Source organism: Marmota monax, unplaced genomic scaffold (genome assembly GCF_021218885.2).
Source record: "Marmota monax isolate L192 unplaced genomic scaffold, Marmota_monax_Labrador192_F-V1.1 WCK01_AAM20220418_F8-fsc00502, whole genome shotgun sequence".
Classification (NCBI taxonomy): Eukaryota; Metazoa; Chordata; class Mammalia; order Rodentia; family Sciuridae; genus Marmota; species Marmota monax.
Window position 1 is genome coordinate 166,629 of NW_026693639.1, and position 144,179 is coordinate 310,807.

General features: G+C 38.0%; 1 protein-coding gene and 2 pseudogenes across 1 annotated transcript; 1 reads left to right on the forward strand and 2 right to left on the reverse strand.

Annotated features, from left to right (window-relative positions):
* Positions 1–13,449: 13,449 nt before the first annotated feature.
* Rasef (RAS and EF-hand domain containing) lies at positions 13,450–84,732 on the reverse strand. Its single transcript, XM_046459738.2, has 17 exons — positions 84,014–84,732; positions 54,722–54,868; positions 51,457–51,547; positions 47,988–48,083; positions 46,639–46,716; positions 44,033–44,148; positions 42,033–42,101; positions 40,397–40,481; positions 39,351–39,439; positions 35,672–35,906; positions 35,242–35,379; positions 34,976–35,123; positions 33,439–33,520; positions 32,279–32,393; positions 28,411–28,530; positions 25,684–25,760; positions 13,450–16,678 (listed from the first exon to the last, which is right to left on the reverse strand). The coding sequence occupies exons 1-17, from the start codon at positions 84,442–84,444 to the stop codon at positions 16,573–16,575; spliced, it is 2,223 nt and encodes a 740-aa protein (XP_046315694.1). The 5' UTR covers positions 84,445–84,732; the 3' UTR covers positions 13,450–16,572.
* LOC124103243 (ubiquitin-conjugating enzyme E2 G1-like) lies at positions 76,791–77,822 on the reverse strand (annotated as a pseudogene).
* A 35,184-nt stretch (positions 84,733–119,916) lies between the features above and the next one.
* On the forward strand, positions 119,917–120,227 carry LOC124103245 (cytochrome c, somatic-like; annotated as a pseudogene).
* Positions 120,228–144,179: the final 23,952 nt, after the last annotated feature.

Below are 144,179 nucleotides of genomic sequence, written 5' to 3' on the forward strand. Positions count from 1 at the left end.
GACACGACTACATAAGGTTGCCATGCACTTTATGAAAAAGATGCTGCAAAGGGAAAAAAATATGTGAACTAGTTGCTCCTGTTTGTCTCCCCTTTAATTGTGACACACCCCATTTCATTTGATGTTCTATGAAGAGTCGGAGGACACAGCCTAGCAAAGAGTTAGACAGACCATCCACTCCAGTCACACACTAGGCATCAAGCAATGTACATAGTACTTTTCTTCACCTTTTTATCTATGTAATCCTTAATACAGAGAAGATGGCTGAAGATACCAAAATTTGAGATAAGTTATAGAAGTTGCCCAAGGTGGCAGAATTAGAAAGTGGCAGAAATGAAATTTAAGGCAAGATCTGCCAGATATTTAGGTCCACGCTCTATGCAATGCTGGGTACAATGACCTCTGTCCCAACATGAGAATTTCTGTGACTAGGACAGTTTTCATCTAGACTATAAATTCTTAACAGAGGGGATATTGTCCCCCTGGGAGTAGTTCCTTCTTAAGGTGGAGGGGAACAGGAGATCTTACTTTTTAAATACAAAAGTGTGTACAGTACACAAAAAGATGTGGAATGTATCTATGGCATCAAATTTCTGTAGTGGGAAGGCAATTAGGAAAACATACATAAAGATTCCTTACTGGGCCAGGCACAGTGGCACACACCTGTAATCCCAGTGGCTCAGGAGGCTGAAGCAGGAGGATCGTGAGTTCAAAGCCAGCCTCAGCAATGGCAAGGGGCTAAGGAACTCCATGAGACCCTGTCTCTAAATAAAATACAAAATAGGGCCAAGTATGTGGCTCAGTGGTTGAGTGCTCTTAAGTTCAATCCTCGGTACCTCCAAAAAGCAAACCAACAGAAAAAGATACCTTACTTGGATGGTGAGGGAAAAAAAAATCAAGAGATACTCATGCGCATGTATCTCTGATGTAGGCCTTTGTACCTTCTCCTATATTATGTTGCCCACTGCTCTTCCTACTGTCTCTTTTAATGAAAAGAGACATACAAGCTTCTTCAAAATTGAGTTGTTAAATTTTAAATTATCAATCTTTGGTCAGATTATTTAAAAATTGGACCATCTTACTAGGTATCTTATGAAATTTAGATTGGAAAGCACTCAGGTCAGGCTTTATCAAGATGCAACATAACTCCAAGTATTTATTGGGCTTAACCAGGCTGACTGTCACCATTGGGGTACAAACAGTCACACTGCTCTTTCTGCTGCTTTCAACTCTACACTATTCCATTTTTCCACTTTTTATTCTGCATCTTCCTCTCACTCTCATATTATCAAAAAGTCCATAAAGAAAATGGACATATTTCCCATTAATATTATGTTCATATACAACTTTCTTACTGTCTTCTATTTGATTTCTTTGGGTCTCTTCATTCTGGCTGAAGACCCCAATTAAAATCAAAAAAGAACCCTAAATATTACTGCCCTTCTTTTAAAATCTTAAAATTTTGGCCTTCAATCATTTGAGGTTCAAACTCAGTTACTGCCTGACTCTAAAGATTATTAACATTTCTTTTCCTCAGTTTTTCCTGATATTATTCTCTGCTTTGAAAGTATAGCACACTGATGTCATCACCAATACCACTCGTCCTTGATTGTGGTTCTGAAAATTACAATATCTGTTGGTAGGTGGGAGTATCCCCAAACTCCTAAGTTGCTAGACCATGAAACACTATTTTATGGTTGGAATATGAGGTGTCCCCCAAAAGCTGCTGTGTTAAAGCAGGAATGTGCAGAGGTGAAATGATTGAATGGTGAGGACTGTGACATCATCAGCACAACCTAGATTGATTTGACTAACTGGGTAGTAACTGTGGGCAGGAAGAGCATGATTTCAAAATGTAGGCCACTGGGATATGTCCTGGAAGGTGTCATCTTCCCTGCAGCCCCTTCCTCTCTATTTCCCAGTCACCATGAATGGAGCAGCACTTCTGCCCCACCACCTTTCTACCATCATGTTCTGCCTCATTTTGGGCCAAGAGCAATGGAGTCAGCCCACCATGTGGACTAAACCTCTGAAACCATAAGTCAAAATAAAATTTTCCTCCCTGAAATTGTCTTGTCATGTATTTTGTTTGTAGTGATGAAAAACTGACTAACACAGAAATTGGTACCAAGAGTGGGGCTGTTGCTTTGACTAACCTGAGCATGTTATTCAGAAGCCCTTGGAGGAGCTGGTTTGTGGAAAGAATTTGTAAAAGTTTGGAGATGTGTTGAGAAGACTTAAAATGTTGTAAGCAGAGCTTAGTGGGAAATTCTAGTGGGAGCTCAGAAGACCAGAATGCAGACAGTAAAGACTGTGCTCATAGCTTAAAGAGCGGAATGGGGACTCTATTTGAAATTGGACTAGAGGTCATTTCCATTGCATTCTGGCAAAGAACTTGTCTATCTTTTATCTGTGTCCTGAGAATCTGTGTGAGGCTAACTTTAAAAGTGATGGACTGGGCTGGGTTGTAGCTCAGTGGTAGAACGCTTGCCTAGCACATGTGAGGTACTGGGTTCCATCCTCAGCACCACATATAAACAAATAAATAAAGTTATGTCCATCTACAACTAAATTTTTTTTTTTTTAAAAAAGTGATGGACCAATTAAACCAGCAAAGGAAATTTCAGTACCACATTCAATCAGTAGTGTGTACTTTGCACACAATTTTTGGCCTGGTTAGCTGTGAGAATCAAGAGCACAAAGCAGAGCTGAAGAATTTTTTAACTTCCAGTTTGGCCCGAAAAGTACTTAAAAAATGGAATCAAGAAAGATGTGATTGTTGAAGATATTAAAGTCCCTAAAGCAATGCTAAGAACTTTGCAAAGAGACAATAGGCTTCAGGGCAACTGAGGAATTTGTAAGACCACACCCATTGCAGGATAAAGGATGTAAAATGGAAAATTCCTTTGAGAAGACACCATGGGGGAATCTTGCTTGCACAGGGGGCCCATGAAGCTGTTTCATCATGCTTGGACACTCAGGAGAACCGGCTACTTTGCAAGCTGGTGGTAAACCTTGGTGTCATACACATGGCACTGTGTCTGTAGGAACGCAGAATGCTGGACTTATAGGGTCATGGAGGTACCCACTGATATTTCAAAGGAAGGCCTGGGAGACCAGGCAAAGTGTTGAAATCCCTGTGGGCTGCCACTGAGAGAGCAATGCATGAAACTGTGAAGATGAAGGTGAAGCTGGAATGAAGACCAAAAGAATTAAGAGATGCCAGTAACACAAACTGTCTGCTGAGAAAAACTGTTGGTTATGGACAGGGCCAAGATGAAAGAGAGGCAATGTATGCTACAACTGCCAAAGCCAAGGAGGCAGTACTGCTCAAGCCCTTTGAAGAGGACATCTTGAAGTCATGTCTCCTAGATGCTGAATGCAGAGTTAGGGGACCCATTTTCCCAGCTCGGTTTTGGTCTTGTTTTGGTCCCACCCCTTCTTTCTATCTTCCTGTTTCTTTCTTTTATAATGGAAATATTTATTCTGTGCCATTCTGTGTATGTAACTTAATTTTCATTTTTTTTTAAATTCTTTTTTTTAATATTTATTTTTAGTTGAACACAATATCTTTATTTATTTATTTCTATGTGGTACTGTGGATTGAACCCAGGAGCTTGCAGCCAAGAGTTTGCCTTGAGACCCAGATGAGACTTTGGACTTGGACTTTTTGGGAAATGTTGGAATTTTTAAGACTGTAGAAACTCTTGGAAATGAACTAAAAGCATTTTGCATTGTGAAATGGACATAGCTATGGGGGGTTGGGGTAAAATGTTGTGATTTAGATCTGAGGTGTCCCCCAAAAGCTCGTGGGTTAATGCAGTATTATTCTAGGTGCAACAACTAGATTATGAGAACTGTAATCTAATAAATCCATCCCAGTTTAGATAGACTGAGTGATAACTATAGGCATTTCATGGAAAGGTTTATCTTCCCTGTAGCTTTCCCTCTCTCTCTGCTTGTCAACTATCAGAACAGTGTTCCTCCACCACAGCCGTCTGCCATGATGTTCTGCCTCAGTTGGGTGCAGAACAACCGTGTTAGCCAACCATGGATTAAACTCTGAAACTGTGAGCCAACATAAATTCTTCTTCCCCTAAATTGTTCTTGTCAGGCATTTTGGTCACAGCAATAAAAAACTGATTAACACCAGGCACAGTGGTGCATCCCTGTAATCCCAGTGACTTGGGAGGCTGAGGCAGGAAGATCACAAGTTCAAAGAACCTCAGCAAAAATGAGGCACTAAGGAGCTCAGACAGACCCTGTCTCTAAATAAAGTACAAAATAGGACTGGGGATGTGGCTCAGTGGTCGAGTGTCCCCAAATTCAATCCCTGGTACAAAAAAAAAATTGCTAACATTGTGTATTATTTCCCTTCCACTCCTTACAAACACACACACACACACACACACACACACACACACACTCAAAACTCCTGACTATGGCCAGATTTATGAAAATACTTGGTGACTTTAATAGTTCCCTAGGGAAACTTACAAATTACCACAAACTGGGAAACTTCAAAACAGCAGAGATTTATTCTCTCACAATTCTAGAAGCCAAAAGGGCCATGCTCCATGGGAGTGCTCTAAGGGAGAACTTGTCCCTTTCTCTTAATTTCTGGTATTGCTGGCAATTCTTGGCATTCCTTGAAACATTACTCCAATCTCTGCTTCCATCATCACATATACAATTGACTCACATGAAGTCATTTCCGGTAAGACCAGTGGTTAATTTTCTATCTTTATGAATATTAGGTTGCTTATTTTAAAAATTACTTAATGGTCAGTGATTTGCTTTTAATACCTCCAGTAGCTTAGGTTAGTAGCTTTTTATTTGTCTTTGAGTGAAAGAATTTTACTTCTAAGCTTAACAAGAAAGCACTTGTAACTGGTCCATTTGGTTCTAATTGTCATTCTTCCCTTCTCATATTTGAAGCAGAGCCTCCATACCCCTCATGTCTTCATTCCTATACCTAACAGAGAGAAAGAAGGAAAGAAAATGAGGAAGGAAGGAAGGAAGGAAGGAAGGAAGGAAGGAAGGAAGGAAGGAAGGAAGGAAGGAAGGAAGGGCAAAAGAAAGAGAAAGAAAACAAGCCTTTACTATCAGTTTTCAGTCCTGAATTGTTGACCTGAATAAAGGAGAATTGGGCTGTGGGTGGAGTTCTGAAACTATAGAAATAACCACAGGCTGTTATTGAATAGCAGTTACCCCACCAATTAAAAACAAAGTGCTTTGGATATTCTCTATGATCCCTCTCAGCACCTGCATGTAATGACTCTAACCTGGATATCTGGTCACTGAGCTAGGTCTATAGAAAGAAGACTGTTTCTCATGCCCACCATCCACTTGGGAAATCAAGAGCAAGTTCTTTGGTGAACTTGAGAGCTCCAAATACCCATGGCTGATGAAGGAAAACATCTTACAGATACCATAGTCATTCTAAAAGAGAAACTGCAAGCATTCTGGTCCACCACAAAGAAAAGATATTGAGCTGATCAACTTGAATTTAAAACAACATTAGCCACATTACAAGGGTAGCCACCCCTTCCAGGTACTCCAGCTCACTGAGTTAACACAATAGAAAGGAATGATGTTTCTTGTGATTTTTTAAATAAACATAATAACCATTAATTAAGTCAAGTGTTTTAGTCAGCATTTTCACTGCTGTAATTAAAAGACCTGACCAGCACAATTGTAGAAGAGTAAAAGGTTATTTGGGTACTTACAGTTTCAGAGGTCTCAATCCATAGACAGCTGGCTGTATCCCGAGGGGCTTGAGGTGAGGCAGAACAGCAGCTCATGTGATAATCAAGAAGCAGAGAGAGAGACTCCACCTTCCAGGAACAAATATATACCCCCAAACCACACCTCCAATGCCTCACCTTCACCACCCACACATCACCTGCCTTCAGTTACCACTCAATTAACCCCATTAAGTGATTAATGCACTGAATGAGTTAAGGCTCTTGTAACACAATCATTTCTTCTTGAACCTTCTTGCATTGTCTTACACGTGAGCCATAACATCAAGAGATATTTTTTCCCCAAGAACATTAGGTTTTAAAATGTGGGTGATCTATAAGATACATCTTGGCTAAGGCAGAGAACTGTAGAGGAAAGACTCAAGTGTGGATGTATCTTTGAAACCCAGTTCTTCCACTTAGGACTTGAATCAATTTAGCTAAGTCACTCAACTTTGCTAAACTTGTTTATTCATCCATTTAAACAGGAACTTGTGCAAGGATAACATGAGAAAACATGTAAAAGCTTGTAGGGCACATGGAACACTGAGGGAATACCATTTACCTGTTGACAATGAGAAATGTATGTCCTATCTTTTGCATGCCAGAAATGAGCTAACCAAAGATCTGACTGAAGCTATGAGGGGTCTCTCCAGTAGGGGGCTTTCCATCTTCCTTTATAACAGACCATCTTGAACATAGTCATTTATTTTTATGTGCTTCATAATTTTAGTAATTCATCTGTACACTTGCTCGGGCTCCATTTTCTTCAGTTGAAGAGAAGATGAACTCCTTGGGGATCTTGTTAACTTGATGATATTTCCTTCAAGAACAAAGAGCAAGCAATTTTGTTGTTTCATTTTTTGTATGTCCTTTCAAAGAGTTTTCCCCCCATAATTATCACTATGTAAATATTCAGTTTGCCAACTCCATGTCAAATTGTGGTCATTTAGATTAACATAATGTTTAAAATAATAAGTTGCACATTTCCTGTTCTCAAAGGGGACTTAAGAATTTTTTAAAAACCAACACTTCATGTGTTTGGGCTTTGTCATTATAGACAATGAGAAGATTAAAAAGAAAACTATTAAAGAATAATATTCTTCCTTACTAAAATTTCAATCACCTCATGACTTGGAAAATGATAATGATATAAAATTATTGTGGTTGGTGAAAAAAAAAAAAAACAGAATCATAGATCCCCACAGTACTAATCCACCAAAACGGGATATGTCCCATGACTGGCAAAAGGGACTTTGCACATGTAATCAAGTAAAGGATCTTGAGATAGATTATTTGGGGTTGTTGAGGTGATCTGCATGTAGTAACAAGAGTCCTCATAAGGGAAAGCAAGAACCAGGAGGGTCGTGTCAGTGGAGGAGACATGAAGACAGAAGCTGGGAAGACACCGTTGTTGGAAGGGGCCATGAGCCAACGAGTGCAGACAACCTTTGGAAGCTGGAAAAGACTAGGAATAGATTGTCCCATGGAATCTCAGAATGAATGTCCTAATGATGATACCTTAATTTTAGCCAGAAAGACCCATTCCTGTCCTTCTGGACTTTAAAACTGTAAGATGATAAAGTTGTATGGTATCATTCATAGTAATTTGTTAGCAAGAGAAAAATAATATAGAGCAAGTAGAAAAACAAGATTATATATATATATATATATATATATATATATATATATATATATCATGGTTTTGTTGGCCTTTTGCTATCAAAATTAAGAGATGCCACATGTAAACAAACTAGGGAGATTAATGGATCAATTGTATTTTACATTTTCATTGTATTTTTTAACATTAGAAGAAAGTGATCTTATCTGGTCATTCCCAGGGGGATGGCTCAAGAAATTTTCTGCAAATTATAGATAATAAGCAGAATCTAGGGAAACTAGTCCCTGGTGAAGACAGCTCCCAGCAGGCCCCAGAGAGCCTGGCAGCCAAGCACCTGCTTTTCATGTGCCACTGTCCTGGGAGTCCTGCAGTGATTGTCCTTCATGGTCATACCTCCCCTTCAATGTCACATGCTGGGTTGATGCCAGAATGAGCTAAGTCCAGGTGACATACATACAACCTAGAGGACAGGAGAGTCAAGAAGTGTCCCTTTGGTTTCTCCAGTGGCATCTGGAGTTTTGCTTGCCACAAATGTTCATATGATGTCAGCTTCTCCCTAAAGACAAAGGGTTTTCAGATGCTAGTAGAAAAAAGACAACTATCTACAACAGGGTTTGATAATCTGACTTTTTCTAATTTCTAGATTATCAATCAAGAAACTTCAAATTGTGCTGTGCAGAGCCATTTGTCCATAGTTATTAACAATGTAGGCAAGTAACGTGAAGTTTTTGAATTAAATTCAAATATCTAAGTAAGAGAATGTTTCCAAGTTGTGTTTTGTAGAACACTAAACTTCCTCTTAACCCTGCTCCTCTCTTTTCCTTTTTTTCCTGAGAAGAAGATTGATTTTTAGTTTCCTAAGAGCTTATGAGAGATCTTTGGGTGTACCAGTGCAAGATCTGATGGGTTCATCTTCAGAAACAGGGCGCACCAGAGAGCAGCCATGTGGGAGAACCCCTCTGTGAGCTGAGCCCTGGGTGCTGGCAGCAACACAGGCAGGGGGAGAACCCCTGGTGTTGCTGCCTGTGTTCTTTCCTTCCCTTCTATCACTTCTGTTCTGTTCTCTTCTTGTCTCTCTTTTATTTCCTCTTTTTCTTTTCTGTTTCCTTATCCCCCAGGAGTGGTTAATCCAAGCAGCAGACATAAATGGAAAAGCAGGAACTGTGTCAGTAGGTAGTAAGTACAAGAGAAGTGCAGAGAAGAATCTGGGTCAGGCTGACCAGGCTTTCTGACCTCGGAGGAAAAGCTTCAACACCAGCACTTTGTGAGGATGGCTCTTGAGCCACCCTGCTCCAACATGAACCAGTAACCCCACATAACTAGTGAAGTCTCTTCTGCTGGGCTCTCCTTTCAGTATCCCCCTGACTTTGGACTTCATATCATTTCTGTGTTGAATCTCTTATTTCCTGTATTCCAAGTCATTTATTTTCTCCTCTGTTGGAGTATGTCTTCAGTGACTTCTTTTAAAAGGGCATACAATATATGAGAGACAAGTTGTTGTTGCTTTTTTTGAAATATCTTGAAAATGTCATTATTATTCACGTTTCATTCATTGCTTGGCTCCATTTAGAATTATAGGTTGGAAATAATTTCAGGCACTGCTTCACTGTCTCCTGATTCCAGGGTTTCTGCTGGGATGTGTTCAACCATTCAAATATCTTGTTTCTGATTTCTGCCATTTTTATAGAAGTTTGGAGACTGTTTTTCTCTAGTCTATGGCTTTAATGATGATATATTTCCATCAATTCTCCAGGGTTCTAGGCAGGTTCTTTCAATCTAGAAACTAGCAGCCTATGGTTCTGGAAATTTCATCTTAATTTGTTTGATTATATCACCATGTCTTCCCTGATACATCATTCTGGAACAGCTCTTTTTGGTTGTTAGATTTTCTCTCCTACTTTCTTGTTGTTTACCTTTCTAGAAGACTCCTCAAATTTATCTTCTGGTTTATATACTTGTTTTAACTTCTGCCATCAAATTTTTAATTTCCAAAAGCTCATTTTTGCTTCCTGAATACTGTTAATTGATATGCCCTGCTCTTGTTCCATGGCTGCAGTATGTTTTCTGTTTTTTTCTCTTCATAGACTCTATTTCCCCATGTTGATGTTTTTCTGCATTATGTGGTCTATGTTTTCCATGTTACAGAATTTCCATGATTATACAGTGATCCTTGGATTGCTTAAGGAAGCTAAAATCCTGATTAAAGATTCTGAATGTGGAGAGGCATTTGGCACCTTAGAACTTTGCTGTAGGGTGATCAAGGCAGCCATTTATCAGAGAGATACCTAATATCCGTATCTTTAGGTCCATCCGCTTGGCTAGTCAGATACCTCAGGGAAAAGTCTTTGGAAGATAGAGGTATCAGCATTCTGAAATCTGGGTGGGAAGTCTGAGCATTAGTATTGATCACACAGAATATCTGTTTCCACACTAATTTCCCTGCTTTTAGAATAGTAACAATAAGCCATGCCTGGCATCCATCCCTCAGGCTAGAAGCCTTGTTTCACTAAATGTAGAAAACAAATCTCCAGACATTGGTCAGGCCAATGGCAGCATAGCATGGGACATTACTTAAGAATGGAACTGCTTCTCAAACTGCTCTTACCACATATGCCATACCAGTCCCTGGGGTGCCTACCATCTGCCTGTTCCTGAACCTTTTGTGAAATCCATGATGGAAATATAGGTCGTTCTCAACTTTCCCCCAGTATTGGCTTGGAAGTCAGCTTTCTTAGGTTTGTTAACTCGGTTCCCAATATCTATCTGTTTTCCAGCTTCACTATTCAGTGCTATTTTCTTCTGTCCTTGTAAGTTGATATCTTTAAGAGAAAAAATTCATTTGACTCTAGTTATAATGAAGTTTCTGAGTTAAAAAAAAAAAAAAAAAAGCATGGTATATTATCTCACCCCAGAAAACATTTAATGCCGCAGTCTGGCTGGACACAAAATAACCCAGCTGCCACAAAGCCTTATAGGTTCAAACAACAACTCTTTATTCCTGAACTCTCACCGGCACTCTACACACACTTCCCAGGAACACACTCCCTCCATTGGGCTCTGGGAGGCAGCAGGATCCTCCCTAATCCCCAGAGCTGCCCTAATCCTAGAGCTGGGTCACCTTTCAACCATTCCCTCTAGCAAAATGCCAGGCATCATTCTGACTAAACTGTGGCTCTCAACAATTTAATATATATGAAACTTAACCAGACTACCATCAATTCTATGTACAGCATGCCCTTCTGTAGACATTTTGCTGCTAGATTTATTTTAGTTTCACTTTTATAAGTTTTATATTTTGAAAGCTTTATATTTTTTCTTTCTTCCTCAGTCAACCCCACAGTGATAAGCGGGGTAAATGAGTTAGGCTGGTTTCAGAGCCATACAGCATATTCCTATAAGGGACACATTTTACTTACCTTCAACACATTTGATAGTCAAGAACTGCTCACCACGTGCACTCTTTTTCTTTTTGACATTTATCTTGCTAACATATAAAACAACATTTGTTATGCACTGTGCTTTTTTTGCTTGGAGCCTCAAGAGGACTAGATCAGGAACTAGAGGCCAGGGATAGGGTAAGCAGGACAAAGCAGGAGGACTCACCTTGACTTCCCACAGTGAGCTGCCAGGTGGGATAGAAAAGATAATACCACCAAGGCAAGACTGGAGTTGTGATTTCTACATGGGAATTCTCACCTGAGTATGCTCTGCAGCTTAAGCAGAATATGTTTCTCACCCAGGGTAGGGCTTCTTAATTTGGGCTCCTGGGCCCACTAGATCTATGAATAGAAATCTATATTTCTATCTTGGGAAAAAAATACATGTTCACTGAATTCCATCTGACATTTAGCATTTCATTTAATAAGAGTGATGGCAACAAACTCCAAGTCTGTGAGTATGTCACCAACAGAAATCACCGATATTTACTGTTCACATTAAAATGCTGCAAATGTCTCAAAATACCATGTACCTTCATTGTGTCAAAATTATGGTGGCTATGAGACCTAGCACCAGATCTTGTCATTTAATGTGCCAATAAAACAGCACAAACACTACTATTTTCACACAAAAAAATTAAAATAAAGTCGGGCACAGTAGTGCAGGCCTGTAATCCCAGGTACTCAGAGGCCAAGAAAGGAGGATCATGAATCCAAGGTAGGCCTAGGCAATTGAGCAAGACCCTGTCCCAAAAATAAAAAAATTAAAAGGTTCTGCAGCTATAACTCAGAGGCAGAACATGCTTTGTTCAATTCCCAGTACTGAAATGTGTGTGTGTATGAATGTACGACATATGTGTATATATTTTAGATATATGTATACACTGCTTATATATTATATATATTTATATGTAATATGTTTATATATTTCATATAGATAATACATAATACTTTGGGAATCATCTTTCAGTAATTGTTTTCCTTTTTAGTGTAAGCATTTTATTTTGTTCACTTAAAAACATGATTCTGAGTGGTTTCTGTGCTTTAAAGAGGTCCGTGGTATAGAAAACCTAAGACCCTGATCTAGAGAAACTGGAAGTCATGATGCTGAGATGTGCATCCAGGAGAAAGTCTACTCCACTAAAACTTAAAGGGAGACAGAAGTCATTCAACATGCCACGTACTCAATTGAACTGATCATTACAAGTCAGTCAGATAAAGTGCTGTGATGGACATGGTGGGCAGAGCTGCAGATCTGCATGGAGAAGCAGATCTAGCTCATACTTGAGGTCAGACACTGCTGCCAGAGGAAGTTGCAGCTGATTTGAGATGTGTAGCAGCTGGGTGGGCAGGCTAGAGAGGACAGTGGTGTATCTTCTAGGCAGGAAGCACACCTTGTGTAAAGGGCAGGAGGTAAGTCAGTATGGTGTGTCTGAAGAAGTTTCCTGGGCTTGAATGTAGACTCAGGTGGAAAAAGGACAAAAGAAACAGAATGTGAATCTTCTTTATGGGTTCACAATTTTTTGCTGATCTCCCAGCAGAATGTTATCTTGTTGGCAGTCTGTCTTATCTAGTATGGATCCCACTGTCTAGAATACTATTTAGGAAACTGTTGAAATAAATAAATATCAGGTTCAGTGAGTGTTAACTGAATAAGTGAGCCTTAGACATCATGTTAAGAAGTTTTGGGATATTATCTAAAGAGTAAAATGTCTGTTTCTGTTTCTGCATAAAATCTGTGGCAGATTAAAAAAATATTTGTTTTGCCTTATTTACCCTGTCCGTTCTTGATAGTCAGTATGGTTTGGATTGTGAATGTCCCCCAGAGGCCCATGTGTTAGTTCCCAGTTTGTAATGCTCTTGGGACATGGTAGAAATTTTAAGGGGGTGGGGACCTAATTCTAAGTCTTCTAGTCACTTAGGGGAATGTCCTTGAAAGGGACATTGGGACTCTTGACTCCTCCTCTTTCTGCTTCCCTGCCATGATGTCTGCCATAATGTTCTGCTTCACCTCAGGACCTACCAACCATGGACTCTGAAACCATGAATCAAAATAAACCTTTCCTTTTTTAAAGCTGACTATCTCAGGCACTTTTTTACAGTAATGGGAAGCTGATTAACACATAATCTATTCAATAATTGGTACTATTAAAGTTCTAAGCACTGTGCCCACTGAATAGTGGTAACAGCAAAATGGCTAAGAACAGGGATCATAAGTCTTACTTAAATAAATGTAAGGTCAATAAGGACATTAAGAAGTGAGAACAAACAGCCTCATTTTAGTTTTGGGGGTCCAGAAAAACCTTCCTGGAGGATTTAGCTAGGCAGAGAGAGAAAGTGAGTGTCAGACAAAAGGACTGAGCCCTCAAAGGTCATGAGGATGCCAGAGCATATTCTGAAATAGTTCTACAAAAGCCTCACTACTCCTGACTGCCTTGCCCTACACTGGTCTACCTGCTGCCCTGTTGGTCAAGATGTCAGGGCTATGTCACAGCACCAAATACTGGGCAGTCATTCTGTTCTCCAACCAGCCAGGCTTGACATAGCCAGAACAGATGGGTTGTACAGGTACAGCCTCATGCAGACACATCTTACAATTAAAAACGGCTTCAAGAGTATCTGCAGTAAAGCTGAAGGAAGCAGCCAATAGGTCAAAAGAAGCACACTTTATTGAATTTACAAGGCACAAAATATTTGTAGTTCCTTAGATATTTGCATTGCTATAAAATTATACTTTATGGTATAATTATTAATGGCTTGAAGAGAAATAAACAGTATAAACGAAATATGGCCCAAACCATGAAAATGTAAACCATATAAATCAAAATCATAAAACAATTATTCAATTCTCAGAGGCCTACTTAATATATACATATGAAATTTCTTACACACACATACAATAAAAGCCCATAAAAACCATCACTCTGAAGCCAATCACTGTATAAATATGAAAATAAGTCTTTATCTTTAACCTCAATTTTATCTTCAGCAGGAGGGTTGTGTGGCTTGGATTTATGCAAATCACATATAGTATTAAATAATCAAATGTCACATACATCATATAAAACAGCAAGTGGAAAAAATAAATTATGGAAATGTACAGGGCTTAAATTTAGCAGTGAAAAATGCCTCCTTATCCAACATTATTTTCCATAATGAAATTAAAATATTATCCAATGTGTCAGTGTATATAAAAAAGGAGTATAGTATGATTATGCTTTTAAAATCTCTCAAAGGAGAAACAGAGACAAGATAAGTTACATCCATAGGAATATTAAAACCTACCAAATTAAGTCTAAGTTAAAAACATTAAATATTCTTGTCTTTGTTGAAAATATACCATAAATTGGAGAACAACTTCACAAAACAAAAATTTGGGTAAACAATGATGATCACCAGCAAGGAATCTTTCTTTTTAAAGTAGCTTTCTTTAAACAACATTGCTAACCAGAGATAAAAGTCTATTATTTGGATTACACTGCCTAAACATTTGTAGTGCTCTGATAGTTGAAGATGACTGGTTTGCCCCTCAAAGTCTCCTAAGTAATCTCCTAATCAATTTGGGTGTGCTGGCAGCATGATCCAGAGGCAATGATCAAGATAAGACTTCTATATTAAAGGTACATTCTTATTTACAGGAATAATGTTGTAAGACAAATAAAAAGAGACACTTTGAAGGAAATAAATAAATGTAATACAATAACATGTATACTAACAGCATTGAACAATAAAACTCAAATGAGTGCCTTATTTATCAACACATGTCCAACCAACCTCATTGGGGTCTATAGACACCACTGAGGCACAGCAACCATAAAACTTTCATTTCACCATACCATGGGCAGCAAAAATAACAACCACTCATCCCGCCTCCCCACCCCCATTTGTTTTGACAATTCCCCACAACCAAGGCACTATAGTCAGAAATGGAATCTTTCTCTGGGACCGAAAACCATAAAGTGTTAAAACATGAATTCATGGTAGAGTTACTGAGGATTCAACTTCCCAGCAAAAATACAAAAAGCCTTGAAATGTTTTGGCAAGCTTTAAGAGCTTAAAAAACAAAAACAAAACAAAACAAAAACCCCCCCACAGATTAAGGAATTTAAAGTTTGACCATAAAAAAAAATCATAAACAGGAAAATGATTGATACATATAATTATTTTAACTTAACAAAAATAAATGTTTTTAATATACAATAAATAACAGCTATTATTTAGGTTTTTCAACAAGATACTTGAAGCCTGGATCTAGAGGCACTAAGATAAGTTCAAATCTCTTGCTGGGAGCAACTTAATTGGCTCACATCATTAAAAGCCAGGCCCACACTTGGGCCTGATATTGCTTCCCTTGGCTCTTAGAGATGTTTCAGTAGGGAAGCCTGGAGACCCCACAGATTCTGGAAGGAGAGCAAGACTGAACAGGTCATTGGTGAGGAAGAGTCAGATGTTATATTAAACAAAGGACTTCAGCTCACCATTCTCTATGGCAATTCCTCTTTTATAGATTTTTTCCCCCCAAACCACGCATACTGCTTCTTTTATTCTTCATTACTTAAGAAAGTTAATGCTTGAAAGTAGGGAGTTAGGGGATTTGTATTATATTGCAGATTATATCCTAAACCATGGGAAGGTTTGAAATAGCATGAATATTTTCATTTGGTAAAACATTAAATCATTGTAAGTGTTCATATAATTTAATGAGATAAAATTCAAATACCACAAAATCAATTCATTCACAGTATAAAATTCAGTGGTTTTAGTATATTCAATAAGTTGTGCAACAATTACTACAATTTTAATTCGATTTCACTCTTGAAAGAAACCCCATACCCATTAGCAGTCACTCCCAGTTCTCCTTTCCTCAGTCTCTGGTAACCACTGGCTGGTGTACATTTTAAATGAAGAGGGACAGCTTTTCTGGGCTCTGTACTTTCAGTAGTATGTGGCTTTACATGTTTTCATTAAAATTTTTCATACTGAATTCAAACTGTGGACTTTGTCACTCTTCTAAAGATTACAAAGTATAGTTCTTTCTATATACAAGTTTTTTTCAAACATTTTTTATATATAAAAAATAGATATCTCTGTTTCCACTGAAGCCTAAAATGGAAACATTTTTTCTCATTTTTAAATTCTGTTCTCATTTCAGAAGTAAGAAAATCAATATTTCAGTATTTAGAAAGTAGAAACAACCAGAGCCCTTATTAACTGTAGGTCATCGTGTTCGCCTTCCTGCTGCTTACAGTGCTACAGCATCTGAGAGGTACTACAAGGCTTTGGAGGCCAGCTGCTGCTTTTACAGAGGACACATACAGATCTAAGGTGCTGGTGACATGCCCAAGATCACAAAGCTAGTTAGCAGGGAAGCTAGGATAAGAACTTGCTCATACTACTGTCTAGCATCAAATATATTCAATAAACATTGTCATAGGTTAACTACAAAGTCAACTACCTCATCAATCTAGTAATGTGAGTTTCTTCTGTAGCTTGGATTTAAGCATGTGATCTTTTTTTTAATACCAAATTGAAAACATTTAAGTGTTATCTTTTAAGACTCTGTAATGACCAAAGGGCCCAAATTGTTCATGTAGATACAGCAAAGAAGAGCCGAGATTCCAGGGAGACCCAAGAGACAGTTCAGATAGCCCATGCTGTTAACTCTCTGTAGGACAGTGCTAGTAGGGTGAATCACCTTAATAGAAACCAAACTGGTCACAAAATTCAGTACTCTGGAAATGAAGTGTACATCAGTTGAGGATGTCGGAGTTTAACCATTGCAGCAGTTCTTCATCTGTGTTGACTTTTTGGAATTGGTCCCGGCCAGATTGGTGATAGATTTGCTGTCATCCTCATCAGTCCTTTTTTTTACTTCCCTAGGTATAGGCAAGGGGGAGAGGGTTACTGAGGTACAAACTTAGCCACACAAATGGCTCTGTAGAAAAAAAGCATAGCAATTCTGAATGTTTGCATGAGTCACTAGACACTTCTAAATTCTTCCTAGTGTCCACTTACCTATTCTTCAAAGAAACCTATTAATTTATTGTGCCCCACTTTATATATGAAGAAATGAAGGTAGAAAGAGGTTAAGAAACTTATCTTAGGATTGATCAAATTATGTTATGTGCAAGTATAAACATGGCATAATGAAGTCCACTATTTAATGATAATGTATCAATTAAAAAAAAGAATTTTCTCTTAAGTCACAAAAATGGAGAAGTGGAATTCAAACCACACAGTGCCAGTATTCTGAGCACCAGGATACACACAGACACACCCTGCCTCTCCTCTTTCCTGAAATTTCAGAATGCTGTATCATCTGCCACATGGACAGTTCACTCCTTAACACTCTGGAGTGTGGCTTCCATCCACAAGTAATGATTTGCTGACCAAAACAAAGCAATGGCAGTTTTAGAACCATTATTTAATGACATTGAATAGTGGACAGTTAAAATCCAGGAAAAAAATATCTTCCTTTTGTTTTTTCCTAAGTTTCTCAATAGAAGCAACACTGATAAAATACGTAATACTTTCCAGTATCTTCTGAAAGCTCCCTAGGGAAGTGTCCTTCCACGTGTAACTCCCACAAAATATAAAGACCCTGCATCCCACTATAGATGAGATGAATAACTATTTCTGTGGGTGAGATGAGTGTGACTGCTTATCTTCAAGATGGCATCAATAATTCTGCCAAACAAATGGCTATTTAGAAAAAAAGCATAGCAATTCTGAATGTTTGCATGAGCCACTAGACACTTCTAAATTCTTCCTGGTGTCCACTTTCCTATTCTTCAAAAGAAACCTATTAATTTATTGTGTGCCATTTTATATATGAAGAAATGAAGAATTCAATGCCTCGTGCTCCCCAAGAAGAGGTGGAGCTGTGCCTACCCCAACCTTCCTGTCAGGGCTGACTCTTGGTGACTCTGACCAATAGAACATTAAGGAAATGATGCGCTGTACTTCCAAACCCCGGTGTTAATAATCTCAGTCACTACAGCCACTTTGGGCTGCCATTTAAGAAGTACTAGATTCCTTAATGGAGAGAGGCTACCAGAGTGCCATGAGGAATGAGATGCTACATGGAGAGAAGCCACGAGGAGGAACACCCTGGTTGCAGATATCCAGCCAAAGCTACAGCCTCTAGACCCATCTCTCTGCAAATACATAAAACACCCAAGAATAGCAGTAGAGGAATCTTCTAGCCAAGATCAGCAATCTCTGGTGATTGTAAGAAATAAAAAATAGTTTTTGCTTAAGGTGACTAACTTTGGGGATGGTTTATTATGGAGTGTTCAATGGAAACTACTAGGAATCTTTTCAATAAAGTAAGGTTGTTTAAATAAACATACAATGTGGTCCATATGTCATTTCAAATTTTTTAGTAGTTATATTAAAAAATGTAAAAAGAAATAGGGGAAATTACTTTTATTAATAGATTACTAGTAATTTTATTAACACTATAGAAAAAATATTTTTAGCATGAGATCAATAATAATATAACTGAAATATGTTATACTTTTTGTACTTTCTTCAAATTCAGTATATATAATACATACAGGAAAACTCAATTTGAATCAGCCACATTTCAAGAAACTAATGGCTACCAAATTAGCCAATGCAACTACAGAAGGTTCTGATATGTTCTATTGTGGTTTGGATTCAAGTGTTCCCACAAAACACCTGTGTTTGGTAGTGAAATGATTGGATTGTGAGAGATATGCCTTAATCAACCCATCCTAGTTTGAATGACTGAGTGGAAACTATAGGTGGGGCATGGTTACAGGTTGTGGATCCATGGAGGCATGCCCTAGAAGGGTTTATCTTTCCTGCAGCCCCTTCCTCTTTCTCTCTCTCTTTTTTCTGGCTGCCATGAATGGATCAGCCTCCCTCTTCCATTGCCCCTTCCCTGATGTTCTGCCTAATCTGGAGAAAAGGAGTTGGTCCACCATGAACTACACATTTCTCTGAAACCATCAACCAAAATGAACTCTCCCTCCTCTAAGTTGCTCTTGTCAAGTATTTTGGTCACAGCAACTACAAGCTGACTAATTGGTACCAAGAGTGGGGTTATTGCTGTGACCAACCTGACCCTGTGATTCAGAAGCCTTTTGAAATTGTTTGCAAGAGGAGTTTCACCAAGTTTGGAAATGAAGACTAGAAAGGCATTAAAATGTTTAGAGTGTAAAGAGCAATCCTACTGTGAGCTCAGAAAACCACAATGTCAATAGGAATGGAGATAGTCAAGACTGTGTCCATGAAGTCAAAGAGGGGAATGGGGACTCTACTGGAAACTGGACTAGAAGCCCTTTGTGTTACATCCTGGCAAAGAAATTTTCTGCATTTTGTTTATGTCCCAAGAGTTTGTGTGAGGCTAAATTTAAAAGTGGTGGACCAACTAATCTGGTTGAATAAATTTCAAGGCAGCACAGCATTCAAGCAGTGGCATGCATGGGTTTAACTTCCTGCAGCTTTCAGCCAGGTTTACTGTGAGAATCAGGAACAGAAAGCAGAGCTAAAGAATTTTCAAAATTTGCAATTTGGCCAGGAAAGTGAATGTAACTCTGGAACCAAAGAGGTTATAAAGGTTATAGTTCCTAAAGATGTGCTAAGTACTTTGAAAAGAGACAATAGGAAAGATGGCTTGAGGGTATCTCAAGAATTTGTAAGACTACACCATTGCAGACTCAAGAATAAAGAAGGGAAAATTCCTTTGAGAAAAAAAAAAAAACACAGGGAACCCTATTTGCAGGGAACTCTATTTGCACAGAGGGTCCTAGAAAGTTGACACTATGAGGGCAATGCCCAAAGCTGTGAAGGTGAAGCAAAAGCGGGAATAGAGACAATAAGAAGTAAAATATGTCAGTAACATGAACTGTCTGTGCCCCCCCACCACAAAAAAAGCTGGCTGTGGAGACAGTCAAGCCAAGAGAGAACCAATGTGCACTTCAATCAGCAAGACAAATGTGTGGGGCTGCCCTAGCCCTTTGAAGAGCACATCTTACTACCACATGTCCTACAGGCAATATGTGGAGTTTTGGGGCCTGTCTGCCAGCCTAGGTGTCAGTCTTATTTGGGTACCATCCCTTCATTACATGCCCCAATTCCTCCTTTTGAAATGTGACTGTTACTCTTTGCCACTGTATATTGGATATAGGTATCTTGCTTTTGATTTTTATGGGGCTGACAGCCAAGAGTTTGCCCTGAGTCTCAAATGAGACTTTGGACTTGGAATTTTGGGCAATGCTAGAACTAGTAAGACTATGGGGACACATAGAGATGAACTAAATACACTATGCATTGTGAAGTGGATAGAGCTTTTGGGGGTCCAGGGATGGAATGTTATGGTTTAGATAGGAGGTGTCTCCAAAAAGCTCCTGTGTCAGTACAGGAATATTCAAATATGAAATTACTGGATGGTGAGAGATGTTATTGTATGAGTCCATCCTAGTCTAAATGGACTAACTGGATGGTAACTGTGGGAAGGTGGGCTATGGCTGGAGGAGGTGGGTCACTGGGGATGTGCCCTGGAATGATTGATCTTTCCTGCAGCCCCTTTCTCTTTTTCTCTTTGCTTTCTGGCCACTACAAGATGCACAGTGTTGCTCTTCCATGTTCTTCCACAGTTATGCTCTGCCTCACTTTGGGTCCAGAGCAATGGACTATCATGGACTAAACCTCTGAAATTGTGAATCCAAATATATTTTTCCTCCTTTAAATTGTTATTGTTGGTTATTTTGTCGCAGTGACAAAAAGATGACTAACACACTAACCTTTAAAAGTCACTTATGAGTCAAAAACTACATATATCAGCAGAAAAAATTAACAAATAAAAAAAAATGGAAAGTAATTCTTGCTGTAGGCCAGCTAAAAAGCGCTATGACACATGTTTTTACATTTTTCTTATTTAGCAGACACCATGCACATATACCCACACCCATACACACCCTGACAGGTGAGACATGAGTATTATCTCACAGATGAGGAAACAAAGTCTCAGAAAAAGAAACTGAATGCACAAATCCACCCCCAATTCCCCAAGAGACAGTCTAGACTTCTGTGCTCTCGAATTCTCAGAATGTGTATTATTTATGCTATTACATCTGTGGAAATTTATTAGAGACAAAAGAAATTAACGCAATTTCCAAATACAAACGCTTTGCCAAGTGTATAAAAGTTGAGATATAAAAGAACTTTGCCAAAAATGGACACAAAGTTTGCTGGTCTACAAACAGTACTATTCACTTTGGGCAAAGGGTATTCAACTAGAAATGCAGGTAAGATCAGGTCATGAAGGCCTATCAGTCACATGATGAGCATCTCTTTATATTTATATTGTTTTATATTTATATATGACTTTATATTATAAGTAGTATACTAATGTGGGATTGTAAACTAAAGAGTAAATATTAATTGGATTTTTATTTATAAAGAGTACACTAATTACCAAGTAGAGAATGAACTCATATTGAAGAAAATCTGAGGCATAAACACCTGGAAATGCAGAGAGAGGGAGAGACAAAGAGAGATACAGGAATTCAACAGAAATTACACCAATGTCATTAATCTCCAGGGCTTAGAACCCACTGGGGATAGGTGATAAAGCAAGAAAAGAAAGGAAAGGAGTCAAGATTGAGCCTGGGTGACTAGGTTTTAATTATGATATTGGCAGACTCTTCAGAAAGAGAACCCAGGATGAAGAACAAGTTTAAAGGACTCTTAGTCCACTGTGATTGCTAGACACCGAGTCATTATGCCTATGGAACTTCCAGCTGAGGGTTCAGGACATGCTTATGGCATTTTAAAATGAAATGGGTAAAAAAACAGAAACTGGAAGTCACCAACTTGAAAGGGTTTCAGAGGCCAGGGGCATGGAGACATCAGTTGGAGAGAGAGAAGGAGAGAAAGAGGAAGAGGAAGTAGTGAGTGCAGAATGAAATTCTGAGGTGACCAACGTTGAAGTGGCAAGCAGTGATTCAGGGTGGCAGTGGAGAGTCCTGACTCCACCACCTCCTCGCTGTGTCCGTTTGATCAGGCTGATTAAATATCCTAATTCCTATGTTTCCTCATCTGCAAAATGGGCAGGATAAGCACTGTATCCTCATGGGACAATTTGCATATCTCCCTCTGGGAGACCCAATGGCCTCTTATCAGCTACAAACCATATGGCTGCCTTGCCTGGCTTTATATATATTTATATCTTATTTATATTTTTCCTTCTAATGTCAAACTACAAGGCTTGCCTTTTATTCCACTAATATCCTATTGAACCTGGTAGAGGGCTAAGCACATACTAAATTTTCATAATAATGCTTACATTATTAAACTTGAAAGCAAATATTAAGGAAGGAAAATGTACACCCACATCTTTCACCTGGTCTTTGTGTTTTTGTTTTCATCCATCAAAACTGCAGGCATGCCGACATTAAGGAAATCAGAAAGATATGATCAGAAACATCTAAAACAGGTTTATGCCTGGGAAAATTAAGTGACTTCACCAAAAGCTGCCACCTGCTTTACGACTACATTTTAAAACATATGTAATTATTATGTGCCAATCAGAAAAATAAAACAATTGCCTTTTAAATGACTCAATGTAGCCAACAGGCCACGTATGAGCAGTTCAGTTCTTGAGCTGATCTGTATAAAGCCTGAGCTTTCCGTGTTTTTCTCCTATTTTATACTGTTGCTCAACTGAATGCCTGTTGAACTTGGCTCTACTACAAAATGTTTAAAGCCTGTGGTTCCAGTTTTAGCAAATTTACTTATAATAGGACCATGGTTGGACCTAGTGGCACTGTAAGAATATTGTATTTCTAGGAGAAATTTTTCCTTGGATTCAGAAGTTTTTCAAGAAAAAGCAGATAGAGTCCAGGCTGTTAATCAAACACATGTGGCCTCTCTTCAAAAGCAAACTATGTTTCAGACAGTGCAAACACATACCAAATAGGATACTATTTCACAACTTATGACATTACATGGTAAAGAAGGGACGATGCTGGAATCACCCCACGAGATCTAAATCAAGAACTTATGTGTTGTACATAACATGCAAATTTTTAAAGGTTGAAAACTTTTAAAAATGATAATTCTACCTGTGAAGACTATAACATTTCTACTTTAGTCTTGAGTACTCTGACAAGGAACTCTGAGGATGGCAAACATCAAAGCTTTCACATATTTACTCTATTTGTAATTTTTTTTTTATATTTCATACATCACTAATATACTAGAGGCCCACCAAACCAGGCCATAATGCAATAACAATGAAAAGAAAACTTCCATGATAAGTGACTCACAAGAAGCTTGTTTGATTTCTTTAATTGTCTAAAGATTAAAAAATAACTATGACCTTACCTTACACAGTTGAAGAACTTTGTTATCAAAATGCCTTCGTACACCAATTGTTTTAAGTAAATAAACACAAACTGGTGTCTAAGTTACACAATAAACAGGGCCAATGACCGACTGACCCAACAGGTCACATATGAGCAGATGGGGAGGAAGCCTGCAGTTTGCAGCCTCTCCCATCTTTATGATATAATAAAGAGAATCAATTCCACACTTTGGGTGTGACCAGGGCATTTTGTATGCATTTCAATTTAATATGGCCCCATGAGACAATTGAGCATTAAACACTAATTATTTTATTCAGTAGAGTGTAGTCTACTATATAAAAAATCATGGTCTGTTACTATTGGAAAGGTCATTTTATTCATCCCCTTCCTCATTTTGCTAATTCCAGATGCCTAAAGTAACTCTAGGACTTGACGAAGATTTCTTAGCTACTTCAGGGTAGATTTAAGAATGGACTTTGAGTTTTCTCCTTCCACAATCCTCTAATATGCTAGGCAGCAGCCAATAACCATAAAGAGCTTGAATATCTCTTATTCAAAATGCTTGGGTCCAGAGTGTTAGACTTTACCAGTTAAGTAACCCTAATCTAAATATCCCAAATCTGAAATGATCAAAAATTCAGTGTTTTGACCATTAACATCTGTGTCCAAAGTTTCAGCTTTTAGAGTATTTAGGATTTTAGATTTTCAGATTAGGGATGCTCAACCTACACAAGGACTGACCTGGAGGTGATTATGTAGCTGCTGGGGCAGATGTGGGTGGAGCAGGACCCAAAAGTGCATCATTTCCTGCTGTGTAGAAATCCTTGGACACATATTCATGAAATACCAAAACAAGCACTTGAAAAAGTGAAAATACTTATTAATTCAGCAATTACTCTGTCTAAAAGGCAAACACTATATTTCAATGAATTCTCCCTGTAGTACAAGTAGATTGGTAGGCCAAAACAGCTGGTGTTCCCTATGTACCAGAGGCATGTGGAATTCATTATTTGAGCTGATAATGAATGGCTCTTTTGTGTAAAATATGATATCAGTCCAGGATTCTCCTACTAAATATATATATATATATATATATATATATATATATATATATATATATATGCCTGGAGCAATGGCAACGCCTGTAATCCCAGCAGCGTTTAGGAGGCTGAGGCAGGAGGATCAGGAGTTCAAAGCCAGCCTCAGCAAAAGTGAGGCACTAAAGCAACTCAGTGAGACCCTGTCTCTAAATAAAAATACAAACTAGGACAGGGGATGTGGCTGAATGGTTGAGTGCCCCTGAGTTCAATCCCTGGTCCAAAACAAAAACAAAAACAATGTACTTCAACTGAATCTATATACATGTTTAGATATTAGCCTTTTTCCTACCTGTTTTAGTTTACATTCAAAGTTCGCACGGTTTGTGCTTTAAATAAAGATAATTTCTAGTGATGTGGGGTGGGGGGATAATTTCTCTTGAACTGATGTTAGATGAAAAGACTCTTTGAGTGTGAGTTCAGGGTGTCTGCCAAGCCCTGTCACACGCTAATGCTATGCAGGTTGCCAGAGGTCCTTGACTTGTTTCCTTGTTCTCTCAGGTGAGGGCAAGCCACTAAGCTCAAGGTCCTAGCCCAAGCACTCTACTAACAGAACTCCAGTTAATTAGGCACTCTGAATACCAAGTCATTAATTGAAAAGTAGCATAGAAAATAATGCAAAGTATTTAACTGTCAATGTTTACTAGTGGAAGAGGTCAATTATCACAAAATCTCACAAATCATCAGGAAAAGAATTATATGCCTAAAATTTTGTTTTTGCTTTGTCTACAACTAGATATCACTGTCCTGGTTTTCTTTTCTGATATCTTTATTCTTTTCCCTTTTTGGGGTGGGGTACATATCCCTTTAGGCTAATAAACATCTGTGGCAGAAAAACTAAGCCACAGAGATAAATTTAGCCAAAAAAATGTTATTTCCTAGGGATACATCCAGAACTAAAGTGCAGGCATATTTATATACATCCTTAATGATGTGGTTTTCATTCTAGTACACATCCTAAAATATTATTTATTATCAACACCATTGCCTTAACTAAATAATTACCTAGGTAATAATTTTGGCAAAGTGATTCTAACTGGCATGATAGACAATTTGCTCTGTTTGTTGTTTCCTCCACCTTTTTACCCAGTAAAATGCCACAATACATAGTTATATTGGCAATAGTCTCTTGTATTTAAAATCTGGTTCCTGGAGATGATTCTTACAAGTCCATTATTAGCTATATGATAACATTTTGCAGAATGTCAACAACACCTCAGATGTACCTATAAGAATATTTTGCCCAACTTCACAGTGAACCAGAGGCATTATCAGTTCTTATAACATCAGTGTGTATTCTCTTCTCCTATCATGTCTGAAAAATAGGACAGTGTTTTGCAAAGGATACTCTAACTGTATGTTATGGTCAAGAAATCTGACATAAACATTAACTAAGTGAAAATTCAGTCCTACATCCAGTTTTCCAAGCATAAGGTGAAACTTTACCGAGCAAGATGGAGAACAGCTTCCACTATATTGGAACCATCTTTGGCACTTGTTTCACAAAATAACGCCCCATAGTTCTGTAGAAAAGAAGATTACACAATTAAATGAAGCCTTTAATTGGGTTTCCTGAAATTTTTTATTAAAATAGATAAAATATGTTTTCTATCAAGCATGCAGAGTAACTATTAGCTAAGAAATTGAATTCAGAGTTTCAGTACTTAAAACAAGGAACAAGTCTGAGCATAGTTATTCCAGGAACAGTTCACTTTTCAGAGGATTTTTATCTTGCATTGAAAAATACAATATATTTGTTTTAAGATTTTTTTTTTACTTCCAATTCTTATTATACACATGCTACCAAATGTTCTCTATCAATCTGAGGGAAATAAAAATGATAGCTTAAGGTAACCACACAGGAATTACGTGTTCATCAAAAGCAGGTTTGCTTTTGGCCAGCTTCACACTATCATCGTTTCCTCTGAGGATCCAGCAGTCTCCTTGTTGCTAAAACCAGTGGACATTTTTTAGTTCTCTCTTAATTAACCTCCCAGCATTAGGTATGATTGCTCAAACCTTCCAATGCCTCCCATTCCTCTTCAAGCAATGTTCAAATGCTTTCCCATGGCCAACAAGTGCCTGCCAATCTCCCAGCTTTGCTTTCTACCCTATCACCATACTTACAAAGTTCCAGTTACCCTGGCTTTCCCTAAATATTTCCAGTTCCCCAAATTTGCACTGACCCCAGGACCTAAGGCTACCTTTCCCTCCACTATGCCTTCACCAGAGTCCTACCTACTTTTTGGATTTTTAGGTAACATTCCCTTATCGAAGTTAAGATTAAGCTGTTTCTAAACCCGGAAAGTCTATACAAGGTCTTCATATCATAAAACCTCACAACACTCACTATTTTTTCTGCATAGCATTTGCCACCAAATAACATAGCATCTGCCACCAAAGAGAGTTATTTCTTTGTCTAACAAGCTGGAGATATTTTTCTCTTAATAAAGGAGAACTAGATAGGCTATAGGTCTGAATGTGGGTTAAATATTCCTGTGTGGGATAAGGGGAGAATTTGATGGTTGCTCTGATGCAGGGAGAGAGAGAGAAGAGGTTGAGAAAGGGAACAAATTCCACAATGGGACCTATATCTAGGAGCCTCCAAGTCCATAAAAAAAATCTACACATCATAAAGTGAATGTATGTCAAGTAGAAACAGTACTGATATTGACTTTAACACCCAGGATGTTATAAGGTGAAACAGAGACTGTCTTTGAGGATACAGGATGGTGGAAGGCAGAAGATGCTTGAAGAAGAAAACTTTAGAAATCTGGTGAAGAGGGGCTGGGGTTGTGGCTCAAAGGTAGAGTGCTTGCCTAGCGCATGTGGGGCCCTGGGTCCAATCCTCAGCACCACATAAAAATAAATAAAAGGATTGTGTCCAGCTACAACTAAAACTTTTTAAAAAAATTTAAAAAAGAAGAAATTTGGTGAAGAATAAAATTACCAGGCAGATAAGAATTACTAGATTTCAAAGGGTTGTGTGGAAGAGCTTCTGGCCCATGGACTATGGAGGCTCCATGTATACCTTTCCCAGACAATAAACGACACCAGGAGAAACATGTTGCTCTGTCCTCTAATCTCCTCTTTGATTTTTGTTTCACAGTGGATACAATTAAGCAGGTGCCTTAATCAATTGCTTCTGCATTTCCTTATCTACTTTTTGATGTTTATTACAACTGGTTTTCAGTTCTGAGGTTTCAAACAAGATTTTCTAACCTAAACTAGAAAAATATATTTTTTAAATATTTTGTTTTAGTTGTGGTTGGGCACAATACGTTTATTTTATTTTTATGTGGTGCTGAGGATCGAACCCAGTGCTCTGCACGTGCTAGGCGAGTGCTCTACTGCTGAGCCACAATCCAAGCTAAAATAAAACTTCTTTTTAAAGCTCACATTCATATGCTACCGAGTAGTCCTTTCCTGGTTCTGAGAACAGATAGCAATACTAACATCCCACCAGACTGTCACGGTGTGAACTTACTTGACCCCAGGTGCAGCTGATTTCTTGTATGGGTTAGACAAGTGATGAGAAGGCTATGCAGCATTCTGACACAGCCATGGTAACAGGGAGGAACTTTTCCCATGTTAATATTCAGCACAGGAATGAACTTACTCCTCTATACAAATGCATATCCAAAAATAATGTGAGACTATTCCAACTAAGCACAAATCTTTGAGGGAAAAAAAAAAAGCAACAGCCCTCTGATTCTCTTCCCACTAGGTCAAATGCTGCTGTATCTTCTGCTCCTTGGCATGGTCACCCTCTGGAACCAAACCCATCATTTCAAAATAGAACACTCATTCTTTCTCCCTTACTTAGATTCCGGGACTAGAGAAGGATTCCAGGAACTGGGTGAGAGGGCAAAGGAAGAAAGACAGCAAGATTGTTTTGGCTCTCTGTCAACGATACTCAATGGAGGAAAAGGATTCTGTGACTGTTTTCCTTCCACCAGGGATTTGCTCCTTGCCATCATTACTTACATTTGTGCAAGGAAGGTAGGGTTCTGGGAGTTCCACTGTGTAAGGACAGTCCATCACCCCATCAAACAGGGTGGAGGTTTACCAAAGAACCTCGTGAGCGAAGGTAGACAAAAGTGAAAGGCCACTGACCCCAACGCTACTGAACCCCTTGATTCTTTTTCAATTTGGACCCACCCTCACTCTTACCATGGCCAGTTTTTCTCCAAAATACCCAGGCACACATTTTTGACCCTCTGAAGCAGCAGTGTCACGAAGATCAGCCTTGTTTCCTACCAACATGATAGGAATAGCCTCTTGGGTTGCATCCTACCAAGAAGAAAGAAAAATGGGCACACATCAGACATTGGACAAATACAATGACAACAGTAACAATAGTAACAGCAGTAGCAGCTGCCACTGTCCAGTTGTATGTCAAATGATGTTTGTTGGTAACAGCAGTAGCGGCTGCCACTGTCCAGTTGTATGTCAGATGATATTTTCAGAATTTCTTGAAAAAAATGTTACATGAATACAAGCTGCTTTCAATGCATTCAAAGTCATGTTAAGTCACATTGCAGTAGAATAAAGAGCACACTTATTATCACTGTACAACTCTTAGATTGTCAATTACAATAATTATTTGTTATACTTGAAATAGTATCTTTAAATCTCAAAATATCTTTAAGCTCAGCTAGCCTTACCCTCCCCCCACCCCGCCCCGCCATTTACTGGTAAGAAAAGTGAAATTCAGAGAGGTCAAATAAGAACATGTTAGGCCTAGGACCCAGGTTCAAAGTTACCTCAAATCCCCCTATTATACAATGCTGCATCCTTAGGTTAATGAAAAGGGTAAAAGGCACTGGGATTAATCAGCTTTACAGCAAAGGAAACATGCATCTGCTAATTTCTCATTTCTAGCACACAGAGCATGACAAACCAATATAAACTTAAGAAGCATGACCACAGAATTATTTTTGGCTTGGGCACTGACATAATTTTCTACAGCTTTCACTTCAAACAATGATGAGTCCTAGTCAACTTCATTATCACAGGTGCAAAACACAAGTAATTCTTTAGCTGTCATGGGAAAAGCGAGGTTCAAAAGTTCACCACTCACCATTCTCTGGTTTCCAATAAAAGCAAAATATAAAGTCCTAAAGGTCAACAGTTTTCATAAGAATCCACTGCTGGACATTCAAAGTAATAGATCCTAAGGCTAGAGCTTATCAGCATATGAAAAATGCCACAGCTTCCCAGCATTCAGAGCAACACTGACCCTAAGGTATGAGTGCAGAGCTAACTCAGCACCTACTCTTCCTAGCACCTGGTCACTCACGGGCTATGTAAGAATAGTCAAGTATTCTCAAGCTTCTGCCTCAATTTCCTTCTCTATAAATTGAAAGGGTTATTGAGAGCATAGTCTACCTCAGCAGCTATGATGACAACAAAAGACAGTAACCTGACTAGCCAAGAAAAACAGGAGTCTGTCTCCTAAACAAGAAAAAGTGGCAGCCCTGACACAAATATGTGGAAATTACTCTCTGCCTAAAGCTCTCGGGAGACTCATTTAGTTTGGTGCTATACCTGATACAGGATCAAGACAAGAGCCTTAAAGTGAAATTGTATTTGATTCCCTTACTCTTCAGATAATTTTTCTCTGATTGAAGGCATCAGAATACTGTGAAAGCAAAGGGGAGAAGGAAGAAAAATGTCCTTCCAAAAACTAGCTGCTCCACCCTTTCATGTGCTCATGAATTGTATTCTTTAGCAATCTCAGAATTCAACAGGAAGTCATTAATCAATATTCACTTAAGTAGCCATGAAGCTAAGCATCTAAATGACTCCTCAGAGTCACACAGGTGAAAAATGGCACCTCCTTCAAGTCTTGACCCAAACATCACCTTCTTGGTGAAGCTGAAGCTGCCGTGACCACACAATAAAAACTGCAGCCTGCTTCTCCTTTTGTTTCTATAACATTTATCACTTACTATCAGACTATCTCTTTTATTTCCTTATGGTTGTTGCTTGTTATCTGACTCCCCCACTAAAATACAGGCTTCATAGGACAAGGCTCTTACTTTTACCATTAGATACATCCCCCAAACACAGAACAAAGAGGAGGAAGAAACTAAAAACAAAAATTCTTTTTTTCTAATATGTGAAAGTCAGGATCAGATCTCACATCGCAAGTATCTTTCTCCATTCAGCTTTGACCTAAACATTCAATCAGTAAATTATTCAAAACAGGTAAGTAAAAAGTTAAAATTTCATTTTATCCATGATTCTGTTAATAAGATTTTGTAATCTAGCAGCTTTCAATCGAAGTATAGCAACTATCAATTCAGAGAGTCGGTTCACACCGACAGTCTAGTGCTTCTCTGTCCTCTGGCCTGTTTAGTGATGGCACCACTCATTTCCACCCAATTTATTGTGATCATATAAATGGCCCATAGAATTGCCTCAATTAGATAAAGCTGTGGAGAAGCTTCATTGTGCCCATACTCTTTCTAAGGCAGAATTCAAATTCCATATGGTATCTATTTTTTCCTCCTATAATAAATTTAAGAATTCATCTTGCGTGACATTTTCTTCCTTTTGAGACCCTATGAAAAGGTGATACTGATGGCTGAAAGGGTACTTACCATGTGCAGGCGCTCAGCAAGCAATAGCTGTGCCACTTTATGTAAGAGCTTTTTCATTGAGAACAACCTTGCCTTTTGTGCCTTCTTTTCTTAAGCATAATGCAAACATTTAAAATGATGACTAAGCCCCAAATTTCAACAATAAAACGTTTTGCTCAGATCTTACTTCTCCAGCCCAGGGAACTCTATTTGTTCTTCTTGAGCAGATGCCTCTCCTGTACTTTTGAATTCCTTTCTACTCATTAAAGACTTCTGTTCATCTGCTGCTCACTCTGGTGCTGAGCCCCATTCTACCTCTAACTGCTAAATAAATGTAAGCAAGGGCCATATACTTTCTATGCCTCAGGTTTCTCGTTATAAGAGACTAGTACATTTCTAACTTCCTTTCTCAGATGTTAGAGAGGTTAGCATAACATATGGAAAACTTTGTGAAGTCAAAATATAACATAAATGTGAACACATTTCACTGCATGCAAAATGATAGTGGGTCAGGAAATTTTGGCAGAACAAAGTACATATTTATTAATCATTGTTGACATCTTGTTGCCAACCACAGTCAGTCATTTCTCTTATTACTTTTCTAGTTAGAGAATGTAACTCCAGAGGTTAACTTAACACCAGACTGCAATCAGTCCTGCTTATCCACTACTGGTGTTTAAGGTCTGTTTAAAATTATAGATAACATACTAACTTGAAAAGTTATATTAGGCTAGTTTATTTTTCAAGAGTGTTCTGAACCATAGCTTGAACCACACTTTTGTTGATTAATAACTGTTAACAGCACATTAAATGTGGCCAAAATCATTTCCTACTTTTAAAAATCATTGAGCATGAAACCAAATGATATGAAAGCTCCTTAGATGAAAGACACAAACCTACTACACCACAGATATTATCCCACAAGTTAAAATACCAACTGGTATATCAGAGGTACCTGTGGTGTCTAAAGACCCCACATCACAACCAAAATAAGGTTGAGAACATAGCTGCTGTAGCCTTCAGACGTCAACTCATGCTCACATCCAGGTGGAGTTTCACCTATGTCTTAATCCACGTGGAAGCTCCTACACATGTTTAACCACAGTATACATCCAACCACAGCCCCATCTTGTTTGGAAAGCTGCTTCTCCTCAGGTGACCTGCATTCTCACTTGGTTACACAGGGTTCCAATATTATCTATAAGAGAACCTGGAAGTTTTATTCCCAGAAGTTACCTTAGGTAGTGTCTGTGGCTTTGGGGGAATTTGTGCAATTCCCAAGAAGAGACCAATGCTGCCAAGGGCCACTGGAAACTCTGCCTCTAGTACACCATTCTTCCTGACAGCTTGGATCAGAGGCTTCTAGTCAAGTTCACCCCCACAAAGAGCAATAGCATTTTCTAAGTCTATAACTCCTCCACGTAATTTTCTGTTTCTTCATTTTGATTCCTTACCTCAATCATATCTACCCATTCTCGTACATTAAGAAAGCTTTTCTCACATGTGACATCATATAGCAGCAAAACTCCGTCTGCTTTCCTGAAGTAAGACTTGGCAATGCTCCTGAATCTGGGAAACAGAAAAGCACCTTGTGACTCCATCAGCTGGGTGCTGCTTCATTCTTCATTTCCCTTACGCTCATTTTTTGTTTTCTCATCTTCTAAAATCAGCCCCATTTGAGACTCTAACAGCAATGTATTGCTGTGAAGTGGCCATCTCTACAGCTTCAAATGAACCAGGTATGGGTGACTGATTTAGAAAAGCCAATTATTTTTTTTCCACTAAACAATCCCAAGAATCTCTAACCCCAAAGCAGAACCACATTAACAGAGAAGTACAATTTTTAAAAATGTCAACTTCACAGGTAGGACATAGAGGAGGTTAAACAGAGAATTATTTTATCTAGGGTCATATCAACCACAGACATCTTTAAAATGTTAAAATTCCATTCTGATAGAGATTCTGAGCTACATGAGGATATGTCTCTGTGTCCACCTGATCAATTAATCTCAGAACACTGAATGAATCAAGTGCCTGGACAGAGGCACACATTCCATTCTTATTTGTTAAACAATTATGTATTTTCAAAGGGTTAGATAAGATTAAAACCTATATTCTTTATACTTTTGAATGCAATGAATGCAAGATTTGTATTGGCAATGAATGCAAATTTGTATCTACAAACTAAATGCAATTTAGTTTGTATCTTGAACTTGAACTCAGTGGGAGGGTAGGCAGACAGGTTCTCTTCTCCACCATTTATTTTTGCACAGCTAAGTAGCTCCTCACTCTGATGCTGCATTCAGGAGTGGTGCCTCACTTAGATTCCCCTGTTAGGAAAGTGCACTCTTCTAGTTGCACATGAACATCAGCTCAAAAGAAGCTTAAAGGCCCTCTTCTCACACAACTGACACTCATGTCAAGGAGGGGACATGGAAGAAGGTGAGCATTACTGAGATTATAATATAACTTATAATTAATACTAATGTAATATAAATATAATTAAAAGGTCTACTAATATTATGTAATTATAAATATAAAAAACACCAAGCATCCTATAAGGCTCATTTTTGCAAAACTAAGTGGAGTCTGAAGCGTTATGAAAAGCACTTGCCTCTCCTGCCCAGCTGTATCCCAGAGCTGCAGAACTGTTTGCTCTCCATCTACAATGAGAGTTTTCATTTGAAAATCAACTCCTGAAAAGAAATATGAGAGTGGAGAAGAGAGTAAATCATTCCATTAGCTTGCTACATTCGAGCCCTCTTTTAAGATGAGAGAAGAGCCAATAAACCAAAGCTCAGTGAGGTAGAAAGGAATGAACACGGACTTCAAGAGAGTGAACTTCAAATACTAATTGTAAGTCAGATCACACATATGCATACAGATACCCTGTCTGCAGACTGGCTGATGTGGAGAAGGGCTTAATCTATGGAAAAGGGAACATCTATGTTCTGTTTTCACAGATGATTAGATGACTGTCGTATTTGTGTGTGTATGTGCATGTGAGTGTACACGTAAGAATGTGCATGTTGTATATGTATACATATATGTACATGTGTGTTTATGTATATATCTGATATGTATAGGTGTGTATGTGTAGGCCTATGCATGTATACATGTATATTTTGTATATTGTATAAATAAGAACACACATAATATTGTACATGTATATGTAGTTTTGTGTGTATATTTGCATGCATACATATATTCATGTAAGTACGGTACACTGTGATTACACACATAAATTTACACCTGTGTACACGTCATGGTCTCTAGCAACCAAACCAAATACTGTGTAGTCTGTTTATGAACTAAATTGAAGTGAACTTTCAGGTTTGTTATTTCAAAGGTGTATCAGAGAATACACCCTATAAATGTACAAAGTCACCCATTGTGAAAAGGGCAATCAATATGTTCTAACATTTCTGGTTATCAAACAAAGAACTCTTTAAATAAAGAAGAAAAATATGATAATTTATATATCCTCGACTCCTTTTACTGATTATTATGTAAATTTGGGACATCTAGATAAAACTTTTTTGTTGCTAATGTAGAGACAGAAGATGGAAGCATACATCTGGCTTTGATTCTGACCATAATGACAAACTGGTCACCAATACTGTCACTGCAGCAATATCACCGACATCTTATCAGAAAGACTTTTCCTGGTCACCTTGTATAATTCTGCACTTTTTTCCAAATTTCATGCTTTTAAGTTTTTCCCCCCCCTTTAGTCTATTCCTCTCCATTGGGATATAAATTCTCTACAGGCTGGGATTAAGTCAGCTTTCTTTATTTTGTGTCCTTAGCACCTACAATAGTGCCTGCCTCTAGGTGGGACTTAGGATACGTACGCTAAATAAATGAATCCAACATCTCCAGCTCTACACTTGGATTGTTTGATCTAACAGGCTAAACAGATACTGCTGTCATTTGTCAGTTTTCCTCAATAATGTGAGACTTTACCCAAAACACAGAATCATTCTGTAGACAAGGACACACACACACACACACACAAACTATATACTTGAAAGTATACAGAGAGAGAGAGAGAGAGATGTTTCTGTGTATTTGTGTATATAATCCCTAAAAAAAATAAAACCAAGCTAAGAAGGTCATCTTCCCATTACCAAATGAGTCAGGGGCCATACCCAATGTGGCACTTGTGTTTCCTCGAAATTCATTCTTGCAAAGTCTCATGAGGAAACTGGATTTCCCCACTGCAGCGTCCCCAGCAAGCACAATCTTGTAAGCCTTCTGTGAGCTAGCAGACTTGGAGTTATCACCTGCCACATCTGTCTAGAGGAAAGAAGCCACAGTGGGTGATAAGGGTAGTGCCAGTTTTCTTCTTAAATAAGTACCATGGCACAGAAAATTATTAGTGTTCATGAAGGGAAGTGTCTTGGAAGCTACCTACCTGGGGTGAAAGAGCAGAGATGGGTTTTCTTGAAGAACTGACTATGCTGCCTCCACTAATAGACCCTTGGGACTTCCAGTCTAAAACAGAAGCCACACCTTCTGAACCATATGTTTCTTCATCCCTTATATCAGGAACCTGTTTTGTAAAAAGTGGTTAAAAATAAAGCCTTTCATTACACATATCATCATGAATTAAAGAGAAGAAAACTATATAGCTTAATCTACAGCCAATGATGTTATGGAATAGAGAAGCCTTGAATGGCAAATCTATGAGAACTTCTTCCTAATTTGATGGAAAAACAAAACACTACTGACTAAGCTTCAAGTTTATGACATTTATAACAGATTCTTATGACAGATACAAGTCGAAGATGGTGAAACAATCCAATCAAAGGCAGGCCTTGGAGGGCAGTGGTTTCTCAGCTTACATCCATGTCTGAAGCGTCACCCGCACAGTTCTCCTGCACCCTCTGTGAATTCCGAAATCCCCGCTGGTGCTTGTATTCCACTTCAGAGTCGTACTCATTGGGATCTTTCAGGGTAGACAAGCCGCTGTCAAAGCAGCTCTCAGGCAGGCTGTCAACTTCATAATTCATCCTTTGCATAGGATCACAGAGGGCCAATGAGTCACAGTCCTCATCCACATACGAAGAGCGGGATGACCTGGTAATGAAAGAAGAAACTGTTTTACCTGGAAGCTTGCAACTCTCAAAAATGCACAGGTGACAGACTGTCAGGGATGGGGTCAAGAATACCAGCATCTTCAATTTCCAAGAGCCATGATGAAGCATCAGGGAAATGAAATGTTCAAAGCAACATAGCATCTGGTGTGGTGGCACATGCCTGTAATCCCAGTGCCTTGAGAGGCTGAGACAGGAGGATTGTAAGATCAAAGCCAGCCTTGGCAAAAGCGAAGCACTAAGCAACTCAGTGAGACCCTGTCTCTAAATAAAACACAAAATCTAGGGTTGGGGATGTGGCTCAGTGGTCAAGTGTCCCTGAGTTCAATACTTAGTACCCCCCAAAATAAGCAACATCAGTTAATTGTATGCAACAATCAAGTAAGATAAAGAACCTGAAATAAAACATTTAAAATCACCTTCTTTGTTTCCTGATATAAAAGAGATCCACATGCAATCTCAAGCCACATCAATAAAAATGGACATAGAACGTGAGCCTTTCACTTCAATGTGATCAAGACCATATTCTGAATAGTGTCTCTGTTTTTGTACAACATCTCTATTTAAAGGGGATGTTAAAAACCAGGCTTGGATAATTTGCCTCAGATACATGGACTAATTCACTGTACTCAAATCTTGATGGGTTTTCTCTTCAAATACTTCAAGAGAGGACAAATGAAGGAGTACTCTTCTAAGTATTCTAAAGTTGCATAAGACAAAATAAGGATCAACTGATAAACTTTCTGGGAGTCAGATTTCTGATCAACATGGTGAAAATGACAGGCAATGAGAAATGTGTGCTACCAGAATGCTCTGACATGAGATGAGTTTTCTGTCACTCCATGTTGACACATTTGCTGGAAAGGCCCCCTTTTAGAAGATGCTTCATCAGACAAACCTAGAATTTCTTACTTCAGTGGATCCTTCCATTTGTGAAAATCTAATATTTTATGAGTGAGGGAAAAACTAACATCAAGCAAGATAATTCAAAGAAATTGCAAACTTTCCTACTTAGCTATACCTTTTTCATAAGAATCAAAGCTCATTTTGAAATAAAACAATGGCTGTGATTTATTTAGCACTCCCACCACATGCCCATGCACCATTCTAGCACTCTGCCTACATGACTTATGGCAAAGGAGATTGGGAAGGGTAGATGGTCTTCAAATGGGAGAAATAAGAAGAGATAAGATATACTTAGAAGAGAAAGGTTGATCTTAATATAAATGAGTAGAAGCATGTAAACCTGAGGAGACAAAAACATTTTTAAGCCATTAGCAAAATTTTAAAATTAACTAAAAAGGTGATTTAACCACCATTCTCTCTCAATACTTGTGAAAGTATAACATCTTTATTCTAATACAGGAATTTCATATAAGATATTAATTTATGTAGTTAGCCAGGTGTGTATATTGTGTATGTGTATATGTATTTTTGCACTGTTTCATAATTTATAAAATTCTTCTTCTGAAATTGCATTTAGGTCAATCTATGAGGAACAAAAAACTTTTTTTTATTCTAATGTAGTACTAACTACTTCAGTTCCATTCTTCATTAATACTCTTTTTTTTCTTAACGTATTTCTATTTTTGATAAGGGGCAAAAAAAAAATAAGCAAAATCCTGAATTGAGAGATTATCTCATGAATATCTAATCTCTAAATTAAAAACAAAGATGCCAACTGGATTTTCACAAACTCAAATAAAGTAAACCACTCTTACCAGCCCTGAGATTTTCATTACAATTAGCTATGTAAAAAATCATGAAATGAGTTTTTTTGTTTATAGTTCTTACAAAAACACAAGACCAAAACAAACTTGCAATTTAAAATTAAATAAAGCTACACAAACTATAACATGTAACATATAACAAGCTTTTATTAAGTTTTTACATTAGTATCAAAAAGAAAATATGATATTAATAAAACTTCACATATCAAATTAATTACACCCCAGAAAGGAACAAAAGTGCAGACAATGATGGCCTCCAGTTCTGTTTCGACACGATGAGCACTTGAGATCTACATTGCTGCCTTCCCCGAAGGGTGCACCTTCCTCACAGCCCCTTCTCCTTCCTCTCTCTGCTTCCAATCTCTCATGAACAAAGCAGTGCTCCTCTACCATGCCCTTCAGCTATGATGCCTCAGTTTGGCCCAGAATAGACTCAGCTGACCATGGACTAAATCTCTGAACACATGAGCCAAAATAAATGTTTTCTCCTCTAAATTGTTCTTGTTAGGTATTTTGGTCACAGCAATGAAAGTCTAACACTCTGTCACTCTGAGGCCCTGGTGATATGATGATATTGTCCCTCAGAACACAGTGTGGAGGAGTTCTCAGTACTTGTGAACCTTATTCATGGTATCTACTCTTTCAAAGAGAAATCATGGTGAAATTCCTAACATAATTCTTCATTATGTACCCTTTCCTACTACTTGCTTAGAACTGATCTGAAATATTAGTCCAGAAAAATGCATCACAATTACATAGTTTTAAAAATCTATATTTCTCAGTAACAGAGTGGTCAGCAGCTTATAAATCAATAACCATTAAAATTTTTGTTTAAGGAATCAGTGAACAATAAAAAGATTTTATACCAAGATCTTTAGATGGTATCCTCTTAGAAGTGATCACCAATAAGCTTTGGTATCAGACCTTCCTGAAGGGCAATGTGACCAGGATATCATGCACATTATTCTCTATACCAAAAGAACCCAAATGAAAGGGGCTGTACATGAGTTACAAAGTTGCAAAGACACTGTGAGCTGGAAACCTCTAGTTCATGCTTTCACCTCTACTTCCAGACTTTGACATAGCATAAAATTAATTTTTTAATGACCATCACTGTACATATGGGTATACATATTGGCATGCAATCTTTGTTATTACTAAGTCTCAAGAAATAACAGGCCCAATATTTCACTTTATTTGATTAAAAATAGGGCTAAATTCTAATGTTTGGAATTTCTCTGTAACTCCTTTAATATAGTAGTTCATAAACCTGCTCTGGCCAGGTTTCTATCTGTGTTGAAAGTTTCCTCTTTCTGTAAAATAGTTCATATATTATGCTGACCTATTAAACACTGACAGATCATGACAATAGCCACAACATCATATACCACAATATCAGTAACTCCAAAACAATTCTCAGAGTCCATTTTTAAGAAACAAGACATGATTAGGGATGAGGTAGTGGCTGGCATGGATAAAAACAAGTCATAGCAACTTAAGGAAGTAATTTTTCACTCTCTGAAACATTTTTTCTTATAGTTTTGACATGGTTCACATTTTAGAAGTTTAAAGTAATATCATAGAAAATATAAATTAGTGCCCCAAATATATTCCATTATTTTAATTCACCTCAAGGAAATTTTTCCTCATTTTAACTTTGATCTAAAACTCAAAATAATAAACAAGTGTTAACATACCTGTCATATCCCAGAGGTTGAAGAGAATGACCATTAAATTTGGGACTGCTTCTAGATATCGTATTCCCTGGTGATACATTATTTATGCGCTGCAATACATAAATATTTAATATTCCATGTAAACATTTTATACACACACACACACAATTTAACTTCTAATGTAACTGAAAGTTTGGTATCTTACATGAGCAAATGTGAACATGAAAATCAATTGAAAAATTGCAGTTGATGACTACAGTCATCAGATCTTTAGATCATACTCTACTACAAATTCCACAGAGACTACCCAGGTTACCCAGATTTTCCAGGACATTGTAATATCAACTTCCTTGGACATATCTCTTCTGGAACCATAATTTGACTTAATGACTTACTCTTTAATATCCAAATATGGCATTGGAATCTTATGCTTAAGCTGACCCTCAAAAGTATAATAAGAGGCTTCAAGACAAATGCAATCTTGGGAAGGTCCTCAAAATTCCAAATGGGGCTTGGCTTACCCTGTAGGAGCATTTGGAATCATTTTCCTGGTGATAGGTTATTTATGCACTTAGATACATACATTTTTAATATTCCATACAAACATTTTATACACACATACAAATAACTGTCAATCTGATGCTCTCCCTATCATAAAGAATACTCAACATGTCTAAACTCACCCCCTAGTGATTCTGCTCCTCTTAATTGGCAAAACAATATTTTTAACACCATGAGCCTCCCTACTTTTTCATATATTATTGCTACCCATATGTATACATCTTAACTATCTGTTACATTATAAACTCTTCCAGGTCAAAGATCATATATGTCTTTCTCTAGTTTCTTAGAAACTTAAGAATTGGTTAACACCAAGGCATTTATTTCTGTAGATGGGTAGCATATTTTTAATTTAGAAAACTGCTCTCTGTATTTTTTGGAAAGAGCTTCTTGAGCTTTCTCATTTTAAGATCCATGTGAAATTCTCCATTAAGATATTGCATGATTTCACCACTTCCAAATTATTCAATCACTAGCAAAATGAATTACAAAATGATATGGCATACCAAGCATCTGTTGAATTTGCTGTAACTGTTTTCAAGGGCACTCCTGAGGCCATCATTACTGTCATGCAGCTTCCGGTTAGCTGTTCTAGATAGGCAAAGTGTTAGTGGGGATCTGTATTAGCACTTTCTTTAGTCAGTGATGTTCAGAATGTAGAACTACTTGTCACCCTTTGCAGCTTTCTCCCATTCCCCTTCAAACCTCAGAATCTGAGATCACAATTCAATATCTGAAATACAACAACTTATTAGTTATCTCTGTTAAATATCTTAAGGTATTTTAGAAATGAATTAGCTAAGAGGTAGAATCTGCTCTTCCTTCAGGTACCTTTCCTGTTTATTTCATGCAGGTCCCTGTTTCCCAAATGCCTGAACCCAGACAGCCAGTTCACACATCCCAGTGGCCAGGTATGGCCAGGCATGGATACATTATCCTCTTGGCTACTCCTTCAACCTACCCATGGAATAGTAGGACTTGTGTACCAAGTAAACACTTGGATCCTGATCTCAGACAGATTTGGATTCAAATCCTAACTGAAGTACTTCCATAAGACCCGATGAAAGGCCCTTCGCATCAGAGCCTTCCCCAGCTACAAAATGAGGAACAGAACTATTGCCTCACAGAGTGGCTAATTTTCCCTGCTTATGGCCACTTCATTTTTGCTCAGTTCAATTATCACTTCCTCCAAGAACAGATCTTTGACTTTCTTGGGCAGGCCAGAGCTCCCTTAGGAAATAAGCAACTTTCCTTTATTATCCATTCTCTCACATGGTATTTTGTATTTATTTCTATCAACCAGTTTCCACATTTCTTCTCTAGACTAGTCCAATAAGAAGAGATTTTTTTTTCTCTTACTTGATACTCTATCCACAGCTTCTGGCATATCTGACCCATAAAAAATGCTGACTGAAAAATCTACTGAATGAATGAATGAATGGATGGATGGTGGACAAATTTATGGACTCCACAATTTTGCAGGTAAGACTTAAAAAATATTCAAAAATGGTGAAGGAAACACCTTGTCAATCTTGACATTACTTCATTTGGTAAACTGAAAACAGAATGCTGCAGAGGTGGAAAAGGATGAAAGGGGAAGAGAAGGTCACTGTTTTGTGGGAAAGGTGTCAGGAAATGAAATTACTGAAGTGCAGTAATGAAGTTGACAGAATAGATAGAGCATTTCTTGGGAAGAGGAATAAAACAAACAACTAAGAAAAATATACCTCTAAATAAACATAATAAATTGAGAAAGAATAGTGACATAGGCTTTTTCTTGTGTCACTCACACTCACCAATGTGAAAGGCTGACAAGCTCTGTGTGCAGAGCTGCAAAGAAAGCTGAGGTCAGGGTCATTGCTCATTACAGAGGCATAATAAGACATGCTAAACATACCACCTAACTTGCAAGACTATTTATAACTATGCTCTGTTCCCTGCACTTGAATAATTTATTTAGGATTAAACGCTTCAGAAATTGAGTGGACATGATGAATGCAGCACAGTGAGAAGAAACATACACTGACCTTCAAGTCCATCTGGACTATGGAATATGGCAAATCATATAATACGCAGCATGTGTGTTATTAACAAAAAATAACTAAAATGCAAGTGCAATGAGCATTTTATATGAGAACTTACTGGAGAATTTCAATTTGCCTCTCAAGACTATTTCGATCTTCTGTGTATTCTCGGATTATTTCCAGATCCCTGTAAAATTATACTTTGTGTTGAAATAAGAATTAGTATCAAGTCCTGCCTGATCTATACCTAACCTCCCAGGTCCTTTTGGACTTTCAAAAGTCATGTGTCCTTGACCACCATCTTCTCTCTCCCAGTCCTCCTGCTCTGTGCCCTATAGTGTCAGCAGCCTCCTGTCCTTCCCAGCCTCTATGGGCTCACCCACAACCTGTGCTTCCTTGTGCAAAGCTCTGCCCCATATCTGACATCATAAATGTGGAGCTTCCCCTCCTCACCCATTGCTCAGCACCCCCCAGCTCTTCCTGCCCCACACTCTCTGGCCTGCCTCTGTTTCTCATTGGGATTGAACTCTGCCCTGGAGTCCCCTCTTCTCGGCAGTCATGGTAAAAAGTTCCCTTTCTGGAAAGTAATGGTACTTTAATCTTCAATCCTTCTCAGAACCTTCTCTGCCCTCTCCAAGCCTTATCTAATCCCAGCTCCTCTTATTTCCTCCTTTCCCACCTCATCCTGAGTACCTGCTCTGACCCTCCTACTCACTCTAAGTCACAGGGGAATCTACAGAACCTGGCTTTCTGGGCTAATGAGAGAAACACACTGCAATCCCTGTTGCTTTAATTACAGAAGCCCTGACTTCCTCTTCAGACTGTACCATTGTTACGCAGACAAACCCATCAGTAGCTTCCCAAACCTCTTAGGCCATCAAACTCTCTCCAAAATAAGCAATCTAGTTACTCCCTAGGTGATAAAGCTAAAAGTTTCCCGGTTGTCTATAAGAATTTAAGTCCCTTAGACAAAAATTATGGGTCCTTACAGTATAGCCTTTTTCATGTTTTGTTTTTAAACTTTCATTTTTCCAACCAAAGTTATCTCTTTTTGTCTGTCTGCTTTTCCCCTAACCAGTCTTATTCCTCTCTTATGTTCTGGTTTGCTCAATGCCTTACCTGGGACATCTCCAAGACTCTCTTTTCCCATCCATAAAATGGAGATAAGGAAGGTCCCTAGTGGACTGAGTAGTACTATAAGTACAAAAGACAGCACCTGGCAGACAGCACTGCTACCGGTTTTAGTTGTTATCACTGATGCCTCTTTGCCCTTGACGACACAAACCTGCTCTTCCACCTGCCTAGCCTCGTGTATCCTCTTTAATGAAGATTGAATAAAAAGAAAATTTCTTCTGTGATCACATGGCAGTTAACCCCAAACATGGCACTGAAAGTAGTATTGATTCCAACACTGTTTAGTTCTTACGTTGTTTACCTCTGCAAACTTTTTTGTTTTCCCAACTAAATTTGAAGTTCTTAAAAAGCAGAGATCTTATCTTTATCTTTTATTTTATATATCCAAACTTAAAACTCCTCTAGATCTAAGGATCTATATATAACATACTTAATAAATGCTTTGTTGTTTTCTATTACAAGAACTTAATTCTGATTAAAGTTTGCAAACAAAAAACATTTTCCCCAAATGTTTATACCTTTTATGTATAAACATATCTCTTTCTATTAGGTTTTATGTTATTAATATCAGCTTGCAAAACAAAAGCATAGAAAAACAAAATTAAGAGGACTACTCTTGTGGTTCTTGTGTTGTAGGCCAGGATTCCTACTGGGAAAGCATTTTAACAAGCATAGACTCTTGATACTTTAGGTATATTCTTCTAGCTCCTGGTTGATACAAACTTTATTAAGCCCTGCACTGTCCTAAGCAGGCACTAATTCAAACAATTAATCTGATTTCTTTTAATTAAACACACCAATACACAAAACTTAGGAAATCTATCACTCAAAGTACAATCCTTAGATATTATAGAACACATCAGCAAAGTTAATGCAAAACCCTTTATTATTGCATAGATCACATAGCCAAGCTTCAACCCCCCTTGATAATCACCTCAAAAAATATTCCATCCAAACTGAAAAATAAAATGCAAAGTTTCATACCTCTCAGAATTTAGACTCTGGTCAGCATAATCACTTTTCAAAGTATCTAGTTCACTCTGAAGAAAGGCTATATTTGTCTGTGCTTCTAAAAGATCTTTCTTAACTTTCTGATTTTCCTAGACAAAGGAATAGGGTGGGGCATTAGATTGAGAGTTTCTTGTTCCTGGGAGAAATGAAGCCAAGTATAATATAACCCTTACACATGTTACTCTTATCCTTTCCCAGTTCTTCAAATCTTGCTCTTCAAAGAATTAACTGTCTATTCAAGGTAATTTGACATTATTATAAATTATTAAAGTGTCAAATATCTAAACCCTCAAAATCCTTCTTCCTTTTAATACTTGACACTTGTTAGAAAACTACAATAGTCAAGAGTTTATCATGATGTACGTTAACACGCTATTGGAAAATTAACTGAGACCAAACATTTAAACACCTGCTTTACTTAGTAAGAGCTATAAAACTACTGACAAACATTCTGTGAAATTTATTGCACCAATTACCAGGCATATTGGCTATTTTTTATAATAAATCCTATCACATAACCTTAAGTTGTATACTCTAACGAGTATTGGTTAGGAAATTTCTACACTCTTCACTTAAAAAAATCGTGGGAGGCTTCCAGTTCAAGACAGTGGATGAGAACATAAGCTTCTCTTTTTCCTTCTGAAATCCCAATAACATGAAATACCAGAGGAAATGAACCGGTGACATCTAAGGGAATGGAAGAGGGGCCATCAGCAGTCAAGTGACTTATATTTATGGAAAAAGGAATTGGATGAAAATGTGCTCTGAAAGGAAGACAGTTAGGGAAAAGTGCTTGCTATGGCCTCAATATAATCTGGGTACCCCAAGGTTACACAAATGGAAGCTTTGTCCCCAGTTTGGTGGTGTAGAGGGTATGGAACCTTTAAGAGGTGGAGCCTCGTGGAGCCCCTCAGGTCAACTGGGGGTGCTGCCCTCAGAAAGGATTCTGGGACTCAGCTGCTGTTCTCCAGCTTCCTGTTTGGTGATATGATCTCTCCCTGTCACACTTGCTCTTGCCATTTGCCATGAGGTCCTCACCAAAAAGGAGAGCTGATGCTAATGCAATGACCTTAGAACTCTAGAACTGTGAGCTAAATAAATGTTTTTATAAAGTTAGTCTGTCTTTGGCATTTTGTTATAGTAACCAAAAAATGGACACAGCTGTATAAAAGAAACATGTTGAAGGTTCTTCTGTAGAACACAAAAGGAGGCAAATAAATGACTAGGTCAAACCCAGAAAATGGGAATGAGAAGTAAAGCTGGAAATAGAGATTAAAATTGTATATTAAGGCACCCACACTCAAGTATTTTCCCTCCCTTACCATAGTATAGAATAGCAACAGACAGATTTCCAGGGCAACAAGACAGATGATTTATTTAAAATAATTGAATGACTGCTTTTAGGAATGCTAAAGATGCTCCCTAAATATCCCTAACCCACTTATTTTGGGAACTGGGGTCTCACAGCATGACAGCCAGCTTCACACACTGAGCTCCTAGGTAACACTGTCTTAGGGGAGACACTTTGAAGTTAACAGATCTGTTTACATAGCTTCACAGGACTCCCCACCACCTGCCTAAGATGATCAAGCTAATCCTTCACGTCAAAATGAGAACTAAGACCAAGGATTCCCAGGTGTGGGGGAAAAACAAACAATAAATACTAGAAGAGACCCAAAAAATCTTATTTATCTAGACAAACTCTCAACAAATGGTGAGGGGAAATTATACATGCTCAAATATTCTAAAAATGAGAAAATGTATCTCTCACATATCCTTTCTGGAGAAGCTTCTCTTAAGAATGGACTATAGCAAAATGAGAATGACGACCCATAGGAAGGAATTTGTAATATGCAAAATACAAAGAAATACAAAATTCAAGGAAGAATCCTATGAAAATAAATTCTAGGATGGCACATGGCTAGATTGCAAGTTTTAAAAAAGGTCAGTCCCATAAAATCTAAAATTTCATGGACTCCAAAATTAATATTATTAAGAGAAAAAATGAACCAAATTCTATACACTAAGAAAATAAATAAGAAGTCTTAATGTATCAATGATATTATGAAGACAGCAGGATTTCTTTTTATATGAAACCAGGAACTCAATCATAAAAATCCAAGAAATGCTTACCAAAAAATCCAAGATTAGTAATGGTAACACAACAGATATAAATGTTATCAATTTTTGCAGCAGTAAAAGTAAAGATCTGGTGGTGAAGAGATAGAAAAGGGAGAAAGAGAACAGTTGGAGGAAGTTCAGGGCATCTCGTCTTACAACACCAGGGCTATGAAGTAGAGTCGATGACAAAAAAATGGGTTATTATGCTGGGTAAAGTTTAACCCCCATGTCTTTATTAAATAAAAATAAATAAAACCATTTATAATAAATGGCATATTGCTGAAGGGAAAAATCTGCATATATAACACCTTTGCTCAAAAGTACTTTAAAAACTTTCTCTAACTATGGTATCAATTTCTCATTAAGTTCCCATTCCTAAAGCACTGAAATAATCGCGTGATTATGTCTATGTTGTCTAGCAGGAAATGTAATTTTGAAAGTGAAAAGGTGATTCTTACCATTGATAAATCATAAATTTGTTTTTTTAATGCTGCTATGTCTTCTTTTTGACTTATGTGTTTTGATTGTTCTTCAAGCTGAAAGGACATATAAAAGCTGTAACTTCACAAATTTACTGTCAACTGAATTAAGTTTAGGAATATCCCTGAATAGAGATATGGGAATTCTTCAATTTTCAACATTATATATGACTTTATACATCATTAAATGACATAGAATCCATAAAGAGTTAAAATATTTATCTTAAACGCCTGAAAAAGAGGTTTTGTTGTTAAATTAATTTTCTTAGAAATAGTGAGAAAGTCTTATTTTGGAAACCACTCAACTATAAAGCAATCCAGTCTTTGCTTTGTTCAATTATGCTGCATCTGAGTCTGGACACTTCCATTTTCTGCATGTAACACTTCCTATGCTGCATGGTAATTGTTTTATAAATGTCTTCCCATCCCAACTAAAGTCTAAGATTTTTGTAGAGCAGAGTTAGAGTCAGATTCACCTATGTTTTCATCATGGTGAATTCAAGAAATATTTATTAAATAACTGAAACTAATAACATGTAAGCAAGATATGAAGATAGACACACACACAAACACACTCTCACACACACTCTCACATGCACAATTGTGTAAATGCATACATGAGCTGTGCTTACTGCTTGACTCATTAGTATTACTAGACTAAACTGGTTCAGGAACATCTACAACCTGGGGAGCAAAAGTGTCTTTTCTATAAAGAGTTTCCATCTCCTGAAATGGAGGGGATTTGTGGATGTGCATTTCTGGAATGTCTATACTTTGATCAAAATATATCTCACATCTGATAAAGTGTAAGCACTTCAGCTCTGGATTTTCTTCATCTTGACAGATGATATCAATGGAAGGTTTTTACACAACTACATCATGACTGCCACATGGTTGCTTGTGACTGAGAAGAACACTGAGTTTTACATGCATTCTGACTTTGCAGAAGAAAAGTTATGGGGGGAAATGAGTTTTTCAGAATCAATGACATAAATTAATGGCAATAATAAATGTGTAAGCATTTCTATGATTTTATTATTGCCTTTAACATACTGTCACATGAATCATCTTGTTTTTTCATATAATAACCATACCAGGTAGGCAGGAAGTCTGGTATAAATGAGAAGGCACAACTTGCAGTAAGATGACTCCATCAGTCATTAGCTGTGTAATTTTGATCAAGTTATTTGTCCTCTCTGGAACTCATTTGTAAGAGTAGCATATTTACAGCTTCTTCACACAAAAAACAATTTATAATTAGAATTCTTAATTATGGAAACACTGAGATGCTGAGGCTGATCCTGGAAGTCAAGTTGCCACATACCTACCTTCTTTAGTTTTTTTATGGTAACCTGAAGGTCTCCTACTTCTGTTTCATACTGACGTCTGAGATCACTGAGGGCTTCCTCTGCTTTGCGTTTTTCCTAAAAGAAAAAAAAAATTGTTTATTTAAATAGGCTTAGCCTTATACAATAACAGCCTTCAAAAGCCAAAAGCCCATAAGTGAGAAGCACTAAGCTGAATTCAATTGTCCTACACAGGGAGGGTGAGAGAGATTGCAGGAGGAAACCAGATGGCTTGAGATGTGCAGAGGGTCTGGAATTAAAACCTACAGATATGGAAGAAATCTCAAGATCCACATGCACACACCACCTTGAAGTGACACCTTTAAGACTGTTAACATTGTGACACAGGGCCAAGAAGTGACAGGAAGCCAGTTTCATGGGGGTGTGGTCATACCTCTCTGCAGAGATGCATGATCCCACATGTGGATACCTGCCGGAGTTCAAGGGTCTTACTACTCACTTACTGGTAGTTAAGGTTGGGCAAACTACTTACCTTATGTCTCCATTTCCTTATTGCATGACTGTGAGAATTAAGTAATTCAAATAAATTAAATAATCCATATAAATTATATAACCCCCATAAATTAAATAATCTAAATAAACACTCCAATGAAAATTAAATGATCTGCATAAATTGAATAATCCATGGAAATTAAATAATCTATGTGAAAGACTGAACTGAAGAACAACATTTTCCCTAACGGCAACTAATTTTTTAAGGAGTTATCTTTATCCACCTGTACAATAAGTACTGCTCATTTCACAGGTGGATGGAGACGCCAAAGCCTTACAAGGAGGTGTTAATGCAGGCAGCATCTCCGACATAGAAACCAACTTGGATGCAAGTTTCTTCACTGGATCCATGGCTATAAAACCAAACCTATCACCTCTATAGCTTAAAGATACTTCTTTGACTCAGAGCTAAATAAAGAAAATCATTTCTACCTACTTTATGTCATTCCCCATCTACAACAGGCAGATGCTGGGACAAGTTATTACATGATGTAGGTAAGAAATGGTGGTGGTTCCAGTCAGCTCTTCACAAACTGACATGGGAGGAAGACTCATTCTATGAGACGGACATCAGCCTGAACCCAAATTAGACAGACACTAGAATAAAACCACAACTGATGTCACGTATGAATACACATGCAGAGATGATAAATACAATTTAGCAAACTGAATTCAACAATACATTAGAATAATAATACATCACAACCAACCAAGGTTTATCATAGGATACAAGTTTGTCTTAACATTCAAAAAAATGATCAGTGTCATTCACCCCATTAATATTTTAAAAAAAGAAAGAACAACCATATCTTAAACCATGGATCCTAAGTGTAATACCTAATCAAAATGTAAAAACAAAATGTAAGCAATATACTGACTTAAGTACAGCAAGCCCATGAAAAACTCAGGCAGGATAATTCTGTTTTTATAAAGTTGTAAAATGTACTGTTTATATTTACATAACCATAATGAAAAATAAAGACTTCACTAATAAACTATTCAGAGAAATCTTTATAGAATGAGGGATGGGAATGGCAGCCAGACTTTAAAGGTACTTGCAATGTTCTATTTCTCTGGTGCATGGGGATTCACTTTGTAATTCTTCATTAAAGAATACAAAATGTTCTAAATCCTCATTTGCCCATAGGGTATACTTAATTAAAAATTAAAATTTCATCATAAAAAAACAAAATGTAAAACAAAATGGATCCTAAGTGTAAAACCTAAAACAATAAAACTTATCGAAGAAAGCATAAGGGAAAACCTTTGTAACTTGGGCTAATCAAAGATTTTTTTAAATAAAATGCCAAAAGCATAATTGATGAAAGAAGAAGTTTATAATTGGACTTCATCAATATTAAAATTTTCTCCTCTTCAAAATGTACTGTTAGAAGACTGAAAAGAAAGGACACTAAATGTGTGAAAATGTTTCTAGGTCAGGTGTCTGATGAGGGGTTATATTCATAATATGTAAAGAACTATGAACACTCAGTAACAAGAAAATGACATATTTTTTTAAAACCAGCAAAAGATTTTTATAGTTCACCAAAGAAGTTACATACATGGCAAATAAGTACATGAAAAGATCCTCAACACCATTAGTCATTGGAGAAATGGAAACAAAAGCATAACAAAATTTCTCTATACACCTATTCCAATGCTAAAGGACACCGTTCTCATACACTGCTGTACAATTACTGGGGAAATCAGTTTGTCAGTGTCTTAAACAAATAAACATATACCTACACAGATGATCAAACTATTCCACTCTAGGAAATTACTCAAGAGAAATCAAAGTATATGCTTACATAAGTTCTTATATATGAATATTCATAGCACCTTAATTTGCAATAGCCAAAGCCTGGAAATAAGTGTCCTTCAATAAATGAATGGATAGACAAACTGTGGATATGATCACAAAATGGGATACCACCACATATAAAAAGAATATAGATAAATGGCAATATAATATATCAGGGTTATAAAATAATTGCACTGAGTAGAAGTCAGACAAGAAATAGTTCATACTGCAAAATTCCATTTATATGCAGTTCTCAAAACTTCAAACTAATCTTTGGTGACAAAAAAACAAAAGGGTGGTTTCCTGGCGAGGAGGGACAAAGAAGCAGGGAAGGAAGGTTGTTAAGTAAGGGGCATAAAGAAATTTTTATGGTTAATAGAAACATCACAGATGTTTTGTGTGACGATGCAAACTTTGCATGTTCTACACTTTAAATATTCTATGAAGTTTATTGCATGCCAAGTATATGTCAATAAAGCTGTTAACAATATTAAAAAAATAAGAACATGAAACAATGCAATACACCCTCTACATACAATTGCCATCAAGGTCAGGAAAAGATGAATGTGGTTGGAGAACTAGGGCAGGGCATCAAGAAGCTGCGACTTTATCTGAGCTTTGCATTTTGGCAAAGTGGGAAGGAATGGGACAACAATCACCAAGGCTAAGAAAATGGCTGGAGCAAAAGCAGAGCCCTAAGCAGTGATGCCATTGAACCAAGACCCCAGGGAGCTTCGGAGAGCCATGGTGACTGGAGGAATGTTAGGGAAAATCTTTAGTGAGCTAGGACATAACGTTCCAGAGGGACTGTGACTAGAAGAGTGTGAAGTGGCTGTTGGGACAGGCTGGCCAATAGGTTTCCTTCCAGTGTCAAAGCACAGTGAGGTCCTGTGAGTTCCTGGACTGGTGTACTGTGGCTGCAGAGACCACATGCCTGCAGCAACTTGCTAGCCATGTGTGCTCTCACTGCAGGATAAAGAAATGATGCCACAGGTGCCACCACCAGTAAAATCACCTTGCTGGGAGCCTGAACCTTCTGTGCTTATACCCTGTCACTGAGAGGAGTGTCCAGGAGCAACACCCACAGAAGTGCTCCATAAAGATCTGCTGAATAAATGTCCAGTCTCAGAAACTCACGTCTTTCCGGGTCTTGTGTTCTGCAGCCTGAATTCTCTGGTCCATTTCCTCTTCCAACTCACTCAACTGCATGGCTGCCTTGTCCTGGGCTCTGAAATTCAAAAGGCGGCACAATGAATAGTTCATTGTATACTTGGAATAGACAATGAAGAGAACCTTCGAGCTCATCCATTCTGTACAGTGTTATTTTATAGGTGAAGAGAAATGCCCCATTTTAAATTATATTCCCCATTCCTTCCAGGTAATAAAATAAGATTTGTAATGTGACCATTCAGGTATAAAATGACTAGATATTAAATAAATGAGATAAACTTGATTACATGATAGTAAGTTAGACTGTGGCAAAAGCACCAAATCACTGAGACTCTCAACAAATTCTTAAAATTCTTTTTGCTTCTATGCCTGAGTTATAACCTGAACCGCCCCCCTCCTCACAAAACAAACAAACAACAACAAAAAAAAAAACAAACTCCATGGCAAAAAAATGGTTATGATTTTAAATTTTCATTATATGAAACTCACAATGTTATATGCTAAAGTGAAAAGGGAATAGAAGAGGTTTCAGCAATTGTTTCTCATCAGCTCCTTGCCAAACTTCTAGAATGTAGATAAGGTTGCCATGTAGAAAATTTTTGTTTCTTTTATTAATGCAATTAATAAATCATCTCTCTATGGAGACAAAAGACACTTATTTGCCAAAAAGTTATAAATGGAAAAAATTTCAGTGAGAGGCATTCCAGGATTATTTTATTTACTAGAAATTGTCTAGTACGGACATACCTGTCACTTGATTGATGGTTGAAGTTTAAGATTTTAAAAACTTACACTTTCTTTTGTCCTCTCAGCTGCCTATCTAACTATCTAGCTTTTCACTTGCATAATGCCTTGTCTTCCCAACTAGATTACAAGTGACCGGACAGCAACCACCATAAGGCTTAGAGAGTCAATTCCCTTGAACTAATGGCATGCTGTTAATAAAGAGTAGAGGACAGAACTTATATAAGATCACCCATCTTCTTTCTAGTTTGATGAGAATGCTATAACATACTACCATATTATTGAATTATTTACTCTCTCACAGCACACTTTGTTTATTAGTTTAACTTCTATGTACAACTACAGACAAGTGTCGGGAATCCAAAGTACATTCTGAGAAACATTATCATTTTCTGCTCTTGTTTACTTCCTCCTAATCATACAGCTTGCCCAGGGTTGAGTTGACCAAGTTTGGAAAGCTAACTAGTTCTATTTATAAATATTTGCTACTTGAAGTCTAGAACTTAGGCATCTCCATCACAATCAAATTAAAAACCAAATCTATATTGTAAATAGCAAGGTTACATGCCTTTTTCCCTTTGTTATGATCATTTTTTTTCCAGCTATTCCTTCTAGATATCAAATTCCAAACATCTAGAACTTCTCAGGAAATGTTTTCTCTGCCTTTCTTCATTCTGTGTGTATTTGTGTGTGTGTGTGTGAGGGTGTGTGTGAGTGTGTACACGTGCACACGTAGTGTATAAATCAGGGTATTACATGATGACTCTTTTTGCCTAGCAATTTCTAATTCCTAGTAAAATGTCTAGTGTGCTAGGACTGTCCACTGTCACCTGGTCACTGGGAGCTCATCCTTCAAGTACAAGTGCAAAGCAAAATTACTACGACATCTCCACCCCCACCCCCCGCCACCACACATTCAGCTAAAAGCAGAGGAGAGAGTGGAGGTGCTTGCAAAGGATGGTTCACAAGCAGCCACTCAAGCACATCAGTGAGGCCTCTCATAGCAAAAGAGGGGCCTTTAGGAGACTGCAGAAAGAGCCTAACTCCAGATATCGCCCCTCTGAGAGAACACAGAAGTCAGGAGGAGAGTAACACGAACACAAACAGCTCAGCACAACATGATAGACTCACTCCACCTTGATAGAGCAGCCTGGCTGGCAGTGAGAACACAAAGAAAGGCATCCTTTTCTCTTCCCTTTTCAGTTTACATGATGAATCTTTAAAGGGTGCACGCTTGTGAAAATATGTGACACATATCTTTGTGTGGGTCTGTACATGCACATATGTGAACGTGATTGTGAGTGTTTAATAGACAGTAGACACTCTCAAGAATCAATGCATCTGCTTATCATGCCTCAAAGGAGGCAAACTGTGGCTCTGGTCCAAACTCCAGGATGCACTACAGAATCTGGAGTCTGAGGATCACCCTCTTGAAAGCCCCCTAGAAGTCAAACCTAAAGGCAAAGATCAGGGCTAGGTACATTTTGAAAATGTTCATAAGAAACCCCCTGTGAATAGTTCAACTTTTGCTTGACTCTAGGACTATAAGAACAGTTCTATTTAGTATTATAATTTTAAAACAATTTCTCCTCCTATATAATAATCCCCTCCAGTTACTCCAAAGGCTCATTCAGATAGTTTCAGCATTATGTTGAGGGCCTGTAGCTTCACCTGCACCCAGGCAGGCAGGGCAGCATGCTATCAAAAGGGCTGTGTTTACAAGTTCTAGGCAGAGAGCAGCAGGGTGCTATGGAATAGGATACCCAGGAACTGTGACAAACAGGATGCCCCCTCTTTCCCAACATATGCTGAAGAGTGTGGTCCTTCTGGGGAGCAAAGAGCAGATGTTTGGATTGTGATACATAAATTCTTATTTTGCACTGAACTGCTGTTTAAACAAGAGGATACCCTATGTAAGAAAGCCATGGCTTACATGAACTCTCCGTATGACAGGATGAGTTTAAACAGCGCTTTGGCTTTCAGTTCAGGGAGAGGGCTGACTGAGGAAGGTTAGGGAGAGGGAAACCATCATTGCTGAGCACCTACATGTGGTAGGCATATTGTGAGGGGCTCCAACCATGACACCATCTATTGAGGCGCAACACCCTGAGGCTGTGAATATTTTTCAATCTCATTTTGAAATGCAGGAACTGAGACTTGGGAAGATTAGGTAACTTTCCCATGAGGTCTTACATCTGTAATAAGGCCAGGCTTCAAATGGATGAAATTCTCTGTGTGCTTCAAGGGGCTGGATAAGATAAGATAAATCTCTGAATTGCTCCATATGGAATCATTGGTCCTGAACAGTTGATATAATAGGATCACAATGACCTACTGATACATTGATGGTTGACCCAATAAATCACTGCCTGGCTCAACTTACCCTGTGCTGGTTTGTTTATGGCCTATATCAATTCAGTTCATTTGCTACCCACACCAGAGAATGAGTTAGAGGAGCCTTAGTGCCACTTAGAATGAACTTCCATACCTCTTCACAGCAATGGCCAGGTTTTCCATTTCTGTGCTTTGAAGTTTGATCTCATGGATGAAGTTCTTGATCACATGTTCATATGGCTGAATTAGTCTTGGCTCCACAATGTTGATGTTTTGATACAGGACGCTAACTTGCTCTTTTCTGCCAAAACAATTAAAATGAATCAATGAAAAGGTCAAGAGGCAAATCCGCAGAATACTTTTAGGAAATAAAAACATAACTAAAGCAACAAGGAAAGAAAAAGCAGCAATAGGATTAAAGGAACACAGCAGTGAGAGGTCTTGTGTTTTTCTCCATATTAGAAGATGGAGGGACAGGAAGCAGGTAGAAATGCAGAAGAGCAAAATACTGAGAACAGGTACTTGTTTATTGTCCCTGCTGGGTTTAGGTTTTCGGTTTTAAATAGAAAAGTAAATGAATTTATATAAAAGTCAGATAACAGGAAACCAATTACCTAATTCCATATTTCATTAATCCCTAATAAGACGTGTTTTAATTTTTGCAGTCACAAGAGTGAATATAGCTATTATTTTATGGTGAGGAAAAACTTAGTTCATGTATATTCATAGTTTCATGTTTACTTGCACTATTTTTACTCACAAAGCTTCTGACAGCAAATGTATGGGTTTTTTCCTCACACCAATCGATTCTCTAATTTTCCAGCCACCAACAATATCACTGCCTGGAGTTGGCACAACCCACAGTTGACTGCCCCACATCAGATACCATTCTCAAGCCCCAGGTGGCCACCTGTACTTCTAACCAGTCAGTTCCCATGACCCCTTGGTCCTGTTCAAGAATTTGCTAGACTGGCTCACAGAACTCAAGAAACAGTTTACTTACTGGTTTATTATAAAGCACACACTTGGAAACGGCCAAATGGAAGGGGTGCAGAGAGAAGGAACTGGGGGAGGGTGCGGAATTCCATGCCCTCTCCAGTCACACCACTCAGTCACTCTATGGGTTCACCAGCCCAGAAGCTCTACATACCTTTTAGTTAGGGCTTCTAGTGCAGATTCTTCAATCTTCAGCCCCTTTCTCCTTGCTAGTCAGTAATGGGGCTGAAAATTCAAATTCTCTAATCATGCCTTGCATCTTCTGAATAACCAGCTCCACCCTGAAGCTACATAGGGGCCTGGAGCTAGCAGTAATCTCATTATAGGACAAAAGACACTCATGACTGTGGAGATTCCAAGGGTTTTTAGAATTCTGTGCTAGGAACCTGAGACAAAGACCAAGTATCTATTTCTTACTGTATTACAGTATTTATATGTGACAGTCCTCATACTTGTCATAAAATAACTTTTTATTACAAGAAAAAATTTCAGAGGCATTTCAAAAGAAAAACTGACAAGATTCAGTAGCTGACATGATAGAGAATAAAGGAACTGGTTGGTGAAACTAGGGGTGCCCTTGCCTCAGTTTAGGAGCTGATGCCCTAAGTGGAGTAGAGCATGATCTATGAGGAATGTGCCCCATATTCCTAGTTAATAAAGCCTACATAATCAGCTGCTATCAGTGGACACCATGACTTAATAACCACACTAGTCCCCACCTGTTATGGTTTGGATGATATCCTCCAAAAGCTCCTATGTTAATGCATGAGGGTCATAATCTAATCAGTGGATTAATCCATGTGATTGATAATTTGAATATATTATTTGAATTAATATTTGAAAATAAAATACTCTGAACTACTGAGTGGTAACTGTAGGCAGGTGGGGCATGGCTAGAAGAAGTCAGTCACTGGGGGGCATGCCTTGAGGATTATACATATTGTTTCTGGATCCTCTCACTTTCCCTCTGCTTCCTGACTAGCAGGAGGTGAGCAGCTTTCCTCCACCATGCCCTTCCACCCTGATGTTCTATCTAATCTGGGCCCCAGAAGAACTGAATCATCCAACCATGGACTGAACCTCTGAAATCATGATCTCAAAATAAAATTTACATCCTCCAAGTTGTTCTGGTCAGGTATTTTGGTCACAACAACAAAAACATAACACACCACAACATCCAAAGCTTTTCTTAATCGATGGGCTGCATGTTCACCTTCTTTCCAACTTACATCAGAGACCATGCAATCTGATCTTCCCTCTTCTGACACTAACAGACAGCAACACTTGCTGTTATTTAACAAAAGCTGCAACTGTGACATGACAGTAGCACCACTTTTTTTTTTTTTTTTTTTTTTTTACAGCAAAGAGCATTTACACTAGTCGAAAGAAGAAATGCTAAGGATTTAAGATACAGGCAATTCCTTGAGCCTGAAATAATTGACTTACAATATTAGTATGAAAAAAAAACTCTATAAATTTTCATCAAGTCTAGAAAAGTTAGGAGGAGCTAACAATCACAGGAAAGCTAAATGCTTTCACATATTGTATTACTTAAAAATCACCTCTAGCCACACTTGTAATCCCAGCAGCTCAGAAGGCTGAGGCAGGAGGATTATGAGTTCAAAGCCAATCTCAGCAAAAGCAAAGTGCTAAGCAACTCAGTGAGACCCTGTCTCTAAGTAAAATACAAAATAGGGCTGGGAGTGTGGCTCAGTGGTCAAGTGCCCCTAGTTCAACCAAAAAAAAAAAAATTATCTCCAGGGCTTGGATAATTCTTATGCTTTATGATCTAACACTTTTATGTTATCCCCAACAATGCAAAAAGCTTTCTGTCCCCTGCTCCTAATGTGGAGAGACTATTTATCTCGATCTGGTAGAGCCATGGGACAGGCCACTACAGAAACCAGGATGCCTAAGAGCTTTCCACAGTCCAATGACACCAAAGTGATATCCACAGAAGACCATTCAGAAATTCTGAACACAAATTCATACCAATTCACTCAATCCATGTTCCCTGGACATTTGTCCTATTACTCTGTTGAAGGCTGCCTGTTCAGATTCTATGGGGGCACAAGAAAGACAATGATAATCTCAAGCTTCAGTAATTGAAAAGCTATGCACAAAACCATCTCCCAACTGGTAGAGATGATACTGTTAGATTAAAAAAAAATATGATTATAGTACTATTTAGTGAATTCTCAACAGATTTCAGGTATTATACTAAGCAATTTGTATACATCTTCTCTGAACACACAAAACAATCCTGTGAAGCACTTTTATTAACCCATTTTGCAGATCAGGCAGACTGAGGGCCAGTTATGATCTGATTTGGGTCCCATACCCCCCAAATTTATATGTTGAAGTCCCAACCCTCCATATCTCAGAATGCAATTATATTTGGAAACAGGGTCTTTAAAGTAAGTAAATTAACACGAGGTAATTCAGATGAGTTCTAATCTATTCTTATTAGTGACCTTATAAAAAGAGGAGTTTTGGACACAGACATATACAGGAGGAAAACCATGTGAAGATGCAGGGGAAGAAGTCATCTACGAACCAAGAAAAGAGGCCTCAGAAGTAACTAACCCTGATGACACCTTATTTCAGAATTACAGTATCCATAATCATGAGATAATACATTTTTGTTGTTCAATCACTCCAGTCTACTATGTTTGTTACCACTATTCCTAGGCAGCCCATAGAGTCCAAGGTCATTTAGTGATTGAGAAGCAGAGGTGGGATTCAAACTCAGCCTCATGCTGGAGACTACACAATCAACTATGACCTATTGTTTCCTAAATGTGCTAAACATTTCAACTTTGGCAAAAGAAAAGCGGAATTCAAAATCAATGGAAAGAACTATGAAACACCACAAAACACCATGTACATATTAACCCTGAACCTTAAACATGGCCCCAAGTACCATGTGGCTATAAATTCTCAGGGTCTACCAACTCTGTGTAGAGACTAATTATGATTCAAAAGAACTAACTGCTCAAGTTAAATAGCATTAATAAACCTGGAGGAGTAAGTCACTTTATTTAGTGATTTAAAACAGAGAAAGCTGCCATCTCCTCTTCCATCAGAGCTAAGGACAAATACTGGTTCCAAGAGTAGTTTAAAAAAAACAAAACTCTACTTCTGAGATTATCTCATGTAATCTCAGGGTATAACAAGATCACTGACTTCTTTTGCCTTTGTCATTTACTAAACAAGGGCAAGATGAAAAACCTAAAAACTTTCTGTGTAATAGGAACTCAATTGCCAGGGACAGCCACTAAGAAACTGTCCTCTGGAGTCCTTGTTTACTGGCTAACTGAACAAAAATGAAATGTTCAGAAGTAGATGTCTCAGTAGATTCCCTTATTTTCTACAAATTTCTAAAATGAAAAGAAAACATAATGACTCATAAATTCTCTTGGGTCATCTGCTGGTCCTAGCATTACAGAATTTCAAGAACAGTTTACACTGAAGTATATAAATAGGTTATTTTAAAAAATGTCTTTCTCTAATAGAAAATATGTTGTATGGCTAACTCTTGGTGCCAGAATTGCTGGATACTCATTTATTCTGCTTCTTATTGCAGGGAACTTAGGGAAACTGGAATTCACGGAAACTGGATTTCCCAAAACCCCTGGTGTATAGGTTGCAGCCATGTTGGACCATTGCTAGGGAACAGGGCAGCAGAAGAAATATAGGGTCTGTCTCTGTTTCTCTCCCTCCCTTTTTCCCTCCCCACTCTCTCTTCCTCCTTGCTCCTACCCTTTTCTTCCTCATCCTTGTCCTCATAGAGCAACTGAGGAACTCCAATATGGGAAAGTCACATAATGTAACATGCTTGGATCCCAGAGTCACCATGCTGAAGGAAAGCACATAGTCTTGCCTAACCACATTAATCTGTCCTATACATAAGAGAAAAATACGTTTGTATTATATGAAGCCACTTAGACTTGGAACTCCTTTGTTATAGTTGGTTTAGCTTAGAGTTGGCAAGATGGTTTCCTTTTTGAATATTTTACCACCCTCTTCCAAATGAATATACTTTTGGATCTCCTTACTTTATAGCTTCATATTAACCAAGTAATAAAACTTTTATGATCAAGGTAAATCTTTACCACCACCATCCACTCTCTTTAAGAGGGCATAAAGACTAGTCTGAAGCATTTATATTCTGAAGCAGACATTTACTGGGCACCTTATACATGCAGTGTAGGTACTGATTTAAATATTCACATGTATTATTCACTTATAATACATATCTCAGGATAAGCACACGAAGTTTTCACCAGTGTTTCACTGAGGCAGAGAGAGCAGAGCTAGGATTCCTACTCAGTCCACCTAGCTCCAGAATTTGGCTTTCTAAGGAGGAAGTAGCTCTTCATGCCCAAATCAAGTGATAAACTGGTTTCCTAGAGTCCCAAGTACACACCACCATTTAATAAAATGTCATATACCAGGTTTTTAAAAACTACTTCGAAGGAGGACTTGTCTTATTGCTTAAGGTCTATCCACATTACAAATGAACTCCTTGAAATAATGAAAGCATAACTGAAATTTAGACGAGATATTATTTGGTTTACTTCAAGGTCTTCAGGGAAAACACTATATGGTACTTCCTGCACAGGCAGCTAAACCCCTGTGGATTCCTGGACTCAACAGCCCAGGCCCCACTGCTTGGTGTGAAGATAATCTTTCACTGGACAGTACAGTAGTCACTGGCCTCTCATGACATCTTTGCTCCTGACGTCAAAGGTTAAACAAGCAGCAGTCACACAATGGCTGTACACATAATTCTATTTCCTTCTGGATCTGACACAGTTTGGTGCATATGAGTGCCCAGAAGGGTGCCAAGTAGTGAAGAGGCTTGAACACACCTTCCATTCATGAACATCCAGCCTCATGTAAGGCGATTACACTTGGACTCACATATACCAGGGAGACCTGCTAGAGATGGGCTTGACAAACACTAGGTAAGAAGTAAAGGTCAAGTCAAATGAATCAGTCAAGACAAAAGAGAGAGAGAGAGAGAGAGAGAGAGAGAGAGAGAGCTAAGAGAGTCTCTAATACCAAAAACCTAAATTATTCCTGAAGAAATCAAAGGAAAGTCAGAAAAAATCCACCCTGAATTACCTACCAGTTTTAGATGCTTAAAATCTGAGCCTAGTCATTTCTTGTTTAATAAAGTACAAGATGATTTATACAAAAGATGGCAGTAATGTCTAAATACTAATGAAAAAATTCACAACTTAAAATTTTTAAAAACAATCCCTGAGAAATAAGGATTTGCAAACATTACCACTGAGGTTGAGAGGGAAATCAGATGTACTTAAAGACTTAAAGAAAAAAAAATAAAAGCAAACTTAAGATATGTAAAAATCTTCACACATTTTTTGCTAAGATTAACATTTTACTTAGAGCCCATATATATTTATGTTTATGTATCTGCAATTCAGTGAGGCTGGTATTTTAGAATGCCTGGATATTTCTGGTCTCAGGACATTCCTGAGAAACAGTCAAGTGCAGACAATACCACTCCACACTAAGGAACACAGTGACCCAGAGAATTTCTAGGAAAAAAAAAAATGGTTATCAGATGACAAGTCTTGCTGCTTAAGCATTAAAATAGAGAGCTAAACTATTTATCCAAGCTACATGTTATACAGACCTAAACTCCAAAGCACAGTATATGAACAAAAGTGAACAGTATTAAATGCCAGTGTCTTCATCATTCTAAACTAAGGCATGGCACAAGAGAACTGATGCTCTAATACCTGAGTACAAGAAATGAGAATATCCATGCCATTCAAGAGGCATCATGTGAAATCCTGGAAATAAAATGCTATAATCAGACTGAGTTCCTTCTGACATAAAGCTTATACATGATGGAAAAGTTCTGTGAAGATTAAGATGCTTTGTTGATAGCACAGAATAGAGGAACTAAGACAACCAGGGATGACCTGGAGCATGTGTAGAAATCAACCAGGTAAAAAGCAGGAAGAAGGTAGGATGGGTGTGCCCTAGTCTAGGCACCGACAACCACAGGCAAAGAGAGTTCTACATCAGGTGGGGCTGCAGATGTCAGCAGGAACCAGAGGAGTGTATAGGGACTGTAAGCACTAGTGAAAAAAAAATCCAAAAATGAATGTTCTCTCTGATATTCGGATGTAAACACACAATAAGAGGGGTGGATAGAAGTTAATTGGATTAGACAAAGGGGAATGAAGGGAAGGGAGGGGGCATGGGAATAGGAAAGACAGTAGAATATATGAATACATATATAAATACATATATGAATACACAACTAATATAACTCCACATCATGTACAACCACAAAAATGGGATCCTAATTAGACTACATTATACTCCATGTATGTATAATATGTCAAAATACACTCTACTGTCATGTATATCTAAAAAGAATAAACAAACAAACAAACAAAAAACCAGAGGGAGTTGGGCTGTTCTGAGAGGATGGGAAGCATCAAAAAACTTAAAGAAATTACATGATCCAGTTTGCACCTTAACTACTCCATCTTCACACAGCTTTGGCCGATGCGGATAATTAAGGAAAGGATTCTGAAACAAATCTGTAGAGATAGAAATAAATCTAAGGGCATTCTCACTTAATCCAGAGATGTGGGACTTCAGGGGTTTTCACCAGCTTCTACTGTACTACAAAATAGGTAGAATTACAGACAATTAAAATCTGATAGTATAATTACTTCTTGCTTTGGGGTTAAGAATAATGACCCTTTTAGATTCCCTGAATAAACCACACTGTCAGTAAGTGCAAAGACTTATCCTTTTCCCTCCATACAAATTACTCATTTAAGATGTGCTTTTATTATATAGTACACTTACTCCTGGAATAAATTCCCATTAGCCAGAAAATAGGTCTCAATATCCAGATGCAGCCAGTTGCTAGAGCAGGAGAACATTAACTCTCCTTCTTCAGGTCCAATTTTGCTTTTTAGACAGAATGTGCCTCGGCCCACTCAGCCCCCATGTCCAGGTCCCTATGCCTGGAAATGGTCCCCATCTGTGTTCTTGCAATAGGTCTTTTCCTTTAATACCTCAGTTATAGAATGGTTAGCTGGTTCTCCATTCTATAGAAAATACTCAAGGGTCTCCTCTACCTGGTCCTCAGTCAGAAGTCCTGGGAAGACAAGTTGGTCCAATGGCCTGGACTTTCCAGGCCTCTGAACAGGCTGTTGCTCAATCAGAGGAGAATTTAGTCTAGGTAATAAATCACCAAAGCTTCATCCAGGACCCTCTGCCCAATTACATCTCCTGCAGATGAAATTCTTTCCACATTGTGTCACCCTGAAAAATGTCTCAGTATTTTATCTGGATAACAATCCCCAAAAGGTTTTAAAATGAAAAGTTCCTGGAAGATGAATTAACTAGATTCACTCAAAGGCTAGGAACAATTCAGATTGCAAATTGCTTTCTATTTAAAATCACAAACATTTAGTTATGGATAGTTTGCCAACTGAGGCAAGAAAAGAGAAACAACAAGAGACGTTGTGCTGCAGATTTAGAGAAGGCACAGCCTCAAAAGACCTGAGGGCTTCTGAAGTCATGAATGAATGGTACAGGATGTGCATAATGGCCAGATTCAAATGCTCCCTCCAACATATCCTAGCTTCATGACCCAGGACAAAACCCTTAACCCTCTTGTTCTTCAGTTGCCTCAACCTTACAGTAGGTCTAAGAACAGAACCCTAACTCTTAGGGTTGTTTTGAAGATAGACCACTCCTAAAGTATACTGGATATAACACCTTGGCATGCTATAGATAATCAAAAGGTGTTAGTCACTGCTATGATCTGTTATTACTCTTGATTCTACCCAGCTGAGTTGGAGAGAAGTAGGTGGTTGTCTCCTTGTTAGCGCTGTGTTTGGGTGAACAAAGCCTTATGGTGTAGAAGTCCCATGGACAGAAATGTCTTCTGAGCACCACTGCTCTGGAATAATGAGAAAAGGGTCATATCCAAGGTCTGCAACAGTTACAACCAGGGTGAGTAAATACTTTCTTTTAAGCATGAAATAGGAAACATTTTAGGCTTTGCAGGGCCTGGTGATCTCTGATATGACTAACTACTCTATTATTGTAGGTTGAATGCAGCCCCAGAAAATAAATACATGGATTAAGTATGGCTGTGCTCCAATAAAACTTTATTTACACAACTGGCAGAGGGCCAAATGTCCCTTGCTTTGCATATCCTAGTTAAGGTCTTTTAGTGTAAGTCCCTCAGTACAGGATTGGAGATGGAGCAATTGAGATCTCACCCTTCTATACTAAGAAAACAGGCTTTAGTTTACTTTGTAATTTTTTTTTTTCACATACAGAAGTTAATTTTGTAGATATCACATTATTAATGTACTCTAGATGTGTACATGTCTATATAAGAAATGTACCTCTTCATTTAAGAGTACTTATTTGCAAAACACCTTTACTCTCCCAGTATTTCTTATACATCAACTTACTTTGAGTCAAATTAAATGTAGACATAATCAGTCTCATAATGTTAGTATAATTTGGTGTTACAACAGTCATTGTTTACTGAAAACTTCTATTTTGGAAAATATGGCATTGAAGGAAAATTAAGCACGTAGTATCAGTCTCTATGCAAAATTTACTTTTAGATAACATCATTCACCTTCCCAGGTTTCCTGGAGACAGTCCCAGTTTATGCTTGTTGTCCTACGCCCTGGTCACTTTTGTATTTATCCAGAATTTTCCCTTTCTAAATCAAAAAATTGCATTAACCACTATCAACAATGATTAAGCCATATATTAACGGAGCATTTAAAGTTATTAAGGTTGCATTCAAATAAGCTGGGATGAGTTTGTGGATCTCCACTTTAATCTGGTGGTGTGTGAGACATCCATGCAGAAAAAAGATTTCTCATTCACATGTGGCTAACTCAGAAAATAATTAGTGATAAACCTATCTCCTCTTTCCTGACCCTTTCTAGGTAGAATGCAACTAAGACTCCCTTTTAGGAACAGGAAACAGAATACTCACTGATAAAGTAAATTAAGCTTAGGCAAAAGTAGCTGGAAACAGTTAACTCTTTCAGGGCTCAGATGGTGGTGGAGAAAGACTGCAGGTACTTTTCTCTGCTGGACACCAGGGTAGCCAACCAACTATCCTGCTTCCTGTAAGATGGGCAACATTGCTCAGTGGTCATTCAGCCAAATCAGTAAGAACTTGGGAATTATAGGCAGCATGCACAACAAAATAGGTACAGAAAACAGACACTGGGCAGTCCTGACACTGAGAAATACAGAATAATAAAATGGTTCTTGCTACAGTGATTCAACGATTTTTCATATGATCTAAACCTATAACTACTATTTTATTGGATGGTAACACTTTTATATTATGTAATAAACCCTTTTGACAGCAAAGATCTCAAAAACACAAACAAAACAAGTCTGTTTGTTAATAAAAAGTTAATTACTAAATTTATTTTCCTCAGAAAAGTTAATAAATGTATAATTGCTCAAAATATGTGTTAACATCATAAATGAGGTGCCTAAGAAGTCATAACAACTAAATGCAAAGTGGTGTCCTGGATGGGATGATGGAACACACAAAGAACATTTAGAAAAATTGAAGAAATCAGAAAAGCTATGGATTTTAGTTAATCGTATCATATACTTCATTAATTGTAACAAATGCACTGCACCGAAGCAAGATACAAATAATAAAAGAGGGTAAGTCTAGGTTACGTGGGAACTTTGCATTACCAGTCCAATTTTTCTTTAAAACCCAAACCATTCTAAAAAACTTAAGCTTATTTTAAAAAATAGCTGGTCAATATTTATCTTCCATGATGCTATACCACAGTGATACACATTAACTACAACTTTTTCTCACTAGCACAAAGAGTAAAGCAATAGTTATTATGTTGTTTCCATTAACAGACAAAACTTCCCCAAAATAAATGAGCTTAGTTTTATATCAGTGGAATGAGATTCTTCAAAAAGAATCAGCTGTATTAATTTTAATCATAATTTGTTTTTTTCCATCCTCTGCATAGAATCAAAGTAAAGCGTTCAGAAGTTCATTCTGTTAAAGGTAAAACATGCAACCTTATTACAAAGGTTATTATAAATTCAAACCAAAATAAAATAATAAAGCATTGTGGTTCAAATTATATTTTTATTAAATTGAGAAATCTATGAGGAAACATGCAGTATTTCTGCATCTGACTTTGTTTATATTTAACATAATGTCCTCCAGTTCTATTCATTTTCCAAATGACAGGATTTCATTTGTTTTTATAGCTGAATAATATTATTCTACTATGTAGATACACCACATTTTCTTTATCCAACCAGCTACTTATGGGCTCTATGATTCCCCCCTACTGTGAATAGTACAGCATCACATATAGGCCAGGAAGGGTGTGCAAAGGAGGGAGGGTCAGGAGAGGTTAGATAACAAGAACCACACAGTTAGATCTAAGTAACAAGTTCCAGTGGTCTACGGCAAATAGGGTGGTTAGAGCTTGCAATATACTACATCTATTTTATGAATAACTAGAAGAGAAGAACTTGAAAACTCCAAACACAAAGTAGAAGATGTCAATTATCCTGATTTAATCAATACATATTATATGCATGTATTGAAACATCATACTCTATCCCATAAATATGTACAATTATTATGTGTTAATTTAAAAATTGTTTAAAGTTTAAGGAAATGGAAATGTTAATGACGCTGACTTGATTATTACACACTGTCTATATATAGAATTGTCACACTCTACCCCTAATTATGTATAATTAACATAAGAATTAATTTAAAAAGAAATCTGTGAAGAACAGTGGTACATATAACTACATTCAAACCAATCTTATTTCTGCCAACTGAAATTAAAGCTCTGTCAAATTTTTTAATATCTTTGTACACACAGTAATAGTATCTAAACTATGTTAGTCAGTTTTTCATCACTGAGCAAAATGCCTGAAAGAAACAACTTAGAGAAGGAAAAGTTGATTGGGGCTCCTGGTTTCACAGGGTTAGTCCATGGTCAGCTGGCTCCATTGCTTTGGGCACAAGGTGAGAGAGGACATCATGGTGGAAGGAAGTGGCAGGGGAAAGCTGCTCAATTCATGGAAGCCAAGAAACAGAAAGTGAAGAGCCAGGGATGAAATAAAATCCCGAGGGTACACACCTGTGACCTGCTTCCTCCAGCCACACCCACCTGCCTGCAGTCACCATCCAGGAATCCATTCAAATCATTAATGCATGAACTGAAATAATCTACGGATAGACTTACAGCTCCCAGAATCTAATCATTTCAACTCTGAACATTCTAGCGTTACCTAACTCATGTGCTTTCCTGGGGACACCTCAATATCCAAACCATAACATGAACTAAACATTTTGTAAGAGTCACTTTCTTCCATCTTTGTGGCCTATCATCATTTGGGGTTTGGAAATGTTTACACCTTGAAGAACTACTCAGCTAGTCATCCTACATGCCTTGTGTTTCTCATAACTAACTAGTTCTCTAAGCTTTCATTACGTGTTGCTCAAAAAAAAAAAAATCAGTTGAAAAACTAATCAAGTCACTCCATAACAAGAGTTATAAAAATTACCTTCATTTTTTGAAGATCTTAGCAGATGGGAATTAATTGAAAACTATGCCTGGAACCAGAAAGACACCGAGGAACTAGAGATTAAATGATGAGCATAAATTTACTTCTGAAACTCTGTAATTATGATTTTGAATATCTCCATTTGAAAGGAAAATCTATTGATAGGCCTCCCTTATTTAGCTGATTAAATTTTTAGCCTATAACTCTTGGTATACATGATACTGTTTAATTAGTTGCCATCCGGAAAGATGTGTCAAAAAATTTATCACCTACTTTTCTCTTTAAGAACCATTGATTTCTATTTATCTGCCTTGCTACCTATCAAACACAAAGATAAATCAGTAAGTTATTCAGTCTGTTTTATACAAAAATGGAAAAGTAGACCAGAAATATCAAATCCAAAGCAAATTTAATTGTAAAGATGTTCTTACAAATTTTTTTGAAAACATTTCCCCTTTGAAATAAAATGCTGTTGACATCTCTAATTTGACATTTCAACAGTTTGGACCTTTAGAAAGGGCCCCTGGAATCACTCAGTGGTGGCTGAGCTATGTCTTCCACGAGGCAGACAACTTCCTGAGACACCCCCCAATTCCCATCCTCTGTCCACTCCACTGCTTACCCTGCATCATGGTAAAAAGTTTAACTGCTGTACTGCTGTCATATATACCTAATTAAAATAAATAAATTAATTAAAAAAAGGTTAACTGCTTTTCCATTTGCTTTTATGTAGAGGGGTGATATTCAAAAATCTTATTAAAATCTAACTTTTTTACATTATATAAGGATCAGTTATCCTGAAAACAGATCCACTTTGAAGCTCCCTGAGCCACCCCTCACTAAAAGAACAAACAACCTTTCAATTTGCAAAAATTATCTGCTGAAGGAATCTGACCTTCAACCTTCAACTTCAGCTGTCAAGAAAAGAATGGACACCAGTTCTTCCTTAATTGTGCCATTATCTAAACTCTCCGGTCATCTGATAAGAAAAAAAACTATTGCTGTGATCTGTGTGTTTACATTTATCTCAACTTCTATTTTTCATCCCAAACCTTTAACATTCTGTTGATTTTAGTTCCCTTCCCTGTGATCAGAGCTGTATTCCTCTCTCACCTGCTCAGATATTATACCCTCTGGGCAGTAAAATTGGCACAAATGCTACTAAATGAAATGGAAATAAATGCTTAATGGTTGCTTTAAATCAAAATAGTAAAGAGAGAACTATAAAAAAAAGTTATTACAGTAATTCACCTGAATGAACAAGGCGAATCCCACAAAGCAGTAGTATCTATCTACTTCCACATATAGCTTTTTAAGCATTTCCCAAAATTAAAAAAAGATTAAAATAATAATTCCATGGCTGATGATCCAAGATACAGGGTGCCAGACTCCCATGAATTCATCTCAGCTTCAGTCATGCCCTCTCATGGCTAGATGCCTCCCTGTTATCTGTATTTATAAAAACACAAACCTATGTTTTGTGCTTATCTTTCCAAGTGGCATAATTTCAACAAGAGCAATTTGGAACTACAGTGTTTATTTGGGAAATTTTCAATATAAACAAAATTGGAAAAGGGGGTTAAGTATAAATAAAAATGGAAAAGAAATTAAAATGCAAATAATAATTATTTCAAAATAATGGTAGCACTCCAGCTATCTGAAATTCAGGTATCTGGTACCATAAAACCTTCAAAAGAAGGTTGAAAGTCGGGGCAAAAATAAACAAAACCCAGCCTCTACTGCACCCCTGCTTGGTATAGAAATAACCTGCTTCAAACAGATGTTTTAAAACACAATTCTGAGGTATTTGATAATTGTTTCCCAAATCTTCAACAGATAAAGATACCCAGGAAGGAAGGACATACCAAATTGTGAAACATCAGCTTGCAGCCTGACAGCATGAAGAGAAAACACAGGAACTCACAAGGCCAAGTTAAACCCCTATGTTCACAAATCCCAAGGATATCCCTATATCACATCCCTGGGTAAAACCAGACTTCATAACGATCACCCTGAGTTAGGGAAGAAAGATTAAGAGATTTTGCAAATAATTATTTTGAGCAATGCATTCATTGTATACAACCACACACTTACAAAAGAGATGTGTCAGACTGCTAGTTGCAACACTGCATATAATAGGCACAAAATGGAAATTACCCAATGGCTATTAATAAATCAAGTGGATAAGTAAATTGTGGTATCTCCACACAGAACACTCTATTGCAGTGCAAATAAAAAGACTACAAGTTCACAAATATAACGATGAGTGAAAGATGCCAAATACACTGTAGGAATCTATGTATATGAAGTAAAAAAGTAAGCCAACGATAATGACTGCCCTGGAGGAAAGGAGCTAAGCTGATTGGAAGGGGACTTTCGGAGGGCTCTGCAGTGTGGTGAATTGTCCTGGTTCCCAGCCTGGATGCTGGTATGTGTGAGCATCTGATAGGTAAAAACTTTAATTGCTGGATAAGAACTTCATATCATTTAACAGAGTAGGTGACTTTCTAAGGCCCCAAATGCTCAGCTATACCATGTTTTAATTCTAGCTGGGGGTCATTAGGTAATTGGGACTGTAACAATCTAAGAGGTTTGCGAACTTTCGTGAACTGACAGAATCGTTTTAATCTGAAGGCAGTTATCACTGTACTTTCTTAGGGGAAAAGATGCACTGTCCTTTTAGACCAACATGAAGCCTCAAATCTGTATACAGAGAATCAATCAAAGACTCTCTATCTTTGTGCATTGCTGTAGCTTTCCATGAATTTGTACCCAAAATTAGAGCCTCTCTGTCATAAGGCAGCCAGCCTCCTTTTGCATCAGTTAGCTCATTCCCCAGATCAACAGGTGAATGGCACTAGAGTGGAAAAGGCTTTCCCAGAATTTTAATGCTTTATGTCCCCAAGTCACAGCCATAGAATGCAAGACCATGAACATGACTGCATATAGGGGCTGCAGAGGAAAGCAAACTGGAAACAATACCCACTCATGTGCAGTTTCCTCTTGGCACAGACAGATCTCTTGCTTTCCGTGGCTTCTCTCAGATCTCTTGCACTTGTTTTTGTCACCATAACCAAGCAGCCACAACCCACATATCCTCCATCCAGCTACCTTCACCTCTGGGGGGGGAAAAAAAAAACACTGAAAAAATCCTACATGTTCTTTTTTCTTTTCTTTTTAAAATATCTACAGATACTCTGAACTCTTGTATTTCTGTTAAGAATCTAACATGACTTCTTTATTGTGCTAGTATTGTGTTAGGATTATTAATGTTTATTTGAGTATTCATTCTGGTTTCAGGGTTATACAGATATTGAGTGGTTTGCACTCTCCCTAATTCTTTTCTTCCCTACACCCTGTGTATGCTTTCAGAACATCCAATATCATTCAACAGAGTAGGTGATTTTCACAGTAGGTACACCCACTACATTAAGAGTAGGAATGTGGGCACTGTCATCCATTCATTAGCATCTCTAAGCTACCCATACCCACCCGCCATTCTGAAGAACAAGCTATGCAAGTAGGTTTCTGAGGAAGAAAAAGAAAGTACTTCACACCACAAACACTAACACATTTTACAGCATGTTGGTCAGGAAACATGAGATAGCAATGTCCTACAACATGGATATTCCAAACAAACAGGTTGGTGTTTCAGTAATTGTTCCACCTCAGCCCAGATCAGACTGCAACTCTGTTCTACTGAAGCAAGAATTACAAGGTGACTGTGTCATGTCGGAGGATGAAATGGTGCAGTCTGGCATTCCTAAGCAGATGGGCAACAAGTCTGCAAGTGCTGCCCTAACCTCCCAGGACCACTTCTACCCTGGGACAAGGTAGCTACAGGCAGCCAACAATACACCTGTATTTTCACCACTGCATTCAGATTTCAGCATGTACCACTCCTTTTGTGCTTTTTTCTTTCTATCCAGATATTTCAAAACCATTCTTGGTCAAAGACTATGGGACAATAAAATGGCCACTTAAGCAAGCACCATTATTTTATAATTGTAAAGGATCACAAAGAAGTGTCAAAACCAAACATTCTCATAAAACACCCCAAATCTAAATTTAAATAATTAAGTTGAATGTTTCTTCTGTTTGGTCTCTAGGAATAACCTGCTTCAAACAAGTGTTTTAAAACATAATTCTGACGTATTTGATAATTGCTTATTATAATTTGGATTTGGAAATGTTCCTTGAAAAGCTCATGTTTTGAAAGCCTTTTCCCCAATGCAGCAAGGTTCAAAGGTGGGGCTTTTTACACAGTGATTAGGGCTGTAACTCACTGGTGAATTAATTTGTTTTTTGGATTAATAATTTGAATAGACTAATGGGTGATAACCATAGGCAGGTGGGGAGAGACTGAGGAGGTAAGTCACTGGGGCATGATCTTTGGGACTCTATCTTGCCCCTGGTGTGTGACTATTGTTGTCTCTCTCTGCCTCTTTCTCTCTACTTCCCAGCTGCCATGAGCTGGGAAGCTTTCCTGCACCACACTCTTCCAACATGATATTTTGATTCATTTCCATCCCAAAGCAATGGAGTGAGCTGACTAAAGACTGAAACCATGAGCTCAAAATAAATTTTTCTTCTTCTAAGTTGTTGTTTTCAGGTATTTTGGTCATGGCGATGAAAAACATAAAATTGGAAGACAAGGCCAGGCAATATGGACCTGCCCCAGGGTGGAGTGAAGGGGAGCAAGACACAGAGTTTTTGTATGCCCTTCAGTAGATGAATGGATAAAAAAATAATGTGGCATATGTACACAATGAAATATTACTCAGCAATAAAAGAGAATAAAATCATGGTATTTGCAGGTAAGTGGATGGCGCTGGAGAAGATAATGCTAAGTGAAGTTAGCCAATCCCAATAAAACAAATGCCAAGTGTTTTCTCTGATATAAGAAGGCTAATTCATAGTGGGGTAGGGAGGGAGAGCATGGGAGGAACAGATGAAATCTAGAAAGGGCAGAGGGGTGGGAGGGGAAGAGAGGGGGCACGGTGTTAACAAGGAATGTGATAGACATCATTATCCAAAGTACATGTATATAAAGTATGCTCACATCAAAGACACGAATTGGTGTGAACATACTTTATGTTTCAGAGATATGAAAACTTGTGCTGTATATGTGCAATAAGAATTGTAATGCATTCAGCTGTCATTTATTTTTTAAAAACCCATTAAAAATTAAAAAATAAAAATAACAACAAAAAAAGCTTTCTCATACAAATAAAAAGTTGAAAAGTAAAAACAAAATAATAAAATAAAGAAAGAATACCAATTTAAAAAAATAAATTCCTATAAATAGTTTTCACATGAAAGATAAAACATTCTAATAATAAAGAAAATAACACTGAAATACCAGGAAATGACCACATATAATTAAATTCCCATAATTTTAATCATAAATCATTCCCTTCCAATTGACTTCTTACATGTTTTAAAAATGTGACAGCCAAGTACTTCCAGACTTAAAAGGAAAAAAGTGAAAATATCAGGGTAAAAGGAATCCTGTACATCCTATTACATTGAGAACTCAACCTCTGACCCCAAAGACAGACTTATTAGGGCAGCAAACCTGGAGATAGAAAATATTATTCAGCAACATTTGATAAAGTTTGAATAGGGTAACTCTGCAAAGTGCAATAATATCAAGAGCAAAAAAGAAAATAAAGATAGAATGTTTTCAGGTTAAAATACTATCCCACAAACTTGCAAAGGAAAAAAAGTAACACCATTCAATTTGAAGTTAAGATATCACGGAATCAGAAGCTCAGATTAACAGAGATCATTAAAACAAAATCAGGCCTGACAGCTGCATTTACAAGGTATGGATTCAGAGGCTGCAAAGTACAAATGGTATCTTTCCTGTCTCCATCCTTTGACCTTCACAGATCATGCAAAACTGAAAATGTCCACCTAAAATCCAGCACTCTTAGCAACAGTGAGCCTACATTCTATGTAGCAGCTATGGATAGGTGAGAAGTGATAGAGCTGAGGTATGACTGATCCCTAGTAGATGAAGCCCAGGCCCTTACTGGCCACAGACTCCAAGTCATTGGGTCAATGTTCATGTCTGGCCCTGGAAGCCTGCTGGTTTGTGAGTCCTGCTCCATTTCATCAATTGCAGCTCATAGTGGTAAGGGTGGAAGGGAACTTGGGACTCATTTCACAGGGGCCTGGAGTCCCTCTGGATGGAGCTGTTGTGCCACCATGAAGAGGATGAGTTTTTGCATGTTCTGGAAGGCATGAAGGCATGAATTCTCTGAGAGTGGAGGACACTCCATTAATGGGGCTGATCTGCCTGATTCCTGACAACCAGTGAGAGCTGGACTCAGGCTATCCATCCCACGATTCTTCTCTCCAGAGAAGTAAGGATCACTGCTGTTGTCACCTTCTGGATAGAGAGAACATGCTCAGGAAACTTTCCTTTGGCAGGAAATATGGCTACAAAACACCATTTTCTCAGTGAAAAAAATGAATGGACGAATGAGAAATTATAGGAGAAAGGTAAGAAGAGTTTCTTCTCTGGGAAAAGAATACAACAAGAACAAAAACATTCCTTGTTTAAAACTGAGTAATTTAAGATGAACTTCTTCCCCAGTATTATGTCCTCAGCTTAAATGAAGAAAATTAATATGAAAAATAGAAAATAAAGAAAAATAAACCAATGTTGTGAACCTATATAGTTCTTGAGGATTTCAAGTCCATTTACTTGACTACATTGTAGACCTCAATAAAGAATTTCCTGAGGATTCCAGAAATGACTTAAAATATTTTTAATACCACATTTGTTAATTATGAACAGACATGAAAATCGCACATAAATTCCTTATATTGATAGCTCCAACACATTTGTAATATCAACATACATTAACAAAAGTCAGCAAAATTAAACTTTGCAGTTTAGCCAATCTGACAGAGAACATTTTCACTAAAACTAAATCTCCACAGACAATGGCAAGGTGGTACTGGCATTTTCTACATGGCTCTCTTGGGTACACTTCTGTGAACCAAACCCCATTCTTCCCATCACTTTTTTTTTTCAGCCTCTAAGTCATCATTTATTGATTTATAGAGCACCCATCACATGATTGAGGTGCTTTACAATACAGTAAACATCACAACAGAACTCACATAGTTAAATACAATCAACAAATTGCAGAACTAAAAAAAAAAAAAACTGGAATGAAGCAATATTATGTCAAATTTCAAAGATGCTGAGAAGCGGCAGTACAAAAAAGGTAATTCCACCAACTAGAGACCAGACAGGCAAAGATACACAGGCATCACAACCTGAGGTGGGCAGATTTGTAAAGGGTGAGCGAGCATATAAAATAAAATTTCACAACTGGGAATGAAGGCCATTAAAGATACTATGTCATCCAAGTGATCACAGAACCAGTGGAATGACCTCACAAATATATTTACCTTACAATGACAAGAAAATCAACCGCATATGGATTTTAAACTCAGAGTCCAGAAAGCCACTGAGATCATCCTTTCTGTTATGAACACAGGCTAAAATCTACAAGTTTCTCAAAAAACTTGGAATAAATTTAGTAAGAGCCAACAGTTCTACACCCAAAGGACTATGCAGATATTAATGGTTGGCACAAAGTTGGGGGTTGAGGGGGGGGGGCCCTTTCCCTAAAGCAGAGAAGAATCACCTCACACTAATGATGAGGCTCTGGTGGGACAAAAGCCACCTAGTTCAGTGTCACCTGAGTGATTTAGATATCAAACGTAGAGGCATTTAAATTCACGGTCAGATGAACACTGGGAAAGGCACAGATGACATCTCTGACAGAGGAAAAGGAATCCTCCATCTATCAAGGCCTGTGTTTCAGTTTGTAGTATGGTGAGGGGACATAGTTGGAACGAGTATGAGGAAGAGAGGCACTCGCTCCTGCCTCTCCTATTCCCCTACGTCCAGCCCTAAAAAACCACCCAGTCATACCAACATAACTGCATTAAAGTGGCACTTAAAGTTTTGTTCAGAAACAGTTGTCCCTGAGTTACTAGGTCATTTGCTACTTATTGAGCAGTCAAATCCCAGGTTTTAACTCAACAGATTGCTAGTGGAATTATAGCAATAAGAGCAAAATTCCAACTCCACAAGCAACCACTATGTGGACGATTTCTGACTTAAGAGTGAAGGAGATTGCATTCAAAGTCCCTAGTAGGAGTGCAGTCTAGCCAGCACTTTGGGGCAACGATTTTTACAAAGTCTCTGGGAAAGACAAAAGTCATTAAGTTCTTGAAGAAAATTGGGCTCCAATGAATCAAATAAATTTTTATAGTCACTGAACACGTAAGGGTTTTTAATAATATTTATGGGTTTCTACAATACTTGAATGAAGAACAGACTGGGATTTATAAAAATCACTCTTCACTGGGACTACATCTGTAACCACTTTACCTCTGCTTTAAAAAAAAAAAAAAAAAAAACCTGACAAACTGGTAGAGGTCTACATTACTGACAGGATTCCTTTCTCTCTTCTGCCAAAGCATTTCTCCAAACCCCACAGAGGAGGGATGCACCAATTTTCACTGATTCTCGCAGTCATACGCCATACCCAATCTGGTACTGTCTCAAGTTCTATCCCTTATATGCCAAAGATTGCTTCTCACTCTCAACCTCACAATAAATAGAGAGAAGCCTAGGACTGTCTAACAGTGCACATGCTCATTTCACCAATTGCTAAAGTTTAGAAAATTTTATGATATGAAATATACTTATGCTCATAATCAAATCCAAGTGTCATACATAAGTGACAGAATCTGTATGTCAAATAGCAAAGCATTTACCTCTGAAATACTTTTAGACTCACATAAGAATCCAGATAAAACCCAATACTTACACTACCATGGCCATGTGATTTTCAAGTATTAAGTTTGTTTGCATAAGGAATCAACCTGAGATTTTTCTAAACTGCACTTCTCTGGCATTCAGTATTATAACCTTCATTCAATACAATAAAAGCCAACAACTTGACAATTATTGGGAAAAAATTATATTTTGGAATAACTCACTACATAAGGTGACAGAATTCCAAAATCAAATTACATGAAAATATACATCGAAATTTCTTTGTACAATAGGTGAGAAAAATCTCTAGTATTGAAGAATAGAGACAAAGAAATATGAAGGATTAAGGAGGATATAAGGGCAAATAGCATTCTTAATAGCAAACCAAGAAGTAAAAAGCTTGTAGTTGTGCATGCTTTATTTATCCAAACTTAACATTAAGTCAACTGAAGGGCAAAAATAAAACCAAATCAGAATTTTGTATTATTTGGGGTAAATTTCAGTAAGTTGAATTTAGAACCAACTTTTTTTTTTTTAAGTTCTTGGGATAATGTCTAGGTTCAAGAGCTCTCAACAGCCAGAAAATGTTATTGCTACATCTAATCCAAGAGATGGGTGCAACTAGAATACAAAAAGACAAAGCACCTAGTGATGACCACTCCTCTGAAGTCATCATTAAAAATCAAGTAATTGCTTATTAAGTATTTCAGTATTTGAACTAAATCATCTGAGAACTTTCTGGCAGATAGAAGAGATAAAAGCAAAGGGGACTGTCAAAACAAAGAAGATACAAAAGTTTAGTAAGTGACAAGGGTTTAATGAAGCCTCAATGGTTTAAAGGAAATTAAATGGAAACTTTTAATCCTAATTGCTTTTCATCTGACATGCTTTAAGGAGTCTTTTTAAACTGATAAGAAACAATGAATAGGGAAAGAAAACCTGCTAAAATCTTTTTAGAATTTACACGATTCTTATTCTACTACAAGAAAGCATTATTTGGTACAAGGTGTATTTGTGGATGTACATGAACAGTATATATATTATCCGGATCATGTCTTTACAATTCTTCCTGAAGGTTAAAACAGTTCATTAGAATTCAAAATGCGTAATCATCTGTAAGTTGGCACTTGTTAGGCTCTTGTCAGCATTGATAACTGGCATGTTTTATTGCAGCCCAGTTCCAGCCAGTGTTTTGCCAACTTGTTACAACAGAAGTCCAGCAATATAGGTGGGTAGAGTGCAGGAAAAACAGTGCCATGTTTCTCAATTGAAGACCCTGAAATAAGTGAAATTACTAGCTGCTGAATAAATGTCACTCAAAAGCAGTCTCTTGGCTTTTTCTTACACAGCGTGCAACTTTCCTTTTAAATTCTCCGTTTCTGTCTTCCCTCCATTCTTTCGCAGCATCTACATTAGCAGGTGAATCTCCATTAGGGTCTGCCAGCATAGAAATGACACTAATCATGATGGTTTCCACAGTGTGGATAGGAAGCCAGCGTTCCTCTGGCTTTTCATAACCATATTTATCCTCCCCAGGCTCATGAAGAATAGAAATGCAAACATCACCATTTTTATCAACATTTGGGTGCCAGATTTCTGTAATGAATTTCATTTTAGGAGGCCAGAGGGGATAATCTTTTGGGAAAGTGAGATGAGCCTTAAAAACACCACCTTCATAAAGTGTGTCTGGAGGACCAATAATAAGGACTTCCCATCGATAGAGATCATTGTCATCTATTAAACCTGCTGAAAAGCCTTCCACTGGATTTTTGTTGAGTTAATCCATTTCAAAGACAGATTTCTTCATTGCAGCCTTAAGTTTCTACATCCAGGGTTAAGGGAGTCTGGCTGCAGGATGAGGGGGAAGATCGCCTGAACCCGGATTGACATTTACCAGGCGTTGGACAGCAGGGGTAACTGCTGGTTCATCTCTCTTTAAATCTGGCAGCACGTGGGGCCTTCCCATCACTTTTTTATTGAGACAATAGAAAATCCACCACTCTGTGTTTTCAGTCAACTTCGGCATATGTGAACACACCATTCATATACCAAGCCCACCCTTCCTCTTTGATTGTCCGCCTACACGACTACATATATGCCACACAAACATAAAGACAGTTTTTTTGAAACTACATAGCTAAATCTGCAATGTAGGAGTCATCCATGTGATTCTGAATGTGCTCACATTTATTTGTCTAATAACACATTCAAAAAGAAAACACAAAGTCTGTCTTCTACAACTCTTGAACATATGTGTAAATGTCTGAAAGGATCTGTGGCCCCAGTTTTAAGAAACATTGACATAAAACATCCACAGCCCAGGGTGAACAGTGTTCTGGTAAGGCAGGAGGAATGTTTCCATTCATTGCTCTGCATCTGATACCATGAGAAATATCAGATACCATGAGATATATATCAAAAATTCCTGAGTATTTAAGAAGGTGAGATAATGAACTCTCAAAGGTCAGAGTCAGCTCTATGTACTCTCACCGGTGCCCAGTGAGATATCAAGGATGATGCCAACAGTGAATTAGAGAAGGAATGAAAGAAACATGTTTGTGCTACTGCATCAGTATATCTTGATTTGTATAGGACATGCAGACTAAGGCTTGCAGGGATAAAATTCACTAAATTTCACTTTTCTAATTACTCTGACAAAAGCAATTATCATTGGAAGATCCTGGATATTTACGAGTTGAAGCAATGAACTTGTATGTTTGAGAAAATGATTCCAAGGACAATATATGTCAGAGATAAATTCCACCATGACAACTTTCCTCCAGGATACAGTGTTTACTTTCCATTTTATAACCTGATACAAGACTAATAATGTCAAATGAAGCAGTCTGAACACTCAGGATACATAATCTCTTCTTAATACTTCCTTCCAACTACATACCACTGTCAAGTTTAAGTGCTACCTAAATTGCAATGAGTTATACATAAAGCAAGAACACATATTGTATACACCCTCTTAGAAGAGAAAAAGGAAGCACATTTTGAATCACCACCGCACTGTGACCTTTCCCAGCTTCTTAAAGGCCACCTGTCCTTTCAGCTATGGGCTTCCAAACTTCTATTCAGGGCAGATCAGCATGATGCAGCTACTTTTATGTTACAAATGAAAAAATACTGAGTAACCAAGGCAGAAATGAAGAAACAGAGAAAGATTTAAATGCTCAGAGTGATAGGATTACTACAACCATGAATTTGAACAATAACTGGGGAGAAGAGTAAATAAAAAATTTGGCTTCAAAGAAAAGCTAGAGAACAGTCTATGTTCTTAAAGTCTAGTCTTCCCAAGTACACTCAGTTTTAAGCCTTTTTATTTGTCTAAATCATAACGACAGATTAAATCATCTCTCTTCAAATTCTGAGAGCCACGCTCTGAGCAATCAAGTGAGATCTGAGAGTCAGAAAGCCATTGTCCACGTGGTCAAAACTGAGAGTCCTCTAAAGACGAAGGCTGAAAAGAAATTACTATCTTGAGATTGAATTCAAATATCAGAATGAGAGTGACCAAGCAGAACCCATGAGACCTAAGCCATGCATGGATTTATACAAGGCCCAGAAGAAAGGCTCCAAGGGTAAAAGAATATTTGTGATTCTAAAAGACAGATTTCTCCCACTCATCAGGGTAATAATACATATAATTATGACAAAAGACATATTAAAGAGAGAAAAGCAACAGAACAGCAACAGTAAAGATAATAAAGAGATAGAGTTAAAGATACAGATACAGACACAGACATTAGGATCCTCGATCAGAATCCAGAAAGCAGAGAGATCTCCAGAATGCCTGTGGCTAATACACTAACAGATTTCAAAGACGGTGCCAAAGGTAAACGCCACACACAGTCTAAAACAGCCTTGAACCTCATTCAGCACTGGTGTGCAATCCATCACTATGTTGCAAGGCTGGAAGAAATCTCATCTCCTTGCATGACAACCACATATTACCAGCCATGTGCATGAAAATATACACTTATCTTTAAACACTATCAACACACACCAAAGTACCAAGATGCTAACATGTTGAAGATAGTCAAGAGCCAAGATCAAAAATAGAAAAGCTGAATTTCTTCTCCCATCTGTAGGTGGATCTGTAGGTGGATCAGTGCCAAAAGCTCAGTGGGTGAAAGGAGGAGAAAACTGAGGCACAATGGACTCAAACAGCCCTCTTCCATTCCACTCCCTTGTTGGTTGATCTCTATCTTGCTCCTTCTCATGGTACCCTCTCTCTCCTGCATCTTGGGCTCACTCTCTGTGCAGATCTTTCTTTCCCTCCATCTCTCCTCCCTTTCCTTCCTTGCCAAGGTCATGGAAATGTAGGGCGCTGAGGAAGCAGCTACAGGATTACAATAGAAAACAATCACACTGGAAAGGGCTAAAGTGGAACCCAAGGCAGAGAAATACAAAAGAACCCTGATTAGTAAGGAAACTTTGCCTCTGCTTCTAGTTCTTAAAATATGCACAGCTAAATGGAGCTGATGCTCAATTGCGAGTTTGGTAATCACTATTCTAGTAGGAGGGGCATGCTGATGTACACTGTTTTCCCAGTATTTGTACAGTTCACACATGTATGGTCTTGGTTCTTCTCAATTAAGTTTCTTGTTTTTAAATTATTAAATAAAAGCATCCCTTTCTAAATGGTGTACGCAAAAACTCCACAAAACAATGTGAAACAACTAATCACACAGGAATGATGTTGGTTGTTTAAAAAAATCCTGCCTAGCCCTGCCTGGTAGATAACCAATCACGATGTTAGCAGACAGGCAGTCAACCTAAGTCTGTGCCCTATTTGGCCAACTGCATGATCCCATTCCTGACTGATAATGTGAATTTCTAAATTGATTTATCAAAGTGAACCAATTCACAAATAACAATTTAAAACTGATAAAAATGGAGTTAAGACTCTGAAAATATACAGATCTGACTACAGGAAAGAGGTGAACTCTCCTTCAGTCTCCCTCACCCGCCTATGTCTGCTATCAACAGTTCAACACTCATGCACCCTATTTCTTCCTCTCCTTGGCAATCTTTGAACACTACCAGCAGTTTATGCCAGGAACTTACAAAAAACAGTGGAGGAATCTACAAAAGAAATGGAGAAAACACAGCATAAAGTAACTGCACTCTCTTTAAATACTTACACACAAACTAAGGAATTTGAAAATACAAATTTATTTGATTATCCAGTAAATGTTTATTTGAAGACCATGTATACCTGCTGGACTCAGGTTAACAGGTCACACACTCCTTGGGACTCCCCCTCCCAAGACTTCAAGGAAGTGACCCCTGAATTTTCTAAGAGAAAACAATTTTGGCACATATCTCAAAGGGTGTTCTAACATTGTTTTACAATGCAATATTATTTTCTCTCTAATCTCACAATTATCAGGGGCCGGGTAGTTTAAAGTCAAAATCACTTAATATTTTGCTTGAATGATCTTTGAAATGGAAATCCTGTTAACACTACTATTTTGCCTCTATAGGAATAAAACATTATTATATTTAGTATCCACACTTCTCAAACTAGATATGAATACTGCCCTCCCCCAGGTTAAGGGCAGGGCACCACTAGATAAGATAGAATTTCAGGTAGGAAACAAAGCCACAGATGGAAGGGCATACCTTCCTAGAAAAACAATTTTCCCCTCAGAAGAAAATATAATATTTTATATTAAAAGAAGGCCCAACATATCATGTAGTAAAATTAACAACTAGTTGATGTCTTTTAAAGATAAAAATTCCAAATTCCTCCACTGGGAGGAGGAGGAAATTTTCTAAGAAAATTGCTACTTGCAGCAGTGTATTAGGTTATATCCACAATATATGGCATTTTCTGCAAATGATCCTCTTGCCTTTAAAAGCTTGTAGCTTTTTTATGGGGGGGGGGGCGGTGAGGGGAGAGTTATGCTAGGGATCAAACCCTGGGACTCACCCATACTAGGCAAGTGCTCTATCACTGAGCTACACCACCAGTCCTTAAATGTTCTTTGATGAAACTTTTGGGGAATGTTTCACACACACTGTGAAGTCCTTAAGAGTGTGAATTACATCCAAGTCCTTCTTTTTGTCCCCTGGCACCTAGGACAGTACCTATGACAGTATCTGGCACATGGTGGATACTCAATAATGCTTGCAGAATTAATTTGGCTAAAATAATGACAACAGCATTATCAATAACAAAAGACTGTTATCACATTTGGATGGAAGGAAGAAAAGATGAACAGTTGTATGAGGAAGTAGAGGAGAAGCAATCCAATTTACCAAAACAACTAATGGTCGCCATGGTAACAATCAGATGAAGCAACTCAATTTAGTTCTTTTCCACTAACAAGTACTGGAAGGCAAATATTATACTTGTTAATTTCAGATTGGAAGGACTCAGGACACAAGTCTACCAAGTGACACTGGTGCCCATTAAGTTTGATAGCCTCTGGAGAATTTGGAAAGGCATGATAATAGTAATTCCACCAATGATATTACTCCTGGTATCCACTTTGACCCTAAAAAGGTCACTAATCATTTAAAGATCAAGTGTCAAACATCTGCTGCAGACTTGATATCTGTGAGAAGGAGATTTCACACACACACACACACACACACATCAAATATGATGTGGACTCACCCTGCTTCATTCCTAAGATTGTTACTTTTAAAAAATTAGCTGGATCCAAACTAAGTTACAGGATGAAAGATGACCCAAACAAACAATATAGTTTATAGTAATGTAAAAATTTTCTACTTCCCTGGTAGAGACACTGCATTTTTACCTCACTTGTAAACAGTAGAAAGGATCAGTATCACACCCACTTTCTCCACACACTCCCTCTTTCACCTGAGTGAGTCATTCCCCCTGCACAGTATTCCCCTTACTTTCTAGACTTGAGAGAGACACTGGGAGGAGGAGGAAGCAAGGACTCCCAGATCTTGAGCCTTGAACCAATGAACAAGCACACTGACAACTCCCAAGACTATTTCCTTTTCTTAGTTTTAAGTCTCAGATATGCATTCTGATCAATAAAACGGAGCCTTTCTTATATCAATAAGGACATCTAGAGCTCAATATATTGTCAGCTAATATCCAAACAGGAAGCAGGAAAGCATGTTCAGCACTACAGTCTGAAAAGCAGAAATAGCAGCTGGAGACCTACTTTGACACCAAGACATGGACAGAAACAAATGAAACTGAAAAAAGCTCTGAGCATCTCTCCCTCTATGTCCTGAAATCACACCTGCCGCCATTCCCTTACCCCCTGTGAATTAAGTTAGTAACTTAGTATTATTTATTTCTCTCAGAATCATAGGGGCAATGAATATACAGTATGATTTTGTCATTTTATTCTAGTGTATAAAAAGTGAGAGTTGAATCCCTGGTCTTTAATTAAGCGACCAAGTACCTTAATTTCTGGGTCAGTTTCTCCTTCAATCAGAGATAAGTCTTCTTTCCATGAATTCTGAAAATTAAAGGCATGAACTCTGTAAAATGCCTATCACACAGTAGGCATCAGTGAATATCAGTGAATAAATGTATATGCCTGACCAAGTTTTCTCTTCTACCTAGTCTTGGGAAAATAGCAAATCCAAAAGCTACTATAAAGGATGCTAAATTGGCAAACTGCCCAGGCATTAGCCTCAGGGTGCAACCAGAAGGCTTTGAGTAGAGGATGACGTAATAGGGCCCAGTTGAGACTTAGGGAGCGCTCCTAAACCCGTGCTGTGTGCGTGTATGGGAGGCTGCAGGTTTCAAGGTGGCGCCTGTAATTAACAAAGTGCCATTTGCACGGCTCAGAAATCAGCAAGTGAAACTTTCCCCCTACAGCAGAATTATGTGAACGCATTCCCTTAACTTTTTTTTGGCAAAGTTAAAGTAAGTTGCTGAACAGAGAAAAGCAACTCACAGAAGAGCCGGATCCACTGGGTCTGCGTGTTCTGAAAGTTCAGGACAGAAGGCAGTGCAGCAGAGAAGGCAGGAAATGCCATCATCACCTCCCGCCCCTGAAGCACACACACCTGGGGATGAACTTGGCCTCGTCTCCGAGTCGCGCCTGGAAGTCCTGCCAAGCCCGGCCCCGGTTCGTCGGTCCCCAAGGGGCGGACAGATCCCCGGCGTCGTCCAGAATGTCCACGTCTTCGCCGCAGTCCGCGGGTTCGGGTCCCGGCTCCGCAGTAGCAGGCGCGGGCTCCAGTAGCCCCCAGCCCCGGCGCCGTCCTCCGCGCCGGGCCCCGCGGAAGCCGCGCGCGAACTCCTGGAAGGTGATGACGCCGTCGCTATTGGAGTCCAGCCGCTGGAACACGGCCTCGGCATCGGCCGGCAACACTCGCAGCTCCGCGCACAGCGCGCGGAACTCCTCACGCTCCAGGCGCCCGGAGCGGTTCGCGTCGCAGGCAGCGAAGAGGGAGCGCAGACGGGCGAGCTCCTCCGGGTCCCCGTCCGCCTCCATCCCGCCGGCGAGGACAGCCGACCGGGCTCCGGAGCGCAACCCGGCAGCGCGAATGTGGGAAGTCGGGGCCACCTGCTGCTGCCGGGAGCCCCGGCGAGTTCGGCTCGTCCGGCTGGTTCGGCCACTTGCCGGGATATTCGGGCGGGGCGAAGCGTCTGGGCGGGTCGAGGGCGGCCTGGCGGGCGGCGCGCTTCCACGCTGGTGACTGCCGGTCTCCTACAGGCCCCGAGAGAGGTCGGTGTGCCCCGGACTCCCTACACAGAGCTGCGGCGCCTGGGGGCTACTGAAGCCAGCGCAGCGCTTTGGCACCCTCCACTTTCCCCGCGGGTATGGCTCCGCCCAGCCAAGAGGAGGAACCCGGCTCTGGTTTCCAAGCCTCCGGGAACCGGCCTGAGTCGGCCTAGTAGGATTTGGGGAACCCAGCAGGAACTAGGGGTGCTTCGCTTAAACACTGACGCTCTAGTAAAGCGCATGGCTCAACTCTCCCCAGAGGTGGTGCTGGCATGAGCTAACTTCATGGGAAAGGAAGGGAGGAGTGAGATTCCAAATTGGTTAGTTATGTGCAATGTATTCTAATTTCAGAAACTTGGTAAACCTTTATGTACAAGTTTTCTGACAAACCAAAGTACAAAGTTTCCTGGAAGACCCCCTTTTTTAATTTTATAAGCTATCGTTAAACTATATTCATCTAACACGAGGGCCCCTGTTAATCTAGATTTTCCATATCCCCCCAATCCTAATACTTTTTCTTAATCCATGACTCCTCAGCCTGACAGAAAATAATAACCAAAATTGCTTGACAGGCAGCATTTTTGAAAAACTGAAAAAGACTAGCGTAGTTTAGCTTGGATTTGTTTGGGGATTCATTTTTTTTTTTTTCTTTAACAAACTTTATGGAAATTATATACTCAAAGGTATACTTACACTTTGATTTTAAACACTTATTTTGACTTATTTTTTAATAACACTGACTTCTTTGTTCATATAAGATCTTTAAAATCCGTCTGTTTATATCCTTTAAAAAAAATTCTGTCCTTCCATTTTTAGGAGACCCTCAGACTGTCTTGGATTATGACTGTGTCCAGGTGATTCCCCTGACCTATGAAAATACGTGTAGGTGGGCTGGGGATGTGGCTCAAGTGGTAGCTCACTCGCCTGGCATGCAGGGGGCTCTGGGTTTGATCCTCAGCACCACATAAAAATATGATGTAGTGTCCACCGAAAACTAAAAAATAAATATTAAAAAATTTTCTCTCTCTTTAAAAAAGAAAGAAAGAAAGAAAATACGTGTAGGTTATTTTAACTTATAGACTTTCTCTACCTTTTAGATTTTTATTTACTCTTATTTCTTTTAGTTATAAATGTATTTCCCTTTTATCTCATTCTAGAGTACCTTTGTTGCTTATTACTTGGATTTTTTAAATATAATAATAAGTAGGGCATTTGACTGAGGTGTTCCTTCTAGGCAAACGTTCTTAAACACAAAGCTCAGTGCTAAACACCTGAGGAACTGTTTCTTGAATTGTACGGTTTCCTAATGTCCACATTCACAGCATCTATCATGTTGTAAATATAACTTCATCTGTAAATTTAACTAATCAATTATGAGAGTAATTCCATTAGAAGCCCTAATCTTAACACTAATTGCTAAATGAAGGTAGTGCTGTATAGTTAGACAGCTAACACATTGAAATGAGTTTTATCATTAGTGCCATATAGTTAACTGATTTTGAGTCTATTTGCTTTTCTGTTTATTCTAAAGATTGATTTTTCCATACAAAGTAAAAAAGTTACTAGCTTGGTAATGCTTTAAAATTTTACAGATACATTTATTAAACTGAATCTTTGAAATATTATCATACTGTTTAGACATTAATGACTGTTCTTTCAAAACAGAGGAGTTAGTAATTTTTAACTACTTAAGCAGACTGCTCACACAACTTCATTTCTGAATTTTTACTGTAAACTTTGTGCTCCTTATTTATGAATTCTTCTGTGTTGTTTGTTGGTTTTTTGGTTTTTTGTTTTTGGTAACAGGGATTGAACTCAGGGGCACTCCACCACTGAGCCACATCCCCAGCCCTATTTCATATTTTATTTAGAGATAAGGTATCACTGAGTTACTTAATGCCTGCTTTTGCTGAGGCTGGCTTTGAACTTGCAATCCTCCTGCCTCATCCTCCCCAGCCGCTGGGATTATAGGTGGGTGTCCACCATGCCCAGCAATTCTTCTGTTCTTTGACCTGCTTTTCCTTTTCCTTGAGCCCTTCATCACAAAGTCATCAAGAAACACATATTATTCAAATATCATATGCATATGTTTTATTTCCACTGATATTAATATGTCTCAGACTAACTATATTAATTATTTATCATTACATAACAACACAACCAACACATAGTGATTTTTTTGTGTGTTTGTGTGTGGTGCTGGGGATTGAACCCAGGGCCTTGTGCATACAAGGCAAGCACTCTACCAACTGAGCTGTATCCCCAGCCCTACATAGTGATTTAAAACAGCATCCATTTATTCATTCATAATTCCATTGTCATCCCTTTGAATGGGGTTCAGCTATGTGGTTTTCTGCTAGCTTACCTGGGATCACTCAGGTGGTGACTGTTCCTATGAGCCAACTGGGGCTATTGGTCTTAGAGGGCCTTGCTCACATGTCCAGAAGGTGATGCTGGCTGTTGACTGGGTCATATGTCTTTCAGAAGAGAGCATGGGCTTCGCCACACAGTGGCAATATTTCAAAAGAGTAAGGTCCTAATGCACAAGTGCTTTTGAAATCTCAGCTTGTATCATATTGTTAACATTTTATTGACCTGTACAAGTCATGTGGCCAAACCCTAACTCAGTGTGTCAAGGAACTACACAAGCCATGGATCCAGGGAGACACCCTTACTGTAACAGCAGATCACACATGGGTGCTACAACAATCCCTATTCCCCCAGGGTCTGTCCTGCTGTCCTCTTATTCATTCTGCAGCACCACAGCTGGACAGTCCTTAAACACAAATTCCCTATCAGGTGGCAGTTTTATTCCCTATGGCACATTTGGGAATGTCTGGAGGCATTTTTGGTTAAGAAGAAAGGAATGTTGGAATGTTACTAGTATCCAGTAGGGAGATGCTAGGGACGCTGCTTAATACTCCATGATGCATGGACCAGCTACTTCCTTCTCTGTATGGTTTGAATATGAGGTATCCCCCAAAGCTCATCTATGAGGCAATGAAATGTTTGGAGGAGAAATTATTGGGTTATATAGCCTTTACCTAATCAGTGAATTAATCTCTGATGGGATTAAGTGGTGGCTGGAAGCAGGGGGGGTGTGGCTAAAGGAAGTGGTCATTGGGGGTGTGGCTTTGGGGTATATATTTGTATCTAGCAATTGGAAACCTCTCTCTTTTCTGCCTGATCATCATATGAGCTGCTTCCTTTGGCCACACTCTTTCTCCATTATGTCCTGCCTCACCTTGAGTCCCAAGGAATGGAGCCAGTCACTTATGGGCTGAGATCTCTGAAACATGAGCCTTTAAATAAACTTTTCCTCCCCTACAGTTCTGTTCAGGTCCTTTAGTCACAGCAGTGAGAAATATGACTAAAACACTCTCTTTCACTCCATTACAAAGAATTATCTGGCCAAAATTGTTAGTAGTGTGGAGCTTGAGATAGACTGCACCCTGGCTTATAAACTTCAAATGATGCCACAGTAAAAAGAGAACCAAGGGTAACTCTTCATATTCAAAGCCCTCTCAATCTAGTTCTTCTGTAGACATCCAAGCATATCTCCCTTTAGCCACATTTACTGATTAATTTAATAGTTCCTTATTATCTGGACAAAACGTAAATATCAAGCAAATTCTTCAGATTTTTCCCTCTTCTTCCTAACCAAGAGATTTCCCAGCTTCAGTAGAATTGGATCTTGTTTTTCCTACCAGGATTCCCTCCATTTGATTGTGATGTGTTACTTACAAATACGCTGATTAGCAGTGTATTTCATTATATCAGCTTAAGTAACAGGCTTCAGGAATGCTTTTGAATATCCTCAGCAATACTCTCAGGGGAAAGTCAATGTTATATAATCAGTCTCTAATTTTTTCAAGTAACATAGGAAATTGGATCCCCTTCTTTTCTATTTTAGCATCTAGAAACAGCTAGCCAAGAACAGAGGAGCCTTTGAAAGTCAGTGAATTGGTAGGAAAGGAGAGCTTGTCCATGGTTGTTATCATGACTTTCAGAGAGATCAGCTTGCTCTTTTACTGCCCAAGGATCTTAAAAATCAGAGATAATCTTGTTAGAGTGTGTTTCTCAAAGTAGTGAAAAGATATTCTTGGAAAGAGACCTTCATGATCAAGTATATTCATAAAATACAAATAAATTTTGAAAAGAATCCTTCTCAAATTCCTTTTGGATGAGGTAATGAACACTACTTAATCTAATATTTCCTAATTGCTTCAAAATATGGGAACAGTTAGTGTTTGATTTGTTTACAATTTCTATAAGCTTTCCACAAAGTGCTCTTGAGGACTGTATTGTAGGAAACTTCGTGTTAGACAATGACTAGGATGGTGAGTCATAAGAAATGATCCCTGGATACTACATTATACATTGACCCAACTTCCCATAATAATAATGAACCAACCCCCTTAACCTACAGTGGTAGTAACAGATAGACTTGCTTTTTCCCTCATCACAGAAGGAAGTCATTCAATCTTTCAACATTAATTTTGATGTTTCTACATTTATTGTAGATACCCTTTATTTGGTTCAGGAAGTTTCCCTCTACTCCTAGTTGCTGGGAATATCTATCATGAATGGATTTTGCATTTTGTTAGATGGTTCCAGCATCTACTTAGATGATCAAGTTGTTTTTGCACCTTTGTTCAGTTAATGTGGTGAATGATATTGATGAATTTTCACATTTTAATCCAATTCTTGTTCTCCATGTGATCTCAGAGCTTCTTTAATAGTCTGTCCACCAATTTTCTATCGGCTCTAAGAGTGAGTTTTCAAAGAGTCTGGGCCCAAATATGCAAGACTTCTTATGATCTAGCCTTCAGAGTTCAGGCACCTTATATTGGTCTATTAGATCACTGAGACCAGCCCAGATTCTAGGGGAAGGAAATTAATCTCCCTGTAGTGGGAAGAGTAGTAAAGAATTTGAAGACATCTCAAACAGATCTTATTTTTCTCTCTTTGAATTTGTCTTCACATTACCAACATTTTTTTTTCTGCATGTCTATATGTTTTAATAGAATGAAGTATTTCCCATATCAACTCAGTCCACCATATTGATCAGATTTCTTTTTCCTGTTTTAATACTCGATTTAGTATCAATTTAGGCTGTCCAAGGAACAGATTAGGATTCCTTCATAAGTGTTCCCACAGGCCCCATTTCCACACCCATACCTCTTGCACATGTGCCCTGCCCTCCAGGCACACTGTTTCACAAACATTAAGCATTCTTTTTAACACTTAATGCTTCATGCATGTTGTTTCCTCTGCCCAGGATCCATTTCCTACTTTTCTACCAAGTTTTTCTCATTCTTTAAGAATCCTTCATGAGGTAGGTTTCCCAATTTTAAAAACAAGAAAATCGTGCCTCAGATTGAGCAAGATGAGTAAGATCACACAACTAGAATTCAAACCTTATCACTGATTCAAATTTGCTGCATGTTTCCCTTCATTGTGAATGCCCCAGGTGCTGTTTGCTCTACCCTGCCTCCTCAGGTCCTAGTGCACTGTGAGCCAATAATCAGCTTCTTCATCACTTGTTGGAAGAATACCCTCAGGCTGCTACAATTTGCCTTCCTGTGTGTCCAGGGAGCTAAAGGTGCCCAACAATTCTCTAAAGTAGGCATTAAACAAATAAATACCCCAGCTCCTTTGCCCTCTACATAGAACAACTCTTAGGTTGCCCTACACAATCTTCAGCAGTGGAACTGACACCAAAATCATCCCCCAGAATGACAGTGCTTGTTGTCAATGTTGCACTGTGGCTATTGGTGTCCAGCCGCTGGAACACGGCCTCGGCATCAGTGGCTTTTCCCCTGTTCCTACCCAGTTCTACCTTCTCCTACCTTCTGCATTCTTATGACTCTTCATCTCAGTGTCATGGTCACTTAACTAGGGCAGTGCTAAAGCAGTGTACAACTTCTTTAGCATGAACAGTCTCTAAAGAGATTGAAGTCTAAGGATGTAATGTTGTCTGAAGTTTGAGTAAGGACTCTATACCATTACATAGGGTATCTGGAAGCCACTGCACTGCCCTGGCACAGGTTGTGCAGAAGTCAGCAACCCATTTGACATTGCTACAACACATTTAAAACCACTGGGAATGTAACTGAATATCTATGGGGTATAAACTAATAAATATTCCTTCTAGAGTTATCTGACTTGTTCTTCATCCTGATATGCTGACTGACTAAAGAACAGTAGATTGTAACATGCCAATTAGTAATCTTAGGTAAGAGTTTAAATACATTATAAACAAATAATGCAAACAATAAAATATTAAAAATGTTGTACTTTTTACTTTGTCATTATCTGGAGGAGAGGAAGAGTGTTTGACATCCAAAAATGCATTATTTTTTTGCTGAGTATGATGGCACATGCCTGTTATCCCAGTAGCTAGGTAGACAAAGGCAGGAGGATCCTGAGTTCAAAGCCAGCCTCAGCAATTTAGCGATGCCCTAAATGACTTAGCAAGTTCCTGTCTCTAAATAAAACATGTATGGGTATATGTCTCAGTGGTTAAACACCCCTGAGTTCAATCCCTGATTTCTCCCACCCCCACCTTCCCCCAAAAGCATTATTTTTATATGATGCTGAAATTTCATATAAAAAGATTCATTATCTATTTCCAACTAAACTGAAAAATAACTTATATCTCACTTTAATTGGGAAAAAATTCTGGACATATTTAACTATATTTTTAAGGTCATTGTTGGTAGAAATTCTATTTTCTGAGACTAACAGCAGGTAAGGGCAGAAATACTTTGACTCTTTTGTAAGTTTCTTTTATATTACTCAGATAAGTAGTGCTGGGGCAGCCATAGAGATGGAGAATCTTCAGTCTAAAGAAGAAAGCAGAGGAAGATAAAGAAGAGGCAAAGGAGGAGGAGATTCACAGATTACATAGAGTGGCTACAATTTAGCCTAGATTCTAAGCATAATAAATGCATAAAACATTTCTCAAATAACCTTGACTAATACTTTATATTTCTCAGAGAAGAAAAACAGCATCAAATATGAGAATAACAAATGTATTTTTAAAATTTAACACATGTAAGTGTGTGTTTAATAAGGGAATTCAATCACTCCAGTTTATATAGGGTCCATAAATGCAAGAAAACAAAAATTATTTTTAGAAGTGGTTGAAATAAATCAAAAGAAAAATATTTTAGAACATGTGAAAAATTTATGAAATTTCAGTGTCCATAACTAAGTTTTTTGGAATACAGTCATGGCCCATTTGCTTTCCCACTGCAAGAGCACAACAAGTAGCTGTGACAGACACATATGAGCTAGAAAGCCTGACTTGTTTACTCTTGAGCCTTTCACCAAAAGTTTGCCAACCCAACTTTGTAGGAAAAGTAAAGGAAGGGGAAGTTTCAGTTTTTCTCATAGCACAAGTTAATTTGTGCAATGGTAAGTAATCTACTTATTTTCAAGCCAGTCCTCGACTTTCAGACACCTCTAAAACTCTTTCAAATCTAATAAAAACGTAATAATTCAACTTGCAAATAAAGAAGTGAAATCATAAATGGTAGGAAATGGTAAGATGAAGGAAGACTGGAAATCCTAACGGCAACTCACTTAACATTTTAGAAATAAAAAAAAAAAAAAAAACTTACTGACCAGAGAATCTTGTGCAATTTTATCTGAGTAGGTTTTTTTGGTTTCTCAGTATTATAGAAGATCCAGTGATAAATTCTTCTTAAATTGCATTAATTTTGCCTTTTGTGAATAATTGCTGGGCCTCTTCTCAGAAGGCAAAAAAGACCAGTATGTTTCCCATTCTGCATTACCTGCCAGCAAATTCTGACAGTCTGAATATACTCTGTACAAACTTTGTGTTAAACCGCAGCTCTCACCTTGACCTCACCCCCATTTCCACTTTTTCTCTATGTAGTTTCTTGTCAAACATTTTTTAGTATAATTTAGAATTGTTCAGCTCTGTGTGTGTGTGTGTGTGTGTGTGTGTGTGTGTGTGGCACGTGCACCTGCATGCACTTGTGTTTTTTTAAACTAGAAGGAAGCCTCAAAGCTTTCTTGAAGGCAGGAAGGAATTATAAATTATAAATATTTACAAATAACTCTTGGGCAGTTATTTTTGTTTTAATGTTGTACTATTAGATAATCACACCAACACTTTATTGTTATTAATTTACTAATTATTTTACAGCAGGTAGGCAGACATTAAGTATTTTTCCATATTTATATTCTAACAACAGACAAATCATGTTCTATGACCACAATATGCTTCTTTTGAGAGAAGAGTTTGAATTTGATCTCAAACCCACAAATACTACTTTTAGGTCCAGGGAATGCAGTATATACATTATTAGATCAGAGGTACACATATTTATCCAAAATAATGAGAGATATTCTAGTCTACATAGAACTGAAAATAGTCCCCAATTCTATTATAGGAGGAGATGCTAAAATATTAATCTATTTTTAGACTAAAAATGATTAAAGCTCCTTTCCCCAGAAGTACAAAATGAGACAAAATAGATCAATGAAATGGAGAGTCATAAAATTCCAAAAGATATTTCTATTCCCCTGGAAACCATTATATAGTTCATTATTCAAAGGAGGAGATATTCAAATGAGTCTCTCCCTCACCGATATCCTGAAATCTCAGGTTAGCAATGAACTAGAACTTGAATGTTTCGCTAATATATTAAGTGGATGTACAGAATCAGATTCCTAATGATGTAACATGTATTCCTTAACTTTCAAGTCTCTAGTTTCCTAGAAAATAAAGCCTGCTTGCATATTAAATTCACCTGTGACATGATAATTTAAAATATGTTGATGGCCAGAGAATTATCTTCAAAGATCCCACCAACCAAAAAAAAATTATACTTCTAAAAAACAACTTGTTAAAAATTAATCTATAGGCAGAAAGGGTAAAAATCTCCTTTAATTGGCCGCTATTAGGATCTCCTAAAATAATTTAATAAATTTGACAACAAAATTCATATTCAATATCATATTTATCCTCTCCAAAAGCATTAGTATTTCTGTCCATTTAATACTCTTCTGTTAGGCTAGTTACCAGCTTTCAATTTTAAAAATTATGGGACTGTAGGAAGACTGGTAAGAATGGAGCATAGCAAAAAAGTGATGGAAATTAGGGCAACTGGATTTGTATCAAACATATTTCCATCTCTTCAGACCTGTTACAGAAGGGGAACAGTCATCCCTCTCAGAATAGCACAAAGAGAGATATAAAAATCCCAGGCAGATACGCTATTAAAGGTGAAAGAACTTTCAAATTTAAATGCTAGCCATTGTGATCTCTGCTTTCCAGATGAAAGAACCAGATAATGTGTGTGGCCTGCACACATTATCAAAGATTACTTGGGTTAGAGATTTTGAACATTTTATATAGCACACTGTGAAGGGTGTTTCTTCATGTTAACAAGGGCATAGGAAACTTCTGCTGCACTTTCCCTAAAGGATTCTCCAGGTTTCTGTAGTGTGAGAGCGAGCACATGCATCTAGTCAGAAGCCTATGCCTTTTAATGTAAAGAAACATTCTAAAATAAAAATTTATTTCTTTCACCATCCTTAATGTGGACTTTTTGTCTAATTTCATGTTAATAATGTGGAATTTACAGAACTGCTATAAATCTAGCTTTCCATAAATAATAAATTTTGATATTTTGTTGGGTTACAGTAATTAGACTGGTGCCATGTAGGAAATGTCTTCCCTATGTTAATTATGAAAATTAAAAAGTCTTTATAATGGGCTTACCCAAATTCAGCAACACTCAGTTGTTTTTTTTTACTTTTAAAAATATGTTGTTAAGAGCAGAGATTCTTAAGTTAGCAATGTTAAGTTTATTTGCAATGAGTGATATATGTTCTTTGGGATAAAAAAAATATATTCAGTAGGACAAGCTGAAGGCAGCAGGGCCAGCACCAGTGAGACACGGGGCTTTCCCCACAGTGCCCTGCATTTTAGAGCTAACTGCGAGGTTGAGCGGCAACCAATTGTCATACATATAGAGACAGGATATCCTCAGTAGATTCTGCACTTCTGTGTACCTGCATAAAATCAGGTTACCTCTGATTCCAGCCACAGTCTTGGGGAGCAGCTCTGAGCAGGCTACCATCTTTATGCTGCCAGAGCTTAAGCTGCACATCTTTTTCTTTCTGCCCTGGGGCTTCTCTGAAGTTCTGGTGAGTGTGGATACCCAGGGAGCCGGTTGGCATTGCCATGCCAATACAAGAATTAACGTCCAAGTGAATGCATGTCTGACTACTGTGTTTTTAAGAGGGAAAAATGTTCATCAAATGACAAAACCATATACTATCTGGAAACGTTTCTGTCTGTTGGAGTCCTAAAATAACAATCCACGTATGATTAAGCAAATTGAAGGCATCTTTCACATTGCCTCTGAGTTATCTTCTGAAAAGGAGCTCTGATTCAATTGCTCCCATTAAAAACAAACAAACAACTTGAAATGCCTATGTCTGACAGAAAGAATATGAGCATTTATTTTTTCAACTATAAATGTCTCTAGGATGTGTTCCTTGATTTCATTTAGTACCTTTGTTTATGCTCTTAAAGACTTTGGTCTTTTCCCTCTAATAAAATCTTACCAAAATAAATAAATAAATATTCAATAGAATTTGAACAAACAATGAAGCTTAACACCAAGTGCTTTCTATGTGCCAGGCCCCTAAATTTTTTCCTATATTAGCCCTCTAAATCCATTCAATAGTCATGATTTAGCATCATTCTCATGTGACTGATAAGGAAACTGAGCCACAAAGAGCTTAAGTTGACTTACCTAATGCTACATAGCTAATAAAAGAGCTGGTATTTGGACCATGAAATGCTCTAAAATTCACACCCCAGATCAGTGGTTCAGACTATTGAGCCTTTTACTAGACATTTTAGTTAGAACTTCATTACTTTGCACAGAAAAAGGTATCTGCGTCTCATTCTTTATAGTCTGACAGTGTGTTAGCTGACTTCTTGCTGCTGTGACCAACATTTCTGACAAGAACAACTTGAAGTAAATTTTTACTTTTTTGGCTCATGATTTCAGAGGATTGGCCCATGGTCAGCTGATTCCGTTGGAATGGGGCCGAGGTGAAGCAGAACACCATGTTCAACATAGAAGGATGTAGCAGAGGAAAGCTGCTCGGCTCCTGGCAATCAGGAATGAGAGAGAGAGAGGGTGGAGGAGAGGCAGAGAAAGATACAGTCCCCAGGGCACACCCTTAGTAAAACCTACTTTTTCCAGGTATGCCCCATCTTCCCACAGTTTTACACCCCACCCCACCCTGCCCAGTAGTCCATTAAAACTATTAATCCATCAAATTGATGAATTCAATCATTGCCTAAAAAGCCAGACCTCTCTGCATTGGGGACAATGACTTCAACACATGAGTTTTAGGGGACATTCTAGATCCAAATGATAAGAGCTAGTAAGTGAGCAGACATGATTCTATTTTGGTCTAATTGTTCCTGCTCATCTCTGCTCCAAATCTAACCAATAACAAAAATGCCATGAGTGCATGACAGGATACAGACACAAGTTTCTATGTTTCCACAGGCACAAAAATGATGCTTCACATTTTCTTCTAAGAAAGCACATTCATGCACCTGAGGAAAATCACGTAAAGGCAGGTTTTATATTTCTGTAATATGTTTCTCTCAAATTATTTAACCACTACTGGAAGGTCCCATTGCTTTTAGAATAGAACAGTCTTTTCTCTCATAATAGAGTAGATCCTGCTAAAATAGCTCAGTTCTGCTCAGGAGGCACCATGTCTACAAGAGGTGTAGTTAAACAATGAGATAAAGGAGTCTCCAGAGCCTGTCATGTATTTACCTACTTGATCACCCCTCTATAAATTAAACTATAGAAGTAGTGGCTTGGGGGCAATAAACAGGACAGTGTAACTACTTTTGAATTCACATCTGAGTCAACTCAATGTTTTATTTAAGACCTGGAAATAAAATATAAATGGAAGACACTGAGGAGGCATGAACAAGATAATCCTGTAAGACAGTACAAGGAAGACCAACAAAAATGGGATGTTGCCATAGTTACCAGGAAACAGCCTGGACTCTTGATATCAGAAAGATATTGAAAAATGTGGCAAAATAAGCTCCTAAGACTTGAGTCATTCTCTCTCTGTGTTCTTTAATTACTGTGATCGTGGCCTTTGGAATCAAACCAGAATAGGAAAAAATACCTTTATTCTGCCTATTGGCAATGCTCAATCCTTAGGAAATTTCCTCTCTGGAGCCTCTATTGAGTATCAGAGTAATTAGAGACATGGTTACCTTATAAAATGAACATACTTTCCTAATTAGAAAATGGATCTGACCTACCTATCACTCATGGAAGCCCACCACCATGAAGATCCCAGAGAAAACTATGGTGCCAGCCGAATAACACCACTTTCATTAATTCCATATCCCCCAAGGGACCTGCTTTTGTCTCAGTTGACAAAATCTGTAGTGAAAATGTAATGGACTTATCAATTGCCCCAGAGCACTCTATATTCTCTTTTCTTCATTATAGGTCAATAAGATTTAGAAGTGAGATTCAAATATGTGTAGCCAGCTGATCAAAGCTTCCTACAATGTTTGTACAGATATTCACAGATGAAAAACATAATGAAAATCAGAAAGAGACAAAACCAGAAAGGCAACTTCCATCTGTAACAGAGTTTAAACATAAATAACAATTTAGGCCTAAATGAAACTGGGCTTCAGGTCTACAATGAAGCAAATTTATTGTGTCTCCCTTTCTATTTGTTTGGACTGCTTTTCTCATATAAAAGTTTATTGGACTCCGACTTTACTCTATCAGTGGCTGTATATATGAAAAAGACAGAAGTATATTTAGAAGACAATGAGATTGGTAAAATAGAAAATGGAGGTGAAAGCGCATCAATTTGTAAATCTAACAGAAGATACTGGGCCCAGTGATCTCTAAGTATAGAAGAATACATCATCTGTAGTGAATGAATGAAAAACACAAGGGTAGTTTGAACTTGTGTATATTCAATATAGTCCTATTTTTTTCCATTCAGATCTATTTCTGGGTCCTGTATCTAGATGCAGTTCCAAAGGAAGAAAATAGACCACAATTGTTATATTTCTTCTAGAATATCAGTGGGTTACACCTTAAAATTCTGGTTTAGAGTAAGCAGGTGAGTTCCATAAATGGCTTCCTGTATGACTCTCTAAAAATGGGAGTTCATAATCCGTGTGAATCAAATGTATGAAATATGATATGTCAAGAGCTTTGTAATGTTTTGAACAAATAATAATTAAAAAATTTTAAAAAAGAAAATAAAAGTTAAATTGGGCATTGAAAAAAAAGTGATAAACAAGTGTTTCATATATTAACTTTAATAAGACATTTTTAGGCTTAAGAATATTGAGTTTAAAACATTCTAAAGCACACATTTTGTATATACTCAACTACCTTAAAATGTTACTCATTTTATATAAAAAATTAATTGAAAAGCTTTTCAAAAAATTATATACTTGGGTAAATATTTACAAAATAGTTCAAAAACCAAACACCAATGCCATAATATAAAGAATATTTATAAATCACGTTATAAAGAATATTTATAATATTGCATTTCAATAGAAAAGGGGACAGAAAATCACATACAGGTATAAAATGCAAAATTTAAAAATGTAAAATGTCATTAATGATATAAAAAATGTAAAAATCATCAGAAATAATAATAATAACACCCTATGAAATTTGCTGTGTATTTAAAAGACTCCAGGAGTGTCCAGTGCTGTGACAAGATAGGTACTTTTATACACTACTGTTGTAAAAATAAACAAGTATATCCTTTTTTGAAAGGAATTTAGCACATTTATTATAATCTCTAAAAATGTTTATTTCATAATTTTTGAACTGGTAGTTTCCCTTTCCAGGGCTTTATATCAATGAAATAATAAAGATGCAAACATTTGTGCACAATAATATTTATTTTCATGTTATTTCTAATAACTAAAAATAGAAGCAATCTATATGTTCAACAATAAAAGAAAATATAAATAAGTTATTTCATGTTCATATAATAGCATGTTATACACACATGAAAGTATTTTTTAAATGATGACAAGGAGAACAGGTTTAGGTGGAAAAGAGACAAATATAAAACTATATTTACACAATGGTCCAATTTAAGTGTATTGTAATAATGTCATATCTGAATTTCATTACAATTAATTTAAAATGTTTTATTTGACATATTATGAAGATCATAAATTAGAGACTGACATACTATTTTCTTACAGGGCCAGGTAGTTAATATTTGAAGCTTTTCAGGATTTAATTGGTATTAATCATAGGGCCAAAGGATAAACTAAAGATATTGTGTATCCTTGATATATATAACCATTTAAAATATTATCATTTAAAGATTAAAAAAAAAAAACAAACAGGCAGCTGGCTACAGTTTGCCAACTGTCTTGCATTAGCTAACTTACAAAGTTTTCAAATAGATTTAGGACCTAAAATGTCTTGTTTGGTTAAGTGCTAATAATCATACTTAGTCCATGCACCTCAAAGGACTGTGGTAAGCACTCAATGTACAGGGAAGCTGCCAGCACATAAAACATGACATAATGGTCCTACATAGTTTTATATTTTTAAATGTACGTCGTTGAAAATATAACAGGATGTGGCACCATTCGCTCTCAACTGAAGTTCCTTTTCCTTTCTTCACCCATTTAAACCCCCCAATCCTTCAAGGACTATCTGGAGTTAGTCTCTTCCAAAAAGCCACCCTGACTCTTGAAGCTACATGAATCTCACATTGTGCATATGCCACTTAGATTCTGCATGTATATATGATATTTTTTCTGTGTTAGATGATATGCATCTTAAGGGAAGAACTTGTCTTGCATGTTTTTTATGTCCTTCACTGCAAACAGTTCACCATAATTACTTTGAACTTTTTATGTATTTAAAATATACTTATTAAATTAAATGAGAGGAATGGCACCGCTGCATTTGCTTCAGAAACACTCAGTTTTGTGATTCCAGGGAATGAAGACTTAACCTCCAAGAAATCCTTTATTTGACATTTTACAAAGATATACACCAATCAGCACAAATAGGTACAAGAACATCATTTAATGTTTCCAGGGAAACAAAATTGCTATCTGTAAACCACAGTCATGCTATACTCTCCCACTTCCCTTCAAACTGAAAATAATAACAATTAAAATAACACCTAGAAGCTGGGAGATCATGGACTTCGTATAATCAGTAAGATTTGATCCTCAATACATTCACTTGTTTGAAACTATTTTCAATTTACAGATAGAAAATTTCAATTTTGTGAGATAAAAAAATTAAAGTATCATAAAATACATTACATGTCTTCAAACAGTAAACAAATGACATGCATAGGACCCTTCCCACTGCACACATTCGAGAGCAAAACCAACTAAGAATTGTTAAGTGCTTACTCACTAATGACATAGCACAAAATGTGCTAGGTGTTATGGGGATGTGAAAAGATAGAATCAATCTCTGAAAGTCAGAGACCATAAATATAGCAAATTCAAGTATTTGGAAAAGGTCCAAGAATAGAAACAAAAATAAAAGAACATACTTGTTAAAACATGCATTTACATTAAGAGGTTAATTTTGATAGATGAGCTCAAGGAGCAACTGCCAGGGATCATTAATGTCTGCAGTAAGTCAAAAGAATAAACCTTATCCTGAACACTTCTCAGTATGGATGAGTTATCTAATGCTTGACAAATTACCACCACCAGCCCTGCAAACATATAGTTCTTTTTGAAAAATCACATTTTTTCTCAGTTTTTCTGGGTCAGGATTCTAGGGAAAATTAGCTGAGTGGTGTGACTTGATGAGTCTGTAGTTCAGCTGTTGGATGTCTGCAGTCTCATCTAATGACTGGGGGCAATTGCTTCCAAGCATGCTCCTTGGGTTGATTGCCTCAGTGCCTCACTGGCTGTTGGCCAAAGAATTCAATTCTTTACCAAGTACTTTCATGATATGACAGCTCCCTTCCTTCAAAAGAAGTGATGGGGGTGTTGAAATGGAGAAAGAAAGAAAGAGAGAGAGAGAGAGAGAGAGAGAGAGAGAGAGAGAGAGAGAGAGAGAGAGAGAAACTGCCCAAGAAGGAAGCCACGATCTTTTAACACCTTAGCTCAGAAGTAAGATACCATCATGTCTACCATATTCTCTTGGCCTCACAGACCAATCAATACTAATACAATGTTGGAAGAGACTACATAGGGTATAAATACCAGGAGCCAGGGAATCTATGGGAACCATCTTGGATATTGGTTGCTGTAAAGGGTAACTATGACATTCAGAGCAACTTAAATCAAGTATTTGGTCACATCCCCTGATGTCTTTGGGACCCAGGAACACAGTGAGAATAATTCTATATCTGGCCACCTAAGGGAGAGGATTTCAATAGACACCAGACTATAGGAAATAGTAGCAGAGACACTGATGACAAAAACGAAAGTCACCCTGCGATGGACTAAATTGCACACGCACATGCTTGGGCCTGCACACACACACATCCATATCTTGAAGCTCCTATCCCATTTGCAGATGGATATTTTGGGAGGTATTTAGATTTAGATGAAGTCATGAGGGTGAGAGACCTTGTGATAATTTAGTGTCCCTATAAGAGACAGAGAGTTTACTTGCTTGTGTGTGCTCTCTCTCTCTCCTCTTTCTTCCTCTTATTCTCTCACTTTCTCATCCTCCCTTCAAACCCTGAACCATGAGAGGATTTCAAGATGGCATCTGCAAGCCAAGAAGAGACTCCTCACCATAACCCAACCATGCTGGCACCCTTATGGTGGATTTTTGGCATCCAAACTGTGAGACACTATTTTTAGTTTCATAAGCCTCTCGATTTACAGTGTTTTATTTTGAGCTGTCAGGAACCCTACTCCATGCACTGTCTCCCTTGTGCTGGAGCACAAGCCTTGTTCAGATGGTACTGCTTGTCACTTCATGATGTTTATGTCCAGTTGAACAAAGTAACCACATGCTGATTGGTAATAAGATCATTTTTGAGAGATACAAAATGTGAAAGAGTGTGAATTCAGCCCTTTGGCAGGTAAAAGTTCCAGATCTAGCCCATTTGAGAGCAAATAGTTTAAGGAAACATCTCTAGGAAACAGAGGTGGCAGGATATTTGAGCATTATCTGATTACCCCACCAACAGTCAAATAAAAGCATCAAGTTTGCAGGGAGGCATCCTCTGTGATGAAAAGTGACAACTGACAGTAAGAGAACACACACACACACACACACACACACACAGGACTTTAAAAAGCAAGTTGAATGATACTAAATGTACCATTGTTAGGTCCATTCATAGAGGGGCAAAGAGCCCTGTGCACCTCAATAACTCTGAAAGAACACATCTAGTAAGCACTGGCATTGCAATAATGGCCCTCTGAAATAAATACCTTTCAGAGAGTTGAAATAGATTGCTTATTCTTTGTCTACAAATACTAAGCTTGTATAAAATGGTTATAGAAAGATTTATATGAACAAGCTCATGTTATGGGTTTTTAAATACTTCTTAAACTTAGATACAATATACATAACATACAATTCCCACTTTAAAGTATACAAGAAAGTAATTTTTAATTTATTCAAAGAATTGCACAATCATCACCACTATCTAAATGCAGAACATTTTTTATCACCCCCCCAAAAAAAACACTGTAACCATTATCAATCACTTGTACTTCTTTTGAGATAGCATTTTAAAAATATATTCTACAGAATGATAGCTTGAGGAATGTCAATGGATGTTTTACCAAAAAAATTTCATAATCAAGAAAATATATAACATTGGATTGCATAATGTTTAACAGACTTCTTTATTGCAAGACCTCTCAATGATTTTGATATGTTTAGATCATCTGTCATACATCTCTATGCAGAAGATAATGGGCAACATTTCTCATATTTACTTAATCATGAAACTAGTGGGACTAGTGTTCCAAAGACAAATTGAAACACTGTGATGAGATGTTATTCCTGTCTTCTGAGACTCTACATTCTAAACTCACACTACCTCATTCGATAGCATTAGCCAGATGTGGCTGCTGATGACTTGAAATGAGGTTAGGCTGATTGAGGAGTGCGGTAAGTATAAAATACACACTGATATGGAAGATTTAGTACAAAAAACCCAGAATGTAAACGATATCATCAATATTTTTATATTGATTACATGTTAAAATGATAATATTTCAAATATATTGGACTCAAACAAAATACATTATTAAAATTAGTTTCACCTGCTTCTTTTTAATTTTTTTTATTGGTTGTTCAAAACATTACAAAGCTCTTGACATATCATATTTCATACATTAGATTCAAGTGGGTTATGAACTCCCATTTTTACCCCAAATACAGATTGCAGAATCACATCGGTTACACATCCACATTTTTACAAAATGCCATATTAGTAACTGTTGTATTCTGCTACCTTTCCTATCCTCTACTATCCCCCCTCCCCTCCCCTCCCCTCCCATCTTCTCTCTCTACCCCATCTAATGTAATTCATTTCTCTCCTTGTTTTTTTTTCCCATTCCCCTCACAACCTCTTATATGTAATTTTGTATAACAATGAGGGTCTCCTTCCATTTCCATGCATTTTCCCTTCTCTCTCCCTTTCCCTCCCACCTCATGTCTCTGTTTAATGTTAATCTTTTCCTCCTGCTCTTCCTCCCTGCTCTGTTCTTAGTTGCTCTCATTATATCAAAGAAGACATTTGGCATTTGTTTTTTAGGGATTGGCTAGCTTCACTTAGCATAATCTGCTCTAATGCCATCCATTTCCCTGCAAATTCCATGATTTTGTCATTTTTTAGTGCTGCGTAATACTCCATTGTGTATAAATGCCACATTTTTTTTATCCATTCATCTATTGAAGGGCATCTGGGTTGGTTCCACAGTCTAGCTATTGTGAATTGTGCTGCTATGAACATCGATGTGGCAGTATCCCTGTAGTACGCTCTTTTAAGGTCTTTAGGGAATAGTCCGAGAAGGGCAATAGCTGGGTCAAATGGTGGTTCCATTCCCAGCTTTCCAAGGAATCTCCATTCTGCTTTCCAAATTGGCCGCACCAATTTGCAGTCCCACCAGCAATGTACAAGAGTACCCTTTTCCCCACATCCTCGCCAGCACTTATTGTTGTTTGACTTCATAATGGCTGCCAATCTTACTGGAGTGAGATGGTACCTTAGGGTGGTTTTGATTTGCATTTCTCTGACTGCTAGAGATGGTGAGCATTTTTTCATGTACTTGTTGATTGATTGTATGTCCTCCTCTGAGAAGTGTCTGTTCAGGTCCTTGGCCCATTTGTTGATTGGGTTATTTGTTATCTTATTGTCTAATTTTTTGAGTTCTTTGTATACTCTGGATATTAGGGCTCTATCTGAAGTGTGAGGAGTAAAAATTTGTTCCCAGGATGTAGGCTCCCTATTTACCTCTCTTATTGTTTCTCTTGCTGAGAAAAAACTTTTTAGTTTAAGTAAGTCCCATTTGTTGATTCTTGTTATTAACTCTTGTGCTATGGGTGTCCTATTAAGGAATTTGGAGCCTGACCCCACAATATGTAGATCGGAGCCAACTTTTTCTTCAATCAGATGCAGAGTCTCTGATTTGATATCAAGCTCCTTGATCCATTTTGAATTAGCTTTTGTGCATGGCGAGAGAAGGGGATTCAGTTTCATTTTGTTGCATATGGATTTCCAGTTTTCCCAGCACCATTTGTTGAAGATGCTGTCCTTCCTCCATTGCATGCTTTTAGCCCCTTTATCAAATATGAGATAGTTGTAACTTTGTGGATTAGTCTCTGTGTCCTCTATTCTGTACCATTGGTCTTCCTGCCTGTTTTGGTACCAGTACCATGCTGTTTTTGTTACTATTGCTCTGTAGTATAGTTTGAAATCTGGTGTCGCTATGCCGCCTGATTCACACTTCCTGCTTAGCATTGTTTTTGCTATTCTGGGTCTTTTATTTTTCCATATGAATTTCATGATTGCTTTATCTATTTCTACAAGAAATGCCATTGGAATTTTGATTGGCATTGCATTAAACCTATAGAGAACTTTGGGTAATATCGCCATTTTGATGATGTTAGTTCTGCCTATCCATGAACAGGGTATATTTTTCCATCTTCTGAGATCTTCTTCTATTTCTCTCTTTAGGGTTCTGTAGTTTTCATTGTATAAATCTTTCACCTCTTTTGTTAGGTTGATTCCCAAGTATTTTATTTTTTTTTTTTTTGAAGATATTGTGAATGGGGTGTTTTTCCTCATTTCCATTTCAGAAGTTTTGTCGCTGATATACAGAAATGCCTTTGATTTATGCGTGTTGATTTTTATATCCTGCCACTTTGCTGAATTCATTTATTAGTTCTAGTAGTTTCTTTGTAGACCATTTTGGGTCTTCTAGGTATAGAATCATGTGTTCCGCAAATAGTGATAATTTAAGTTCTTCTTTTCCTATTTTTATGCCTTTAATTTCTTTCTTCTGTCTAATTGCTCTGGCCAGTGTTTCGAGAACTATGTTGAATAGAAGTGGTGATAGAGGACATCCCTGTCTTGTTCCAGATTTTAGAGGGAATGCCTTCAATTTTTCTCCATTCAGAATGATGCTAGCCTGAGGCTTAGCATAGATAGCTTTTACAATGTTGAGGTAAGTTCCTATTATCCCTAGTTTTTCTAATGTTTTGAACATAAAGGGATGCTGTACTTTGTCGAATGCTTTTTCTGTATCTATCGAGATGATCATATGGTTCTTATCTTTAAGTCTATTGATGTGGTGAATAACATTTATTGATTTCCGTATATTGAACCAGCCTTGCATCCCAGGGATGAATCCTACTTGATCATGGTGCACACTTTTTTTGATGTGTTTTTGTATCCGATTCACCAGAATTTTATTGAGGATTTTTGCATCTAGGTTCATTAAAGATATTGGTCTGTAGTTTTCTTTCTTTGAGGTGTCTTTGTCTGGTTTTGGAATCAGGGTGATGTTGGCCTCATAGAAAGAATTTGGAAGAGCTCCATCTTTTTCTATTTCCTAAAATAACTTGAAAAGTATTGGTATTAATTCTTCTTTAAAGGTTTTGTAAAACTCCGCTGTATACCCATCCAATCCTGGGCTTTTCTTGGTTGGTAGTCTTTTGATTGCTTCTTCTATTTCATCCATTGATATTGGTCTGTTCAAATTGTGTGTATCCTCCTGACTCAGTCTGGGCAAATCATATGACTTAAGAAATTTATCGATGTCTTCACTAACTTCTATTTTATTGGAATATAGGTTTTCAAAATAATTTCTAATTGTCTTCTGTATTTCTGTAGCATCTGTTGTGATATTGCCTTTTTCATCCCGTATGTTAGTAATTTGAGTTCTCTCTCTTCTTCTCTTCGTTAGCATGGCTAAGGGTCTGTCAATCTTATTTATTTTTTCGAAGAACCAACTTTTAGTTTTGTCAATTTTTTCAATAGTTTCTTTTGTTTCAATTTCGTTGATTTCCGCTCTGATTTTAATTATTTCTTGCCTTCTGCTACATTTGCTGTTGTTTTGCTCTTCCTTTTCTAGGGCTTTGAGATGAAGTGTGAGCTCATTTATTTGTTATTTTTTTTTTCTTTTTTTGAGGAATGACCTCCAGGCTATGAATTTCCCTCTTAAAACTGCTTTCATTTTGTCCCAGAGATTTCGATATGTTGTGTCTGTATTTTCATTTATCTCTAAGAATTTTTTGATTTCCTCCTTTATGTCTTCTGTAACCCATTGATCATTCAGTAACATATTGTTCATTTTCCATGTGATGTAGGATTTTTCCTTCCTTCTTTTATCATTGATTTCCAGTTTCATTCCATTATGATCAGATAAAATGCATAGTATTATCTCCACCCCTTTGTATTTACTGAGGGTTGCCCTATGGCATAATATATGGTCTATCTTTGAGAAGGATCCATGTGCTGCTGAGAAGAACGTGTATCCACTTGATGATGGCTGATATATTCTATATATGTTGGTTAAGTCTGGGTTATTAATTGTGATATTGAGTTCTATAGTTTCTTTATTCAACTTTTGTTTGGAGGATCTGTCCAATGGTGAGAGAGGTGTGTTGAAGTCACCCATAATGTGACTCCTAGAAAAATTTTTAATTATACATGTGAATTGATTTCTATTTCTACATATATAAACCTTTCTTAGAAATATCATCTGAAATCAGTTCAAAACTCTGTATCTTATTTATGAACTCTGGAAAGTTATAGAGTTGTTTCTTTAACTTGTAAAAGTTAGGTACATACTGTATAAAAAAGAAAATTCATTATATTTGTTTAATAATAAGGTTTCATTTAAAAATCCTGATAATCAGTAAGTATGAACAAAATACAATGAGGTTACTGTAAAAAAAAAAATGAGAGAAAGAGAGAGCCTGTCTAATGTACAGCTCTTGCTCGAGTTGGTGCTTACAAATATTAAATGGAACAATTTTACCTAATTATATATTACTATTTTAACAAGAGATCTGGCTAATTAACTTTACTTACAGCAATAACATGCACCCTGGTAGTGATGCCTGCAATTATTGTGTCTTACATTGTAATTTTTACTTTATTCAACAATAGTTAAAGTAGCTCTGTGCCCAAGCATAACTGGAAATCTCCTTCAGACTGGTGAATGCGGAGCATGTTGGAGTGACTGCCACAGCTGGCAATGGAAGAGTGGCCTATTGCTTTCAACATTCTGGGAAAGGTAATTAGACAGACTCATGATGATTTAAGAATTAAAAGGAAAGACTAACCTGGGAGGAAGAGAGATGGCACCTCTAGAACCACAGGTGGACAGGTTCAGAACCAGTTTTCATCAGCCAACTAATATCCTAGTAGGTAGTAAGTGATCTGGAGGAACTAAACACTAGTAAGTTAACCTCCCCAAGACCTCAGTCTTGGGGTAAACTGCTTAGAACTGAGTTGAAGGAGATTCAGTTTCCTTCAATGAATCCTGTTGGCTTGAACAGAGATCTGAATCCATAAGCATCACTATAGCTGGGGACCCAGGAATCTGCTGAGCCATGAGTCCTCAGCATCACCCCTGCGATAGTAGGAAGCAATAGCAGGAGTAGATTTGAGATTCCCGTCTTTTCACTTGAGTGATACTTGTGTTTGGATGTGAGGTGTGCCCTCCAAAACTCCTATGTTAATGCAGAAAGGTTCTGAAGAAAGCTAATTAGATTATGGAAGCTGTAACTTAATTAGTACATCCTAAGTTGGAATGGACTGTGTTGTAACTGTAGGTTGGGGTGGGGGACTAGAGAAGTGGGTCACTGGGGGTATGCCCTGAAAGGGTCTTGTCTGCACCCCACCACAACCACCACCACTCTGTCTCTGTTTCCTGCCATGGGCCCAGCAGCTTTCCTCTACTGGGCCCTTCCCCCATGATGTTCTGCCATGCTCTGGGCCCAGAGCAATGGAGTCAGCCGTCTATGGACTTTGACCTCTGAAACCATGGGCCCCAAATAAACTTTTTCTCCCCTGAGTTGTTATTTTCAGGTATTTTGGTCACAGTGACAAAATAAAAAGCTTACTAAAACAACTGGGTAGATCTGACCCATTCTTAGATGGTGCAAGCTCCGAGGGTTCCAGGACAACTTAGTGAGAAGACAGACCAAGAGGAAGAAAATGGGTTTCCTATAAATAAGGCAGGAATTGCTTAAACAAGCAATGACAGTCATGTGCTACATAATGGTGCTTGGGTCAATGGTGGACAGCACATTGATGGTGGTTCATAAGATTTATATAGCCTGCTGACATTGGAGCTATCTTAGTTTGTGTTAAGTACACTCAGTGATGTTTGTACAATGAAATCACCTAATGACACATTTCTCAGAATGTGTCCTTGTCCCTAAGTGATGCATCACTGTGGTTATACATGTAAAGAAATAAGATCATATTTTAATTCCAAGTTTATGAAGCAGTTCTACCAAAAATATATATTTTGCATATATGCCTCTTGTCAAAATCTCCTCCTCAGTTGATTGAATAAATCTCCTCCATCCTAAATTCATTCATCATGCATTTTCCATTTTGAAGAATCTTCAGATTTTTTCTTTTTTGGCCCATCATATCATAGTGTACATTACAGTCTCACAAGGTGCCCATAGAATGATAAATTGAAATGGATAGTTAACTCATGATTTATTTTCTTAAAGCAACTGGACAAAAAGGTTACAATAGGAATGACTATATCCTTACTTTTTATTGTTTATTGTGCTTGACTGAGATGAATCAAGGGTAGAGTCCTGAAAAAATGTTTTACCTTATTTGGGAGCAAATGAGTTTACCAGATGGGTTCAAAAGTGCTAGAATTGTTTCTTTGTTCTATGATGAACTCCCTCTTAGGATACTACAATGCAAACTTCTATAGTATCTTCATATTGTTGCATATCAAAGACTAAAACACAGGATGTGCAGAGAGATGATGTGAATTGGAGGCTTATTCTGATATTTACTAATTGGGCAAATTTGAGCAACTTAATTCCTTTGAAATACCAGTTTCCTCTGGGAAAAGCTGGGAATAGGTGCCTACCACTTGAAGTTATTGATGATTAAACACAACCATACCTGTGAAGGTGCCAATCAAATGAAGGCAACATGCTTTGGGAGGTGGCATATGGATGGGCTTTCTCAGCTTTCACTCTGGTGGCAATCTCTGTTTTGTGCAGCCTTTGATGCTACTGTTGGTGTGACTTCCTAAGCCAGAGTTTCTTCCACAAGCTAGATTTATTTGTAGTGAATGTTGCCCCGTTGGGAATTTTCATTCAGTGTGGTAGAAAGTACATTTCTTAGTCTAAATGACCTGGGATGTAATTATAGTCTAGCTGTGTGATCTTGGGTAAGTTATAGCCACTCTCTGGAGCTTGATAACATCATCATTATTTAAACAAATGTTTTGATTAGGGAATCCTGAAGTTCACACATTTATTCCAGTGCCAGAATCTATAGAACCCCCATTTGAATATATGAATATATGAATAAGAGTCATGAAAGTGCTTATTCCATGTTGTGCTCAGATTAACTAAAGAAACTCAAATATTATAGCAACATGGCACTTATTAAATTCAATTCAAGTAAGTTAAGTAATAGACAATCATGTTGCAATTGTACAGCATCCAGCATCCTATTTAAAATATTGAATAATCCAGTGTGATATCCATAATGCTAACTTAAGAGCTCTTCCTGGATGAAAAGTAAATGTCTAGAAATTGAATAAGATTGAACTATTGTCGCTATGTGAATTTACTGTTTTGAATAAACAGAAACTAAGAATCATAGGTTATTTCTTTCTAGAACTTTAAGTTTGTGAAAGGCTTGTTCAAACATATCTAAATACAACATTAAGCAAGCTGAGAGCAGACTGTCAGTTTCTAATGAAGAATTCCTTTCAAGAACATGACACTTTTATTAAAAAGAAAAAGAAACACAGTGTTGTTCTCTCATGGCTTCATTCAAAACAGTATTCAAAGTGAGAACAATTTGGAGCCTAAAATAAAGCCAATAAAAGTGAAATTTGTGCTCATAAAAATTTTCACTCAGGATGTTTAAGTCAGACCATACTTTTTTACTGGCTTCCAAGAAACCAGCATCACAAAGTTTACAAACACCATGTGATGATATTCCACTCTCAGGCCATAGTACTCTACTCCAAATTCACGGAATATTCTGTGAATCAATATTCAATCTGCAAACCCATCCACCCTATTGTCATGGCATATCACCTTTTGGTTAATCATAGTTAGGAATAGAAATAGTCTCCCTTCTCCTTCCATATACAAGGAAGTGTATGGAATATAGTAGTGATGAAATTATAGACATGGGTGCATGCTTACTGACTTTCTGACCTGTCTTAAACCTCTTTCAACTCCTGAAACCTCAATTGTTCTAAAGATAAATGGGAGATAATGCTACTTTTAACACAGAGAAGATAGGAAGTCAATGAAATCATGTGTATTACTAATACTTCATACAGCTCCTGGAACATGGAGGGCCTCCTAAATGAAAGCAATTATCATTATCATTCTCTCTTATTTTAATATTTTACTTGTTACTATAAATATTCATTCCATTGCAAAAGTGGCAAAAGATCTAATTAATGGGTCAACTCTTAGATCTATTACCTGTTCCCCAACTAAGTAGCAATGCTCCCTTGGTGAATCATAACTTGCTCCTCCAGCTTCAAATATTTCTTCTTTAGGGTAATCATAATGTGCAAAACCTTTTTCTCACATAGGTACAATGTAAGATATGGGACTCTTCTACCTTTTAAATGCACATTTCATAGCATTGCTTCATGACAAGGTGGGAAAGCCTGAGAAACAATGTTAGTTTTATGTACTGGCAAGGTAGGAATAGGAAAACTAAAAGAAGCAGTCTGTGTCCAGAAGTCTCTCATTTTAAAGCCACAACATTAAGTGCAGGTACTGCTTGTAAATTCTCCAGGCTTCTGATCAGGCAGGCCTCAGAAACCTTGGGGAATCTTCCAATGTTCAGTTTCCACAAGTATGGACGTTGAAGAGCTGTGGAGCCTACACTCTGGTGATAAGAGCAAGGCAGCCAAATACTTCTATTTTGTAGAGAGGGAGAAAGAAAAAAAATCCATGTAAAATCATACCATGCTTCCTGACCCACTAAACATGAGCAGATCACTAGTGGGGACATTTTAACTTTTTCCTATATAGTACTGATATGAGTTGATAAATTTATAAAAATATGAATAAAATTTACGAAGTATGATATTCCCAGGAAATTATAAGCCATGTTGATTCTCATTATTCATGCTAGTTATATTCTATAAAGCTCTCACAGACACCAAATTAGCAAATATGGATCGTTGCTCCCAGAGGAAATGCTGGTTAAGTTCCTGTGGCCTCTGGTCACAACATTTTCATCAAGCAATGAATACACAAGATTGTTGTGTGTGTGTTTATCTTTAAAAAAAAAACCTGATTTAATATGTATTTTCATTTCATCAGCATTTAGTTCTTGACCAGCAGCACTATAAACTGTACCTGAATAAGGCTAACTTTACACTTAAATTTTCTCTGAGACACATCACAGCCTTCTTATACTAGGAACAGCAGAGAGCATTTCAGTATAAAGTTTGGGACCATTTCAACAGTGAAATTGCCAACAAAAATACAAAAATGTGAAAAAAGTAATTCTAAACAGACCATGAAAGGAACATTTCTTTGCAGTATAAGAGCAAATACAAAGTAATAGAGAGTCTTTGCATTAAACCTTAGCTAGGAATATGCACCTCTGAACACACAAATTTGTCTCAGCTCTGCATATGTCCTCAAATGACCAGGAAAGTCATGTAAGTATTGTTTTCAGGGTTGCAATTAACTTTAACAAATAGGTGAGTTCACAAGTAGAGAATCCATAAACGAGGAGGACGGACCATATCAATACACAATAATCAGTAATAGAATATATGATTAAAGACAACTTACAGTTAAGCAGCACTACTTCAGTTTGTACTAGGTACACCTAAATTTCACAATAGCCTTCTTAATGGCAGAGGAGGTTTATGAAAAAAAAAAAACTTAACATTTCTTTCAAGTTGACAGTATGTACCACAAGAATATGGAACCCCTTTGGTTTCCCCATATTTCTTACAAGACACATAAAACCTGGCTGATTTCTTTAAAGCATTAAGGCTTGCAGGTATTAATGAGTCTATTTTGGTAGTTGGTGCTATGGGCATATTTTTCATACATAAGTGTCTGTCATGCTACTATTTTCTCATGTTTGGGGAACTTCCTCTTAGGTGATTACAGATCATACAAAGATCACAAGGAAGACCATAATATGTTGCCTACTTGAAGCTGCAAACTCATGAGTTGGCTCTGAAGAAGTCAGGAAACCTTCATCTGTCTCTTTTTGTCAGACTTTCATGTAAATGATTACATACAGCAGCAGATCTCCAAATGTGGTTTCTGAATGAGCAGCAACTTGCTAGAAATACAGCTGTTGACTACTCATTACCTAATCTCCCATCTATTACACAGGAACTGCTGAGAGTGGGGCCTGGAAGTCCATGGCTTGACAAGCCCATCAGGTAACTCTCAAGTTTGAGAATCACTGATCAAAGCAATCTTCGGAAGAATGTCCATGTCATTTTACTGATTAGTAAAGGGGCATGGGTCCTTGGATCCATAATAAGATTTTTAGACAAGTTTGAATTTGAATCATGAGAACGTAATTATACATATTCCAAATCCAGCACAAAATTAAAAATCAAAACCAAAAACAAAATAAGCTTAAACTGACAGTGCATTTTAAGACATTATTTCAAAATCAAATCATTGAAATTAATGAGTTTTTGTGATATATTTTAACACACAACCTATTTATTAATTTATTTTTCCATCCATCTAGATAAATTAATCTGAGTTAAGGATTTTTTTTTTAAGGCAAAAGGGATGGGGTGTGTTTGTGTTGTGTGTCTGTAGGTATTGATATATATGTAAATAAGTCATATAGAAAAAGCTAGCCCTACACCAGTATGTCAGAATTATAGTCAAATATGACATAAACTACTGTAAGAATGTTTTTAAAAGGAAGTAAATAAATGTTTATTATATTGATTGTACTACAGCCAAGTAGCTTATGTAGTCCACTTGGAACTTTTAAGTGTGAGACATGATCTATACTAAATAGAAATTGTATTTTATTGGAAATTATGAGCAGGGTAATGGCATATGTACTTTTGTATCAAGAAATCTTTGTTTTAGACTTTGCCCTTTTGCAAACTGAGTTCTTAGGACAACCCTTTATCTTTCTGAAGTTCAGATTCCCAATCTGTTAAGTGAGAGTATTGGGCTTAGTGAGCTCTTAAGTTCTCTGATAGATTGCAATTCTACCTGAGATAGACATTGGGTTAGAAATGCAAGAGTTAGCTTAGAACTGGAGTCTCAGAGATGAGGAAATGCACAAGGTAAAGACAGGTAATGAAAGCCTCAGAGATGGTCCTGATTATTGCAAGACTGGATAGAATACTCAGTGCCAGCAAAAATGGTGGCCTATGGAAAGAAAAATTAAGGAGGCATCAACATTATTATGTGAGGGAATGCTGCCTTCCCATAGTACAAAGATAATGCAAGTACTGAAGGTGACATTCGTATAGAAGAAAAAACATAATTCTCCAATTCTCCTTGGAACTGAGCCTCCTTAGGAAGCCAGCAAGATGACAGAAGATGACTCAGTTGGCAATTCTACCCACTGCCCTTCATTCAACACATTCCATGTGTTGGTGAGCCATTACTTATCCTCTATTGTGGTCTTTTTACAGTGTTTGATCTCCAACTCAATTGCCTAACTCTCACTCACTCGCTTCCAGCTAAATTTGTAAGATCATCCAGCAGCAAGACTTTGAGATTTAGTCCCAAAAGTTATACTCAAATTCTTGCATCCAGTTTTAAAATGTAAGTTTTGTTATTATCTAGGTATAACAAGGCCAACAGGTCAGGAGATGCCTGCTTTTGAGAAGGTAGTTTCTTATTCTCAGGGTTCCCAAGAAAGCATGCTATACCGCACTGAGTCACACAAGCACTGGGTGGTTGGAAGGCAGAAGGAACAAAGGGAAATCACGGGCAGGGGTCATTGTGTTTTATATGGGAAGGAGCAAGTGAGGCAGAGTAAGCAGATTTGGGATTGGAAACTTTGACTGATTTTGGCAGGCTCTAGGGCATAGGACTCTCCTTGGTTGGGAGAAGTGTAAGCCCCAGGTAAAGGAAGTATTTAGTCAGAGTGGGCAGTGTGGACTTTGGATTGGTTAGTTTGCATATGAAAAACATGCTTGCAAGTGACTCCTTCATTATCTGTAGAAATTGGCTAGCCCTAGGAGGGCAGTTTCTCCATAATCAACATGGCCCCAGAAACAATGGCCAAAATAAAATGAGTAAAATTCTTAATATACACCTCCAGTGGCCACTTCCCTCCGGCCACATTAGATCCTTAGATATGATGAAATCAAAAGATGACAGCCTCTGCTCAAAGCAGTTGAAGTTGAGCCCCAAGCTGAATACCTTTTCCTTAATATGATCATATACATGGAACAATGTAAAAATGAGTTAAGTATGTGTAGGAGACCTAGGTTTGGAATCAGTATTCCTATTCAATAGTTCTGGGATATGTCATTTAGCCACATGAAAGCACTTTTTTAAAAAAATCTGTTCAATAGTCATGATAATATTAACCAAATTTTTGTGATACCCTCATAAGACAGGCCCTTTAATACCATAAAAGAATATAATGGGTTAGTACTTATAGTTATTTTAACAGCATAAGATTAGATTGACAGAGGTGAACACTGTAGTGTTTGTGGGTAAAATAATATATCTAGATTTGCTATAATTATCCCAGTAAACAAACAAAAAATTGAAAAGTGTTGATGACATGAGAATTTAAAAAAAAATACTGCTAATAATCGGACTGGATAATGGGAACACAAAACTCATTATTCAATTCTCCTTTTGTGTATTCATGAGTATTTTCGTAATAAAATGTTTTAAATGCAGGTTGAGAGACATAGAAGTAGTTTTAGACATCAGCAATCATTGAAGGACTCTTACATGGAAACTGAATCTTTACTGTACAATATTTATTTTTAGTATCATGGGTCAAAAATATGTCCTCTTTCCTAGACTTTTGGTTTGCTGAGGTTACTTGATCTTTTCATCAGTTCCAAGTGTCTCCAGGCTAATATTGACTTAGGTTAATTAAATTCTTGCTGTAATACATTTGTGTTAAGCAATGTAATCCCTAATGGTGAAACACTAATCAACATGCTATGACTGCTTCATGATGAGTGGTCCTGTCAATTAGGGAATTTCCCTAATCAAAAGCCCTTCACTCTCAAGAGAGTGTCCCTGAATAGCAGCGAAGGTTGCTTAATTAGTGAAGTTAAAACAACTTTCAGAGATAAGGTCAAGATGACATTTCTATCTGCGCCATGCTGATAGAATTCTGTAAACAGAGCACTTAGAATCTTGGTGTGAAAAGTCCTGTCAGTCTTAGAAGGAAAGGAAAAGAAAAGATGAGAAAGAAGGGAAAAGAAAGGAAAATATGTTGACTTGAATAGCAGTTAACTACTATTGGCTTTACATATATTGACTTTAATAGCAATTAATTTAATGTACTAGCTATTGGCTTTACACAGTATTTCCTTAAACTTTTGATTGAGAAACTCTACCCAAAGTCATCATTCTCATTTGAAAAAATAACAATCCTTTAAAAAAAATCAATGAACTACAACTATAAGCCAATCAATAGAGGAAATTTTAAAAAGAAGCAATTCTCTGAGAGTCATCTTCTCATCTGTGTAAAACCAATGAAAGAGATTGCAAATAACATTGAGTCAATCTGTGTGATAAAAGGAGATGAACTGTGTAGGAGGCCTTTAATCAAAATGCTTTATGTTGCCACAAAGCACTTAATGATCAATGTGTCTGCTATACAAAAGCAGCAGGGATGAACCTACACAAATATATTTTATTTAGTGGTGTCTGTGCATTCAAATGACAAAGAATTGTTTTCTTTTCCTTCCCATAAAATGAAAATCTCAGTGACAAATCCTGAAAAAAAAAAATCTTTACTTTGTATGACCAAACAATTCTGTATTTCCAACTGATTAAATTCTCAGTAGAACACATCAACTTTCAGATTCTTTGTTTAACTTTGTGTACTTTCATCTACCATGGTAATGAAAATTTAGCAATTCTCTAAAAACATTTAATTGCTCAAACTAATAACAGGGTCTTCTGATAAAATAAGTCACATTGTTTAATCCTTGCCCATTTCCAAGACCAGTTTGCTTTAGATAAAAGATCTCTTTAAACCTTCCTATATTTTCAAACTTGACTTTGATGCAAAGTATAAACAAATAATTTAGCTAAGAGGAAGAAAGGAAAGGCCTACATTTATTGAAGGTATGTATTTTTTCAGGTAAATAAGTATCCACAACTTTGTTAACAAGAATGAAAATGGGATTCAGGAATTGATTTGTAACTTATTCAAGCTTGGGCATCTGTAAGAGGCTGAATTTCTTTTTTTTTTTTTTATTTTTTTATTGTTGGTTGTTCAAAACATTACATAGTTCTTGATATATCATATTTCACACTTTGATTCAAGTGGGTTATGAACTCCCATTTTTACCCCATATACAGATTGCAGAATCACATCAGTTACACATCCATTGATTTACATATTGCCATACTAGTGTCTGTTGTATTCTGCTGCCTTTCCTAACCTCTACTATCCCCCCTCCCCTCCCCTCCCCTATTCTCTCTCTACCCCCTCTACTGTCATTCATTTCTCCCCCTTGTATTATTTTTCCCTTTCCCAAGAGGCTGAATTTCAACATCTTACACACTTTTCACTTTCTTTTGTTGTTTCTGAATCTTATATAAAAGTCAAGTATTTGGAATATTGGCTACCTCCCCTCAGCAGAAGAGTCATAAACTCAAAAAAAGATCATATAGGATTCTATACTATCCTCTCCTATTTTAACATAGGATCATTGTGTTTTAAGTAAAGAAGAATGGAGGGAAAACATCATGGAGTCTGCAGAACAGGATGACCACCCACCTATTAGTGGGACTGCTAGTTCAACCTTACCCATTCAGGGTCACTGCAAATTGACATAATATAACTTGCCTCTCAGTTCCCAAGTTTATTTTTCAAATTTAAATTTTTTTCAATGTGCTTTTCTGTGTCCTCTTGATAATTAATTCAAGCCTGAATATAACCAGAATTGCAAATAAAGTGTAAGAGAAAAATCTTTGTATTTGTATAAGAAAATGTATGATATAATATGTGATCTTGTGCTTGAAAATACTATGGAAACTGTTCTAAAGCCTGTAAACACTATGAAACTGTGTGATCGCATTATTATAGACCCAAGACAAACTTGTACCAAGTGAGTATCATGCTGACATATAGAAACTGAAAATAATCCTAGCCAAGAAATTTGTTATACATTTCAATAACAATAAGGGGTTTTACACTATTCTATACCTTGGCTGATAGATTATAGACTGAAAGAAAATCACCAAAGATCAATTGGTTGGTTTCAAAATTACAACTTCTAGGACTGATATCATCTAAGCCTGGAGAAGTTGATTAGACAATAGGCCCAGGGTCTACTTTCCTCAAGGAGATTAACTGCAAACCACCATACATTTCATCAGTAACACCCAAAGTATAAGTCTCTTGTCATCCACCCTCTTCTCCACCCTGAAACTCTCAGTCCTTCTGGGCCCCTGGGTCAGCCCTCTCTCAACCACCCACCCTAACAATTGAGATGAACTCTCTGGAAATAAGGCTTCATTCACTAAATCTTCTAAATGTGCATGGTTTCCTATCTCTCTCTCAAGTGAAGTCTTCTTGTTATCTTCTCACAGTCAGATGGTTCAGCATCAGGACCTGGGGTTTTTTCTTCTTTCCTCCCCATCACCAATGTTAACAATTATCATCTGCCCCTACATCATATATAATAGCCTCCTCCCTTGCCCCTTAGCTGTCACTTAACTAAATCACAGAAAGTAGTTCCTAAACTGGAAGAAAAAGTTGTTGGATCTACCAAAGTTTGCCCTAGTTAGTAATTTCAAATCATGAAAAAGTCCAAAGCCATCTTACCTAAATTATTTATTTGTACTTGGCACCAAAGTCAAGTTTGAAAATCTAGGAAGAGTATAAAGAAGTCTTTTATCCAAAGCAAACTGGTTTTGGTAATGGGGAAGTATTGAATGTGACCTGTTTTGTTTTATTTTGGTTCCCAGTTATTAGTTTGAGCAATCAAATGATTTTTAGAGAACTACTAGTTGGTCATAAACCTTGGTTATCCTCCAGTCACCACCACTCATGGAAGACTTTGTCAGGTGATCCATAGTCTTCCTCTCCACTGCAAGTCCTGCCAATCTCCTACCAAGTGAAGGACCTCCAGCACCTTGATCTTGGGTGACCTCCTCATGACATAGGACCATCTCTTTTGCACCTCAGCAGTTACTCATTCCACTAGGAAGGCTTTGGACTTTGTCATGCCTTGACATTACTAATGAGGGCATTTCTTGGTAGATCCCAACTACATTTTCTTTCAGTGTATTAACTAATTTATTATCTTCTCCTACTGTGACCAATCTGCTGCCTCACAGTGGCCTCCAAAAATTGTCTGCTTTACTGTCCCTCCTATTATCGGCCTCTAATTTCTTCAGTTTCATTCTCCTTTTGATTAAATTCTATAATCCATCATTTCACTCATAATCCTATCCTACTTGTCTTGCACAAGTGGGATCCACATAGATGGTGTCCATGTTCTCTGGCCTTGCACTGGAGTCAGTCACTCAATCTACTTACATTTTTAAACAAATGATCAACAATCGGTTACATTTTTCTGGTCAACATACTTCACTCTTTTCAGTGTCTATTTCTAGTGTATGTTACTCTCCTTTAGACATGTCCTTAGAGCCCCAGCTTTTCCTTTTCTTATAGCCACTTCATGGAATATGTTGAAGCCCTCAACACTGCACCACCGCATTCTTCCACACATTTTTCTTCATCTTTTTCAACTCATCTTACATTGATTTGCCATTTATCTTCCTTTAAAAAGTCAATTCCTAATAGTTGGATCCCATCAACTCCAGTCTTCCTCAGAAATATATAATACCATTTTTTTCCATCTTACACATTTAATCACTCCATCTCAAATCAATTCTTCTCAATGGAATTTGAACATGTTCATGTCTAATCAGTTATAAACCACTCTTTTAACATCACATTCATATCCAATCACCTTATCTTTCTTTCCCACCCTTCTGGGAATGGAAAAAATTTCCATTTTCTTATGTCTCATTTATTCAGCAATTTGTGCTAATCTGTTTTTTGACTATGTCGCTCCATCAGAATAATTCTCAAAAAGGTCACTAATAATTGATAACAACTAAATCCTATGGACATATTTTAATCCTATTTTGAATACTTTAGCTCACACATCAGGCCACGGGGAGATGGAGCGAGTGCGGTTGCACTGACATGGGTATATAGGCGCAGACCTGTGTGTCCTTGAGCTAGAGAGTGGGTTGTCTGGCTTCTGATCTGGAACCTCCTTTGCGCTAACAATGAAAGAATGAATTAAAAATGGGTGATGTTGAGAAAGGCAAGAAGATTTTTGTTTAGAAGTGTGCCCAGTGCCACACCGTGGAAAAGGGAGGCAAGCACAAGACTGGGCCAAATCTCCATGGACTATTTGGGCCGAAGACAGGTCAGGCTGCTGGATTCTCTTATACAGATGACAACAAGAACAAAGGCATCACCTGGGGAGAGGATACACTGATGGAGTATTTGGAGAATCCCAAAAAGTACATCCCTGGAACAAAAATGATCTTCGCTGGCATTAAGAAGAAGGGAGAAAGGGCAGACCTAATAGCAAAAAAGCCACTAATGAGTAATAGCTACTGCCTTATTTATTACCAAACAGAAATGTCTCTTGGCTTTTTTATGTGCACTATAATTTAATTGATGTGATACACCAGAAATCAGATCATGAATGACTGACAAAATTATTTTTGTTGGACAATCCTGATTTAAGTAAAACTGACTTGCAGTTAAATTAATATTTTGGTTATATTCCCACTTCAGTAAATTCTATCACTGTTTCCCCTTTTTAAAGTTATGGTTGGACTTAATTAGTAATGTTCACAGAAATGGTGAATGACATCTGAAAACTGGTTTTATATTTAGTTTTATAGAATTGATTATGTGAATATGTTTAAATATGGGGGAAATCCCTTCACTCAGAACCAAGCATGATTCACATTTGTTTCAATTTGTGTTCATTAGCCTATTAAAGGCAGTGGTTGAAGATAAAGAAGCAGTGTCTACTTTATATTTTTGTTGACCATGCCAATTTAATTAGAATTCTCTAGCTCAAGGACACACAGGTCTGCACCTATATACCCAGTATCTAAAATGCTGTTTTTTCCTTATGGAAAGGCATTTTAGTGTGATTTATGTATGATATTAAATAAAGAATATTTAACACTTCTCACATTTTATAGCTGATCTAACTGATGCTTTTAAGTCAGCATAATACAATAACAAGTTAGACTTTACTTTTTAATTCTTTATTTTCTAAGATTAAGTTATCATTTAGGATTGTTTTTAAACAACTATTCAGAAACAATACTATGGAACATCTAGGTGGTTGGTAGTGGTGCTTTTGCCAACTTATTAGATGGAAAGATTAAGGTAAAAGAGATATACCCATCAGTACAAATTTGTAAAATATGTTACCATAAGATTTAAGATAATTAAATTAACAATCACAGATCATGAAAAATAAATAAATAAACAAATACTTTCAGCAGTGCTGGGTATTGTTAACCATTGTTTATTTCTTACATTCTCTTCTTTTTATTTCAAACATTTATGTGTACATACACTCAAGTATGTACCTTCTGGTTTTTCTTCTTTCCCTTTGGCTACTTCTTAGTCTTTTTCATAAAGTCAACTTCCTCTCTCTGACCATTGACCTTAAGAGTTTCTCAAAGCCAAGAGCAAGTTCATATTCCTCACTCATGGTACAGTTTCTCCCTTGATATCAACGATAGCCATGACTTCTCAGATTTATCTCTCTAGGAGGATGTGGTTCTGAGCCCCAGGACTCTATATCCTAACACCTAACTTTACATTCTATATGTGTATACTAAAACACTTCAAACTCAGCATAGTTAAATATACACACAAATCTTAATGCTTCAATAGCATTAACTTATAAATTTGTATGCTACTGCAATTAATCTAGCTGCATAAGGCAGATGTCTCCCTAAGATTTATCCTTGGTCTCTACTGTTTCTCATTTATTGTTCTGGTTTCTCAGAACTTCTATAAATTTTAATTAATAATACCTTACTTATATGTTTTCACAGTCCCTGCCCTTAGACATCATTATCTCTGGTATAAATACATTGCAATGATTACTAAACAAAAGCATGTTCTGCATGAGGGCAGTCTCGGCATTTTGTGGGAACTTGCTAGATGTGTAGATTCTCAGGCTACCCCCAGAACAACTGAATCATATTGTGCCTTTTAACAAGGACTTTGAGTGAATCATATGCATACAAGTTCAGAAAAGCACTGAACTAAAGAACATCAAAACTTCCCCACAATTCTATAGGCCCAATGCAAGCAAGTTAATTTCTACCACCTGAAGATTAAGACAAACAAGAGTCTTTTCTCATTAGCAGTATGTTTAAACCCTCAAATTCTCCAATGAAAGAAGATACTTGTAGTTAACACTTTATTTTGTTGATGTTGTTTGTAATTAAGGTTCTTGAATTGCAATGTACGTGACTGTGGCTTAACTCCAAGTGGAGGAGGGCTGGAGATAGGAATTCTCATGCATCTTCTTATAGCTCCTAGAAAAAGCATTAGAAACAGCAAACAAACCAACAACTTCTTATTTTTAAGCAAGTAGGAAAATCTGTATTAAAAATCTGAGTCTGTTCAAAACCCCAGATAAATCTCAAAAACATGTTGAATGAAAGAAGCCAGACACAAGGAAATACACAGTGCCTTCTGATCCCATTTAAATGAAGTTTAAGAAAAGGCAAAACTTCCATCAGCACAGAAGAAGAGTGTTTACCTTCAGAGGAAAGGGGAAGATTATGACTACAGAGGGACATGTAGGAACTTTCTGGGGTGATATTCCATGGATGTGGGAATATGGCACATATAAAAATTCATCAAATTGTACAATTAAGATGTGTTCATTTTATCATATGTAAACCATTTTTCAATATAAAAAATAAAAAATCATATTAAGTAAACTTATGTGAAATATGATTTTTATAAGACACAAAACTTGAGTGAAGTAAGCATGGTGGCAAATGCCTGTAATCTCAGCGACTCAGGAGGCTGAGGCAAGAGGATTGTCAAGTTCAGGGCCAGTCTCAGCAACTTAGCAAGGCCCTGTTTCAAAATGAAAAAATAAAAATAACTTAGGGTATATCTCAGTGTTACAGCACCCCTGGGTTCAAACTCCAATGCTACAGGGGGAAAAAAAAACTTGGCTGAACTTACTTCAGCATAGTATTTGAAAGTTTGGTGTTACCAAATCATAGCCTAAGCCAGATCTCAGAGAACTAGGGTTCCCAGGACTATTCTACTTTGGGGAACTATTCTAATAAAGTTCTTTGGAAAAATATAGTTCTACTCTGTTCTAATGAAATGTTATTGGAACACAGCCATACACATTGGTTTGCAGGGACTATAGTCTATCAAAGCCTGAAATAGTTTGTAGCTGACCCTTTTCAGAAAAAAGTTCACTGATCTTGACCTAAGCCAATGGTTCATAACTTTTGGGGACAGTTTTTGAATCTTTTGGAGAACCCAGGAAAGAATATAGATCATCTCTTCAGGAAAGTATATAGCTTTTTAAATACAACAATTATGGGCTGGGGCTGTAGCTCAGTGGCAGAGCTCTTGCCTAGCATGCGTAAGGCACTGGGTTCGATCCTCAGCACCACATAAAAATAAAACAAATAAAATAAAGGCATTCTGTCCATCTACAACTACAAAAAAACTTTAAAATAAATAAATAAATACAACAATTATTTGCAATTTTAGAAAATCTATATACTCTCTGTGTTAGGTGCAGGGCAGGCTGAACTAAGTTGTCTGCAGGGCAGGCTGAAGGAATGTTAGCTGCAGGATAACCCACGCACTCAAATCCCCCTCTGTCTGGTCCTTTATCACTTGTTTGCATCAAGTCTGAACACTCAAACCCACTCATAGCTGAATACTTGACCCCTACTCCTCTGGTGCAACAGAAACCCACATCTAGCCCCTGCCCCATCTGCCTGAAGGCAGAAGATGACACTACTGTATGATCCAATCACTGTACACCAACAAGGCAGCTTGCAGACCCAGAAACCCCATTAGATTTGGCTATAAAACCTCCCTCCTGCCGGGCCCCTCTCTCTTGCTCTTGCTCTCTCTCTCTCTCTCTTGCTCTTGCTCTCTCTTTCTTCTCTTGCGGTCACTCTCACTCTCACTCTCTCCTCTCCTCTCCTCTCCTCCTCCTCCTCCTCTTCTTCCCTTCTCTCTCTCTCTCTCTCTCTCTCTCTCTCTCTCTCTCTCTCTCTCCTCTCCCCTCTCTTTCTTCTCTCTTTCCCCACTCTTTCTCTCTCTTTTCTCATCTTTTGCACTGCTGCAATAAAGATCTCTTGGTCGCTCTGAGTGTTATGGTCATTTTCCTTTCACTCTGAAGCACGGTCATCAAGCCTCAACTTAAGACCTCTGTCCAAGGCTTTTTATCACAGATTACTAATCTGCTCTCCTGAGAACAATCCACAGGTTGGCTTTTTTTGTATTTAACCACATCTGATTGAACTTCCTACCACATCCTCCTTTGTGCCATGGAACTACTGCTGGTTATAGCCAATAACAAAATTACTCAGATCACAAAAGCTGAATATCTAGTCCTACATCAAGCACTTCATGTTCATTGTTTTTCTCAAGGGAACAATCTGCATACAACCCAAACTTGAGAAGCCTTTCTGAAATGTATGCACTTTGGTACCAACATAGACCAAGGCCATCAGAAGTGTGTTGGGGTTTTAGCCCCCTGTTCCCTCCTGACCTGCGGGAGAGATTGGGGGAGCACTCCCCGACCAGGATGGGCCAAGAAAGGTAAAGCACAATCAGATGCGCCAGGGAGAACTGTCAAAGCAGGAGCTCATTTAATGAGAAAACATACACAGCTAATATAATGTACAGGAGCCAATCAGGATAAAGGTCAGCAGGGTGGGGAGAATTTACATCTACACCCATCCTACAGTCAGTAATGGGAGACATAAGCTGTCCTTGAGGGCAGAAGGGTTCTGAGCCTATCCCAGAGGTGGTCCCGTTCTTCATCACAACCCAAGGCAATGCCTTCTGGCTAATCCCTAGGTGCTCTCTTAGCCATATGTGGCCCCAGGACTGGGAAGTGGGTAGCAGCCAGCAAGTTAAGTTTCCTCTTTTCTGATGCAACATGCCCCACTTTACATCATGCCCTACCCAAGTGATGAACTGGCAGTCCCCAGCATCAGAATTAGAAAAAGCACAAGGCAATAGCTTACAGAGGTGTAAGAGGTGTCCACATATTAAAAATGTTGGCACCTCTATTCACTTCCATAGAAACCAAGAATACAGAGGAGGTGAAAATGTGTGGATTAGACAATGGAATCTGTGAGGATGTTATGAGCTCTTTTTCTGCAGGGTCATGCCTGTGCATCTATTTATGTCCTGTGGTGCATTCATATTATAGGAAGCTAAGAAGTAATAAGGAAATGGATGAATTAAACCAATTTATGAAAACAAAAGTTATTATTTTATAAATGGTTTAAGCTTCCTGGGAGCAATGTGATAGCTTGATTTATGTTCTTTTATATAGAAAGATAATTATGAGTAGCAAACACTCCCTCTGTTTCTGTAATTCTGATTTCATCTTAATGGGCTCACATAATATATCAAAAGTCTGCTTGGTGGGGGGCCTGCCAGGTTATGAGCACTATTTATGGTGCTGAAAGAAAGCACTTACAGAAGTCATTTGATGAGGATATGGCAAGTTTTGACCAATTCCTAAATTAAAAAAAAAAATCATACAAAACAAAGACACTCCAGTCAGCATGGTCTCTGATCTAATGCTGATTCTACAATTCTTCATTACTACTTTCCTTGTTGCTGTATGAACAGTGGGTGGCATTTTACAAAAGCTAATTAATGCTGGTATTTTAAATTGCTTGAAAATAGAAGGAATGTGCCTCATGCTGACAATTAGTTAATCAAAAAAATAGTCATTTCTCTCACTGTGCAAGCTTTAGCTCATTTTATAAAATCCATTCGCATTTCTTTCCAGAAGCAATGTTATAGATTCTCTTCTCAGTGTTGTTTCCCCTAATAGTAGAAAGGCTTCATGGGTTAATCAAGGGGTTCAATCTCTAATTCCCATAAAGTTGTTTTAAAGTGAAAGGAACATATTTCTGTCCATATTTGCTACTTATTGTATCAGTTTGATAAGAATCCACAGATCTGTGTAGACATTGACTTCTTATGAATTTAACAAACAAGCATTTAATTACTCAGATAAGTATATTTTTAAAGAGAACTGAGTGACCCAAACTCTTGTTGGTATTAATTTGTAGTAGTTAGCATTGTCAAAGCCTCAGAGTAATTAGCATGCATCAACTTATGCAAAATGGACATCTAATATGGAAAGATTATGACTTTCAGAGCAATCATATTTCAGAGCCAGAACAGACTCAAAAGAATACAAGGCTGACATTAGACTCCTTGGCTCCCAAACCACAAGGAACATATTACATTGAGAACTCTCTAATAATACAATGAGAACTCACCTAGTGGTTGTTTTAGTCAAAATTTTTGCTGATATGACCAAAAGACCAGACAGGCATAATTTTAGAGGAGGAAAAGTTTATTTGAGACTCACAGTTTCAGAGGTCTCAGTCCACAGAGGGCTGCTCTGTGACAGAGGTGAGGCAGAACATCATAGTGGAAAGATGTGGAGGAGGAAAGCACCACTAGACATGGAACCAGAAAGCAGAGAGAGCTCTTGTTCACCAGGGACAAAAAATATATATCCCAAAGGTACACCCACAGTAATCTGCTTTCTCCAACCACACCCTACCTGCTATAGTTATCACCAAGTTAATTCCCATCAGAGGATTAATGCATCAATTAGGTTAAAGGTCTCATTGTTGGCAACAGGTCCACCTTGGCCCCTGGAGCCCTACCTCCACTAGTTTGTTCTGCATGCCAGTGTGGCCAGCTCACAAGGCCATGGCGAACTTGCGGTTTTTCTGTTCCTGCTTATCCGTCTGAGACATATGTATCCCACGGGAATGCCTTGACCTTTTCTGGTCTGATGGACTTATTGTTAAGGGAGGTTTCGGTACCTGACAATAATAGATGTTGAAACTAAATTTCTCCCCCCTCCCTCCTGCTTTTGGGTAGTTTTCCACTTCTGCTGCTTGGGGTATAAAAAAAGGTGTGTTAGCAATAAAGATTATTATTGACTCCTGGATGAAGAACCTTGGTGTCCTGTGTGTCTTTTAACCTCGCCGTCCCTCGCCGGACTCGGCTCCCTTGGCCGGACGCGGCAATTGGAGGTTCTCACCGAGATCCGGAAAGCAGGGGTAAGCGGACGGGGCTCACCTTCTAAGAAAGAAGGGGGAGGATTGGTTTAAAGATATTTTAAAGAGACAGGGTACGTACCATGGGTAACTCAACAGCGAAGGTTCGTCTGGCCAACGAACTGAAAGAGCTGTTAAATACACAAGGAACAGGAATAAAAACTAAGACTGCAACCGAATTCGTTGAAATTATTGCCCAGGCTTGTCCTTGGTTTCTGACAGGAGGATTTCTTAATAATAGTGACTGGGACCTGGTGAGGCATGACCTTCAGAAATTATTGAGGGACCGGGGCTCAGACAGTGTCCCAGTTGCCACCTTTTCCTTATGGAGGTTGGTAAAGGATGCTTTATTAACAGATAAAGTAAAGATCAAGGATCAGCTTGCTGAATGTGAACAGGCCCTTAATCAGGTGCAGGAAGAGCAAATGGCAGAATCCTTAAAGGATGAGGGTCCTCTTGAGGACTCGGGCTCAGGGGGTAGGAAACACCTCCAGATTTCTAAGCCCAAAAAGGATCCTGAGGACCTCAGTTCTCTCTCTGAGGAAGAGGAGGGATTAGAAAGGGAGATAGAGGAACTAGAACATCGCCTTAAAAGGGCAAATGTGAGGGTGCCTAGGGCCCCCTCAATTGCCGCACCTCCTCCCTATAATCCTGATTGGAATGAGGACGCCCCTACTAGACGGGCGGGGGTCCACTGGGGTTCTAGAGCGGCTCAGGTTTTTCCAATGATTGAAAACGCCGATGCTGATGGACAGCCGGCCAGAGCCCATGTCCCCCTAGCCTTCAAGGACATAAAACAGCTTAAGGAGGCGGTCATTAATTATGGACCTCATGCCCCTTTCACATTGACCCTCTTCGAGTCTTTCTCAGCCAGTCAACTGATACCTAATGATTGGCAGCAACTTTGCAGGGCTGTGTTATCTGGAGGGGATTTCTTATTGTGGAAAAGTGAATATCATGAAAGGTGCCGCGAGCTGGCTCAGATTAACCTGAATGCGGGCCATCAACGGCGAAATGCTGAAATGTTGACAGGAACTGGGCAGTATGCCACCATAGGCCAACAAATTAATTACGACCCAGGTGTTTATGCTCAAATAGCCTCAGCTGCAGTTCATGCCTGGAAAGCCCTGCCCGTTTCTAAGACTGAAGCAAAAATTTCCAAGATCTCTCAAGGACCCTCTGAACCTTATTCGGACTTTATAGCCCGCCTAATGCAGGCTGCTGGAAAAATATTCCCTAATCTGGAACAGGCTATGCCACTTATTAGACAACTGGCATATGAAAACGCTAACACTTACTGCCAAAATGCTATTAAGTCCTCCCGGGCCAAAAGTATAGATGACATGATTCGAGCATGCAAAGATATAGATGGGCCTCATATTACTGGTCAGGTTTTGGCTGCTGCCCTTAAGACTGGAATGCAAAAAGCTGATAACAGGGGAACCCGCTCTAAGGGGTGTTTTAAGTGTGGGAAAGAGGGACATATAAAGAGAAACTGCCCGGAAAGGAGCGAGGGTGCTGGCAGAGGGATGCCTAGAATTTGTCCTAGATGTCATAAAGGAAATCATTGGAGCAGTGAGTGCAGGTCAAAATTTGACATCCAGGGTAACCCAATACCGTCGGGAAACGGGAGCAGGGGCCCGCCCCGGGCCCCGGAAGCCAAAGTGTACGGGGCAGTGCAGGGACAGAACAGTGCCCCAGGGAGTGGGCGTCTCCGCCGCCTCCCACTGACCAACCCCTTTCTATCTGGGAACTCCCCAGGGGAACACCAGGAAGCGCAGGACATGCAGATTACGCAGATAGATTATTCTCTGCCCTTGTCATTTATAGTTCTACCTTCTAAAATTACTCCCACAGGAGTGTTCTGGCAAACGGGTCCCATTTATTGGGTCCACTTGCCGGCTTCTAACCCCCGGGTATTGACTCCCTTTTATGAGCTAGTTATTAACTTAATTTGGAAGGCTAAATATTTGGGTGATGCATTGTTTGGAAAAACCTTTGACATACTTATTCAACCTTACACTCAAGATATGATACACAAGTTACAACAAGAACATGACCTTTGGTGTCTTTTCCTGTGCAGCTTCAAGGGTCAGATTGATAATCACTTCCCTAAACATAGACTTTTGGAGGGCTTTAAAAGGTGTCCCATTATCTTCCCAAAGATTATGAAAAGGGAACCTATTCCAAAGGCCCAAACTGTATATACAGATGGGGCCAAAAATGGATTTGCCGTCGTTTTTGATGGATCTCAAATTCTCCGACAACCTGTGTCAGGTCAGTCGGCCCAAAAGGCGGAAGTTGAAGCTTTAATCATAGCTCTCAAAGTCTATAGCTCTATTCCTCTTAATGTATATACTGACAGCTTGTATGTAGCCAATCTGGCTCTAGTCATAGAAACAGCATCATATATTGGAAAGCAATCCACCATCACAGAACAACTACAGGTAGTTCAGCTTCTCATTTGGGCTAGACGAGATCCTTTATACATTGGCCACATCCGAAGCCATTCAGGGCTCCCTGGACCTTTGTCAGAGGGCAACGCAAAAGCAGACGCTGCTACTCATGCTGTTGGCCTTTCCTGTGTGACGACCAAATATGATAAGGCCTTACAATTCCATAACAAATTTCATTTAAATGCACAGTCTTTACGCTTCCACACAGGATGTTCACGAGACCAAGCTTTACAGATTGTCTCATTATGTCCAACCTGTGCACCATTTATTCATTCTCCTTCCCTTGGGGTTAATCCAAGAGGACTACAACCTAATGATGTCTGGCAAACTGATGTTACACACTTCCCTAGCTTTGGTAAGCTCTCCTTTATACATGTTTCCACTGACACATATTCTGGCTTCATTTTTGCCACCTTACATACTGGAGAGAAGGCTAAGGACGTAATCAGTCATCTTCTAAAAGCCTTTTCCTCCATGGGCACCCCACGATGCCTCAAAACCGATAATGGTCCCGCATATGTAAGCCAGGCGGTTCAACGGTTTTGCACCCAATGGGAAATTAATCATAAGACTGGAATCCCTTATAATCCACAGGGACAAGCTATCGTGGAACGAGCCCATCAACATTTAAAAACTTATTTACAAAAAACAAAAGAGGGGGAGATATACCGGAATTGTCAGGGACCACAAGCACTTCTAAGCATAACCTTATTTACTTTAAATTTTTTACTCACTGACACTGGAGGGCGCACGGCTGCACAACGCCACTTTTCCCCTCCCACTGTACAAGATGCTCAAATAAGGTGGAAAGATTTATCCACCGGAAAGTGGCAACCCCCGGCTCCACTCTTAGCTAGAGTGAGGGGAGCTGTATGTGTTTTTCCCCCAGGAACTGAGAAGCCCATTTGGATCCCGGAGCGCTGCACCAGACCGGTGAATGAAAATTCAAGACAAAATGAAGTTCCCAAGATGGCTGATCCTGCCGCTGTTGTTCTCACCCCTTCAAGTGAGTGCCGAGACACACCTCATGAGCTGGACCCCTCTTGTGGCATTCCTTCTGGACAGGTTTGCTGAAGGAGGGCTTGACCCCCCACCTGGGAATATTCATGAATATCTTTTTGGAGCCCCTTGTGAGTGTAAGGGAGGGCCCCGGCACTCGGCCCCCTCTGGTTATATCCAGAGCATTGATTGTGGGACTAAAGTAGCCTATATGGCGGCTGAACTCAATGAAAACATCGGAGGATTTAAGCAACCAAAATGGGTATGTGTTAATAAGCCCGGACTTGTTGTCCCTAATCCGACCGAGACTCTTGGAAGCTGTCCCGCCACTTGTCATTACACCCCGGCAATGCACATCTCCTGTTATACATCGGCCTCAATTTGTGTTAATAATCAAGGAAAACAGTATTTTGAGGCCATCCTAACTAACACCCGTGGAGAATGGGGGACCACTTATAATTATATTCCTTTTCTTGGTGACCGGGGAGGGGAAGGCATCACGACTCGGTTAACGGAGGCGGGATGTGAGGGCGTCGTGGGTAAACCTTCCTGCTGGCCCATGCAGGCCCCTATCGGAATCTCTGACGGAGGGGGACCCACTGATGCTATCAAACACCTTCAGGTGATTAAGCTTTTAAAGCCGGAGATCCCTAAGCCTACATACCACCCCTTGATATTGCCCAAATCCCAGTTTCCTGATTTAGATGCCAATACATTAGATATCCTAGAAACTACCTTTTCTTTACTTAACAGTTCCAACCCTACCCTTGCTGGTGATTGCTGGCTCTGCATGACGGCAGGTGCAGTCATGCCATTGGCGGTTCCCATCAATTATACCATTGATGATGACAACACATGTCAATCTGGGCTACCCTTTAAGGTGCAGCCTCTAGGTGGTTTTATGTCATGCCTTCTGGGCATGATGCAAAATAATACCTATGATGTTGATGTTGGAATCTCTTCCTTTGGAAACTGCTCATTAGTAAAGAATTACTCCTCACCTACTCCGCCCATTTGTCCCCCTAATGGTACAGTCTTTATGTGTGGTGGAAATTTAGCTTTTCCCAGGCTCCCAGCAAATTGGACTGGTGGTTGTGTTCTGGCATTACTGCTTCCTGATATCACGATTATCTCAGGAGATGAACCCCTACCCATTCCTAGCCTAGACATCTTAGTTAGAAGACACAAGAGAGCTGTGCAGGCCTTACCACTCCTTGTTGGCCTTGGAATAACCGCTGCTGTGGGTACAGGCACGGCAGGATTGGGTACGGCTATACATTCTTACCGCCGCCTATCTCAACAGCTTATAGATGATGTGCAAACCCTATCGGGAACCATTAAAGACTTACAAGACCAGATAGACTCCCTAGCAGAAGTAGTTCTTCAGAACAGGCGGGGTTTAGACTTGCTTACTGCCAATCAAGGGGGAATTTGTTTAGCCCTTGGGGAGAGGTGCTGTTTTTATGCTAACAAATCTGGCATAGTTCGCACAAAAATTAAACAACTCCAAGAAGACCTAGAAAAAAGGAGGAGGGAATTATTTGAGAACCCTCTCTGGACTGGACTTAATGGATTTTTGCCTTATCTTCTTCCCTTATTGGGACCATTGTTAGGCCTCCTTCTAGTAGAGGCAATAGGACCCTGCATTGTAAATAAGATAGTACAATTCATTAAGGATCAAATTAATATCTTAGCCTCTAAGCCAATACAGGTTCACTATCAACGCTTGAAGATGGATGATCGCCCCTCTGAGATATACTTCAGACCGATCCGAAGATGAGTGTCCTCCTTAAAAGAAAAACTCCTGCCATATCTTTTCTCTATGCATACCTCTCCCTCTTGCTTTCCTGTATTAGGATCTTTGCTGTCTAATCTCTCGGGTCCAATCACATCTGCCATTCGGCGGTGACGGTCATGGGTCCCGTAGGTGGAGACGGTTAAGCGTTTACCGCAATAATGTCTTGATAGGTCATAACACCTTGAGCTGATCTTGTAGTACCCAGTGACGGGCAACTTTCACGCTTGCTGTGCGACCTAAGACAGGGAATCGGGGCCTTCCCAGAGACGGGTAAGCATCGCAAGGGCTGTGAACGACCTAAGACAGGGGCTACTTGATTCCCACTGGCATGCAAAAAACAAAAGAGGGGGACTTGTTGGCAACAGGTCCACCTTGGCCCCTGGAGCCCTACCTCCACTAGTTTGTTCTGCATGCCAGTGTGGCCAGCTCACAAGGCCATGGCGAACTTGCGGTTTTTCTGTTCCTGCTTATCCGTCTGAGACATATGTATCCCACGGGAATGCCTTGACCTTTTCTGGTCTGATGGACTTATTGTTAAGGGAGGTTTCGGTACCTGACAATAATAGATGTTGAAACTAAATTTCTCCCCCCTCCCTCCTGCTTTTGGGTAGTTTTCCACTTCTGCTGCTTGGGGTATAAAAAAAGGTGTGTTAGCAATAAAGATTATTATTGACTCCTGGATGAAGAACCTTGGTGTCCTGTGTGTCTTTTAACCTCGCCGTCCCTCGCCGGACTCGGCTCCCTTGGCCGGACGCGGCATCTCATAACCTAATTGTTTCACCTCTGAATTTTCTTATATTATCTTACACATGAGTTTTTTGGGGACACCTGATATAAAAACTGTAACAATGATTCTCATCACCCCTTCTGCATTAGTCAGATTTTTGTCACTGTGACAAAATATCTGACTAGAACAATTTAGGGGAAGAAATTTTAGCTCATGGTTCCAGAGGTTCAATCCATGTATGGCCAACTCCATTGCTCTTAGCCCAAAGTGAGGCAAAACATCATGGTGGAAGGGCATGGCAGAGTCATGGAAACAGCCAGGAAACAGAAAGGAGGAGAGTAGGAGGAGCAAGAAACAAAATATATAATCCCCAAGACACATCCCCAGTGACCTTCTTCCTCTAACTCTACCCTACCTGCCTACAGTTACCACCCAATATTCCATTTAAAGTATTAATCCATCAAGTGGATTAATCTGTTGCTTAGATTACAGCTCTCATAATCTAATCATTTTTCCTGTAAACATTCCTGTGATAACACAAGAGTTTTGGAAACACCTCATATCCAAACCATACACTTTTCCATTGGTTTGAAAGCAAGCAGGCACTTTTCTCCTCCATCAAAGTATACCAATAGAGTTCCAATGCAATTCCTTCTCTCTCCTTTCACCATCTCATGCAGGCTGAGGGTAGATGTTTGACAATGCTGGCAAAACTACTATTATAATCTCTTTGCATATATTAACTGATTCTAGCACCTTGATTTAGAATGAAAATGAGAGGACATGTGTTGAACTTTTAATTTTAAGGACACCACAGAAGATAAAATAAAAAGCCTAGAGTGTGTACAAAGAAGGGAACCAGGAGTGTGCATAGAGTCAGTCTTCAATGGCTCTACCTTTAGTGAAAGAGTAAACTGTGCTGCTCAATTCCACAAAGAAAGACATCACAGAAATTGCCTGTCTTCCTTTACCTCATTATTTATAATCATGAGCTAGTTTTGATACTGAAAAACCAGCCTCTACCTCAGAGCAAAGCCTGTCCAAGGAAGGGACATCACCTTTGTCCTTGCACTCCTGGGCACATTCCCACCCTGCTAAGTGGTTTATCTACAAATAACAGGAGATATCTGCTGTGCCAGGTGTCCCTGACTCAGTCAGGCTAGGTGGAGACCCATAGTAATCCCCTAGCAGCCACCAATCAGCATGAGACAGGGAAATACCTGGGATGCCAGATGACCCTCCCAGTAGTTTATGGTGGTTGATAAAGTGCTGGGAAACCATGTAGTTCAGCATGAACACCCCTCTTGGCTTAAACCAATCAGTTCAAATGAATACCCCTTTTGTACTGACCAATCACCCCTACCCAACTTGTTCCCGCCAGTGAATGTGCTAATCATGTTTTAGAGTTGTTATTTGATTTTCCCGCGGTGTGTGATGATTTGCTAAGAAATGCTATGATGTATGTGGAGGTCCCTGCCTTCTCCAAAGAATGCATAAAACTGCTGCAAACCCTGGGCTCGGGACCTCTCAGTGTCACCAGTTGCTGTGTGCGCACAGAGGACCGAGCTAGCTCGCAATAAACACCTCTTTGCTGTATACATCGATCTTGGTCTCTGGTGGTCTTTTGGGGGTCCCAAATTCGAGCATAACAATACTGCTTTTTGGCCTAACTTTATACAATCTGTTTGGTTTTAAATATCTTAAGTCAGGAATTTCCTTCAAAGTAATTCTATTATTTAAACATATTTCTAATATTCTGTAGCAAGCAATATTAGAAAATTTGTCCTTCCCTTATTATAGTGACTTAAATAAGAATAAGAAGGGACTTTCTGGGTTGTAACTATTACACAGAATCTTTACCCCCTACCTCAGTAGCTAATAACATTAAAAAAAAAACATGAAAAAAGTTAAAAACCTCTAAAACTTTTCAGTAGAAACCAAGGGGCCAGGGTGGGGGTGGGGAGGGGGAGACAAGGGGTCTCATTGAAACCAGAAAGTGAAGCAAATCCTTACTAGAGAAATGTATGTTCACTCAGTCTTCCAGGTGGTCCCAACAGAACATCAACATAAGCTGACATTAAAAAATAAAAAATAAATTGCAAACCACAAAAATAAATTGCAAACCACATGAAAAAACAAGGCACCATGAGGAAAAACTGGCTGTAACAAGAACAGAATCAGATGTGTGGTCTGCTAACAGTGGAATTTTTAGATGCAGAGTATGAGAATGCATGTCACTAAAGAAATGAAAGATAGTATTAAAGTAGGAAGAAATAATAAGAAACTATCAAACTTGGTTAGGCAGATTTCAGAAAGAAAGAAAACATCTAAAAATATAAATGTAATAATTAACATTTATAACTCTCAATTGATGGATTGAATAGCAAATTATGTGAAGAATTAATGGACCAGAAATAAATCTGAGGACAGCATGCAGAATTCTAATGCTGACAAGATATTTGTTCTTCTGAATAGCTTACAGGTTAAAAAACACATCAATAAGAAAAATCTTGAAAAGAATTTTTGAAGAAAATTAGGATAATGATCTTAATATTTCCTATAAAATGAAGCAGAGAAGAATGAGGAATAAAATGTCTAAAATAAAATGGGGAGCTTCCCTTTTCACTTATCAAAATATTTAATAAAAATGTAACAGAAAAATGCAATATTAACATAAGAATTGACAGACAAATCAATGTATTAGAATATGTAGCTATAAAATATATTCTGATGAGGAGGAAAACTTACTAAAGAAAGCATTCCAAACCAGTGGAATATTATTTAGACACATTTATAATATTCTGTAGCAAGCAATATTAGAAAATTGGTCCCCCACCTTATGATAGTTACTTAAATAAGAATAAGAAGGGATTTTCTGGGTTGTAACTATAACTCAGAATCTCCCCCTGCTCACCCCAGTAGCTAATGAAATGAAAAATAAAACATGACAAAAGTTAAAAATACCTAAAACTTTTCAGTTGTCACCAAGGCGCGGGGAAGGGGGCGGGGTGCAGGGAGAGAAGGGCTCTCACTGCCCACTGAACAGAGTAAACTCCAAAAACTTTTGAGAGCAAAGAAACAGAAGACCTTGGCACTGAGAAGAAGGGCTAGGATGACTTGGTTCCTAACCCCACCCCACCCACAGCTTTGGAATTTGTACTGTCAAAAGTATCCTAAGGCTGGAGCAATGGCACATACCTACAATCCCAGGGAATTGGGAGGCTAGAGCAGGAGGACCCCAAGCTTGATGCCAGCCTCAGCAACTTGATAAAACCCTATCTGATAAAAAAAAAAAAAAGGAAAAAAAATAAAGAAAGAAAGAAAGAAAAAAGTGCCTATGGGTTTAATCTCCAGAAAAAAAGCAAATTATTAATTAATTTTTTAAATGCTGAGAATAAGGAGAAAACAAAAGTGAATTATGTTTAGGATGCTAGGAGAAATAAGGAGAAAACAAAAGTGAAATATATGTAGGATGCTAGTAAGCCATAATTAGTTGATTCTTTCCTTGAAAAGACAAAAAATTTTTAATTGTTAGACTATTTATAATAGTAATTTGGAGTAATAAAAAGTATGACTATACCTGTTGGCTATTTCTTTGCAGAAATGTCTATTCAAATCCTTGTCCCATTTTTAAAATAAAGTTGTTTGTGGGGTGTCATTTGTTTGTTTGATTTTGTATTGTCTTGTCATGATTTTTCCTATTGATTTGAATAAGCTGCTTACATATTTTGGATATTAACCCTCTATTGGGTATATGGTTTGCAATGTTTTCTCAAATCTGGATGTTGCCTTTTAATTTTATTGATTGCTTCCTCTGTGGTATAGAAACATTTTAAGTATACTATTCTGTTTGTTTATTTTTCTTTTGTTACCTGTGCTTTTGGTGTCACATCCAAAAAGTCATCGCCACAGAACAATGTTATGGAGCTTTTCCTTGTTATTCTAGGAATTTTGTGGTTTCAGATCTTACATTTAATTTTTTAATACATTTTGAAATGTTGCTCAACATCTCTAATTATCAGAAAAATTTAAATCAAAACCCTGATGAAATATCACCTCACAGCTCTTTAGATGGCTATTATCAAAAAGTCAAAAAATAACAAATGTCAGAGAAAAGAATTTATGTATTTATGTATTATTAGTAGGAATGTAAATTGGTAGTAATTATGAAACAACATATGGAAATTCCTTAAAAAACTAAAAATAGTTTTCACATGTGAGAGAAAACATTTGACTTTTGACTTTCTGAGTATAGCTTAATACACTTAGCAGTTCCATCCATGCCAATGACACAATTTCATTCTTCTTTATGCCTGGGTACAGCTTCATTGTATGTATACCACATTTTCTTTATCCATTCATCTATTTTGATAGACATCCAGTCTGGTTCCATAATCTGGCTATTGTGCATTATGCTGTGATAAACATTGATATGAATTGGTATGCATATAACACTATAGTATGCGGATTTTTGTCCTTTTAGATGAATACAAAGGAGGAGAAAGGGAGAAAAAGGGGAAGTGTTGGGGACTGAAGTAGAGCAAGCTATGTTACATGTATTTATTAATATGTCAAAATGAACCCCACTATTATGTTTAACCATAACACACTAATAAAAACATTTTAAAAAAACTAAAAATAGAACTGCCAAAAGATTCAGTTATCTCCCTCTGGTTATATATCCCAAGGAAAAAAAATCACTACCTCAAATATACTCTCCCATGTTGCAGCATTATTCATAATGGCCAAGATGCAGAAACTATCTAAATATCTGTTGGTGGGCAAATGAAAAAAGAAAAGGTAACACACACACACACACACACACGCACACACCATTGTGGAATATTTTTCAACCTTTTAAGAATGAAATTATGCTACTTTCACAAGGTAGATAAACTTGAAAGAAATTATGTCAAGTGAAATAAGTAAGGCACAGAAAAACATGATCTCATTTATATAGGGACTCAAACTGTTGAGGACTGTGGGTGAAGCTCAGTGGTACAGCAATTGTCTAGCACGCAAGAGGCCCTGGGTTTGACTACCAGCACTTCAAAAACAACTTTTTCATTAAAAAAAGACTCAGAAAGAGAGTAGAAGGGCAGTTACTAGAAGTTGAAGGGTGGAGAAAATGGGAGATGTCAGTTTCAGTTTCTTACCACTGATGCTCCATAACTTCCTGGCTATTGCCATTTTACACTGGAGATTCATTCCTAGGAGTTAAATTGCCCACACTTCATTCAGCACCTGGTAAACCCTCATTCCTCCCAATCTTGCCTCAGAAACAGCAAACAATCCATAACTAATCCTGTTTCCTCAGAATCCTTCACAAGGAGCCCAAACTGTCCATTAAATCCTTCCTGCTTCCTGTTGAGCAACATTCCGGGGTTCTGTGGAGCAACTTCCCTGAAACTTCAAGCCAATAAATCTAATTTAGTCAGTCTACAGACTTGTTCCTGGTCTTCTTTGGTTGATTAGGATTCAACATTATCAACATAATGGCAAGAACTAGGGTTTTTTTTTTTTTTTTTTTAATCAAGGCAAAAATACACACCTCATAGAATTTATCATTTTAACCATTTTTTGGGTGGAAGTCCAGTGACATTAAGTACATTCACATTATTGTGCACCCTTCACTAGCACCCATATCCAGAAATTTTTATCATCCCAAGTTGAAACTGAAACAAATTGAATTGCCTCCCTTTACCCACTTAAAAGGCAATTCTCCTTCTGAGAGAAGGAATCTTAAGGGGCTACGTCCATCCTCACTCCCTGACCAGCACCAAAGAAGCAATAGATTGTGAGTGGAGATTGACCCTCGGTCCCATCTAACATAGGATAACTAAACTTACATATGTATATCACCTCTTTGTTTTCACTTCCCTGCCCTTCTCCTTTAAAAGTTCTGCTAATTTTCAGGGATTTCAGAGTTGGAACTTTTGAAATAATTTTCTCCCATCTTCCTTTAAAGCTGGTTTTGAATAAAACCCATTTTATTCTGAGTATTTCTGGAGCACCAAGTGTTATGGCCCAGCCTCTTTCCTCCTCCAGCAGGATCTTGTAACAGAATTTTATATCCATTAAACAATAACCCCAACTCTCCCCTCACCCACCCAGCCCCTGGCAAGAACTACCCCAATTTGACTCTGTGACTCTATTCCAGGTACCTCACATAAGCAGAATCATATAGTCCTTGTCCTTTTGTGACCGGTTTATTTCATTTCACATAATATCCAAGCTTCATCTGTGTTGTTGTGTGTGTGTTAGAATTCACATTCTTTTCAAAGCTACATAATATTCCATTGTATGTGCAAACCCCATTTTGTTTATCTTTTCATCTGCCAGTGAATGCTTCAGTTGCATTCATCTTTTGGCTGTTGTGAGTATAGCTGCTATGAACATGAGTATACTAATATCTGTTTGAATTCCTGTTTTTAATTCTTTAGGGTATATACCCAGAAGTGGAAATACTGGATCATATGGTAATTCTAAACCCTTGACTTTCTGAATATGGCTTACTTCATTTAATATGATATTCTCCAGTTCCATCATTTGCCAGCAGATAACATGATTTTATTCTTCTTTATGGCTGAGTAGAACTCCATTATGTATATATACCACATTTCTTTTTTTTATTGCTTAAAAAAAATGACAGTGGAATGCATTACAATTCTTATTACATGTATACAGCACAATTTTTCATATCTCTGGTTGTATATAAAGTATGTTGACACCAATTCGTGTCTTCATACATGTACTTTGGATAATGATGTCTTATCACATTCCATCGCCCTTGCTAATCCCCTGCCCCCTCCCTATCTAGAATGCATCTATTCCTCCCATGCTCCCTCTCTTTACCTGTATATATTACTCCCCATGAGTTAGCCTCCTTATATCAGGGAAAACATTCAGCATTTGTTTTGTTTTGTTTTTTTGGTTTTTTGGGGGGGAGGTGATTGGCTAACTTCATTTAGCATTATCTTATCCATTTATCTGTTGAAATGGAGAAAACTATTATGTGTATTTGTGTAAAAAAAACACTATTGCTTATAACTATAGTGCACTAAAAATAAAATGAAAAACATCATGTGGGAGGTCAGCACAGCAGGCCTAGACTACAGAACCATCCCCCCAATCCCAGCCATACTGCTCATGTCTGTCTGCTACCTATCATTCTGACTATGTCACATTACATGTTTCAAACATTCCTTGAGATGTTACCTTTATAAGAGAAAAATTATCTGTGAAGTTCATTACCATTCTATTATTTAGTCAGAAATAATTGTTTGGGAGATTTCAGAGTCAGGATGGTAAATAAAGTAGCCAGCGATTCTCCTTTCCTGAAGTTATAATAATATATACAAAATTCTTTAATAAACAGAAAGCTATACTCTGATGCAACCAAAATATAAAGAGGCACAGGTGAATGCCAAATACCTCCTTTACCTAAAAGGAATAAACCAAAGGTCTTGGGGCAGAGAGAAACACTGCCGTTTTTGAGAACTTCAAACCATCCTCCCACTTCCCAAGCCTTGCTGTGAGTCAGTAAAATTCTGGAATCTGTCAACATTTACTCAAAACTAGAGACTGGTCTCATCTCCTTGTCTCCTTGCCTTGTCCTCTAGTGGATTCTTTCTAATACCCTCTCTCCACCACCTTGATGTCCTTGAACTCCAACCTAACATACACACAATGGACTTTTACTCAGCCACAAAGAACAGAATAATATCATTTGCTAGATAATAGATAGAATTTGAGATTATTATGTTAAGCCAAAATAAACCAGACACAGAAAGTCAAATGGTATAACTTTTTCTCAGATGTGAAAGCTAGGGAAAAAAAAAAAAGGAAGATGATCTCATGAAAATAAAAGGGATACCAGGAGAGGAAGGGGATCATGGTGTGAGAGGAAGGGTAAAGGACAGATACTGGGAGATAAAATTCACCAAGGTATGTTATGGGCATGTACAAATATGTAACAACAAAGGCCACTATACTGTACAATTATAATGCACCAATAAAAATGATCTTGTAAAAAGGCTGAGGCAGGAGGATCACAAGTTTAAGGCAAACATCAGCAACTTAGCAAGGTCTTAAGCAACTTTTAAAATCCTGTCTTAAAAATAAAAACTAAAAAGGGTTGGGGTTGTAACTCAGTGGCAAAAATGTCTCTGGGTTTAATCCCTAGTACCCCCTTACCAAAAAAATCTTATAAAAAAATTAATAAATTTGTAAATAAGAAAAAGATGTCGAAGTCTCTAAGAAATCTTGCAGTAAAGGAAATTGATTCGGTGTTGCTCAACTCAAAATTTGCCAAGGTTTTGTGTCCCCCTCTCAGGTTTAACTTTTCACATAACATGTATTAAGATCCATGATATAGTTGTGGAGACATAAGTCAGAAATGCTGAGTGAAGAACCTAGGATCTAGGATCTGGATGTCCATGGAGCTGAGTTGATCCTGGGCTTCCACCTCTGATGTGTGGCTTCAGCAAGTTGCTTAGCAGTTAGATCCTTCATTTTTTCACATATAGGAGAATAACTGTAAAACACTGTTATGGACTGAATGTTTGTACCTCCCAATTCACACGTTGAAGCCTCTAATGCCAACATAATGGTGGGGTGGACCTTTGGGAGGTAATTAAGTCATTAGGATTAAGCCCTGGTGATGGGATTAGCGCCCTGCAAGAGAAAGATCTCCCTCTTTCTCTCTCTACCATGTGAAGACAGAGCAAGAAGGCCATCCTTTGCCAGCCAGGAAAAGAGCCTTCCTGAGAAACCAAATCAGCTTGTGTATTATCTTAGGCCTCCCAGCCTCCAGAACTGTGACAAATAACTTTGTTATTTAAGCCCCCAGCTTCTGGTGTTTTATTCTAGCAGCCTGAGCAGACTAAAGCTTCTGCCTCCTAGGTTTCCCTTGGAGGCATTTAATGAGAGGACAGAAAACTGCACATATAGTTTCCCCTGCCTCAGATGTGGCTCGTACTTTCCACTCCCATTCCTAATTCATCAGCAATAAAGCCTGAAGTCGGTGCACTAAACCTGCACCTTCATACACCCCCTGGGAGGGTTCCCAGTAGCTGCTACTGACCTGGAAGCAACTCTCAGCCTCCTAGAATTCAGATAACCAACATTACTAGATATTTTCTATTGACTAACAACACCAAAAGTATCATATAAATATTTTTTAATAAAAATTATAAAATTTAATTTTCTTTGGATATATCATACATTTTCATTAATGGGATATCCTGGGCTAAGAGGATACAGAAATAGGACACAGATTCCCAGAACAGCCTGCTGATTTACTGAAGGGTTTTATTCCTGTTTGTGTCATGGACTTTGATGAAACTTGTTGACCTATGTCAGAATAATTTCTATAAATCAACAAAATATAATGTATAAATTACAAAGGAAACCAATTATATTGATGAATACTTACAAAATTTTTAAAAATTGTGGCACTGTAATATATATGCTTCTTTATTAATATAATAAATATTAGGATATAACCATTGGTCCAGTAACTACCATGAGTTTGACATCGTGATAAGCATAAACTACATTTCAAGATTCTGTAACAATTGTAATGTCAATTTAAAATAACCTGTCATGGCTAATGTTGAATGTTGGTTGACTATAGTCATTGTAAGAGAAGATCCTACATTTCTGTAGGAAGAAATGAAAGTAAATGTGATTTTTCTACTTAGAAGCAGCTCTAGTGGTAACTGTCCACAGCAATATCCTCAAAGTATGTTTCATAGAATCAATGTTGAATAGATTGCACAGGAAAAGAAGGTTCTGTGGTAGAAGTTATTTTCCAAAAATGATAGCACACTATTTCTTGTCCTGCATACCCTTCTAAATTTTGCCACTCCTTTTTCAAGATGCGAAATTGAATTCCCCTGCTGTGAATCTGAGTAGGCTCCTGGCTCAACTGTAAATAACAGAATGCAGTAAAAATAATGCTGCATATTCCAAGGTTATGTCAGAGAAGTGGCTAAAGCTGCCACCCAGTGAGTTACAATACTTGATCAGAACTCTGAGCTACCATACAGTAGACTTAGTGCCTGCAGAAAGCCATGCTGTGAGGAAATTCAGTCTAGTGGCATAGAGACCACAAAGAGAAGCTCTAAGCTGAAAGGAAGAGAGATGCCCATCCAATCCACAGCTGCTCCTGTCTTCTCCTGACTACAGTGGCATGAAGGACCCTGACTCAAAAGGAGCTGGTGAATTCTTCCCAAATTCCTTACCCCCAAAATCTGAGAGATAAGAAAATTATCATTGTTTTAAGACTCAAAGCCTTGGGGCAATTTGTTTCACAGCAGTATTAAGGGTTCCATTACAAAATTTGGGCAAAACTGGATTAAACCAAACTCTACCTGAACATTGTTTTTTTTTCCCCTGCAGAATTTCTGAGTTTTTCAGATGCTAATGAACATTTCATCTCCAAAATGAGCATTAGTATATAGTATTTCTGGATTTGTTTCCACAGACAACCAATTTTATAACTATTCTCAAGAGATGACTTTGGGAAATAGTAGATTAAAATAATGTTCTATTCTCATTTGTATGTTTCCTTCTTCTGTAGTGACCTGAGCTGTAATGAAGATTTTACTTCACTATTAATTAATTGAAGAGCAGCAGTTATTGGCCAGCTCAGAGAAAGCTACTTCTTGGTAACTCCTGTGTGTGACGTCAACTCATTCCAGCAGTATCAGAAAGCAAACAGCATAAACTCTGAATGTCACTCACTGTTTGCTTTGCCAATAATAGTTTCAGGATGTGTATTCTTCCAATGGATTGACAAACATTTCAATGAACTGAAATTCTCATAACCCTCCTGCTCTTCTGAGTATCTCACCTTCAAATTGAAAAGCTCTAAGAACAGGGAGAGGTGGGGTGGGGGCTGGGGGTGGATTTTTGTCTCACATCTCTAATCTCTTCAAGAGGAAAGAAGGGATGGTGTGAAAATTTCACTCCAGTGTAAGATCAGTTCCCAACATGGTTTGAAGAGTATTTCTCCTGTCCACAAAATACTGAAAGGCCAGTGATAGGGATTAAACTGCTAGTGACCTAGTGATTAGGAAAATTTTGCCCACTTTGTCATTGTTTAAAAATTAGAGGGACAATAGTGAAAAAGTTAGAAATAGTAAAATTTTCTAATCAAATATATAAAATAATAATTAAACTAAAAGATTCAAATCTTAGTAAATATGTAACAAGGGAGT

Excerpts from the sequence above, each read along its gene's own strand:
- Rasef (XM_046459738.2), bottom strand. The coding sequence starts at position 84,444 with ATGGAGGCGGACGGGGACCCGGAGGAGCTCGCCCGTCTGCGCTCCCTC. Across the intron at positions 54,869-84,013 it reads GAGGCCAAGTTCATCCCCAG|AAAAGAGCAAGTTAGCGTCC; the intron begins GTGTGTGTGCTT and ends TTGTTTTGGCAG. Across the intron at positions 51,548-54,721 it reads CTGGCCATTGCTGTGAAGAG|AGCCCAGGACAAGGCAGCCA; the intron begins GTATGGAAGTTC and ends TTTGAATTTCAG.